The 144,179-nt window shown below is 43.7% G+C and overlaps 2 protein-coding genes and 1 non-coding gene across 7 annotated transcripts; 2 read left to right on the plus strand and 1 right to left on the minus strand.

The window, feature by feature from the left end:
• Positions 1–25,598: 25,598 nt before the first annotated feature.
• Positions 25,599–86,968, minus strand: LOC120033395 (AP-2 complex subunit alpha-2-like). Of its 2 annotated transcripts, XM_038979737.1 has the most exons (21): positions 86,119–86,968; positions 69,550–69,761; positions 57,715–57,908; positions 57,233–57,362; positions 54,891–54,992; positions 54,489–54,748; positions 45,531–45,699; positions 45,252–45,389; positions 41,582–41,764; positions 41,206–41,303; positions 40,687–40,918; positions 38,523–38,702; positions 36,453–36,607; positions 35,302–35,373; positions 33,530–33,612; positions 32,769–32,858; positions 30,898–31,021; positions 30,626–30,742; positions 30,478–30,547; positions 30,223–30,357; positions 25,599–28,061 (listed from the first exon to the last, which is right to left on the minus strand). In XM_038979737.1, exons 1-21 carry the CDS (start codon positions 86,183–86,185, stop codon positions 27,984–27,986), a joined length of 2,889 nt encoding a protein of 962 aa, XP_038835665.1. In that variant the 5' UTR covers positions 86,186–86,968; the 3' UTR covers positions 25,599–27,983. The 2 variants fall into 2 exon arrangements, with proteins under 2 accessions (XP_038835665.1, XP_038835669.1); XM_038979741.1 differs by lacking the exon at positions 35,302–35,373.
• A 5,197-nt stretch (positions 86,969–92,165) lies between these two features.
• On the plus strand, positions 92,166–98,335 carry LOC120033404 (protein arginine N-methyltransferase 1). Of its 4 annotated transcripts, none has more exons than XM_038979754.1 (10): positions 92,166–92,246; positions 93,354–93,449; positions 93,708–93,863; positions 94,225–94,288; positions 94,417–94,559; positions 95,124–95,235; positions 95,908–96,023; positions 96,221–96,371; positions 96,589–96,710; positions 96,985–98,335. In XM_038979754.1, exons 1-10 carry the CDS (start codon positions 92,220–92,222, stop codon positions 97,066–97,068), a joined length of 1,071 nt encoding a protein of 356 aa, XP_038835682.1. In that variant the 5' UTR covers positions 92,166–92,219; the 3' UTR covers positions 97,069–98,335. The 4 variants fall into 4 exon arrangements, with proteins under 4 accessions (XP_038835682.1, XP_038835699.1, XP_038835691.1 ...); XM_038979771.1 differs by having other exon boundaries at positions 95,124–95,211; XM_038979763.1 differs by having other exon boundaries at positions 92,180–92,246; positions 93,363–93,449.
• Positions 95,338–95,445, plus strand: LOC120045227. The gene has a single exon (XR_005476659.1). It is a non-coding gene; the product is annotated as a small nucleolar RNA SNORA16B/SNORA16A family (small nucleolar RNA).
• Positions 98,336–144,179: the final 45,844 nt, after the last annotated feature.

Genomic DNA, 144,179 nt, shown 5'->3' on the forward strand with positions numbered 1-144,179 from the left:
GGTCTAGTCATTTGTTTAGTGGGGAATTTTACAGCAGAGTATACATATAGCTAGAGCAGGGGAGTAGACCTATAAAGATGCGTTTGCAATGTATTGGGGGGTGTATTGATCCTTGGGACATGGAATGTTTTATAACCCCTTTATTTATTTTTTTGTTTCACGTTTAGTACTTTAGCTTATGCATTTGAGCGTATTGTATGATTACCCTCAAACGACTTTAGCCTACCTGTTGAGAATATGAGGAGATATTGAATGGAAAACTCCTAGCATACAGTATTTTATACTAATAGTTTATGACAGGTAAAGCATTCTTGTCTTCCTTTCCCTCCCTGATTTGCCATTCTCCTCAACTGTGACTCATTTACATGGACATGTTGCTCATTTTTACCACACCCACATTCACCCACAACCCCTCCTTATTAACCCAAACAATGTGTTGATGTTCAAGGGCAGACTGTCATCTACACGTGAAAATAATCCTAACTTTATTTTCAAGACTGCATTCTTGTAATATTTTATAAAATAAGTGAATAACCATATCAGTCTGAATTGTGAATCAGATGTTTTCCTCATAGGCCTAAATTATTGTAAATGTATGGTGAAATACATGGGAGATTAGTCAGAATAGAAAAGCCAGGAGAGAACAGGAGTAAAATATGTAATCTTTAATGAACACTATGATCCCATTACAAACAACAGTGCCAAAATACCATCCTCAAAATATTCATTTTATAAATAACAACAATAAACGGATCACTTTATTCACGTCAATCAATAAATAAAAATCAACATAATCAAGCCTTAATCCATGAGCATTGTGTTGGAGGCATAAACTGCTCCTATATGTAATATATATAGTGCTTTTGAAGGAAGTCAACAATAAATTGGCATTTATAGGACAAAGCATTCACTCAGAGCTCTGTGAACATGGTATGGGCAGACAAATATTTTACATGCAGTTATGTTCTTCAGTTCCTCACATGCACGCACACACACACACACACACACACAAATCAATCTTCTGGCATTTATCAGCCCTCTCTCTGTCCTCGCCAGTGGTCTCTTACCGCATCAGCACCTATTGGGCAGAACAGCCTGTCCCACTTTGATCCGAGGGCCGAGCAGAACCCCCAACAGCATCTTCTCCCCCCAGTCCAGCAGCTTGTTGACAGTCAGGTTGAGAGGAGACAGGAGGCCCTGTTCAGCATCCACTCCTTCCTCAGCCTCCACTGCAGATGCAGACAGTTTAGCTGCTGGCAACACCTGCTGGTCAACTATGATACTGTGCTGGTTCAAAACAGAACTGCTGCTCAGGCTCCCAGTTAGTGTCTTCCTCTCTGCTCTTCCCTTGCTGTGGTCCTTCCCTGTCTTTGGAGTTGAGTTAGGCCTCCCCTTCTCCACGCTCTGACAGTGGCTGGGCTCTCTTTTACCCTGGCCTCTTCCCTCTGTCTCTACCTTCACCTGGGTTCGGGAGGAGCAGCGATTGGGCCGACCTGCTGCTTTGACGCAGGATGTGCTCCTCTCTCTCTGTTGTACGTCTGTCTGTGAGGAGGAAAGGGCCGCGGCCGAAGGCTTTCTACCGTGCCTTTTTGAACCACTGGTGCCTTCTGACTCCCTCTTGTGGATGGTGTTGGAAGCGATGGAGCGTGTTGGCTTGTGGCTAATGCTGTGCCTGTTGTTGCTTTCTGGCTCATTCTGGTGGGGAGTTGGGGGAATTGCACCAACGGGAGACAGGGAGAGGGTGAGGCTCTTGCGCTTCTCAGAGAGAGACGCAATGCCTGTTGGGATTTGTAGTGTGTTGGGCTTTGGTGTTGGTGTCGCTGGTTCGTTGGGGCTTGGAGTCATTGCTCCACACGGGCTCTGGGCCTCCCTCTGGTTCTGGTTCAGGTTGAGAGTGAGCGTTCTGAGTTTGCTGGAGAGAGACAGCGTCAGTTGTGACGGCACACTCCTCTGCTCTTGCTGTAGCTTCTCTGATAGACTCTGAGTTTCACATGAATATGAGCATCTTTGCTCTATGTTCTCTGTGTTACAAGTGGAATTCTCATTGTACATATTATGCACATTAGCAACCTCTAAAAAGTCCTTAGCAACATAGCCATTGTCCTGCATATTCATGATCTGATTGGCTGACAGGGGGACAGAGGAACCGCAGCTAATGTTTTCATTGCTTGACTGCAGGCATGTGTCCAGTGATCTGATTGGCTGGATAGTGGGGTTGCCATTAGAGGCCTTCTGAGCGAGGGTTCCCTGGAAGTGTTGTAGCTGACCCAGAAAATTGAAGTTAGGGGAGATTGAAGGCCTGCGCTCTTTCACAAACCTGAAAGTGAGGAACAGACAAGATTAGATGTGGATGCTTTATATATATATACACACACACACACACACACACACACACACACACACACACACACACACACACACACACACACACACACACACACACACACAATCATTAAAATGCATGAATACATATAGCACAGACAAACACACCTGTAGGCATGGTCAAGGTCCATCCCCAGATTGTACATGATGTAGGCCACAGCCAGGGCAGGGGAGCGAGAGATTCCTGCAGCACAATGAACTAACACAGATCCACCTGATGACATAGCCCCATCTGAGAGAGCGAGAAGAGATAGATAAGTATTTTTTTGTTTCTGTTGAAATCATCCATACTGTACTGCATGACATCATTAAGCCAGACTGCAAACTGTGCAAAGGACACACAGCTTATATCAACTGTCATGAATGGGCTTCCTGCAACAGTAGGCTTGTATCAATTGTCCGTGATACTGAATGGGCTGTAACAGCATTCAATATTTCTGAAACCATAGGAGCATAACTGGCCTGCATGAAACCCTGATCAATAACTGCTCATCACTTGAACTGAGTCATCTGCGTTTCTTCCAGACAGACAGTCGCCAGTGTGTAATGCATCCATGATGATGCAGACTGTGGCATAATGATTACATGCAGAAATGTCCTATCACCTATCCTGTAGGATTTGCCCTGGTCAAATCTCCAATGACGCCTATATGTTCCCCTTATAGTGCACTTTCCCCTTATAGTGCACTAGCTCTATAGTGTACTAGCTCTCTGTCTCGTCGAAAATAGTGCAGTTGCACTATATGGGGAATAGGGTGACATCCATTTGACACATAACTAACCCAATCTCATCATTATTCTCACCGATAAAACGCAGTGCCTCCGGGATATGGGGCAGCAGGTCATCTCGGAGAGAGTCGTCGATGGGGATGCGAAGGTACTGGGAACGGGGAAGGAAAGTAGGCTGCGGGCTGCAGCGGCTCACGCTTAGCACGTAGGAGATCCCGCGAGCGCCGAGGCAATCCTGCAGCCGAGTAGGGAGAGCACGAGGAAAAGAGAGACAGAGAACAGGCAATATTAATACATTCTAGTCTTCTGGAAGAGCTGCATTTTCGGTGCATTGTGAAAATACAACGCGTTGGCCAATGACGAGAGCTAGGCTATCAATTCTATAGACTGACCTACTGAATTAAAACATTATTACCTGCGTAACGTCCGTCTCTGCACCGAGGTAAAGTTGCGGTAGGATGAGAGACAGCGGTGGACGTTCGCGTGTCCCGTTCTCTCTCTCCCTGTAGAACACCATCTCTGTTCTTTGTGTCTGGAACCGAAACAAGAGAGAAAACTTTGTTCATTTCAATATCAAGGGATTACAATTATGTATTAGGCTACAATACATAGGAATTGAAAAAAGAATGCATGGAACTTTGACAATAATTTTAACAGTTGCAAGAAATATATTAACATTATTATTGCCATGAATGTTAATTAAGAAAACATTACTTTGGTCTATTGCTGCTGCAGAATGATGTTGTCTTTGCATTACGTCATGGATTTTGCAAGTTCACATACATTAGATGATCACAAGAGAATAAAAAATCAGACATTGGTTGCAAGCAAATTGGTGCAAGCAAAATGCAAAAAAAATATTACATTGTACTTACAGTGACGATTTTCAATCCAAACGAAGATACTGGAAATATCGCACAAATCAACTTGCACACCAAATAATATAATCAAACGAATGGTCTCAAAGCAAATGGATGAAGAATCCAAAAGGATATGTTATGCTTAATTAATAGTATAGCTCTCTCTCTCTCTCTCTCTCTCTCTCTCTCTCTCTCTCTCTCGACTTCTACTCTCGTCCTCGTCCTGTCTGCGACTGTAACATTATTTGTTGTTGTATGTCTATACCTGCGCGAGGGGAAAAGGATGAGGTAATGCGTTTTCTACAAGCTAAGAATAGTACAATTGTATGTGATGTCATTTTCAACCAATCAGCGCCCATGCCGGACTCTGACGCGTGCGCGCTCCATTTGTTCATCATCATCAATTCGCCTGAAGACCTTGGCTTTTTATTGTGATGAATCGTACCTTTTCTGACGCTATTGTTGCAGAGCCGTTTTTAAAAAACACGTGTGCGAAAAGCATTTATTTGTGCAAAATCCTATAATCTCATCCAGTGGCGATTTTAGCATGTAAATCTTGGTGTGGCAAAAAAAAAGTGGGATGCATGCTAGCAAAGCCACTACACAACACTAAACAATACATTAATTGCACTATAACGGTGACAAACGGTGCCCACAAACTGTTAGGTCCTACATATAGCTGTTCAAACAGCAGAGTCCCAGCAGCAATCCCAACACATCCACTGCTACACCTGGCTATCAGCGGAGCCTTCCTTGTCTGGTAGCGAAACAGTTCATTCAGCCTTATTTACTGCCTTTAAAACAGCTGATATGGCTGACTTGCTTTTAAACAAATGCGGTTTCTAATGACAATTGCGATGTACAAACTATGGCATAAGGGGACGACAAGCAGATAAGAGGAAATCCGTCATTTCGATTAAGACCTTAATGAGCAGGCTAGGACGGACGCAGTCGATATAACTATTTGTTCAGCACTTATGAAATGTACAGCAACATAATTCAGAACATGGACGATCTTACAATGTGCTCCCTGTATACCAAGTCAGAACCTTAGAATAAATAAAGGGGGCACATAAGCAGACAATGAAAGCTCTTACAATATTCAATGATTACATTTCTCAAAAACAGGTTATAGGCTACATGTGCACCACCAAGTCAGAACAGTAGGTGAAATTAAGAGGTGAAAATATACCAAATTATTAGGGTGAGGCACATGGGCTAATAACAGCTTACTACACAACATACACTTAGTATTACTTTCTTTGTGGGCACCGTTTGTCACCGTTATAGTGCAATTCATGTATTGTTTAGTGTTGTGCTGTGTAGCGGCTTTGTTGGCATGCATCCAACTTTTTTGATTTACATGCTAAAATTGCCACTGCTTTTAGAACTGCCCCAGTCAATTGTAAGTGCTGTTATTGTTAAATGGAAACGTCTAGGAGCAAAAACGTCTCAGCCGCGAAGTGGTAGGCCACACAAGCTCACAGAACTGGCGGATGCCAGGAGAATGCTACCTGCCCGAATGCATAGGTGTCAACTGTAAAGCTAGGTTGAGGAAGAATAATGGTCTGGGGCTGTTTTTCATGGTTCGGGCTAGGCCCCTTAGTTCCAGTGAAGGAAAATCTTAATGCTACGGCATGCAATGACATTAGACAATTCTCTGCTTCCAACTTTGTGGCAACAGTTTGGGGAAGGCCCTTTCCTATTTCAGCATGACAATGCCCCCAGTGCAAAAAGCCAGTCCAAACAGAAATGGTTTGTCGAGATCGGTGTGGAAAAACTTGACTGGCCTGCAAAAATCCCTGACCTTAACCCCATCAAATCTTTGGGATGAATTGGAACGCCGACTGCGAGTCAGGCCTAATCGCCCAACATCAGTGCCGACCTCGCTAATGCTCTTATGGCTGAATGGAAGCAAGTCCTGCAGCAATGTTGCAACATCTAGTGCAGGGCTGCCCAACTCTCTTCCTGGAGATCTACTGTCCTGTAGGTTTTCAGTCCAACCCTAATTTAGCATATCTGATTCAGCTAGTTAAGGTCTTGTTGAGCAGCTAATTAGTAGAATCAGGTGTGTTAAATTCGGAAGAGTGGAGGCTGTTATAGCAGCAAAGGGGGTGGGGAGCAACTCCATATTAATGCCCATGATTTTGGAATGAGATGTTCGACGAGCAGGTGTCCACATACTTTTGGTCATGTAGTGTATGTGCGAAATGCATGATAATGTATGTGATATCAACAGAAAGGTATATTATCTGGGTGACCTTAATATTGACTGGCTTCCATCAAGCTTCCCACTCGAGAAAAAGCTTCAAACTGTAACCAGTGCCTGCAATCTGGTTCAGGTTATCAGTCAACCCACCAGGGTATTTACAAACAGCATAGGAATTAAATCATCAACATGTATTGATCATATATTTACTAATGCTGCAGAAATCTGCTTTCAAACTGTATCCAAATCCATTGTATGTAGTGATCACAATATAGTAGCCATATGTTGGATAACCAAAGTTCCAAAGGCTGGGCCTAATATAGTTTATAAGAGGTCCTACAATATGTTTTGTAGTGATTGCTATGTTGATGATGTAAAGAATATTTGATGGTCTGTCGTGTGTAATGAGGAGCAAGCAGACGCTGCACTAGACACATACAGTGCATTTGGAAAGTATTCAGACCCCTTGACTTTTTCCACATTTTGTTAGGTTACAGCCTTTTTCTAAAATGTATTAAATCGTTTTCCCCCCTCATCAATCTACACACAATACCCCATAATGAAAAACAGGTTTATACATTTTTGCTAATTTGTTAAAAAAAATTGAAATATCACATTTACATAAGTTTCAGATGCTTTACTCAGTACTTTGTTGAAGCACCTTTGGCAGCGATTACAGCCTCGAGTCTTTTTGGGTATGACGCTACAAGCTTGGCACAGCTGTATTTGGGGAGTTTCTCCCATTCTTCTCTGCAGATCCTCTCAAGCTCTGTCAGGTTGGATGGGGAGCATTGCTGCACAGCTATTTTCAGGTCTCTCCAGAGATGTTTGATCGGGTTCAAATCCGGGCTCTAGCTGGGCCACTCAAGGACATTCAGAGACTTGTCCTGAAGCCAGTCCTGGATTGTCTTGGCTGTGTGCCTTCGCCCCAGTCTGAGGTCCTGAGCACGCTGGAGCAGGTTTTCATCAAGGATCTCTCTGTACTTTGAGAATCTTGTTTCTGAGAGTCTTTAGGTGCCTTTTGGCAAACTCCAAGCAGGCTGTCATGTGCCTTATACTGAGGAGTAGATTCCGTCTGGCCACTCTACCAATAAGGCCTGATTGGTGGAGTGCTGCAGAGATGGTTTTCCTTCTGGAAGTTTCTTTCATCTCCACAGAGGAACTCTGGAGCTCGGTCAGAGTGACCATCGGTCACCTCCCTGACCAAGGCCCTTCTCCCCCAATTGCTCAGTTTGGCCGGGTGGCCAGCTCTAGGAAGAGTCTTGGTGGTTCCAAACTTCTTCCATTTAAGAATGATGGAGGCCACTGTGTTCTTGGGGACCTTCAATACTGCAGAAATGTTTTGGTACCCTTCCCCAGATCTGAGCTATACTGAGAATTCCTTCAGCCTCATGGCCTGGTTTTTGCTCTGCCATGCACTGTCAACTGTGGGACCTTATATAGACAGGTGTGTGCCATTCCAAATCATGTCCAATCAATTCAATTTACCCCAGGTTGACTCCAAACAAGTTGTAGGCACATCTCAAGGATGATCAATGGAAACAGGATGCACCTGAGCTCCTTTTTGAGACTCATAGCAAAGGGTCTGAATACTTATGTAAATAAGGTATTTCTGTATTTTTTTTTTATACATTTGCAAACATTTCTAAAAACCAGTTTTTGCTTTGTCATTATGGGATATTGTGTGTTTTTTGCTGACAATTTGTATTTATTTAATCCATTTTAGAATAAGGCTATGGGTTCTGAATATTTTCACAAGGCACTGTATATAAAATTGCTTATTCCAGTTACTAATAAGCATGCACCCATTCAGAAAATGACAAATAACTGCAAAATCCCTGTGGATTAATGAGAAATTGAAAAATGATATGGTGGAGACGGATGAGGCAAAAGGAATGGCAAATAAGTCTGGCTGCTCGACTGTTTGGCAAATGTACTGCAAATTGAGAAATCATGTGACTAAACTGAATAAAAATAAGAGCGTCACATCTGGAAGAAACCTTGCACCATCCATACGGTGAAGCATGGTGGTGGCAGCATCATGCTGCGGGGATGTTTTCCAGCGGCAGGGACTGAGAGACTTGTCAGGATCGAGGGAACGATGAACAGAGCAAAGTACAGAGAGATCCTTGGTGAAAATCTGATCCAGAGCGCTCAGGACCTCAGACTGGGGCGAAGGTTCACCTTCCAACAGGACAACGACCCTAAGCACATAGCCAAGACAATGCAGGAGTGGCTTCGGGACAAGTCTCTGGATGTCCTTGAGTAGCCCAGCCAGAGCCCGGACTTGAACCTTTTTATTTTTACAAAATTTATTTCACCCTTATTTAACCAGGTAAGTCAGTTGAGACACAAGTTCTCATTTACAACTGCGACCTGGCCAAGATAAAGCAAAGCAGTGCAACACAAACAACAACACAGAGTTACACATGGAATGAACAAACATACAGTCAATAACACAATAGAACAATCTATATGCAGTGTGTGCAAATGAAGTAATATTAGGCAGGTAAGGCAATAAATAGGCCATAGTGGCAAAATAATTACAATTTAGCAAATAAACACTGGAGTGATAGATGTGCAGAAGATGAATGTGCAAGTAGAGATACTGGGGCATTTCATAAGTGTCAAAGGCTTTTATTGACAATTACATGAAGTTGATGCAAAGAGTCAATATTTGCAGTGTTGACCCTTCTTTTTCAAGACCTCTGCAATCCGCCCTGGCATGCTGTCAATTAACTTCTGGGCCACATCCTGACTGATGGCTACCCATTCTTGCATAATCAATGCTTGGAGTTTGTCAGAATTTGTGGGTTTTTGTTTGTCCACCCACCTCTTGAGGATTGACCACAAGTTCTGGGGAGTTTCCTGGCCATGGACCCAAAATATCGATGTTTTGTTCCCCGAGCCACTTAGTTATCACTTTTGCCTTATGGCAAGGTGCTCCATCATGCTGGAAAAGGCATTGTTCGTCACCAAACTGTTCCTGGATGGTTGGGAGAAGTTGCTCTCGGAGGACGTGTTGGTACCATTGTTTATTCATGGCTGTGTTCTTAGGCAAAATTGTGAGTGAGCCCACTCCCTTGGCTGAGAAGCAACCCCACACATGAATGGTCGCAGGATGCTTTACTGTTGGAATGACACAGGACTGATGGTAGCGCTCACCTTGTCTTCTCTGGACAAGCTTTTTTCCGGATGCCCCAAACAATCGGAAAGGGGAATCATCAGAGAAAATGACTTTACCCCAGTCCTCAGCAGTCCAATCCCTGTACCTTTTACAGAATATCAGTCTGTCCCTGATGTTTTTCCTGGAGAGAAGTGGCTTCTTTGCTGCCCTTCTTGACACCGGGCCATCCTCCAAAAGTCTTCGCCTCACTGTGCGTGCAGATGCACTCACACCTGCCTGCTGCCATTCCTGAGCAAGCTCTGTACTGGTGGTACCCCGATTCCGCAGTTGAATCAACTTTAGAAGATGGTCCTGGCGCTTGATGGACTTTCTTGGGCGCCCTGAAGCCTTCTTCACAACAATTGAACCGCTCTCCTTGAAGTTGTTGATGATCCGATAAATGGTTGATTTAGGTGCAATCTTACTGGCAGCAATATCCTTGCCCGTGAAGCCGTTTTTGTGCAAATAATGATGACGGCACGTGTTTCCTTGCAGGTAACCATGGTCGACAGAGGAAGAACAATGATTCCAAGCACCACCCTCCTTTTGAAGCTTCCAGTCTGTTATTCGAACTCAATCAGCATGACAGAGTGATCTCCAGCCTTGTCCTCGTCAACACTCACACCTGTGTTAACGAGAGAATCACTGACATGATGTCAGCTGGTTCTTTTGTGGCAGGGCTGAAATGCAGTGAACATGTTTTTTGGGGGATTCAGTTCATTTGCATGGCAAAGAGGGACTTTGCAAATAATTGCAATTCATCTGATCACTCTTCATAACATTCTGGAGTATATGCAAATTGCCATCATAGAAACTGAGGCAGCAGACTTTGTTAAAATTAATATGTCATTCTCAAAAGCTTTGGCCACGACTGTACACACACATAGATTTTGTATTGTAGATATATGGTAGAGTAGTTGCCTGAGGGTACACACTTAATGTATTGTGAAAAGTGTTATGAAATGTAATGTCATGTAATATTTAAAATGGTATATAACTGCCTTGGCAGCTGCTAATAGGGATCATAATAAATACAATTACAAATAACGTAATCATTCAATCATAGCCTTTATTTAGTGACCCACAGTTGCAAGAGGGGAGAAAACTCACATAATATTGCACAACTCAAGATAAATGGATTAACATGGGAAGTACATGGATAATTTATATTTAGTTCATGTTTTATTTCTGCATCAAGGCTGATCTTTGCTTTGCACAGGGCACACGTTTGCATGTTCACTGTAGCCTAGGAGATGGCCTAGTTCGTCCCATTGGCACATCATGACAAGTTACTCCTCTCCCTGAAGACCTATATTCCCATTCGGGTCAAATTAAGAATAAGAAAGAATTAATCTAATCTGATCTCAATCCAGTTCTGCGTTTACCCCTGTTAACAGTTCAGGTTTATGACTGGGGGAAGATTTGCTGATCCTAAACCTGTGCTTGAAGGCCATTTTAACATGGTGTTGAATTAGGAAAATAGAAATATGACTCTAGAACTTGTCTGTTGTCGTTTTGATTATTGAGGGATAAAAACGCATGCAGGTGCCGCTTTCTTCGGCGGAAGCTCGTAATATCAAATCAAATCAATTTATAAAGCCCTTCTTACATCAGCTGATATCTCAAAGTGCTGTACAGAAACCCAGCCTAAAACCCCAAACAGCAAGAAATGCAGGTGTAGAAGCACGGTGGCTAGGAAAAACTCTCATGAAAGGCCAGAACCTAGGAAGAAACCTAGAGAGGAACCAGGCTATGAGGGGTGGCCAGTCCTCTTCTGGCTTTGCCGGGTGGAGATTAACAGAACATGGCCAAGATGTTCAAATGTTCATAGGTGACCAGCAGGGTCAAATAATAATAATCACAGTGGATGCAACAGGTCAGCACCTCAGGAGTAAATGTTAGTTGGCTTTTCATAGCCGGTCATTCATAGCATCTCTACCGCTCCTGCTGTCTCTAGAGAGTTGAAAACAGCAGGTCTGGGACAGGTAGCACGTCCGGTGAACAGGTCAGGATTCCATAGCCGCAGGCAGAACAGTTGAAACTGGAGCAGCAGCACGGCCAGGTGGACTGGGGACAGCAAGGAGTCATCAGGCCAGGTAGTCCTGAGGCATGGTCCTAGGGCTCAGGTCCTCCGAGAGAGAGAAAGAAAGAAAGAGAGAAAGACAGAAAGAAAGAGAGAAAAGGAGAGAAAGAGAGAATTAGAGAGAGCATACTTAAATTCACACAGGACACCGGATAAGACAGGAGAAATACTCCAGATATAACAGACTGGCACTAGCCTCCTGACACAAACTACTGCAGCATAAATATTGGAGGCTGAGACAGGAGGGGTCGGGAGACACTGTGGCCCCATCCGACGATACCCTCGGACAGGGCCAACCAGGCAGGATATAACCCCACCCACTTTGCAAAAGCACAGCCCCCACACCAAGAGAGGGATATCTTCAAACACCAACTTACCATCCTGAGACAAGGCCGAGTATAGCCCACAAAGATCTCCGCCACGGCACAACCCAAGGGGGGGCGCCAACCCAGACAGGAAGATCACGTCAATGACTCAACCCACTCAAGTGACGCACACCTCCCAGGGACGGCATGGAAGAGCACCAGTAAGCCAGTGACTCAGCCCCTGTAATAGGGTTAGAGGCAGAGAATCCCAGTGGGGAGAGGAGAACCGGCCAGGCTGAGACAACAAGGCCGGTTCATTGCTCCAGTGCCTTTCGGTTCACCTTCACACTCAATCATAGGACCCACTGAAGAGATGAGTCTTCAATAAAGACTTAAAGGTTGAGACCGAGTCTGCGTCTCTCACATGGGTAGGCAGACCATTCCATAAAAATGGAGCTCTATAGGAGAAAGCCCTTCATCCAGCTGTTTGTTTAGAATTTCTAGGGACAGTAAGGAGGCCTGCGTCTTGTGACGGTAGCGTACGTGTACGGCAGGACCAAATCGAAAGATAGGTAGGAGGAAGCCCATGTAATGCTTTGTAGGTTAGCAGTAAAACCTTGAAATCAGCCCTTGCCTTAACAGGAAGCCAGTGTAGAGAGGCTAGCACTGGAGTAATATGATCACATTTTTTGTTCTAGTCAAGATTCTAGCAGCCGTGTTTAGCACTAAATGAAGTTTATTTAGTGCTTTCTCCGGGTAGCCGGAAAGTAGAGCATTGCAGTAGTCTAACCTAGAAGTGACAAAAGCATGGATACATTTTTCTGCTTCATTTTTGGACAGAATTTGTCAGATTTTTGCAATGTTACGTAGATGGAAAAAAGCTGTCCTTGAAACAGTCTTAATATGTTCGTCAAAAGAGAGATCAGGGTCCAGAGTAACGCCGAGGTCCTTCACAGTTTTATTTGAAACGACTGTAAATCCATGAAGATTAATTGTCAGATTCAACAGAAGATCTCTTTGTTTCTTTGGACCTAGAACAAGCATCTCTGTTTTGTCTGAGTTTAAAAGTAGAACATTTGCAGCCATCCACTTCCTTATGTCTGAAACACAGGCTTCCAGCAAGGGCAATTTTGGGGCTTCACCATGTTTTATCGAAATGTACAGCTGTGTGTCATCCGCATAGCAGTGAAAGTTAACATTATGTTTCCAAATGACATCACCAAGAGGTAAAATATATAGTGAAAACAATAGTGGTCCTAAAACGGAACCTTGAGGAACACCGAAATTTACAGTTGATTTGTTAGAGAACAAACCATCCACAGAAATGTAACAGGGTTATATTGGTGATTCCCCTTGCCACTTTATTGTTAAGCCAATGGGTTTTTGGTTTTAGTTTTGTCTTGCCGTCACCTACTCAACATGGCATCTTATTGGCTGGTTTGCGTAGCTTGCTTACGAGGGAGGATGTTTCAGTTAGAATCGTCCCAGTGAACAAGCACCAAACCAGCGGTAAGTTGTTGGTTGCAAAGCACTGTACATCAAAAGTGATTTTTATACTCCCAAGTGATGATTTAAGTGTACAATTTATATAAATTTGTTTGTAAATGTTATTCGAACATCACACATAAGATGCAGTGTTTTTTGGAGAATATTGGTTGTGCATTTTGGTTGTAAAGAATTCCCGCCAGTACTAGCTAGCAACTTACTGTGTCTGGTGGGGGGGGGTCATATATTTTGTACAGTGCGTGAGTGCAGAGTTGGATGGTGAGCCGTGCATTGCATGACGTGCAATTTTGTGCTGTTCCTATCAGGTACATTGTTAAAGATATTATATTGTATATTGTAATTGTATTATTTTGGTAACTACATGGCCCAGTGAACAAGCACCAAACCAGCGTGCGTGAGTGCAGAGTTGGATGGTGAGCCGTGCATTGCATGACGTGCAATTTTGTGCTGTTCCTATCAGAATAAATCTCCATGACTGGTGCTACACGTTGGAGTTCGTGTCGAGAATTGATTGTACACAACGCAAGAAGAGTACTGTTACAGTGGTGCCGTGACCGTTCTTCTGGATCGGATCATCCTTCGCTGGATTTCCATCTCAGAACTTCGCCGTGGTTGCCGTTGAAGAACCAGATAAGACGTTGCTGGTGCAGTATAGTGCGATATCGCATTTCGCCACAAGAGGGCGCCGCCAACGTTTTATTATCGAAATTGATGATTTCTCTGGCTGAGACACTTCACAGATAAACTATATAACTTTTGTGTTACTTGTTTATTTGAAATTCTAATGTATATCTGATATGAGTAGGGTGAGTTTTACCTGTGTACTAGATATAGGTTAGATTTTGACGTGAGGTTAAAGAAAGAAATATATATATGCATTTTTTTTGCTAGTTACATTTTTATTAGTGTGTTGATTTCCCATTGTTAAAATGGAAGGTGTTGGGAGAGGTAGGGGTTTCCTGTCATTTAATCTGTCACCATCTGTTGGTAGGGGTTCAGGCAAAATTCCAGTTGCTTCTACACCTATGCCTAAACTGGAGGGTTTTGGGAGTTTTGATGATAGTGTACCCATGGAAACGCCCAAGGATGTGTATGACAGAGTTTTGCCAAATACAGGGAGTGGGGAGGTCTCCATGGATTTCATAGCAGACATAGTACAGCAGATTGGTCATTCCATTGGGGAGAACATTGCCTCCTGTTTGGAGTCAAAGGCAATTGTTGGACATGTTGGGGACAATGTTATGGGGAATGCATGCAGCTCTAGGGGTTTGGATGTGTCAGGCCTGAACCTGGTATTGAAGTCTGATATCAGGGAACCAGTGTACTTTCGGGGGGATGGCTCTGAAAAGTGCACAGTGCATGAGTGGGAGGATATGGTCATGGTTTACATGCGTAAGAGGGGCGTATCTGTGATGGACCAAGCTGTTGAGGTTATGGGTAGGCTTATGGGAAGGGCCCGCGATGTTGTTAAAGTGGGCATACGCAGCAATCCCTCCGTTGATTTATCTAAAGGCCCGAGTCCCATCTTTGACATACTGAAACAACATTTTAGTGACACTGCTTTTTCAAGCATGCCCCTCGCTGACTTTTATGCCACATTACCTCTGACTGATGAACAACCATTTGAATATTGGCTCAGACTGAACAGGGCTATGGAGGTTGCTGAAGATTGTCTAAAGAGACAGAAAAAAAGTGTTGAAGACCCATCTCGTGAGCTCACAGTCATGTTCATCAGACACTGCCCTAACGCTGAACTGTCCCTTATCTTTAAGTGCAAGCCATTACAGCAGTGGACTGCTGCAGATGTTCATGAGAGGCTGGATGAATACAGGAGGGAGCAGAGGTACTCTCACTTATCTAAGGTGATCCCAGCCATCACAACAATGAAGCAGGAAGTTGGTGCTGTCATGCCGATCACCATGCCTGCTGTGAGGCCCATCATGGAAGTACCCAATACGTTGCCTTACCCAGCCCAGACTATTCAGGGCTCAGCTGAGCCGATGGAACGTATCCTTGCAATGCTGGAGCGTGTGCTGGAGCAGAGACCACAACAGTCTGACCATAGGTTCCAAAAAGGGAATAGGAGCAAAGTGAAGTCTAATGGGCCATGTAACGTGTGCGGGGATGCTGGACATGATACTTACTTTCACTGCAGGGCCAATCACCTCTGCTTTCTTTGTCATGTAGCTGGCCACGCACGCTCTCAGTGCCCCAAGGCCGCAGCTCTGAGCACAGCTGGTGGAGTCCCTACAGTAACCACTGCTCAGCTTCCGGGAAAACTAGTAGGCCTGCATGTAGAAGGGGAGAGTGTTGGGCCTTTTGTAGAGTCCCCATCGGTGAGAGCTGTTGATTTGGAGTCTGTATATAAAAGTGTTTGTGACGAAATGGAGACTGAGAAGAGTATCATAATGCAGAACACACAGAGGCTTTCTGCACATGATGATTTATTTTATGCCAAGGTGTTAATAGGAGGAGAAGTGGAAGTGAGAGCTATGCTTGACAGTGGATCCATGGCTTGTACCTTGAGCTCTAGGGTCTTACCTGAACTGTTGCGTGCAGGAGTGTTGAAAAGTCCATCATTGAGTCCTACAGAGGTAGTCTTGGTTGGTTGTGGTGGGTTGAAGACGAGGCCTTTGGGAGTATGTGAGCTGGAGATGGAGGTGTACGGATGTAGAGTTGCCGTGCCTACACTGGTGGTTGAAGGCCAGAGTGATGACCTCATCTTGGGCAGCAATCTCCTAAAGCACTTGATTCGCCACCTGAAGACGGATGGAGATCTCTGGAAGAGGGTTTATACTCCTGTGTGTGACGGGGGTGAGGAGAGCAAGCTAATCAATATGATGGCTAATGTGGAGAGATGGAGAGACGGTGAAGTACCTGACAAAGTTGGAACTGTGAGACTAAAAGGGGCTGTGACTCTAGAGCCTATGCAGGAGCACTTAGTCTGGGGCAGACTACGAAACACTCAGAATCTATCAGCGGGCAGTGCTGTTCTCATTGAGCCCAGCAGTTCAAGGTCAACACCAAGGTCAATACTGGTAGGGAGGACAGTAGCTCTATTGCGGGGGGATGGGTGGCTCCCTGTTAGAGTGATAAACCCTTCTCAGAAGACAGTGACTTTGAGACGAAACGCCACTCTAGCCGATGTCTTTCCTTGCATGGCTCTAGAGGACTTTGACTGTTCGTGTGTGAATGATGATTCATCAGCAGCTTTGCAGCAGCAAGTGCAGAGAACGGCTGATATACTCACTGACTGCCAAGATGACTTGACACTGACTGATGACGGTTCCAGCCAACTTCACGATACTGACGGACCTGACAGTTCAAGCGATCCTGAGGTCTTACGTGACTTAGGTTTGACTGATATTGATGTCAACTCCTGTCAAGCGTCTCCTGCTGGTAAGAAGAAACTCATCCAGCTCATAGCTGAGTACCAGTCTATTTTTTCCAGGCACAAGTTGGATTGTGGAAAAGCTTCCGGATGTCTTCACCGCATTCAACTGAGTGATGAGAAACCCTTTCGGATGCCCTACCGACGCCTTTCACCAAATCATTATGAGAAGCTCAAACAAGCATTGAATGAGATGGAAGAACGTGAAATCATAAGGAAGTCTAGTAGTGAGTTCGCCTCTCCCCTTGTCCTTGTATGGAAGAAGTCTGGAGACCTGAGACTCTGTACTGATTTTCGTTTGCTCAATGCTCGCACCATCAAAGACGCCCACCCACTCCCTCACCAGGCTGACGCACTGGCTGCTTTAGGTGGAAATGCCTTTTTCTCGACAATGGACCTTACCTCTGGCTACTACAATGTGGAAGTGCATGAGGATGACCGGAGATTCACAGCTTTTACGTCGCCATTTGGATTGTACGAATACAATCGTATGCCACAGGGGTTATGTAATAGTCCTGCAACCTTTATGAGGATGATGCTAAACATCTTTGGGGATCAGAACTTTCTTAGCCTGCTGTGTTACCTTGACGATGTCTTGGTCTATGCGCCCACTGAAGATCTGGCTATACAGCGCCTGGAAATGGTTTTTGAGCGTCTCAAGGCTCACAACCTGAAGTTGGCGCCAAAAAAGTGTAACTTTCTGCAGAGGTCTGTGAAGTTTCTGGGGCATATCATTAGCGCGGATGGTGTAGCTACAGACCCTGAGAAGGTGAAGGCCATTACAGGAGTAACAGAAGCTGATCTGATGGAAGATGGCACTGACATTCCATCTCAGAAGAAGTTGAGGTCATTCCTTGGGATGGTGGTGTATTATCAACAGTTCATTGAAGGTTGCTCGACCATTGCAAAGCCTCTCTTTGGGTTGACTACTGGACACAAGGCTCCACGCTGGAAAAAGAAGCAACGCTCACCTGTCAGGAAGTTGACGGCTGCCGACTGGACAACAGAATGCAGACAGGCCTTATTCCAGCTGAAGCAAGCCTTACTGGACCAGGTTTTGTTGGCCCACCCCAACTTCGAAAAACCCTTTCTACTCTCGGTGGATGCATCCAGCAATGGCTTAGGTGCTGTGCTGTCCCAGGTGCAGGAACAGGGAGCTACAGCGAGACCTATAGCCTTCGCGAGCAAGTCCCTCAGTTATGCGCAGTCGAGGTATCCTGCGCACAGGCTCGAGTTCTTTGCCATGAAATGGGCTATCTGTGACAAGTTCCACCACTGGCTACGGGGGCAGCACTTCACGGTATGGACGGATAATAATCCCTTGACATACATTCTGACCAAAGCAAAGCTTGATGCTTGTGAACAGAGATGGGTCGCCAAGCTGGCACCGTACGAGTTTGACATCAAGTACATCCCTGGAAAAATAAATGTTGTTGCAGATGCTTTGAGCAGAGAGCCCTTCGTACGACCCAGTGCACTCCATCGCCTGACAAGGGTCCCGTACGAGACCTTACTAGCTGAAGCCGACGCTGTGCGCACAGACAGAGTGCAAGATGTGTTTCGCTGGTCCAGCCACCCCTTTGACAAAGCCTCTGACTCCAACGAAGTGGTCATTAGCTGTCAGGCTACTGTTGACCCCCCATCTGGTGCTTTATCAAGACATGAAGTTGCAGCTGTTCTTCATTCACACAGGGGCTGGGGGGATGAAGTGGGCACACATGCACTGCTGTTGCCACAGCTTCCACAAGCTGTTATGCCATCAGAGCAGACCGATGTCGATGTTCTGCCACACGACCTACTGATGAGTAAGCAGCGTGATGACAACGTGATCAGCAGAGTGATCTTCTTTGTGGAGAGGGGGAGAAGACCATCCCGGAGAGAGCGTGCCCATGAGAGTGTTGAGGTTTTGTGTCTTCTCAGAAGTTGGGACAAGTTGACCATGAAGATGGGTGTACTGTATCGTGTTTCAAAGAATGTGGTTACAAAGAGGAAAACGTATTTGTATGTAGTTCCAGCCTCCATGAAAGCAATGGTGTTGAAGGGTGTCCATGATGAAGCTGGTCACCAGGGCCAACAGAGAACAGTCTACCTGACAAGACAGAGGTTCTTCTGGCATGGCCTGGAGAGGGAGGTAAAAGCATATGTGAAGTGCTGCAGGAGATGCGTCGTGAGCAAGACTCCTGAACCGGAAGCAAGAGCTCCTCTTGAGAGCATAATAACAACTGAGCCTCTTGAACTAGTGTGCATAGACTTCTGGTCTGCAGAAGATTCTTCAAACAAGTCCTTGGATGTGCTCGTTGTTACTGACCACTTTACCAAATTGGCTCATGCCTTCTTGTGTCCGAACCAGTCTGCTAAGTCAGTAGCTCATCAGTTGTGGAACAACTATTTCTGTGTCTACGGGATGCCTCGCCGTATACACTCAGACCAGGGAGCCAACTTTGAGAGCGCTTTAATAGCCGAACTGTTGAGTGTTGCAGGTGTTCAGAAGTCTCACACCACGCCGTACCATCCGATGGGGAACGGGTCCTGCGAAAGGATGAATAGGACGTTGGGAAACATGATCCGGGCCCTGCCAACGAGAGCAAAGCACAGATGGCCTCAGGCGCTGAAGTCCCTCACGTTTGCGTACAATTGTACAATCCACGAGACCACAGGCTTTGCCCCTTTCCTGCTAATGTTTGGGAGGACGCCAAGACTGCCTGTTGACATAGTCTTTGGCTCTGTCATAGAGAACCCAGAAGTTGTTGACTATGACCAGTTTGTTAAATCTTTGAGGAGAGATCTGAAAGAAGCCATGAATGCAGCACAGGCATCTGCAGCGAAGCAGTTGAAGAGGCATGCTGACCTTTATGACAGAAGAGTCAGAGGAGCACCAGTGGAGATTGGGGATCGAGTGTTGCTGGCTAACAAGGGGGAGCGGGGAAAGCGGAAGCTTGCTGACCGTTGGGAGGATACTGTCTACCTTGTCACTGGGTTGAATGCTGACAGTCACACTTTTAAGATTCAGAACAGCTCCACTGGACGGGAGAAGACGGTACATCGCAACCTGATAATGCCAGTCAACTTTCTTCCTCTTCCCCATGCTGCCGTTGATGAGGGAACAGACATGTCTGGATTAACAGAGTCTGAGGGCATGAATGACAGCCTTATGGTCTCAGCTGCCATGGACACTGCAGTGGATGATGATGCTGAGTACAGAACAAGAGTGTGGGTGTCAGAATTGCCTTCTGAAGGAACAGGTGACACAAGCCTGGAGGGTGATGTGCGATCCTTGGATGCTCAGGATGTTCCACCTTTGGATTCTGTGGAAGATATACTGCAGCTGGAAGGTCTGCCTCGATCAGAGAGTCTTCAAGAATCTGACCGAGACCGTAACAGTGTAGTGAGTGAGCTAATTGACCAGTCTACTTACGATATCCGTACTGACCTACCAAACTCGGACCATTCCTTACCTGATCAGTTACAGACGGACTGTGTTGACAGACCCACTATTGCAACAGTACAAAACACTGTTACCCCTTATGCAGTTGAAGGTAGTCGGGGTCGTATTAGGTCAAGGGCAGGAAGACTATTTAAACCAGTGTCAAGACTGATTGAGATTATGAATCAGCAGACAGTTAGCTCTTGAAGGTTCAATATGTGAATAGAGGGTCAACGGTATTGACATCTTTTATTTGTTTTGCTTTTACATCATTGTGACCATGATTAGAGGTTGCAGGATGGTAATGTGACGGATATGATCAACTCTCTTATGGTAGTTTATTTTATTACTTGGATGTTTTAAAGTCACTGAGTGTACTTAACATGTAACAGGCATGTTTACCTATGAGGGCTAAGGGGATTGATCAACCGCTTTTCACTCTAATTCTCAAGGAGAATAGTCTAATGACTGGAATATTTAGTGACTGATTTAAAGCAGGGTCTGCATCCTTGATATACACAGCTTTACCTTTTAGTTTCTCTATTAGGTAGTCTAAAAATATATCTAATTTTTTTCTCTACATTATTCTGTACATATGTTGAGTGTCTCTGTATCTGGTATGTTTGCACAGTGCCGTTTTGTATTTTTATTATTTTTCTTTGCAAGTGGAATTCAGTAGGGGGGAGTGTAACAGGGTTATATTGGTGATTCCCCTTGCCACTTTATTGTTAAGCCAATGGGTTTTTGGTTTTAGTTTTGTCTTGCCGTCACCTACTCAACATGGCATCTTATTGGCTGGTTTGCGTAGCTTGCTTACGAGGGAGGATGTTTCAGTTAGAATCGTCCCAGTGAACAAGCACCAAACCAGCGGTAAGTTGTTGGTTGCAAAGCACTGTACATCAAAAGTGATTTTTATACTCCCAAGTGATGATTTAAGTGTACAATTTATATAAATTTGTTTGTAAATGTTATTCGAACATCACACATAAGATGCAGTGTTTTTTGGAGAATATTGGTTGTGCATTTTGGTTGTAAAGAATTCCCGCCAGTACTAGCTAGCAACTTACTGTGTCTGGTGGGGGGGGGTCATATATTTTGTACAGTGCGTGAGTGCAGAGTTGGATGGTGAGCCGTGCATTGCATGACGTGCAATTTTGTGCTGTTCCTATCAGGTACATTGTTAAAGATATTATATTGTATATTGTAATTGTATTATTTTGGTAACTACATGGCCCAGTGAACAAGCACCAAACCAGCGTGCGTGAGTGCAGAGTTGGATGGTGAGCCGTGCATTGCATGACGTGCAATTTTGTGCTGTTCCTATCAGAATAAATCTCCATGACTGGTGCTACACGTTGGAGTTCGTGTCGAGAATTGATTGTACACAACGCAAGAAGAGTACTGTTACAGAGACAAACTGATATCTTTCCGACAGATAAGATCTAAACCAGGCCAGAACTTGTCCGTGTAGACCAATTTGGGTTTCCAATCTCTCCAAAAGAATGTGGTGATCGATGATATCAAAAGCAGCACTAAGGTCTAGGAGCACGAGGACAGATGCAGAGCCTCGGTCTGACGCCATTAAAAGGTCATTTACCACCTTCACAAGTGCAGTCTCAGTGCTATGATGGGGTCTTAAACCAGACTGAAGCGTTTCATATACATTGTTTGTTTTCAGGAAGGCAGTGAGTTTCTGCGTGACGGCTTTTTAAATTTTTTTTGAGAGGAATGGGAGATTCGATATAGGCCAATAGTTCTTTATATTTTCTAGGTCAAGGTTTGGCTTTTTCAAGAGAGGCTTTATTAGTGAGTTTGGTACACATCCGGTGGATAGAGAGCCGTTTATTATGTTCAACAAAGGAGGGCCAAGCACAGGAAGCAGCTCTTTCAGTAGTTTAGTTGGAATAGGGTCCAGTATGCAGCTTGAAGGTTTAGAGGCCATGATTATTTTCATCCTTGTGTCAAGAGGTATAGTACTAAAACACTTGAGTGTCTCCCTTGATCCTAGGTCCTGGCAGAGTTGTGCAGACTCAGTATAACTGAGCTTTAGAGGAATATGCAGATTTACAGAGTAGTCTGTAATTTTCTTTCTAATGATCATGATCATGATCTGGATTGTTCTTATTTTCCTCAATTAAGTTGGAAAAATAGGATGATCGAGCAGCAGTGAGGGCTCTTCGATACTGCACGGTACTGTCTTTCCAAGCTAGTCGGAAGACTTCCAGTTTGGTGTGGCGCCATTTCCGTTCCAATTTTCTGGAAGCTTGCTTCAGAGTCCGGGTATTTTCTGTATACCAGGGAGCTAGTTTCTTATGACAAATGTTTTTTGTTTTTAGGCGTGCGACTGCATCTAGGGTATTGCGCAAGGTTAAATTGAGTTCCTCAGTTAGGTGGTTAACTGATTTTTGTCCTCTGACGTCCTTGGGTAGGCGGAGGAAGTCTGGAAGGGCATCTAGGAATCTTTGGGTTGTCCGAGAATTTATAGCACAACTTTTGATGATCCTTGGTTTGGGTCTGAGCAGATTATTTGTTGCGATTGCAAACGTAATAAAATGGTGGTCCGATAGTCCAGGATTATGAGGAAAAACATCAAGATCCACAACATTTAATCCACGGCACAAAACTAGGTCCAGAGTATGACTGTGGCAGTGAGTAGGTCCGGAGACATGTTGGACAAAACCCACTGAGTCGATGATGGCTCCGAAAGCCTTTTGGAGTGGGTCTGTGGACTTTTCCATGTGAATATTAAGGTCACCAAAAATTAGAATATTATCTGCCATGACAACAAGGTCCGATAGGAATTCAGGGAACTCCGTGAGGAACGCTGTATATGGCCCAGGAGGCCTGTAAACAGTAGCTATAAAAAAAAGTGATTGAGGAGGCTGCATAGATTTCATGACTAGAAGCTCAAAAGACGTTTTTTTTTGTAAATTGAAATTTGCTATCATAAATGTTAGCAACACCTCCGCCTTTGCGCGATGCGCGGGGGATATGGTCACTAGTGTAACCAGGAGGTGAGGCCTCATTTAACACAGTAAATTCATCAGGCTTAAACCATGTTTCAGTCAGGCCAATCACATCAAGATTATGATCAGTGATTAGTTCATTGGCCATAACTACCTTGGAAGCGAGGGATCTAACATTAAGTAGCCCTATTTTGAGATGTGAGGTATCACTCTCTTTCAATAATGTCAGGAATGAAGGAGGTCTTTATTCCAGTGAGATTGCTAAGGCAACCACCGCCATGTTTAGTTTTGCCCAACCTAAGTCGAGGCACAGACACGGTCTCAATGGGGATAGCTGAGCTGACTACACTGACTGTGCTAGTGGCAGACTCCACTAAGCTGGCAGGCTGGCTAACAGCCTGCTGCCTGGCCTGCACCCTATTTCATTGTGGAGCTAGAGCCCTGTCTATGTTCGTAGATAAGATGAGAGCACCCCTCCAGCTAGGATGGAGTCCGTCACTCCTCAACAGGCCAGGCTTGGTCCTGTTTGTGGGTGAGTCCCAGAAAGAGGGCCAATTATCTACAAATTCTATCTTTTGGGAGGTGCAGAAAACCGTTTTCAACCAGCGATTGAGTTGTGAGACTCTGCTGTAGAGCTCATCACTCCCCCTAACTGGCAGGGGGCCAGAGACAATTACTCGATGCCGACATCTTTCTAGCTGATTTACACGCTAAAGCTATGTTGCGCTTGGTGACCTCTGACTGTTTCATCCTAACATCGTTGGTGTCGACGTAGATAACAATAACTCTATACTCTCTACACTCGCCAGTTTTAGCTTTAGCCAGCACCATCTTCAGATTAGCCTTAATGTCGGTAGCCCTGCCCCCTGGTAAACAGTGTTTGATCGCTGGATGATTAGTTTTAAGTCTAATAATACGGGTAATGGAGTCGGTTGAAAGTTTCTATCGGCTGAATGAGCGACACCGGGTGAGCATTCCTACAGTATTTCCCTCCAGAAGCCATGAGGAAGTTGTCCGGCTGCGGGGACTGTGCGAGGGGATTTATACTACTATCTGTACTTACTGGTGTCACAGACGCTGTTTCATCCTTTCCTACACTGAAATTACCCTTGCCTAACGATTGCGTCTGAAGCTGGGCTTGCAGCACAGCTATCCTTGCCGTGAGGTGATCGTTCTCCTGTATATCGTTCTCCTGAGTACAGCGACTGCAATTAGAAGGCATCATGTTAATGTTACTACTTAGCTTCGGCTGATGGAGGTCCTGACGAACCACGTCCAGATGAAGCGTCCGGAGTGGAAAAAATAGATGTGATCAGCATAACAAAGGACATCGGGAACATGTGAATAATGGGTTTGGGTGTAGGTCACTTTCCCTCCCCCTCTGACCTGTTCATAGAGGAGGATGTAATACCAAATCAGGATTTCCTTTCTGATTAATCAGGAAAAATCACATCTCATCTCACACTAGAAGACAAAAATGTAATTTATATGTGGATCGAGGGTCGGTTTCCCAAACACATCTCCATTGATCATGCTTTTTTAGTCAAGGACTAGGATTAATCTGGGTCCAGAAAAAAGGCTCTTATGTCGAGATGACAGTGAGTATGGAATCTGTTATCTTTGCACACTTGAGCTGCGTTTACACAGGCAGCCGAATTCTGAATTGGGCAAAATATCTGATCGGTCAATAATCGAGCTGCCTGTGTAAACGCTGCCTAAATGATCTGTAAAGGCCTCCTCTGTGACATACTCCCTTTCATCACTGCTTCAAAGTAATCCTCAGCCATTAGGTTGAAGGTACAGGTTGGTAACATGCAGTGTTTGGGAAGCTACTCTGAAAATATAGTTTACCAAGCTACCAATTACTTCACACTGGAAGTTAAGCTACACTAATGCTACCCTCAATAAAAATATAGTTTACTTGACTAAAGTTACTTTGAAGAAGTAGTTCACTACATCCAAACTACTTCATGAAAAAGCATCATATGTAAATCCAATATGTCAGACTACAAATTGCAGGAACAGTTCACTTCGGGGTCATATGTTAACAATGTGTTATTTAGCCAATTAAACATAAACATTTCCAAGTGAGAGTTACGCAAGTCTGATACCGAAAAAGGAACTTATTGCCTACTTCACCCACATTTTATTTTTGCAAAATCAGAAGTGTCTAGTTCCAGTAGTTAGCTACACCGCTACATGGCAAACAAGTTAAAACACTACCTAGATTTGAATTTAGTTCAACTACCACCAAGCTACTGGAAAATATCATTAAAGTACTAGTTGAACTACAACAGGATCTTTATTTAATGTTCAATGTTTATTCAATTATTCACATTACATCTACTACTTAGTCAATGTGATGAGTTCTTATTGATAGGACTATGCGATACATCCAACTACGGTTCTGGAGAGCTGCTGTGTGTACAGGCTTTTGCTCAAGCCCAGCACTTACACATATCAGTTTCTTGTTGCGGACGTGGAACTGTGGTGAGCTTTGGAAAGAATTTCCTCTTGACGGACATCATAATCACCATCACACACACACTTTCCCATCAAGAAAAAGAGAGCCAGTGGTAGAGTATATGGCATAGTTTTACTTTCACATTATTCAGTACAGAGTAAATCTTAAATCTAACACAGGTATCTCACAGGTTTAACACCGATACACGGGGCTGCATTAGCTAGCGGATACTGCATAGACGTGCACACACACACACACACACACACAATGATTCTACAGTTGCCACTACAATGATCAGACTGTTCCACCAATGCTGCATGGGTTAGACGTATAAGTGACTCCTGCTGAAACTAATATGACCATGTCTCATAAAGATAATTTAGGATATTTTTATCACGTGGTACACCGACACACACTCAAACACACACACACACACACACACACACACGCGTTGCCCACCCCTGATGACTCGATCCCAGTAGTTGTGATTGACAGTTGGTCTTTTGAGTTCTCTCCTCCTCCCTCTCATCTCTAAGAATGGACATGTGGGTGCGTGTCTGAAATGTGAGTTTACAGATAAGTGCTATCCAGTGTCTTTGTGGTTGGTTGTGTTTTCAAAGATTACAATCAATCTTCTCCTAAGTAATACCATAAGGTAAGTATTTGTGATGTGTGTGTGTGTGCACAAGCCTGTGAGTGTTTAGAGATCAAGTTCTGAGGTACTCCTCTTTTTTCAGTCAATCCCGGTATCAAGCAGCACTCTACTCTCCAATCCCATCCCTCTTTTCAACACGGGAAAAAATAAAATAACGAATACTAGGCCTCTGCTCTGCCTCTTCACTCTTCATGTGAACACGGACTGGCCCACTGCCCTCTAACTCCTTCCAACTACCACCTGAACTCCCCATCAATGAAGCTTGCTCAATGCTTACTTATGCACGACATAAACATTTCATAAGCCATCGTAAAACACCCCATGTCAGCTCTCAACCAATGTTCCCTGCCTCAAGTGTCAAAAAACATTGCTAATCTGAAATAAACAGTTTTCACGACACCTTATCTGTTGTCATACTTACGGTGGTGGTAAGTAGGATTTATGACAGGTTTAAGTCAAGTATCAACCTCATCGCTGTCTGATTAACATTGTAAACAAGACCAGCTACCCTGCTACTCTCCTTCTATCTCGCTCTCCTTTTAGCTGACCCCTCTACCCTATTCGCAGGGTACACACTGCTGGCCCTACTTTCTCACACTACCTTTCACATACACACACACAACAGAAGCAACACAACATTACACCATTAAAGAAACATACAAAAACTTCAATAACTCCACTACTAATAAAAGGAAAGATGAGACAATAAAAAAAAAAGATAAAAAGGGGTAATTCATTACACTTTTATATATATATATATATATATATATATTCCACGAACAGGTACAGAATCATTTGAGTTTATATATAAAGTATGGTTACAAGCCAGAAAGATGGGGTAAGTGTGAGGGGGTGGTGTGTTTATGCGTTTGTGGGGTATTGATGGACTGAGGTCTCTTGGAACCACCTAAAGTGCACTGGCCATTTCCACTGGAATAAAGCGGGAACTGTAGACTTGGGAATGTGCCGGAATTCTTTTATGGAATATTATATCTCAGGGATTATACTGAGGCCCTTGGGATGTATAACCGGTGGGGGTCTGGGACAGCAGAGGGTGGAGAAGAGATGGGGTTGGGGTGAAGGTGGGGGTTTAGAGTGTTGTTTTGGACCTTTACACAGAAGAGTCCCATTTCTTTAGTGATTTAATTTTACCCCTCCCTCCCACTAAAGGAGGACCCTATTCAGATACTTTACACAGACACTTAAGCATGTACAAATATACGCATGTATGTGCCTACATGTGAGAGTATCTGGGTGTGTATTAAACATAAATGTGTGTATGTGTATGTAGAACTGGTCCTCCCATGCAACTCCCAGGAATAGTCTAAGGTTGAAATGTCGCGGAATCGATGCACAGAATTCCCCACCCTCCCCCATGCATCACACACGCACGGACACACACCAGCTGTCATCACAAGTCCACAAGTCCATGCTTAAATAGACAGGACGGAGAAAAACAGGACACACACACCAGCACGATTCTGAAACACACACAGTCATACACTTACGTTCACAGGTAAACACAGAAAAAAAACAAGAATTGCAGCGCCGATGATAATAAACAGTAATAATAAGAATCGGAATTATAATCGTGACAATAGTAATAACTGTCAATGATAGGGCAGTCGTGTAAGTGGCAACGGCTGCTTTTTTTCCCTTATGTAGGTATTTTTCCTTCTCGTTGATTCTTTGTTCTTGGCAACCTCAGGATCAGGGAGTGGGGGGGGATGAAGTGGGTGGGGTGAGGGGAATTGAAACGCTAGTCTCGGTGTGTTGGGTGTCTAGAGCGTGATGATGATGATGATGGCCTGGGTCGCGTTGGGTGGGTTCTAGACTCAGGGTTTTAGAACTGTTCTGCCAGGAGGTCACAGACGCGCTGGGAGACAGTGTCCTTGCTGCTGCGCAGAGTCAGCCGGTACATCTGACAGAGAGCAGACACAGATTTAACATGGGTAAACGTAAACACACACACACACACACACACACACACACACACACCCTTAAACATGAATTAACATACAGGGTGGTCAGTAAAGTTCAAACCACATACTATATATACAGTGCCTTCAGAAAGCATTCATACCCCTTGACTTACTCCACATTTTGTTGTTACAGCCTGGATTCAAAATTGATTAAATATTGTTTTTTCAAACCTATCTACACACAATACCCCATAATGATTTTTTTTTTTTAATGTTTGCAAATTGATAGAAAATGAAATCTCTCACTTATATAGGTATTCACACCCCTTTGCTATGACACTCCAAATTGAGCTCAGGTGCATTCAATTCCCTTTGATCATCCTTGATGTCACTACAACTTGGTTGGAGTCCAACTGTGGCCAACTCAGTTTGGACATGACTTAGAAAGAAACACTCTATACAAGGTCCCACAGTTGACAGTGCATGTCAGAACAGAAACTATACCATGAAGTCCAAGGAACTGTCCGTAGATCTCCGAGATTGTGATGAGGTATATATCTGGGGAAGGGTATACAACTATTTCTTGGGTGTTGAAAGTTTGCAAGAGCAGTGGTCTCCAACATTGGGAAATGTAAAAAAAATATTGAACTACCCAGACCCTGAGCTGGCCGTCCGACCAAACTGAGCAAGGGAGGTGACCAAGAACCCAATGACCAATCTGAAAGAACTACAGAGTTCCTTGGCTGCAATGGGAGAACCTGACAGAAGGACAACGGTCTCTACAGCACTACACCAATCTGGGCTTTATAGGAGTGGCCAGAAGGAAGCCACTCCTAAGAAAAAGGCACATGACAGCACACCTGCAGTTTGGAAAAAGGCACTTGAAATACTCAGCGCATGAGGCAAAAGATTCTGATGAGACAAAAATGTCTCTCTTTGGCCTGAATGGAAAGTGTTATGTCTGGAGAAAACAGACAGCTCGTCGCCCGTCTAACATCATCCCTACCGTGGCAGCATCATGCTATGCGGATGCATTTCAGCGGCATGGACTTTGAGACTGGTAAGGATAGATGGAACAACGAATGGCGCCAAATACAGACAAATCCTTGATGAGAACCTGCTTCAAGAGTGCAAAATATTTAAGATTGGGGCGAAGATTTACGTTCCAACAGGACAATGACCCTAAGCATTCAGAGAAAGCAACGCTGGAATGGCTTCAGAACAAGAATGTGAAATTCCTTGAGTGGCCCAACCAAAGCCTAGACTTGAATCCCATTGAAAAGCTGTGGAAAGACTTGAAGATTGCTGTTCACCGCAGCTCCCATTTAATTTAAGAACTTGAGAAAATCTGCAAGGAAGAATGGGAGAAAATCCCCAAATCCTGATGTGCAAAGCTGATGACATACCCAAGACGACTCAAAGCTGTAATCGCTGCCAAAAGTGCTACTATAAAGTATAGACTCAGGGGTGTGAATACTTATGTAAATGAGATATTTCTGTATAATTTTTATTTTTTTAAAATCACTTTATGATTTTATGGGGCATTGTGTGTGTATATGGGTAAAAAAATAAATATATTAATCCATTTTCAATTCAGGCTGTAACAATAAAATGTGGGATAAGTCAAGGGGTATGAATACTTTCTGAAGGCACTGTATATATTGGATCATCTAAAAGTTTAACACGAGACGAGGGTAGAATGGAGTTACACTGATGACACATTATCAACCTCGAGTCTAACACTGCGCACACAGAGAGAGAGACAGAGAGAGAGAGAAAGAGAGAGAGAGAGAGAGAGAATGTGGAGATTCAAGTGTTAAATTTTGGGGTGTCAGTGAGAAAGTGCGGAAGAATCAATGTGGAGGGAAAAGTGAATAAGAAAGTGTAAAAAGGGTGTGAAAGAGAGAAGAGGGGAATGAAAAGAACGAAAGAGAGCGAAAGAGAACAGGGCCAGTTGTGTGTTACCTGCTCGCCAGGCTTGATTTGCAGCAGCACACAGAAAGACACAGACAGCAGTGAGTGATGCAATGAGAGCAGCACAGAGAAGGACAGACGGACTCTGTGTGTGTATATGCATGTACATTTGTGTGTGTGTGTGTGTGTGTGTATGCATGTACATTTGTGTGTGTGTAGTTTGTGTGTGCGTGCGCGCGCGCGTACCTGGGCCTGCGCATTGGGTTCCAGTCTCAGCAGGCAGCCGACCTGTTGGGCCTTGGTCTGGATGACTCCGGCACACACATAGTTCTCTGGGTTAGGATCCACATTCTCCAACAGGGCTGTCCCCAGGCCCAGCAACTAGAGACAAGAAGGGGGGGGGGGGGGGGGGGGATAGGAGGGAGTAGGATGTGGTAGACATTCAGCAGGAAAGGGAATTAAATGAATATGCCTCAAGCGTGTGTGTGTGTGTGTGTCTACCTTGGCCTTGAGCACTTCTGTGTCCATGCCATGGCTGGCCTTGAAGATCTTTTGTGCTTCTTGCTGGGGCCTGAAAAGAGAAGAAAAGTCAGAAACACACACACAACCCCCTTACATGCTCGCACCCAACACACACAATCTCACTCACTGGCTGAGTTGTTTCCAGCGCTGGAAGAAGTCTGCGGCGGCCATCTCTGTGGGTTGGAAGAACTTGTTGATGGTGACAGGCAGCTTGAGAGAGATGTTCTGCAGGGCTCCCCCATACCTGAGAGGAACATACACACCTTTATAAACTGAAGACGACAAAACAAAATGTGTGTGTGTGTATGTTTGGGATACTCCTGATCTTGCGTGCGTGATTGCGAGGTGTTTGTATTGTATGTCCTGTGTAATAATCTGGGTGCGTATGCGCGTGTGTACCTGAACTTGATGTTGAGCAGCGGCGCATCAATAAAGTCAGTCAGACACTCGATGTTGATGACCTGCTGCACCTGTGCTCCTCCCTCCACTAGGGGTTCCACTGTTTTGGTCTGCACGTTGAGCTGTGGGAAAGCCAGTCAAGGAGAGGAACAGAGCCGGGACTAGAGACCACACAGGGGGGACTGCATATTGAATATAGCTATCCGTGTTAAATACATGCAAGTATAGCCTGCAACCCAAGGGACACACATAGTAGTGTTGCACAGTATACGGAAACATTGATACTAGAACATGAAAAACGGTTCAGTACAAGAATATGTTACTTTACTGGTTAAAGAGACAGCTTATTTTATAAAAAGATGCGCTACTTCTATGCAAATGTTGTTGATCAGTACCATAAAATAAGTCCCAAATGTAAGGGAAACAGATTGTTTATCATCTGTAGCCTCATGAAATCGGCCAAAACAAACTCGACAGCTCAATGCATGCACACACTCATATTGAATACGCATTCCCCTGTATTATGAATAGGCTACATCATGATTTATCCAGTTTATCAATCGAGATTTACCATTCAAATAAATGATTACCATTATGTTGATATGTAGTTAGATTGGTAAAAACAAAGTCACATTTATTGTATGATTGTGTAATTGATTCATTAAAAGGGGAATGAAAACACTTCGTAAAGCTAATCAAAGAGATCCACTAATACTAAACATCTGCATTTAACACGGAAACATCTCTATTGTTAGGATTTTGATCTTGAACAACGTTTATTAGAGGTATGGGTAGGCCTAGGGCTGTGGCAGTCATGATATTTTGTCAGACGGTGATTGTCAAGCAAAGAACTGCCGGTCTCATGGTAATTGACACCTTTAGCACGAAAAATCTCAAATTTGGACTCATCAGACCAATGGACAGATTTCCACCGGTCTAATGTTCATTGCTTGTGTTTCTTGGTCCAAGAAAGTCTCTTCTTCTTACTGGTGTCCTTTAGTAGTGGTTTCTTTGCAGCAATTCGACCATGAAGGCCTGATTCATGCAGTCTCCTCTGAACAGTTGATGTTGAGATGTGTCTGTTACGTGAACTCTGTGAAGCATTTATTTGGGCTGCAATTTCAGAGAGGCAGTTAATTCTAATGAACTTATCCTCTACATTTTCCAGATTGACTGACCTTCATGTCTTAAAGTAATAATGGACTGTCATTTGTCTTTGCTTATTTGAGCTGTTCTTGCCATAATATGGACTTGGTCTTTTACCAAATAGGGCTATCTTCTGTATCCCACCCCTACTTTGTCACAACACAAATGAGTGGCTCAAACGCATGAAGGAAAGAAATTCCTCAAATTAACTTTTTACAAGGCACACCTGTTAATTGAAATGCATTCCAGGTGACTACCTCGTAAAGCTGGCCAGTAAATTCAGGAATTCTTGCCAGTGATGCAACAAAAATGCCAATATGGCGATTTACAGTTACAGTTAGCTGGTGTTCTAAAGCCTATTGTTTCCATTCCCCTTTAATGCATAGATGTCTGTCTCTGAAAAATGTTGACGTAAAAAAATAAAAATGTAATGATATTGATCTTAAAATTTGTCCCTGTTACTGAACAGAACAGTAGCAGAGTTCATCTGTCTGGATCAACTGCCATTTTGTGACTTAGGCTAATATGCCTTCTTTTTTTAGCTGTGGTATCATTTTGGTATAGAGTATTGTGATGGTATCACGTATTGTGATACTAAACCTGGTATCAGTATCTAAGTCAAAATTATGCTATCGTGACAACATTAACACATAGTGTGCAAGATAGGTGTGTGTGTGTGTGCCAGTGTGTGTGTGAGAACAGTAAGTGAATGCATTGAAGGATATGAGACTGCAGCTCCCCTGGGCAGCTGACTGTGGTGCTAAAGCTGACAAACTGCACCGAGGTCTTATTGCCATAGAACAGATACATCCTCCCTAGAGAAAACAAAACACACACACACACACACACACACACACACACGTTAGAAGATATTATGTCAAGTGGACACATTTAGGTGACATTTCCAAAATAACACATACATGTTAAAATGCATTATGTATTGTTATGTATACTCCCTTATTCAGGCTATAATGCAGCATTACACTCCAACTCGTTCCAGTTTATAATGCATTATAATTCATAATTCTTCATACCTACAGTACAACATGTATGGATACAGTCGGTAACGCACCCATCCCATCAGTAAAAGCACTATACACACACAGTAGCCAAGTTATGCATTATGCTCACTCACCCACTGAAGCGTAGCTTACCACTGAATAAAACATTCTGTATACTAAAATGGACATGACAAAGCTAGGATGTGAACACAAATACTAAATGACGCCATCTATTACATTCTGTGCACGCTCAGACGTACTTAGCAAAGCTATAGAATAGTACAGACATCAGTTCAATAAGGTTACAGCATATAGGCTAATGTGTTTCACATAGGACTGATCTGCATGAAAAGGGTTAATACTTCAAGGGAAGAATCCTAACTTGAAACCCACACATAATGCAATCTCCCAGAACTCACATCAATGTGACAAATGTGACTTAGGATTCAAGCATCTCCCCGCATTGTCTAGTAGCCCAAACTCACCCAGGTTCTGGCGGTACTCAGACTTGATGCCGATCTGAAGCAGCTGGTTCTCAAACAACACACCGTTGTTCTTACACACAAATCTGACAAGAGAGAGAGAGGGAGAAAGTGAGTGTGTGAGCGCGTGCGCGAGGGAGAATGAAAGTGTTAGGATTTATCATCATGTATCATTAGCTGTTTATAAAATGTCAAATCATGTGGTGGTACATACACTACCTATAAGTTACTGTAACTCTTCAGTCATGCCATCCTATCGCAATATCAATTCACTTTGCAGGCAAACATATACAGTTGAAGTCGGAAGTTTACATACACCTTAGCCAAATACATTGAAACTCAGTTTTTCACAATTCCTGCCATTTAATCCTAGTAAAAATTCCCTGTCTTAGGTCAGGTAGGATCACCACTTTATTTTAAGAATGTGAAATGTCAGAATAATAGTAGAGAGAATGATTTATTTCAGCTTTTATTTCTTTCATCACATTCCCAGTGGGTAGGAAGTTTACATACACTTAATTAGTATTTGGTAACATTGCCTTTAAATTGTTTAACTTGGGTCAAACGTTTCGGGTAGCCTTCCACAATAAGTTGGGTGAATTTTGGCCCATTCCTCCTGACAGAGCTGGTGTAACTGAGTCAGGTTTTTAGGCCTCCTTTGCTCGCACACACTTTTTCCGTTCTGCCCACAGATGCTGCCACCCCTGTGATTCACGGTTGGGATGGTGTTCTTCAGCTTGCAAGCATCCCCCCTTTTCCTCCAAACATAATGATGGTCATTATAGCCAAACAGTTCTATTTTTTGTTTCATCAGACCAGAGGACATTTCTCCAAAAAGTACGATCTTTGTCCCCATGTGCAGTTGCAAACCGTAGTCTGGCTTTTTTATGGCGGTTTTGGAGCAGTGGGTTCTTCCTTGCTGAGCGGCCTTTCAGGTTATGTCGATATAGGACTCGTTTAACTGTGGATATAGATACTTTTGTATCTGTTTCCTCCAGCATCTTCACAAGGTCCTTTGCTGTTGTTCTGGGATTGATTTGCACTTTTCGTACCAAAGTACGTTAATCTCTAGGAGACAGAACGCATCTCCTTCCTGAGCGGTATGACGGATGCGTGGTCCCATGGTGTTTATACTTGCGCACTACTGTTTGTACAGATGAACGTGGTACCTTCAGGCATTTGGAAATTGCTCCCAAGGATGAACCAGACTTGTGGAGGTCTACAAATTTTTTTCTGAGGTCTTGGCTGATTTCTTTTGATTTTCCCATGATGTCAAGCAAAGAGGCACTGCTTATCAGCTTCTAAAGCCATGACATAATTTTCTGAAATTTTCCAAGCTGTTTAAAGGCACAGTCAACTTAGTGTATGTAAACTTCTGACCCACTGGAATTGTGATACAGTGAATTATAAATTAAATAATCTGTAAACAATTGTTGGAAAAATTACTTGTGTCATGCACAAAGTAGATGTCCTAACCGACTTGCCAAAACTATAGTTTGTTAACAAGAAATTTGTGGAGTGGTTGAAAAACTAGTTTTAATTGACTCCAACCTAAGTGTATGTAAACTTCCGACTTCAACTGTAGATGTATCTTACCACACGTGAATGACTCAACATAACAGATGTCATTGACATCTACACAGTTTATGTTTTTTTGTCAATCCAGTAGGTTGTTAGATACCTTTGCTCAAGAATGATAGAACCAAAAACAAGGTAGCCCCGCCGGAAAGAGAGAGATAGGGAGAAAAGAGGAGCGAGCGAGCTAAAGCTCTTACTTGTTGAGAAGCTCATCTGACTCGGGCAGAGGAGGGGCAGGATCCTCAGAGGCCGCAGAAGGGGGAGCAGAGCTGAGAGGAGGAAGGAGGGATGGAGAAAGGATGAATAAGGAAAGGTGGATGACAGCACCAACAGAAAATACGGGGGGTGTGAGAGAATGTAAAATGTGTTTGAAGGGGACAAAATGAATTACAGATAGAAAAAGGAATAAAGAGAGAGGGAGGAAGAGAGAGACCCAAAGCAGTGAGGCATGACAAACAAAATGGAGGAGGAAGAAGAGAAAAAGCAGAGGTGGGTTAGTATGAGCACTTAGATCCAATTCACCAAAACTGACAGCATTAACATAAACAATGAGAAGTATTTTGCTGGTAAAAAAAAGAAAAGAAAAGTGTGGTACATGTATGTTTGAAGAAACACACAGCATAGGTAGGCTACAATAACATAATCCAACAACCCACATGCAATAGAGGGTATATGTGTCCATGTGACTAGTCTAAGGTTGAGATGCCCATGCAGCCTCCCTAAATAGCTTTAGTTTAGATAAGAACGACAGTGTTCATGTGTGTTTGGGTGCAACATGACAGTCAGCCATCTTATTACTGGCCCCTTACTCCGAGTCACCAGGACCCTCCACCAATGGGGAGTCAGAGGCCTCGGGAGCGTGAAGAGCGCTGCCAATGTCCAATCACAATCGAAGACAAGAGACACACAATCACGCACATTATCGGACCAAGCGCGCACACACACACGCACGCACACATGCACGCAAAAACACAGAGTGGGAAATAGAAAAAGGGAAGGAGAGAAAGTAAGAAAAGAGAAAGACAGTCACATACACAGCAAGATAAAAAGAGAACAGACAAGATTACACATATAAGACAGAGAAGAAACAAGAAGAATGACTGAGAGAAAGACCAAGACAGAGGACCCGCACATATCACAGACGGCAAGCACCACAAGAATAAAACAACCACGCTCATTTTCAAGAGCTAGCTTCATATTCTACTACAGTGCATCGGGATAACTACGAAACATAACCACACCAAACATCAAGTTGCCACTAATCTAAGGTCAGCTTTGAATTTCTCCCCCACCGAGGGGGGGGGGGGGTAATCTATGGCAGTCTTCTAGTCACAGGGTGAACATTCACCTCAGGAAGCCGTCGTCGTTCACGCCGGCAGAGGAGGCTGCAGGCCCTGCCTCTGAAAACACATCAACCAATAGGCTGCCTGCACTGGGAGCGGCCCCACTAACGGGAGCGGCCGAACGAAGGCCAAGCAGATCCGCTGAAGGGGATGGGGTGGACTGGAAGACAAAGAGAAAGATGGACAGAGAACAGAGGGAGAGAGAAAACAGAGGGAGAGAGAAAACAGAGGGAGAGAGAAACAACAACTGTATAATAGCAGTGCTTTGAGAATATATTGCTCAATATTAAACTAAATCCATTACAGTGATTGTTTTTTCTAAAGCGATCGCCATCTCTTTCAACTGCTGCCAGTTTTTGAATGCAAGTGATTTATGTCATTGTGCTGCGTCTTGCAATTGCTACAAACTTATTTTCCCTTCGTAGAACAACAAAGATGACAAGGGCGAGGGGGTCTACTAAGCTATCTTTTAAGATGGTCAAACAAAGGATCATTTAGCTATTTGATTTTTAATTTTAGGACCCCTTTAGGTATAATTATTATTTTAAATTATTTTTATGAAACATTGAGTTTGGCCTTACTGCTATTAGCCCATAGAAACACATTGAATAACAGATTAATGCATGAAAAAAAAAATAACGTTTGTTTAAAAGCGTCTGTCTTGTATCTGAGAGATAGGTAGACACCTGCTTGTCGAACATCTCATTCCAAAATCATGGGCATTAATATGGAGTTGGCCCCCCCCTTTGCTACAACCTCCACTCTTCTGAGAAGGCTTTCCACTAGATGTTGGAATATTGCTGCGAGGACTTGCTTCCAATCAGCCACAAAAGCATTAGTGAGGTCGGGCACTGATGTTGGGCGATTCGGCCTGGCTCGCAGTTGGCGTTCCAATTCATCCCAAAGCTGTTTGATGGGGTTGAGGTCAGGCCTGTCAAGTTCTTCCACACCGATCCCAACAAACTATTTCTGTATGGACCTTGCTTTGTGCACGGGGGTACTGTCATGCTGAAACAGGAAAGGGCCTTGCCCAAACTGTTGCCACAAAGTTGGAAGCACAGAATCATCTAGAATGTTAATGTATGCTGTAGCGTTAAGATTTCCCTTCACTGGAACTAAGGGGCCTAGCCTGAACCATGAAAAACAGCCCAGACCATTATTCCACCTCCAACAAACTTTAGTTGGCACTACACAGTCCGGCAGGTAGCGCACTACTGGAATCCGCCAAACCCAGATTAGTCCGTCGGACTGCCAGATGGTGAAGCCTGATTCATCACTCCAGAGAACGTGTTTCCACCGCTCCAGAGTCCAATGGCGCAGATTTTTACACAACTCCAGCCGACGCTTGGCATTGTACATGATGATCTTAGGTTTGTGTGCGGTTGCTTGGCCATGGAAACCCATTTCATGAAGCTCCCGACGAACAGTTATTGTGCTGACGTTGCTTCCAGAGGCAGTTTGGAACCCGGAAGTGAGTGTTGCAACCGAGGGCTGACGATTTGTTAGAATTTTTTGGGGATGAACTGACTTGGAAAGGTGGCATCCTATGCCGGTGCCACGTTGAAAGTCACTGAACTCTTCAGTAAGGCCATTCTACTGCCAATGTGTGTCTATGGAGATTGCATGGCTGTGTGCTCGATTTTATACACCTGTCAGCAAAGGGTGTGGCTGAAATAGCCAAATCTACTAATTTGAAGGAGTGTCCACATACTTTTGTATATATAGTGTATAAGAAAGATCTGGATTTAGTATTTATTTATTTTGACCCATATTTAAGTCTCATCTTTCCGTAGAGTGGTTCGGACACTACAGATGTTTTCGGGGTGTCTCATGGTCTGACAAACACCGCTGTAGCTTGGCCACCTTCCACTGCAGAAGGCCGCCATTGGCGGATGCAGTGGATTGAGACGCAGCCCATGCAAAAAACAGACAGATTTTGATCGGGATTTTTTTTAATGCTAATTAGATTTCCAGAGAGTGCGCAGACATCAACTCTAGGGGTTTAATGCACTTTTTTTTGTAGAGAATAGGAGCCATTTAGGATGTAGATAGAGTATATTGAATTGGATGCTCACAGCGTTAGAGGCTGCGATGGCAGCTTCACCCCCCCTGTCCCCTCCACCGTTGAGCTCTCCTCTCTCCTTGCCGTCCTCCAGCTCTACCGACACGGCACCCGGACCCTTCTTCTTCTTCAGCTTGGCCAAGATGGATGACTCCCTCTCTGGGAAGGGAGGCATCTCCTCCAGCACAGTAGCCTGAAGAGGGGGAAGGAGGGAGAGGAAGAGGGGAAGGAGGGAGGGAGGGAGAGGGAAGGAGAGAAAGGGAGAGAGAGGGGGAAGGAGAGACAACATTCTTTGACCAGGCAAGTAAATAAACAAGGCTAATGGTAGCTGTTGTTATGTGGTTACAGTTATGACAATGTGACTAAACCAGTCACAGTTATGGTTTACATTTGGAACACAACCACAGCTGAACACTGCAAGGTTATATTGTTGCTGCTCTGTGGCCTGCAGTCAAATCGAAATGTATTCTACAGTGCCTTCAGAAAGTATTCATAACCTTTGACTTTCTCCACATTTTGTTGTGTTACAGCAACATTTTTACAAAATTTATTAAAAGTGAAAAGCTGAAATAACTTGAGTCAATAAGTAGTCATACCTTTTGTTATGGCAAGCGTAATTAAGTTCGTAGGAGTACAAATGTGCTTAACAAGTCACATAATAAATTGCAAGGACTCACTCTGTGTGCAATAATTGTGTTTAACAAGATTTTTTGAATGACTAGCTCATCTTTGTAACCCACACATTTATCTCCAAGGTCCCTCAGTCGAGTAGTGAATTTCAAACCAGGATTCAACCACAAAGACCAGGGAGTTTTTCCAATACCTTGCAAAGAAGGGCACCTATTGGTAGATCTTTAAAAAGCAGACATTAAATAAAAGCATTCTGTTTGCAACAACGCACTAAAATAATACTGCAAAAAATGTGGCAAACCCATAAACTTTTTATACAGAATACCAAGTGTTTTTTGGGGGGGCAAATCCAATACAACACATTACGGAGTACCACTCTCCATATTTTCAGGGATAGTAGTGGCTGCATCATGTCATGGGTATGCGCTTGTAATCATTAAGAACTGCAGAGTTTTTCAGGATTAAAAAAGAAACGGAATGGAGCTAAGCACAGGCAAAATCAAAGAGGAAAACCTGTTTCAGTCTGCTTTCCAGTTCCACCTGACAGGACAATAACCTAAAACACAAGGCCAAATCTACTCTAGAGTTGCTTACCAAGAAGACAGTGGCCGAGTTACAGTTTTGACTTAAATCTGTTTGAAAATCTATGAAGAGACTTGTAAATGACTGTCTAGCAATGATCAACAACCAATTTGACAGAGCTTGAAGAATTTTGAAAAGAATACTAGGCAAATATTGTACAATCCAGGAGTGAAAATATCTTACAGACATACGCAGAAAGGCTCACAGCTGTAATCGCTGCCAAAGGTGATTCTAAAATGTATTGACTCAGGGGTGTGAATTTGCAAAGATATATAAAAAAATGTTTTCACATTGTTATTATGGGGTATTGTGTGTAAATGGGTGAGAAAATCTATTTTGAATTCAGGCTGTAACAACAAAATGCGGAATAAGTGAAGGGGTATGAATACCTTCCGAAGGCACTGTAAGTGCATTTAAAATGCCAACATAATTTACAGTAAACAATAAAAAGTGAAAGAGATCAGTAAAATAACAAAAACACATGCAGAGCTGTGGTAGCCTGATGCCTCACACTAAATTCTTCCTCTGTTCGCTACATAGTCTGAAACTGCTACCGTAGAAGTCGTTTGTATGACTTTAAAATGAAGGCCGTTGTACAAAACAAATTTATCAGCGATTGGATAGTGTAACAAATCTAACCAATCAGAGTATCAAAGTTGATAACGACATCTTGTAGACCGGCTCTGGCCCAACCCATCAGTTTCTGGGACCAATCAGAACGGTAAGAACGTGTTCACATTCTAGAAATCGTCGGGGAGAGTGGTAAATCCAGACTCATTGTGGAAAAGAAACGTCAGTTGGTCAGAGCGATATGGAGGGGTAGCCAGGCAAGAGCTGTGTGTGCAGTGGTAACACTCCCTGGCACAGTCACATATACGTCTCTCCACTGGAGACCAGGGTTCAATCCCCGTGCCCACCCTTCCAAACTGTCTCAATAAACCTGTCTCAAAATCCCCAGTCCTCACCAGGACGTCGGTGCTGGCGATGGAGGAGAGCTTGAGGTACTCCACGGCCCTCTGCTGCAGCTCCACGTCAGAGTTCCTGATCTGGCTGTCGGAGCGAAGCACCTCCTGGATGGTGGCCTTGGTCTCTGGGAACAGGTTGATGAACTTGATGTAAGCAGAGAGCAGCAGGGCGCGCGTGGGCACCGAACACAGGTGGAACTTAGAGTGGAGCAGGTTGAACTGGACCAGAGGGCTGGAGAGAGGGATGGGGGAGGAGAGAGGAGAGAGGAGAGAGGAGAGAGAGAGAGAGAGAGAGAGAGAGAGAGTACAGTGAAAGTGAGAAGAGCGGTAAAGAGTTAAAATGATAGTGTGAAGAGAGGATGAGAATGGAGAAGAGGAGGGAGAGAGAAGGATGACAAAAAGGTAGAACCATAAAAAGAAAAGGGAAAAACCTAATTAATACATCAGAAAATAAGAGCAGCCGCTTATTTGTGTGCGTCTCAGGTTGATGTCATTGATGTGGGAGAGGCCACCACTCACCTGGAGCGGGGGTCCCCGGCAATGAGGTTTCCAAACTCTCCCAGGATGTACCCCCCCACCTTCACCATGTTCTCATGACAGGCTGGGGCCTGTAGAGCCTGGAGAGGGGGACAGTTAAAAACGTAAGTAATTTGAACAGATTTTATGATAGCCAAATGCTATGGGTCTTCAGAGCCGTGTTCATTAGGCAACAAACAAATTACTCAAACAGGGAGGACTTCATATATATATAAAAAAGGTTTTGATTTCCTTTGCAATAGTTTTAAAAACGTTTTCAACCTAATGTACTCAACCTGGGAATATGATTGAGGAATTTCCAGGTTGAGACAAAAAGAGCACATTGGATCCAGACGTATCCGGCTTGGGCAGCCCCTACCTCGAAGACGGTCTTGGCGGCGTAGCCCTGCACATCGTCGCGGTTGATGACAATCTGGATGACGCGGTACCACACCTCCTCACTGACGTAGTCCCCGGCAATGCGGATGAGGTTAAGGATGGTGTCAACATACCATGAGTAGTCCACCGCATACTTCTCTGCCAGGATGGCCACCTTCAACACCTGGGAGAGAAGGGAGCAGAGACGTTACACCAGGGGTTCTCAAACTTTGTTGGCCCACGACTCCATATTGATATCTGAAAATTCTCGCAGCCCCACCCACCCATTTGATTTTTAAAATGTTTTATTAACAGCCAAGTTTACGTTTTTATTTGGAACTATGGCAGTCAATTGAAAAACATTCCAACAGTATTTGATTGTCTTCTCAACTCACCATCACACTTTTAATGTAGAGCAGTCAATTGCAAATTAGTCTGACAAAATGCATCTCATATCACCACCACATGAGATGGGTGTGCTTGTTTGTATTTGTATTTATTATGGATCCCCATTAGCTGGCTTCCATTAAAGAAGACCCTCTGTGTTACATGTCGCGTCGGAGCTTCTCAAAGTCATGTGGCGTGGTCGACAGTGTGCACCTCATCTCTGCTTTCACATCCAACCTGGATCGATATTTGGTTTTAATGCAGACGAGAGCACTCAATCCAGCTTCACACAGATATGAGCTGGCGAAGGGTAGTCTACCATGAGTTTTATGGTGCTTTCAAGACAACTGGGAACTCGGATCATGACGTCAGTGATCTTTAGGTCGGAAAGTCCGAGCTCTAGAAAGAGGCACGAATTCCCGAGTTGGTTGACCGTTCAAAACTATTTTTCCCCAGTCAGTGCATCCCAAAGTGCTCTTCCAAGCTTTGGAGGTGAGCAGTCATCACTTGTGTGGGACACTTACTCATGCTGTTTTCTGTTATTTTATTTTCATTACACAGAAAGTCAACCAAGTCTGTTTCTTTTACATCCATTGTGAAAGACAACAGTTCCTTCTCTCAATGCGAAAAATCTTTCTAACTCTTTCCCTCGATAACCACCAAGACTTGGTGTGAAATTGAACACTGTCATGCACTGATCACATATTTCCACATAGTTTTGCGAACAGGAGTGCAGGCATTCGATATGGTTTGATGTAGTTTACAATCAAAGTTACCTGCTACAGTATATCTCAGAGATCTGTGCTTTGCTCTTCTGCCGCCATTTGCGCTCAGTGTATCATACAATGTGTTCATAAGGCAGAGGGAGACACATTACTAACTAGAGTGCAGAGGCCTGCCCCCTGTTCCCTGATAGATGGAGCCCCATCTGTGCAAAAGCTCACCATTCGATCCCATAGGGAATCAGTTTTTGGTAAAAAAACCCACGCAGCACATTGAACATCCCCTATGCTGTTTCATGCTTGGGAATTGAGACAGAAAAATATGTCCTTGTGAATAGCACCCCATGACATGTATAGCGAACAAAAGTCAATGCATGGGCATCTCGGCCGTCACAGCTAAAGTCCATTTGGAAAGCATAAGCTTGGGAGTTGAGTCGTTCAGTCAGAGTTTCCTCTTGATTGCTAGCAATAGCATAAATTCTTCATTTAACAGTGTTATCTGACAAAGGTATTGATGTGAGTTTCTGTGCCTCCCCATACACTGTTTTTACTATATCAATTACGGACAGTACAGTTGAAGTCGGAAGTTTACATACACTTAGGTTGGAGTCAATTAAAACTCGTTTTTCAACCACTCCACAAATTTCTTGTTAACAAGTCGGTTAGGACATCTACTTTGTGCATGACAAGTCATTTTTCAAACAATTGTTTACAGAGAGATTATTTCAATTAATCACAATTCCAGTGGGTCAGAATTTTACATACACTAAGTTGACTGTGCCTTTAAACAGCTTGGAAAATTCCAGAAAATTATGTCATGGCTTTAGAAGCTTCTGATAGGCTAATTGACATCATTTGAGTCAATTGAAGGTGTACCTGTGGATGTATTTCAAGGCATACTACTGTCAAACTCAGTACCTCTTTGCTTGACATCATGGGAAAATCAAAAGAAATCAGCCAAGACCTAAGAAAAAAATTATAGAACTCCACAAGTCTGGTTCATACTTGGGAGCAATTTACAAACGCCTGAAGGTACCACGTTCATCTGTACAAACAATAGTACTCAAGTATAAACACCATGGGACCATGCAGCCGTCATACCGCTCAGGAAGGAGACGCGTTCTGTCTCCTAGAGATGAACATACTTTGGTGCGAAAAATGCAAATCAATCCCTGAACAACAGCAAAAGACCTTGTGAAGATGCTGGAGGAAACAGGTACAAAAGTATCTATATCCACAGTAAAACGAGTCCTAAATCGACATAACCCGAAAGGCCGCTCAGCAAGGAAGAAGCCATTGCTCCAAAACCGCCATAAAAAAGCCAGACTACGGTTTGCAACATGGGGACAAAAATCGTACTTTTTGGAGAAATGTCCTCTAGTTTGATGAAACAAAAATAGAACTGTTTGGCCATAATGATCATCGTTATGTTTGGAGGAAAAAGGGGGAGGCTTGCAAGTCGAAGAACACCATCCCAACCGTGAAGCACGGGGGTGGCAGCATCATGTTGTGGGGGTGCTTTGTTGCAGGAGGGACTGGTGCACTTCACAAAATAGATGCCATCATGAGGGAGGAAAATTATGTGGATATATTGAAGCAACATTTCAAGACATCAGTCAGGAAGTTAAAGCTTGGACGCAAATGGGTCTTCCAAATTGACAACGACCCCAAGCATACTTCCAAAGTTGTGGCAAAATGGCTTAAGGTCAACAAAGTCAAGGTATTGGAGTGGACATCACAAATCCCTGACCTCAATCCTATAGACAATTTGTGGGCAGAACTGAAAAAGCGTGTGCGAGCAAGGAGGCCTAAAAACCTGACTCAGTTACACCAGCTCTATCAGGAGGAATGGGCCATAATTCACCCAACTTATTGTGGGAAGCTTGTGGAAGGCTACCCAAAACATTTAACCCAAGTTAAACAATTGAAAGGCAATGCTACCAAATACTAAAAGTGTATGTAAACTTCTGACCCACTGGGAATGTGATGAAATAATTAAAAGCTGAAATAAATAATTCTCTCTACTATTATTCTGACATTACACATTCTTAAAATAAAGTGGTGATCCTAACTGACCTAAGACAGGGAATTTTTACTAGGATTAAATGTCAGGAATTGTGAAAAACTGAGTTTAAATGTATTTAGCTAAGGTGTATGTAAACTTCCGACTTCAACTGTATGTCAGTCTCTGCAATAGTGTGTGGTTTCATAGTAGCGTGCCCAGCCATTCACGGTGGGAATGATTGAAGTGCAACGAGCAAGGGCGGCCTTTTCCCATGATCTAGTTTAATTTTATCTTTTAGATTCTAATCATTTTTATTTCGATTAAGGTTAACCACATTATAATGATTTTGAGACAAAGACGATATCATATATGTATATTTTTTTTGAATTTTACAAATTCTCCCACGACACCATTTTCACATCAGGTGACCCAGTTTTGGGACCGCTGGGTTACACACTATAACACAGACACATAAGCGCAAAGACACACATGCAGGCAGAAACCCAGAGGCACTCAGAGGGGGAAAACATACAATATACACACAAGCAGACGCGTACCATCTCCTCTCTGATGGAGTAGTCGGCTGTCTCCAGGTAGCTGAGCATCTCGGCAACGATCTGCTTGGCGTTGCTACGGTCACACATGGCGTAGAGCAGGTCAGCAGCCCTCTGGCGAACACTCACATCCCTTTCAGTCTGGAGAGAAAAAGATAAGATATAAAATGTGTTACAAACACCAGCAAAGTACTTAAAACAAAGTGTTAATAAAAAATAAAAAAAAAGCAGTGTCTCGTCTGAACAGAGTGTGCGTGTAACGTGTGTTTGACAGAGACAGACCTTGAGTGCGTTGATGACGGTCTCGATGTGGGTCTTGACGGCCTCATGGGAGAACTCAGAGCTGGCCAGGGTACACATGCTCTCCAGAGCCAGGTAGCGCAGGTTGGTCTCTCTGTGCTGCAGGAACTGACCCAGCTGGTTACAGGCACGCACCAGCAGGTTGGGCTCACTGGAGAGGGGGAAGTAGGAGGAGGGAGAAATTAAGAGTAAGCCACACCATAATCAAATCAAACTTTATTTGCCACATGCGCCAAATACAAGTGTAGACTTTACCGTGAAATGCTTACTTACAAGCCCTTAACCAACAGTGCAGTTCAAGAAGAGGAAAATATTTACCAAGTAGGCTAAAATAAAAAGTAATAATAAAAATTAACCGAATAAGAATAACAATAACGAGGCTATATACAGGGGGCACCGGTACTGAGTCAGGTTTGCAGGGGTACAGGCTAGTTGAGGTAATCTGTACATGTAGGTAGGGGAAAAGTGACTATGCATAGGTAACAAACAAACAGTGAGTAGCAGCAGTGTACAAGAGGGGGGGGGTCAATGTAAATTGTCCGGTGGCGATTTTTATGAATTGTTCAGCAGTCTAATGGCTTGGGGGTAGAAGCTCGAGGAGCCTTTTGGTCCTAGACTTGGCGCTCCGGTACCGCTTGCCATGCGGCAGCAGAGAAAACAGTCCAATTGCCATTCTTTAGGTTTAGGATGAAAAATAGAGAAAGAGACAGAGAGAGAGACACAGAGAGAGAGGGAGAGAGTAGAAAGAGGAATATACCGTGTGTGTGTGTGTGTGTGTGTGTGTGTGTGTGTGTGTGTGTGTGTGTGTGTGTGTGTGTGTGTGTGTGTGTGTGTGTGTAAAAAAGTATTCCACATTATGTTGTGTTACAGGCTGAAAATGTATAAAATATATTTCTCTCACCCATCTACACACAATACCACATAAAAAACAGTGTTCAATAAAATATTCACTTTGCACACCTGGATTGTACAATATTTACACATTATTATTTTTTAATTCTTCAAGCTCTGTCAACTTGGTTGTTGATCATTGCTAGACAGCCATTTCCATAAATTTTCAAGCCGATTTAAGGCAAAACTGTAACTAGACAACTCAGGAACATTCAATGTCGTCTTGGTAAGCAACTCCAGTGTATATTTGGCCTTGTGTTTAGGTTATTGTCCTGCTGAAAGGTGAATTTGTCTCTCAGCGTCTGTTGGAAAACTGAACCAGATTTTCCTATAGGATTTTGCCTGTGCTTAGCTCTATTCCATTTATTTTTATCCCACAAAAACTCAGAGTCCTTACCGATGACAAGCACACCCATAACATGATGCAGCCACAACCATGCTTGAAAATATGGAGAACGGTACTCAGTAATGTTGGATTTGCCCCAAACACAACGTTTTTGTATTCAAATCAAAATGTATTGGTCACATAAACGTGATTAGCAGATGTTATTGCGGGTGTAGCGAAATGCTTGTGCTTCTAGCTCGGACAGTGCAGTAATATCTAACAAATTACATAACATATACCCAACACACACAAATCTAAGTAGGAATGAATTAAGACTATATACACATTGACGAGCGATGTCAGAGCGGAACAAACTAGGATACAGTAGAATACAGTATATACAGTTGAAGTCGGAAGTTTGCATACACCTTAGTCAAATACATTTAAACTCAGTTTTTCACAATTCCTTTCATTTAATCCTAGTAAAAATTCCCTGTCTTAGGTCAGTCACTTTATAAAAAAAAAAATGAAATGTCAGAATAATAGTAGAGAGAATTATTTATTTCAGCTTTTATTTCTTTCATCACATTCCCAGTGGGTCAGAAGTTTACATACACTCAATTAGTATTTGGTAGCATTGCCTTTAAATTGTTTAAGTTGGGTCAAACATTTCAGGTAGCCTTCCACAAGCTTTCCACAATAGGTTGGGTGAATTTTGGCCCATTCCTCCTAACAGGGCTGGTGTAACCGAGTCAGGTTTGTAGGCCTCCTTGCTCGCACACACTTTTTCAGTTCTGCCCACAAATTTTCTATAGGATTGAGGTCAGGGATTTGTGATGGCCACTCCAATACCTTGACTTTGTTGTCCTTAAGCCATTTTGCCACAACTTTGGAGGTATGCTTGGGGTCATTGTCCATTTGGAAGACCCATTTGCGACCAAGCTTTAACTTTCTGACTGATGTCTTGAGATGTTGCTTCAATATATCCACATAGTTTTCCTCCCTCATGATGCCATCTATTTTGTGAAGTGCACCAGCCCCTCCTGCAGCAAAGCACCCCCACCACATGATGCTGCCACCCCCGTGCTTCACGGTTGGGATGGTGTTCTTCGACTTGCAAGCCCCCCCCTTCCTCCAAACATAACGATGGCCATTATGGCCAAACAGTTCTATTTTTGTTTCATCAGACCAGAGGATATTTCTCCAAAAAGTATGATCTTTGTTCCCATGTGCAGTTGCAAACCGCAGTCTGGCTTTTCGATAGTGGTTTTGGAGCAGTGGCTTCTTCCTTGCTGAGCGGCCTTTCAGGTTATGTAGATTTAGGACTCGTTTTACTGTGGATATAGATAATTTGTACCTGTTTCCTCCAGCATCTTCACAAGGTCCTTTGCTGTTGTTCTGGGATTGATTTGCACTTTTTGCACCAAAGTACGTTCATCTCCAGGAGACAGAATGTGTCTCCTTCCTGAGCGGTATCACGGCTGCGTGGTCCCATGGTGTTTATACTTGGGTACTATTGTTTGTACAGATGAACGTGGTACCTTCAGGCATTTGGAAATTGCTCCCACGGATGAAGACTTGTGGAGGTCTACAATTATTTTTTGAGGTCTTGGCTGATTTCTTTTGATTTTCCCATGATGTCAAGCAAAGAGGCACTGAGTTTGAAGGTAGGCCTTGAAATACATCCACAGGTACACCTCTAATTGACTCAAATGATGTCAATTAGCCTATCAGAAGCTTCTAAAGCCATGACACCATTTTCTGGAATTTTCCAAGCTGTTTTAAGGCACAATCAACTTAGTGTATGTAAACTTCTGACCCACTGGAAATGTAAAACAGTGAATTATAAGTGAAATAATCTCTGTAAACAACTGTTGGAAAAATGACTTGTGTCATGCACAAAATAGATGTCCTAACCGACTTTCCAAAACTATAATTTGTTAACAAGAAATTGGTGGAGTGGTTGAAAAATTTGTTTTAATGACTCCAACCTAACTGTATGTAAACTTCAACTGTACATATGAGATGAGTAATGCCAGATATGTAAACATTATTAAAGTGACTAGTGTTCCATTCTTAAAGTCATTTCTAGTCTATGCCTATAGGCAGCAGCCTCTAATGTGCTAGTGATGGCTGTTTAACAGTGTGATGGCCTTGAGATATAAGCTGTTTTTCAGTCTCTTGGTCCCGGCTTTGATGCACCTGTACTGACCTCGCCTTCTGGATGATAGTGGGGTGAACAGGCAGTGGCTCGGGTGGTTGATGTCCTTGATGATCGTTTTGGCCTTCCTGTGACATCGGTTGCTGTAGGTGTGTCCTGGAGGGCGGGTAGTTTGCCCCGGTAATGCGTTGGGCAGACCGCACCACCCTCTGGAGAGCCTTGCGGTTGTGGGCGGTGCAGTTGCCGTACCAGGCGGTGATACAGCCCGACAGGATGCTTTCAAATGTGCATCTGTAAAAGTTTGAGGGTTTTAGGAGACAAACCACATTTCTTTAGCCTCCTGAGGTTGAAGAGGCTCTGTGTGCCTTCATCACCACACTGTCTGTGTGGGTGGTTCATTTCAGTTTGTCAGTGATGCGTACACAAAGGAACTTGAAGTTTTCCACCTTCTCCACTGCCGTCCCGTCGATGTAGATAGGGGGGTGCAACCTTGGCTGTTTCCTGAAGTCCACAATCATCTCCTTTTTTTGACATTGAGTGGGAGGTTGTTTTCCAGGCACCACACTCCCAGAGCCCTCACCTCCTCCCTGTAGGCTCTCTCGTCATCGTTGGTAATCAAGCACACTACTGTTGTCGTCTGCAAACTTGATGATTGAGTTGGAGGCGTGTTTGGTCACGCAGTCATGGGTGAACAAGTAGAACAGGAGGGGGCTGAGCACGCACCCTTGTGGGGCCCCTGTGTTGTGAGGATCAGCGAAGTGGAGGTGTTTTTTCCTACCTTCACCACCCGGGGGTGGCCCGTCAGGAAGTCCAGGACCCAGTTGCACAGGGCGGGGTTCAGACCCAGGGCTTCGAGCTTAATGATGTGCTTGGAGGGTACTATGGTGTTGAATGCTGCGCTATACTCAATGAACAGCATTCTTACATAGGTATTTCTCTTGTCCAGATGGGATAAGGCAGTGTACAGAGTAGTGGCGATTGCATCTACTCTGGATCTATTGGGGTGGTAAGCAAATTGAAGTGGGTCTAGGGTGGCAGTAAGGTAGAGCTGATATGATCCTTGACTAGTCTCAAAGCACTTCATGATGACAGAGGTGACTGCTATGGGGCTATAGTCATCAAGCTCAGTTACCTTTGCCTTCTTGGGTACAGGAACAATGGCGGCCATCTTGAAGCATGTATGGACAGCAGACTGGGATAGGGAGAGATTGAATATGCCTGTAAACACACCAGCCAGCTGGTCTGCGCAAGCTCTGAGGACGCGGCTTGGGATGCCGTCTGGGCCCGGCAGCCTTGCGAGGGTTAATGCTTTTAAATGTTTTACTCATGTCGACCACGGAGAAGGAGAGCACACAGTCCTTGGTAGCGGGCCGCGTCGGTGGCACTGTGTTATCCTCAAACCATGTGAAGAATGTGTTTAGCCTGTCCGGAAGCAAAACGTCGGTCTCGGTGACGTGGCTGGTTTTCCTTTTGTATTCCGTGATTGTCTGTAGACCCTGTCTGTAGTCCCTGCCACATACAGTGGGGCAAAAAAGTATTTAGTCAGCCACCAATTGTGCAAGTTCTCCCACTTAAAAAGATGAGAGAGGCCTGTAATTTTCATCATAGGTACACTTCAACTATGACAGACAAAATGAGGGGAAAAAATCCAGAAAATCACATTGTAGGATTTTTTATGAATTTATTTGCAAATTATGGTGGAAAATAAGTATTTGGTCAATAACAAAAGTTTCTCAATACTTTGTTATATACCCTTTGTTGGCAATGACAGAGGTCAAACGTTTTCTGTAAGTCTTCACAAGGTTTTCACACACTGTTGCTGGTATTTTGGCCCATTCCTCCATGCAGATCTCCTCTAGAGCAGTGATGTTTTGGGGCTGTTGCTGGGCAACACGGACTTTCAACTCCCTCCATCTCCCTGGTGATCCCCAAAGCCAACACCTCTGGCCACCTTTCCTTCCAGTTCTCTGCTGCCAATGACTGGAACGAATTGCAAAATTCACTGAAGCTGTAGACTCATATCTCCAGTGTTAATCCTAAATTGTAATTATTTCACCTCTATGGCCTATTTATGGCCTTACCTCCCTAATCCTACATTTGCACACATTGTACATAGACTTTTCCTATTGTGTTATTACTGTACGTTTGTTTATCCCATGTGTAACTCTGTTGTTTTAATCGCACTGCTTTGATTTATCTTGGCCAGGTCACAGTTGTAAATGAGAACTTGAGAACAACTGGCCTACCTGGTTAAATAAAGATGAAATAAATAAATAAAACCTGGAGTCCAATCAATGAGACGAGATTGGAGACGTTGGTTAGGGCTGCCCTGCCCTATAAAAAAACACTCACAAAAAGTTGAGTTTGCTATTCACAAGAAGCATTGCCTCATGTGAACCATGCTTCGAACAAAAGAGATCTCAGAAGACCTGAGATTAAGAATTGTTGACTTGCATAAAGCTGGAAAAGGTTCCAAAATTATCTCTAAAAGCATCAGTCTACGGTAAGACAAATTATCTATAAATGGAGAAAGTTCAGCACTTTGCTACTCTCCTTAGGAGTGGCCATCCTGCAAAGATGACTGCAACAGCACAGAACTCAATGAGGTTTAGAAGAATCCTAGAATGTCAGCTAAAGACTTACAGAAATCTCTGGAACATGCTAACATCTCTGTTGACGAGTCTACGTATCGTAAAACACTAAACAAGAATGGTATTCATGGGAGGACACCACAGAAGAAGCCACTGCTGTCCAAAAAAAAACATTGCTGAACGTCTGAAGTTTGCAAAAGTGCACCTGGATGTTCCACAGCGCTACACGTGGTCAGTCTGCCACGCAGTCTCCTTGTGGATTGCAATGTAATCGTCCATAATCGGCGTATAAAAATCCCAATTGTTATGAAAACTTGAAATCGGCCCTAATTAATCGGCCATGCCGATTAATCGGGCGACCTCTAACGAGGTGTATTGATACACCATCAAAAGTGTAATGAATAACTTTACCATGCTCAAAGAGATATTCAATGTTTGTTTTACACATCTACCATTAGATGCCCATCTTTGTGAGGCCTTGGAAAACCTCCCTGGCCTCTGTGTTTGAAATTCACTGCTTGACTGAGGGACCTTACAGATAATTGTGTGCGTGGGGTAGAGAGATGAGGTAAAATCATGTTAAACACTTATTGCACACAGAGTGAGTCCATGCAACTTACGGTGACTTTTTAAGCACATTTGTACTCCTGAACATATTTAGGCTTGACATAAAAGGAGTTAAATACTTTTCATTCTGTATTAATTTGTAAACATTTCTAAAAACCTGTGTGTAGGCCAGTGACACGATATCAACATTTAATCAATTTTAAATTCAGGTTGTAACAACAAATGTGGAAAAAGTCAAGGGGTGCGAATCCTTTCTGAAGGCACTGTATGTGTGTGTGTGTGTGTATGTGTGTACACACACCCCCCGAGTGTACAAAACATTAGGAACACCTTCCTAATATTGAGTTGCAGCACCACTTTTGCCCTCAGAACAGCCTCAATTTGTTGGGGCATGGACTTTACAAGGTGTACACTGAGTATACAAAACATTAGTAACACCTGCTCTTTCCATGACAAACTGCTCAGGTGAATCCAGGTGAAAGCTATGACCCCTTGATGTCACCTGTTAAATCCACTTAAAATCAGTGTAAATGAAGGGAAGGAGACAGGTTAAGCCTTGAGACAATTCAGACATGCCATTTGGAGGGTGAATGGGCAAGACAAAAGATTTGCATTTGAACTGGTTATGGTAGTAGGTGCCAGGAACACCGGTTTGTATCAAGAACTGCAACGCTGCTGGGTTTTTCACGCTCAACAATTTTCCGTGTGCATCAACAATGGCCCACCACGTAAAGGACATACAGCCAACTTGACACAATTGTGGGAAGCGTTAGAGTCAACATGGGCCAGCATCCCTGTGGAACGCTGTTCTGAGGGTACCTCAATATTAGGAAGGTGTATATATACATACTGAACAAAATATAAATACAAAGTGTTGACCCATGTGTTTCATGAGCTGAAAGAAAAGATCCCAGACATTTTCCATATGCACAAAAAATGTTGGGAACAAATGTGTGTACATCCCTGTTAAATGAGCATTTCTACTTTGCCAAGATAATCCATCCACCTGACAGGTGTGGCATATCAAGAAGCTGAATAAACTGCATGATCATTACACAGGTGCATCTTGTGCTGGGGACACTAAAAGGCCCCTCTAAAATGTGCAGTTTTGTCACACAAAAATGCTACAGATGTCTCAAGTTGAGGGAACGTGTTGCCAGATAGTTTAATGTACATTTCTCTACCATAAGCCGCCTCCAACATTGTTTTAGACAATTTGGCAGTACGTCAAACCGGCCTCACAACTGCAGACCACGTGTAACCACGCCAGCCCAGGACCTCCACATCCGGATTCTTCACTTGCTGGATCGTCCAAGACCAGCCACCTGGACAGCTGATGAAACTGTGGGTTTGCACAAACAATTAATTTCTGCACAAACTGTCAGAAACAGTCTCAGGGAAGCTCATCTGCGTGCTCGTCGTCCTCACCAGAGTCTTGATCTGACTGCAGTTTGGCGTCGTAACAGACTTCAGTGGGCAAATTCTCCCTTTGATGGCCACTGGCACGTTGGGGAAGTGTCTTCTTTACAGAAGAAACCCGGTTTCAACTGTAACGGGCAGATGGAGGACAGCGTCTACGGCGTCGTGTGGGCGATATAAAGGTTGTGAACAGAGTGCCCCATGGTGGCGGTGGGGTTATGGTATGGGCAGGCATAAGCTATGGACAACGAACACGATGGCATTTTATCGATGGCAATTTGAATACACAGAGATACCATCACCTCATGTTTCAGCATGATAATGCACGTCCCCATGTCACAAGGATCTGTACACAATTCCTGGAAGCTGAAAATATCCCAGTTCTTCCATGGCCTGTATACTCATACATGTCACCCATAGAGCATATTTGGGATGCTCTGGATAGATGTGTACAACAGCGTGTTCCAGTTCCCGCCAATATACAACAACTTCGCACAGTCATTGAAGAGGAGTGGGACAACATTCCACAGGCCACAATCAACAGCCTGATCAACTGTATGCAAAGGAGATGTGTCGCGCTGCATGAGGCAAACGGTGGCCACACCAGATACGGACTGGTTTTCCGATCCACGCCCCTACCTTTTTTTAAGGTATCTGTGACCAACAGATGCATATCTGTATTTCCAGTCATGTGAAATCCATAGATTAGGGCCTAATGAATTTATTTAAATTTTCTGGTTTCCTTACATTAACTTTAAGTCAGTAAAATCTTTGAAATTGTTACATGTTGCGTTTATATTTTTGTTCAGTGTATATGTGATAAAGAGAGAAACAGAGAGAGCGAGAGAGAGAGAGAGAATGAAAGAAGAAATACAGAGAGAGAGAGAGAGAGCTACTGAAAGAGTGAGAGAAAAAGAGATACAGAAAAAGCGAGAAAAAGACAGAGCGAGAAGATAGACACCTAGAGTGACAGACAGCCTCCTCACCTGTCGTAGTGGATGATGAGTGAGATGGCCTCGAACAGGATGGCGTTCTTGGCGTTGGAGTGCTGAACCTTTTTGGACTTGGGTGGTTCCTGGGCCTTGTTCAGAATGGTCTCCAGACACTCCACCAAGCGGCCCTTCACAGCGCCATCCTCTGGCGGGGGGTAGCACTGCAGCAGGCGAAGCAGTTTACAGGACAGCCACGGGGCCGGGACAAAGTAGTAGGTGTAGTCCTGCAGATCAGTGGAGGCTGATGACACAATCTGGAGAAGGAGAAGGGGAGAAGGAGAAAGAGAGATGGGTTGAGATCCTGGCGATAGAGACAGTGAGGCAAAGGGAGAATGGATCGCTGGACTGACATGCATGATTTTATATGTATACACGAACACGTGCGCACACACACACCCTGCTCAGACGAGAAACAGCCAGGGACACACAGGTTTTGAACTCATCTGGGTTCTTCGAGCTGAGACAGGTGATGAGGGAGATGGCTGCCGTGACAACACCCTGGGAGAGAGAGAGAGACACACGCTCATCATCAGAAACAACAGTAACACCTAAACGGCATAAACTTCAACCTTACAGTCTCAATAAAGTCAGTAGTTAGGTTCCAACATCCATACCAGCAACCGGATGCATACAGTTTTTAGGCGAAATGGAAGAGAGCCTGTTGCGTTCAACATCAGCTTTTGGACATTAACTTCTTATGGCTGCAAGGGGCAGTATTGAGTAGCCAGTTAAATCGTGCCCATTTCAAACGGCCTCGTACTCAATTCTTGCTCGTACAATATGCATATTATTATTACTATTGGATAGAAAACACTCTCTAGTTTCTAAAACCGTTTGAATTATTTCTCTGAGTGAAACAGAACTCATTCTGCAGCACATTTCCTGACCAGGAAGTGGAATGTCAGAAATCGATGCTCTGTTCAACTTCCTGCCTATACATGGGCATGACACGTAAGAGTCTACGTACACTTCATACACCTTCCCCTGGTTGTCAAGAGGCGGTGAGAGAAGAAATTTCGTGTTTATCTTGGTCTGAGGTGGAATTAAAGCTCTTTGTATGACGTGACCGTCCATTTCCTGTTTCTGGAGCGCGCGAAAGGGGACATGGATTTGCCTTCTGTTTAGCTGTCGTTATGGACGACTAACATCTCCGGTTTAGATTTTATTTGATACATGTGACCATATCATCGTAAAGTATGTTTTTTCAATATAGTTTAATCAGATTATTGAAATTTTTTCGGGAGTTTTGCCGTGTTCCGTTCTCTGACTTTGTTGACGTTGGAGAGATCCGTGCCACTTGGCAAGTGCCCATGCTAAATCAAGAGGGAAATTTGCCGTTCCAGATCCAAACAACGACTGTTCTGGACAAAGGACACCTTGTCCAACATTCTGACGGAAGATCACCAAAAGTAAGAAACATTTTATGATGCTATTTCTAATATCTGTCGTGCATGTGAACTGGTCGTGGGCGCCCAAGTGTTTCTGGCTATTGTGGCTACGCTAATATAACGCTATATTGTGTTTTCGCTGTAAAACACTTGATAAATCGGAAATATTGTCTGGAATCACAAGATGCCTGTCTTTCAATTGCTGTACACTATGTATTTTTCAGAAATGTTTTATGATGAGTAATTAGGTATTTGACGTTGGTGTCTGTAAATATTATGGCTGCTTTCGGTGCAATTTCTGATTGTAGCTGAAATGTAAACTATGATTTATACCTGAAATATGCAAATTTTTCGAACAAAACATATGCTATACAATAAATATGTTATCAGACTGTCATCTGATGAAGTTGTTTCTTGGTTAGTGGCTATTTATATCTTTATTTGGTCGAATTTGTGATAGCTACTGATGGAGTAAAAAACTGATGGAGTAAGAAAAGTGGTGTCTTTTGCTAACGTGGTTAGCTAATAGATTTACATATTGTGTCTTCCCTGTAAAACATTTTAAAAATCGGACATGTTGGCTGGATTCACAAGATGTGTACCTTTCATATGCTGTATTGGACTTGTTAATGTGTGAAAGTTAAATATTTAAAAAAAATCTTTTGAATTTCGCGCCCTGCACTTGAGCTGGATGTTGACATAAGTGTACCGGTGTCGGGCTGCACCCCAAACAGGTTAACAAGGCGACACTCCATCTTAACTCCTCCTCCACATTTACTGGATTGTTTGAACAGTGCAGAAGATAACCTCCCCTAACAAGTTTTTTTTCTCTCGTCAAGACCAGTATCTGAGGCATCTATTTTCAGGCATTTACTTTACGTTAGGTTACTCTGGCTGCGTTTAGACAGGAAGCCCAATTCTGATCTTTTTTTCAGCAATTTGTCTTTTGACCAATCAGATAAGCTCTGAAAAAGATCGGATGTGATTGGTAAAAAGAGTAATTAGTGGGGGTAAAAAATCTGAATTGGGCTGACTGTGTAAACACAGCCTAATAGTGGTATTCTAAACTAGTGTGGATAATGTAACAGAGCTAGCTAGCGCCACCTATTGGCCTGGAAGATAAATGCACTAGCATACCTGATAAATCAGGGGTGTATTCCTTAGCGCAACAAACTGCTTTGCAATGGAAAACGTATTGCAATGAAAGCAAATGTTTTGCTACAAAAGCAAATGTTTCTAATTAGACAATTCAGTTTAGTCGCTCCCAGTTTTTACTGTTGGCTTCCTAGTGAATACACCCCAGGTGTGCTAGTGCTGGATTAGAGCAGAAATGTATGGCCCGTCTCTCACCATGTGCTGGTCGTTGAGGAGGTGCACCACCCGGGAGGTCCACTCCCCCATCAGAACCAGGTCTGGGGAGGCCTTGTACAGACGCAGAAGACACAAGGCAGCAGACTGCTTCACACTGTCCATGGTGTCCCTGGCAATCACATCACAAACAACCCAATGCTCACTATAAAGGACTACCAGTCTCCAACAACTCTGGTCCTGGAAAGATATTGTCTGTACCGCAGATTCTGTCTAATCATGCTGTTATAGCATATTAATACAAAGAAAATCATGTTCTATCCGTGTCCTCAGTTCCCCTCCCCTTTCCTCCAATTCCCTCTCCGGTCTCCTCACCCTCCCTTCCCTTCATCCATCCTTCTCTTCCCAACCTCTCCCTTTGACAAATGTTGTTGTAAAAAGGCCTATAAGAATACAATTTGACTGACTAATTGCTCTCTCCCTCTCCCTCATTACTCCTCCCTCCGCAACCCCTCCATTCTTACCCGGCCACCAGAATGCGTGGGATCTCTCCAGCAAAGGCCTCGGCCATCTCACGGCTACCCACGTTGGCGATGCAGTGCAGGGCCAGGCACATGAAGGTGGGGTTGCGGCTAGACAGGTCGTTCTTGATGGCGTTGTTGATGAGGCGGATCAGCTCACTGTTGCTGTTCACCAGCACCGAGATGAACAGGTAGCCCTGAGAGGGGAGGGAGAGAGGGGAGGGAGGGAGAGAGAGAGGGGAGGGAGGGAGAGAGAGAGGGGAGGAGGGGAGGGAGAGAGAGAGGGGAGGGAGAGAGAGAGAGAGAGAGAGAGAGAGAGAGAGAGAGAGAGGGAGGGAGGGAGGGAGGGAGGGAGGGAGGGAGGGAGGGAGGGAGGGAGGGAGGGAGGGAGGGAGGGAGGGAGGGAGGGAGGGAGGGAGGGAGGGAGGGAGGGAGGGAGGGAGGGAGGGAGGGAGAGAGATCAGGCAATCATATTGTATTTGTATAGCCTTTTTACAACAACATTTGACACAAAGTGGTTCACAGTAACCCGACAAGCAGCAGCACACTGGCAAGGTAAAATGTGTTAATTCCTAAAAGGAAGAAGCCTTGAGAGGAACCAGACTCAGATGGAGGGAGGGAGAGAGGGAGGAGAGAGGGGTTGAGGCGATATATTGAAGGGATGAAGTGTAGGGGACAGAGGATGCAGGATGGAGGGAAAGGAGGGAGTTGCGTCATCGGAAGAGAGGTGAATATGATGAAAAGTGGAGCGGGCGGGGGAGTGAAAGAGGAAACGTGTGTTGGGAAGCAGAGACAGAAAGAAGGGAAGGAGGGGAAGGGCGGAGAAAAAGGAGAGAGAAAGTGAGCTGTAGGGAGTGATGGCAGGACGCATTGTGGAGGGTTCAACCCTCCCTACAGTATTCGGCTACGTCCCAAATGGCACCCTATACCCTATGGGCTCTGGTAAAAGGTAGTACACTATATAGGGACGCATTTGAGACACTCTTTCATGTGGCTGAGACTCAGAGACGGACTGGGCCATCATTACGATGCAGTCTCACAGCCTGAGCCTGAATTGTGGCTGCCTTCCACTACCTCTCACATCATATTCCTTCCATAACACACTCATTCCCTTCGGAAAGTATTCAGACCCCTTTACTTTTTCCACACTTTGTTACGTTACAGCCTTATTCTAAAATGGATTTTAAAAATAAATCCTCAGCAATCTACACACAACACCCCATCATGACAAAGCAAAATCAGAAATACCTTATTTACATAGGTATTCAGATCCTTTGCTATGAGACCCAAATTGAGCTCAGACGCAACCTGTTTCCATTGATCATCCTTGAGATGTTTCTACAACTTGAATGGAGTCCACCTGTGGTAAATTCAATTGATTGGACATGATTTGGAAAGGCACATACCTGCCCATATAAAGTCCCACAGTTGACAGTTCATGTCAGAGCAAAATCCAAGTCATTAGTTTGAAGGAATTGTTCTTTCGAGCTCCGAGACAGGATTGTGTCGAGGCACAGATCTGAGGAAGGGTACTAAAAAGATTCTGCAGCATTGAAGGTCCCCAAGAACATTGACTTCCATCATTCTTAAATAGATCAAGTTTGGACCACCAAGACTCTTCCTAGAGCTGGCCCCCCAGCAAAACTGAACAATTGGGGAGAATGGCCTTGGTCAGGGAGGTGACCAAGAACCCAATGGTCACTGACAGATCTCCAGAGTTCCTCTGTGGAGATGGGAGAAAGGCACTTAAAGGACTCTCAGACCATGATAAACAAGATTCTCTGGTCTGATGAAACCATGATTGAACTCTTTGGCCTGAATGCCAAGCGTCACATCTGGAGGAATGGACATCGGGTGGTGTAGGTGTCCTGGAGGGCGGGTAGTTTGCCCCCGGTGATGCGTTGTGCAGACCTCACTACCCTCTGGAGAGCCTTACGGTTGTGGGCGGAGCAGTTGCCGTACCAGGCGGTGATACAGCCCGACAGGATGCTCTCGATTGTGCATCTGTAAAAGTGTTTTTGGTGACAAGCCGAATTTCTTCAGCCTCCTGAGGTTGAAGAGGCGAAGCTGCGCCTTCTTCACCACGCTTCACCACCATTTCAGTTTGTCCGTGATGTGTACGTTGAGGAACGTTAAACTTTCCACCTTCTCCACTACTGTCCCGTCGATGTGGATAGGGGGGTGCTCCCTCTGCTGTTTCCTGAAGTCCACGATCATCTCCTTTGTTTTGTTGATGTTCAGTGTGAGGTTATTTTCCTGACACCACACTCCCAGGGCCCTCACCTCCTCCCTGTAGGCCGTCTCGTCGTTGTTGGTAATCAAGCCTACCACTGTAGTGTCGTCTGCAAACTTGATGATTGAGTTGGAGGCGTGCATGGCCACGCAGTCATGGGTGAACAGGGAGGACAGGAGAGGGCTGAGAACGCACCCTTGTGGAGCCCCAGTGTTGAGAATCAGCAGAGTGGAGATGTTACCTACCCTCACCACCTGGGGGCGGCCCGTCAGGAAGTCCAGGACCCAGTTGCACAGGGCGTGGTCGAGACCCAGGGTCTCGAGCTTAATGACGAGTTGAGGGTACTATGGTGTTAAATGCTGAGCTGTAGTCGATGAACAGCATTCTTACATAGGTATTCCTCTTGTCCAGATGGGTTAGGGCAGCGTGCAGTGAAGAATGGGAGAAACTCCCCAAATACAGGTGTGCCAAGCTTGTAGCGTCATACCCAAGAAGACTCGATGCTATAATCGCTGCCAAAGATGCTTCAACAAAGTACTGAATACTTATGTAAATGTGATATTTACTTTTTTTTTTATTAGCAAAAATTTCCCAAAACCTGTCTTTTGCTTTCACATTATGCTGTATTGGGTGTAGATTGATGCGGGGAAAACATTATTTAATCAATTTTAAATTAAGGCTGTAACGTAAGAAAATGGGGGAAAAGTCAATGGTCTGAATACATTCCGAAGGCACTGTATACAGCAGTTTTCAAAGGAAACAGCCTTAAACTTAAACTAACCAGTTATATAAAAGAAAACTTGTTCCCAAATGTGTTGATTGTAATAGAATTAAGTATTTCTACATATCTATACACCCATCTATCCATTCACCCATCCCTCCCTTAATTAGCCAGACACCCTCTCCTCAGACAGAAAACACTCTCAGCCATTACACAGCAGAATAAGCTGCAGAGAGGCATTTCATTTTGTTGAGCAGCAGCATAGAAAGACGTGACCCAGAATGTTTGGAGTGTATTGTGACTGTAGGCTAATGTACTCAAATGCTAAATATGGTCCTGATTGAGTGAATTGCTATGCTGTTGGGGGCCTAATGCTCGTCTCCTGTGTCACTATGGCTACGTCCCGATTCTCCACTCTTTTCCAGAAATGTGCACTTGCACACTCCCCGTCACTGATTTAAAAGCATGGAATTGGTGTAAGCATTGGCTGGAGGGAGTTTCCACTATTGTCAAATCCATGTGAGAAACTGTGCAATTGCACACTTCGGGAGAAGGGTAGAGAATTGGGACTTAGCCACGTTTTGTTTCTAATGCTGTCAAGCCATATATTTAGAGAGTTAGAGAATTAGATTCCAAACTACTTGTCATGAATTGATCAATTTAATGTTCAATGGCGCAAACACGGCAGAACTCCCTACAGAACTCTGTCGACTAGTGCCTCCCACTGGCTGCCACTTAATGTATGTTCTACTTTGACGAGGGTGAGAAAGTTCAATAGCACTTCATTTGCAGTGATTGCTATCACAGGCTTACATAATACTGTCATTGGAATGACAGTGTGTTAGGGGGCTACATATATCGTCACTGAATTGATATTGGCCCAACCTTATGCATCTGAAGGCCTTATTACAAGGCTTCATTATGCCTCATAAGATATGCTTTGTGAGTCTTTACATGCAACCACAAATGATCATTATCAAGGTTATTCACTTCGATTATTGATCAACTTGAGTGATGCTTTGATAAAGTTGAGTATTGTGCACTCTAAGAAGGTTCTGACTGACCTACTTGGATGCAAATTATTAGTCATATTTTCCCTAGGCTACATGATGACAGATATTTGCATAGCTTTATTAACAGAAGAAGGATTCTCTGCCACTATACTCTCTTCTCTCTCAAATCCTCCTCCTCTCTTCCTCTTCCTAATATACAGTGCACTACTCTTCACCAGGGCCTCATTTCCCAGAGCCTTTGTGGCATTAAGATCATCGTTAGAACCTTCGTACGATGTATATTTAGTACCGAAGGGGTTTCCCAGAGCCTTCGTTAGTAACTTTTTGGTAAAATTCCAGAAACTTTCCGGTAAATTTTCCGAAAAAGTTAAGCCCGTGAATTTTGCTTAAATTCATCAAAAAAGTTAGCTTATAACAGTGAATCTTTTTTGTGGGATACACATGAGGCAATTCTAGGTCTTGTGGCATATTTTGGTTAAACTATCCCCAATTCAATAGAATTGCAACTAGAGGTCGACCGATTAATCGGCATCGGTCGAATAATTAGGACCGATTTCAAGTTTTCATAACAATCGGTAATCAGAATTTTTGGATGCCGACTATGGCCAATTACATTGCATTCCACGAGGAAACTGAGTGGCAGGCTGACCACCTGTTACGCGAGTGCGGCAAGGATCCAAGGTAAGTTGCTAGCTAGCATTAAACTTATCTTATAGAAAACAATCAATCTTCACATAATCACTAGTTAACTACACATGGTTGATGGTATTACTAGGTTAACTAGCTTGTCCTGCGTTGCATATAATCAATGCGGTGCCTGTTAATTTATCATCGAATCATCGCCAAACGGGGGATGATTTAACAAAAGCGCATTCGCGAAAAAAGAACAATCGTTGCACAATTGTACCTAACGATAAACATCAATGCCTTTCTTAAAATCAATAGACAGAAGTATATATTTTTTAACTGCATATTTAGTTAAAATAAATTAATGTTAGCAGGCAATATTAACTAGGGAAATTGTGTCACTTCTTTTGCGTTCATTGCACACAGAGTCAGGGTAATGACCAATGGCTCGTATTTCTGTGTTTATTATGTTATAATTAAGTCTATGATTTGATAGAGCAGTCTGACTGAGCGGTGGTAGTCGGCAGCAGGATCGTAAGCATTCATTCAAACTTTACCGCGTTTGCCAGCAGCTCTTAGCAATGCTTGCTTCACAGCGCTGTTTATGACTTCAAGCCTATCAACTGCTGAGATTAGGCTGGCAATACTAAAGCGCCTATTAGAACATCCAATAGTCAAAGGTATATGAAATACAAATGGTATAGACAGAAATAGTTGACGCGTCAACATTCCTATAATAACTACAACCTAAAACTTCGTAACTGGGAATATTGAACCACCAGCTTTCATATGTTCTCATGTTCTGAGCAAGGAACTTAAACGTTAGCTTTTTTTACATGGTACATATTGCACTTTTACTTCCTTCTCTAGCACTGTGTTTTTGCATTATTTAAACCAAATTGAGCATGTTTCATTATTTATTTGAGACTAAACAGATTGTATTTATGTATTATATTAAGTTAAAATAAAAGTGTTCATTCCGTAACTTCTGACCCACTGGAAATGTGATACAGTGAATTATAAGTGAAATAATCTGTCTCTAAACAATTGTTGGAAAAATGTCTTGTGTCATGCACAAAGTAGATGTCCTAACCGACTTTCCAAAACGATAGTTTGTTAACAAGACATTTGTGGAGAGGTTAAAAAACGAGTTTTAATGACTCCAACCTAAGTGTATGTAAACTTCCGACTTCAACTGTACACACCAGAGCACGCAACTACCTGACCAATACAAGAGTTGAAAAATTGGTGGCCATCCGGGCAAATTTGAGGCTTTTTGAACCTGACAACGAGCCATCCTCAACAAGGTTGGAAAGTGACAGTGAAGATGAGGCCGCAGAGTCTGATGTTCAAGAGGTGGACATAGAGGAGGTCCAGGGAGAAGACATGTAAGCCTGAGAGGAAGACAACCAAAGCTTTAGTTTCTAGACAATCATTTTACAGATGTATGTTGAAAATGTTTTTGGGAGATGCAATGGATCACTGGGGATCATTCAATATTCTCTTTCTTTTGTTGTTCAGTGAAATCATCCCATGTGAAGAGTCAACTCATTTAATTAAAGTTCGATTCGAAACTAAATAATTTTTTGTATTTCTATTGGAAGGATTTAATCATTTGCAATTATGTCTACTTATGATAAGGTAAAAGGTTTATGTTTCTGTCTCCATATGATATGGTAAATATAACCAATGCAAAAAACATCTACATTTAAATGGTATTAATATTAATTTGTATACATGTCGATTAATTCCCATATATTCCCATTAATTCCCACAGAAAGTTTCGACCTCTGAATATTCCCCAAAATGTGCAACCCTAAACGTGGCTCTTAAAAACTTTTGCAAATCTATGCGTGATCCAGACCACTCGTAGAGCAGCAAAAGTGCATTGTTACGCCTCGAACATACCTACAGTGTCATTGCGGAAAATGGTACGCAGCATCATCTGGATATGTGTGCAACAAAAGTTTAATATTCACCTTCTGCTGCCATTTCTGTCAAGCCGTCTACGCGTACAATTTGAGTTGCCAAAGTATTTGCAATTGACAAACAAGGATACAATTAAGCTTCAAATGAAAACCGAGATGACTGCATTAAAAGACAGCCTATATAGGCCCATGTAGCCTATTTCAATCATATTGAAATCAAATGAGTTTTATTTTGCAACTAGGCTACAGTCAAATGTTTTGCCTCAATGTGTTTCATGATGTGTGACATGTGCACAATGATGTGACCTGTATCTGTGATTTAGTGCATCATTATTGGGTAAGCATAATGAAGGTGCCTCAATAGCCTATTTGCAGTTATTGGTGGTAAAATCTCCATAGCTGTGGGAAGTAGGGCTGTAGTAGTGCACTGGGCATTTACTAGTCCTTTATTAGCGGACCGATATAGCAGTCTGTACTGCGGGCAAAAAAGAGAGTAGCGTTGCTTTTCTTTCGATCCTATCAGTATCGACACATGGTCTAACGACACAGTTAGAGAACGTTCTCTATACGTGCTTGTTTGGGAAACACTTAAAGTTGGCTCGTAAATAACAACCTGGCTTTCACAATCACCCGACCTCAACCCAATTGAGATGGTTTGGGATGAGTTGGACCGCAGAGTGAAGGAAAGGCAGCCAACAAGTGCTCAGCATATGTGGGAACGCATTCAAGACGGTTGTTTAACACTTGTTTTGTTACTACATGATTCCATATGTGTTATTTCATAGTTTTGATGTATTCACTATTATTCTACAATAATGAAAATCATAAAAATAAAGAAAAACCCTGGTATGAAAAGGTGTGTCCATCTTTTGACTGGTACTGCATGTAATGGGGAATTGATAGACACTAAGGCAATTCAAACAATTAAGTTATGAAACAATGAACGTGCACAAATTGGCAGGAGAGAGCGCATTCTGGAGAGAGACGTGCATTGTGCATTTTAGCCACACTGACCTTCTTGGACTGTGCCATCCATGCGGCCTCCGCAATGGATTAGTCTCAGCCTTCGCAATGGATTAGTTCACTGAGATGGGCGTGAATCAGACAGGTGTCTCGTGTGCCATAAAAAAAATACATATATATTTGCTACTGCTCGACTAAAAACAAATATCGGTCGACTAACAGCCTATCAACCAAACAATTGACCAGTCGACTAGTTGGGATCATCCCTAAAACGTTCACACCCGTAATTTGAGACGTAAACATTGTTTTGTCTTAAGGTGTATTGGAGAGTTCCTCCACCCAACACTAAAGAGGCATGATATAATCATTTAAATTATATCCCCCTGAACCTGGGATGTGTTAGTGAATAGAGTTAGAGTGACCACCTTCTGCCTCCAGCTGTGCCCTGGACACCATCTGTGAATTGATCGCCCCCCATCTATCTTCAGAGCCCGTGCTGTTAGGATATTGACCTCATTCCGTCAGTAGAAGATGCCTGGTTATTCTTTAAAAGTGTTTTCCTCACCATCTTAAATAAGCATGCCCCATTCAAAAAAAATTAAACCAGGAACAGATATAGCCCGTGGTTCACTCCAGACCTGACAGCCCTTGACCAGCAAAAAAACATCCTGTGGCGTACGGCATTAGCATCAAATAGCCCCCGCGATATGGAACATTTCAGGGAAGTTAGGAACCAATATACACAAGCAGTTAGGAAAGCAAAGGCTAGATTTTTCAAACAGAAATTTGCATCCTGCAGCACAAACTCCGAAAAGTTCTGGGACACTGTAAAGTCCATGGAGAATAAGAGCACCTCCTCCCAGCTGCCCACTGCACTGAGGCTAGGAAACACTGTCACCACCGATAAATCCACTATAACTGATCATTTCAATAAGCATTTTTCTACGGCTGGCAATGCTTTCCACCTGGCCACCCCTACCCTGGTCAACAGCCCTGCACCCCCCACAGCAACTTGCCCAAGCCTCCCCCATTTCTCCTTCACCCAAATCCAGATAGCTGATGTTCTGAAAGAGCTATAAAATCTGGACCCCTACAAATCAGCAGAGCTAGACAATCTGGACCCTCTCTTTCTAGAATTATCAGCCAAAATAGTTGCAACCCCTATTACTAGCCTGTTCAACCTCTCTATCGTATCGTCTGAGATCCCCAAAGATTGGAAAGCTGGACCTCTGGCAGTCTCTATGGGGGTGCCACAGGGTTCAATCCTCGGGCCGACTCTTTTCTCTCTATTCATCAATGATGTCGCTCTTGCTGCTGGTGATTCTCTGATCCACCTCTACGCAGATGACACCATTCTGTATACTTTTGGCCCTTCTTTGAACACTGTGTTAACTTCACTAGGGTAGGGGACAGCATTCGGAATTTTGGATGAAATGCATGCCCAATTTAAACTGCCTGCTTCTCGGGCCCAGAAGATATGATATGCATATAACTGGTAGATTTGGATAGAAAACACTCTGAAGTTTCCAAAACTGTTAAAATAGTGTCTGTGAGTATAACAGAACTGATTTGGCAGGCGAAAACCTGAGAAAAATCCATTCAGGAAGTAGTTTATTTTTTGGTTTTGTAGTTTTCTATTCAATGCCATTACAGTATCCATTGACTTAGGACTCAAACTGCAGTTTCTATGCCTTCCACTATATGTCAACAGTCTTTAGAAATAGTTTCAGGCTTGTATTCTGAAAAATGAGGGAATAAGAGCATTCGGAATGTCTGGACGCTAAAGTGTCGCAGAGCTTTTTCATGCGCTCGACAGAGAGAGAGCAATTCTTGTTTACCTTTTAAATTGACAACGTTATTGTCCGGTTGAAATATTATCGATTATTTAGGCTAAAAACAACCAGAGGATTGATTATAAACATCGTTTGACATGTTTCTATGAACTTTACGGATACAATTTGGATATTTTTGTCTTCCTGTTTTGACTGCGTTTCAGCCTGTGGATTACTGAAGAAAAGGGTTTTGTATATAAAGACACTTTATCGAACAAAATAAACATTTATTGAGTAAATGAATGTCTGCTGAGTGCAACCATATGAAGATCATCAAAGGGATTCATTTTATCTCTATTTCTGACTCTGACTCTGTTCTACTTAGCTGGTTACTGTTTGTAATGAACTGTCTAGTGGGCTATGTTCTCAAATAATCGTAAGGTATGCTTTCGCCGTAAAGCATTTTTTAAATCTGACACCGTGGTTGGATTCACAAGACGTTCATCTTTAAACCTATGTAAAATATGTTTTGTTTTCTGAATTTTTATAATGAGTATTTCGGTATTTGAATTTGGCGCCCAGCAGTTTCACTGGCTGTTGAAGAGGTGGGACGCTAACGTCCCACATACCCAAGAGACGTTAACTAACCTCAAGAAGAGCTTCAATGCCATAGAACTCTCCTTCCGTGGCCTCCAACTGCTCTTAAATGCAAGTAAAACTAAATGCATGCTCTTCAACCGATCGCTGCTCGCATCTGCCCGCCCATCCAGCATCACTACTCTAGACAGTTCTGACTTAGAATATGAGAACAACTACAAATATCTAGGTGTCTGGTTAGACTGTAAACTCTCCTTCCAGACTCACACTAATTCAAATATAAATCTAGAATCGGCTTCCTATTTCGCAACAAAGCATCCTTCACTCATGCTGCCAAACATACCCTCGTAAAATTGACCATCCTACCGATCCTCGACGATGTCATTTACAAAATAGCCTCCAACACTCTACTGCAAATTAGATGTAATCTATCACAGTGCCATCCGTTTTGTCACCAAAGCCCCATATACTACCCACCACTGCAACCTGTATGCTCTCATTGGCTGACCCTCGCTTCATATTCGTCACCAAACCCACTGGCTCCAGGTCATCTATAAGTCTTTGCTAGGTAAAGCCCCGCCTTATCTCAGCTCACTGGTCACCATAGCAGCACCCACCCGTAGCACACGCTCAAGCAGGTATATTTCACTGGTCACCCCCAAAGCAAACACCTACTTTGGCCGTCTTTCCTTCCAGTTTTATGCTGCCAATGACTGGAATGAATTTCAAAAATCACTGAAGCTGGAGACCCATATCTCCCTCACTAACTTTAAGCATTAGCTGTCAGAGCAGCTCAAAGATCACTGCACCTGTACATAGCCTATCTGTAATAGCCCATCCAACTACCTCATCCCCATAATGTTATTTATTTTTTTGCTCCTTTGCACCCCAGTATCTCTACTTGCACATTCATCTTCTGCACAGCTACCACTCCAGTGTTTAATTGCTAAATTGTCATTATTTTGCCACTATGGCCTATTTATTGCCTTTCCTCCCTTAACTTACCTCATTTGCACACACTGTATATATATTTTTTCTCTCTATTGTGTTATTGTTGTTTGTTTATTCCATGTGTAACTCTGTGTTGTTGTTTGTGTCGCACTGCTTTGCTTTATCTTGGACAGGTCGCAGTTGTAAATGAGAACTTGTTCTCAACTAGCCTACCTGGTTAAATAAAGGTGAAAAAAATAAATAAATAAAAAATAGATGACATATTTCTTACTGTAAACAGAGGCAAGTCTCCACAGAATTTTTCTATGAGAATGTTCCACAATGTTGTACCCCACTAAATGTGCAATGTGGCATGTAAAAATGAAACCACTAATCTGACATGGCTAGAGTGAATGTGTGGTTTCCACAAGATTATCAAGGAAGAAAAGGTAGGAAAGAGGACGCATTTTCAAAGTATTCAAACCAGACCAAAGGCTACCATTGTGAAAGAATTTGTACTGAAACACGCCCTGTCAGGTCAACCTTAGACTTAAATCTTTTTATATACATATCGTATAACCCAATAGTCATACAGTCATACATACCGTGACATATACTGTATAAGACTACTTATAAGACTTTTAAAGTCTTTAATCTGACAATTGAATGTTCCGGTCGGAATAGCTGAATACCAAAGCAGAGCTTGACATTCGAATGAATGACACTAAGTTCAATGATCTGTTGTACTGCAAATATAGACAGACAAGACTAGGACCCCAGAATGGGTTAAGTAAATGTACCAGTGTAGGTTTAGTATCAACATTGAAAGAACAGTTTAAGAGAAAAAAAAATACAGTGGCAGGCAACCAGTACAACCAACTGACAAAACAGAGACTGGGATATCAAGATAGAGACAAACAGACAATGAGAAATGGAGTGCCACAAACTGAAATAGACAGACAACCCACACAGAGAGACATAGCCACAAGGGCACAGCACAAATACATTTTTCATTCATACAAGTTGGTTGCTCTCTCTCACACACATCACTTACGATCTGTTTCTCTGTATACTTGTTGGAGCTGAGCAGGTTGACAGCCTCCATGTGTCCAAAGTCAATGTCATGTCCCAGCAGAAATATGAAGAGCAGCTTGCAGACATACTTCTTCTTACTATAGCCATCCAGTGCCTTGTCCCCCTTGAACTTGGAGCGGATGTTGGCCAGCTCCTTATTGATCCGCTTGATCTCCGCCTCCTTGCTCTTACCTGGGGAGGAAGTGGAGCAGCAATTTAAGTTTGGATTCAAGTTTTAATACTTTATTACCATACCAACCAAAGTTGTAAGGAATTAGATTTAATGCAGCTCATTAAAAACAAGGACAAAAAAATACACATATACATTCAGGTAAATTTGCCAGTGGCACACCACGAGAATGTGAATGACGTGAGTAATTTCAATAGCAGGTGATTTTAATCTTTAATTTCTGGGCTGATCAAGTAGTCTATAGAGTTCATACAGACATTGGCAAGTCAAATTGAAGGACTTTTTCAAGGGCTTCATTGTAATTGTCAAGGACCTAAATTCTATATTTAATTGTTGTAATAGCCTAGAGTAACCACCCCACCTACATTCGTATGCATTACAACTAAAAACAATGCATTTTTTATTAGGCCTTCCCAATGGCATTATGCGTTGACATTCACATTATTTTTTATAATCTAAAATATGTCAGAATAATATGGGCATGGCCTGGCTAAATAAACAGTAGGGCTGGCCCCATTTAGTCGACTGGTCGATTGTTTTGTCGATAGGCTGTGGATCGAACAAGATTTCTTTAGTCGAGCAGGCCTAATTGATTATATTTTTTTATTGGCCAGAAAATACACCGGTATGATTTCCGTCTGTCTCAGTGTACTAATCCATTGCTGAGGCCACGGGGATGGCACAGTCACTTGAAGTCATGTGATACTGAAATTGTATTCGGTTATTATGTAAAAATAATGGTGCAACACTAATCAATCTAATATTATTCTATAACAAATGAGCTTTCTCCCGAGTTGGATACGGTCGCTGTTCGCGATTCTGAAACAATCTTCAGTGCACCGTAGAATTGCTGCCTTTCCCTATGTTGCTATTTGCATAATAGCAAAGTTAACCATCATACTGGAATTGAGAACAATGTGTCGGAGGCAGCAGCAGCAGAAACGAGTTGACAGCCCTTGCCTTAGCCTAATTGTCTAAGAAAATTCAGGAGATAGGAAACCCCAATTGAATTAGGTCTATAATCAATAGCCTAACAGTTAAATGTGCCTGGCTTTATAAATCATCCACATACAGCGTATTTGGAAAGTATTCAGACCACTTCCCTTTTGCCTCATTTTGTTACATGACAGCCTTATTCTAAAATGGATTAAATTAGATTTTTTTCCCTCATTAATCTACACACAATACCCCATAATGAGAAAGCGAAAATATATTTTTTACATAAGTATTCAGACCCTTTGCTATGATACTCAAAATTGAGCTCAGGTGCATCCTGTTTCCATTGATCGTCCTAGAGATGTTTCTACAACTTGGAGTCCACCTGTGGTAAATTCAAATGATTGGACATGATTTGGAAAGGCACACACCTGTCTATATAAGGTCCCACAGTTGACAGTGCATGTCAGAGCAAAAACCAAGCCATGAGGTCGAAGGAAATGCCCGTAGAGCTCCAAGACAGGATTGTGTTGGGGCACAGATGTGGGAAATGGTATCTAAACATTTCTGCAGCATTGAAGGTCCCCAAGAACACGGTGGCCTTCATCGTTCTTAAATTGAAGAAGTTTGGAACCACCAAGACTCTTCCTAGAGCTGGCCAACCGGCCAAACTAAGCAATCAGGGGAGAAGGACCTTGGTCAGGGAGGTGACCAAGAACCTGATGGTAACTCTGACAGAGCTCCAGAGTTCCTCTGTGGAGATGGGAGAACCTTCCAGAAGGACAACCATCTCTGCAGCACTCCACCAATCAGGCCTTTATGGTAGAGTGGCCAGACAGAAGCCACTCCTCAGTAAAAGGCACATGACAGCCCGCTTGGAGTTTGCCAAAAGGCACCTAAAGACTGATACCAAGATTGAACTCTTTGGAATGAGTGCAAAGCGTCACGTCTAGAGCAAACCTGACACCATCCCTACGGTGAAGAATGGTGGTGGCAGCATCATGCTGTGGGGATGTTTTTCAGCAGCAGGGACTGGGAGACTAGTCAGGATCGAGGGAACGATGAATGGAGAAAAGTACAGAGAGATCCTTGATGAAAACCTGCTCCAGAGCGCTCAGGACCTCACACTGGGGGCGAAGGTTCACCTTCCAACAAGACAATGACCTTAAGCACACAGCCAAGACAATGCAGGAGTGGCTTTGGGACAAGTCTTTGAATGTCCTTGAGTGGCCCAACCAGAGCCCGGACTTGAACCCGATCGAACATCTCTGGAGACCTGAAAATAGCTGTGCAGCGACACTCCCCATTCAACCTGACAGAGCTTGAGAGGAACTGCAGAGAAGAATGGGAGAAACTCCCCAAATACAGTGTGCTAAGCTTATAGCGTCATACCCAAGAAGACTCAAGGCTGTAACCGCTGCCAAATGTGCTTCAACAAAGTACTGAGTAAAGTGTCTGAATACTTACACTACCATTCAAAAGTTTGGGGTCACTTGAAAATGTCCTTGTTTTTTAAAGAAAAGCACATTTTTTGCCCATTAAAATAACATCAAATTGATCAGAAATAGTGTAGACATTGATAATGTTGTAAATGACTAGCTGAAAATGGCAGATTTTTTATGGAATACCTTCTAGGCAGAGTTGCAAAGAAAAAGCCATATCTCCGACTGGCTAATAAAAATAAAAGATTAATATGGGCAAAAGAACAAAGACACTGGACAGAGGAACTGCCAGTTGAGGACTTGTGAGGCATCTGTTGGTCACACATAATATGCACTCAGCTCTCGCTCCTATACCGTCCCTTTTCTTGATCTCCTTCTAATTGTTATTATTAAAATGGTTTATTTTGATCATTATAATAATAAGTAATGTCGCTAGTAATTGTATTTAAGAGATGTAGTTGAGGTTTAGGGTTTAGTGAATAATTTGTCCCAGATACAACACCTTAAGTTTTGGAAATATTTAGGACTAACTTATTCCTTGCTACCCACTCCAAAACTAACTGCAGAACTTTGTTAAGTGTTGCAGTCATTTCTGTTGCTGTAGTAGCTGACGTGTAGTGTTAAGTAATCCGCATACATAGACACACCGGCCTTACTCAAAGCCAGTGGCATGTCATTAGTACAGTAGCCTTGCATAACCACCATCGAGCTGTAGGCCTAAGAGCGCGTCCTGTTTAGTATTAATACCATAACTTACTTAGGCATATATTTAAATATATAAGCTACTGTATCAATGAATCGTTCATTCATGGTCAGAACATTTTTTAATATTGTAATCTAACAGCAACTGTTTGGTACACACAATACTTTTAAACATTTCGACCTAATGACGAGGACGACATTTTTTAGTTGGGGACATCCCTAATAGACATCTTGCCCTCAACACAGACACACTATTGAAGTCTGTCCACGTGGTGGCTAGTCAATCTCTCCATTTTAGATGTTGAAGAGTTATTGAGGGGTTATTGTATCATGTTTTTAAATGAGAAAGCAAACAAAAATCGGATTACCTTTGTAATGGAACGCTTTGTATGGAAAACCTAGTTGAAGCAAACAAATCAAATTTTATTTTATTGGTCACATACACATATTTAGCATATGTAACTCTTGGTAAAGCGAAATGCTTGTGTTCCTAGCTCCAACAGTGCAGTAGTATCTAACTATTCACAACAGATAAACACAAATCTAAAAAGTGAAATAATTAAGAAATATATAAATATTAGGACGTGCAATGTCGGAGTGGCATTGACCAAAATACAGTAGAATAAAGTATATACATATATGAAATGAGTAAAACCGTATGTAAACATTATTAAAGTGGCCTGTGTTCATGGATTCCGATTGGTCAGACCAGCGTTGAATAGACCTTAGCACGGGTACTACCTGTTTGAGTTTCTGTCTATAAGAAGGGACGAGCAGAATGGATTCGTGATCTGATTTTCCGAATGGAGGGCAGGGGAGGGCCTTTTAGCCATCTCGGAAGGAAGAGTAACAATGGTCCAGAGTTTTTGAACGGCGAGTACTACAGGAAATGTGTTGATAGAACTTTGGTAGCCTTTTCCTCAAATTTGCTTTGTTTAAAACCCCCAGCTACAATAAATACATCCTCAGGATATGAGGTTTCCAGTTTGCACAAAGTCCACTGTAGTTCCTTGAGGGCCGTCATGGTATTGGCTTGAGGGGGAATATACACGGCTGTGACTATTACCGAAGAGAATTCTCTTGGGAGGTAATAGGGTCGGTATTTGATTGTGAGGTATTCTAGGTCGGGTGAACAAAAGGACTGGAGTTCCTGTACGTTATCACAATCACACCTTGAGTAGTTAATCATGAAACATACACAACCGCCCTTCTTCTTCCCGGAGAATTCTTTATTCCTGTCTGCTCGATGTACTGAGAACACAGCTGGCTGTATGCACGGGGACAGTATATCCGGAGAGAGCCATGATTCCGTGAAACAGAGTATGCTACAGTCCCTGGTGTCTCTCTGGCAGGAGATCGGAGCCCTGAGCTCATCTACTTTATGGTCCAGGGACTGAACATTAGCGAGTAATATACTCGGAAGCAGTGGATGGTGTGTATGCCTCCAGAGTCAGACTAGAAGTCCACTCCGAATACCTCTTCTCCGCCGGCGGCGTCTTGGAGCAGCCTGGGGGGTACAAACAAAGGATCCAATTTGGGAAAGTTGTATTGAGTTACCACCGCTCTGATATCAAAAAGTATTTTCTGACTGTATGTAATAACACAAAAAATGTCTGTCAGCTCCATCTTCTGATGTTGTCTTGCTCATAATAACCGCACATGGTTAACGCAACAGAGTAGCGTAAAAAACTCCAATTGAAATGCCTGGAAACAAACGAAAGCGGCTACATCGCTCATAAAAACTCATCAGAAATGAAAATCACAAAACAATTATACTGGAGCAGTAGAACTTCTAAATCAACTACGATAACTTCAAGGACTTTTCAAAGACCAAATATGATATGGAAAAGTTAGATTTTCAAGATAGGCTATTCCATGATGACAATTGCACATCGCAAATATTCAACCAAGACTTTGAACTTTTTAAATACCTGGTTTGCGTACCCATTCTTGCCTTAGCATTTACTGCTAGATATCACTTGGAACATCTTTCATTCCGGTGTTGGTCTTCGGTGAGCTGCTCCTTGCAACAACCAGCTGTTTGAGAGCTGTGTGCTCTCTTTGTCCAACAGATTAGCTCAAACAAGGCTGTGTGTGCAGCGCGTGTGTACACAATCAATATAACGAACTACCGGCTTCGGGAATTCATTATACATTTTTTTTGCTCATTGTAGAAGTGCTCAGAAAGTAACCTTTTGAACCTGAATGCTAAAACATTAATTAAAGAGATAAATGTTACTCAAATTTGACCCATTTTGCATACCCCACCATACCATACCATAAATGTCTTCATCACTGCAAAATATAAAAGGTTGAGACTGATCTAATTTAAAAGCTTACAAACAGGGTTGCGAAACTATTTTATAATTTCTGTATAAAATTTAAAAAAATCGAAGTGAATGTCGTTTTTAACCATGGCTGGGGGCAGTATTGAGTAGCTTGGATGAATAAGGTGCCCAGAGTAAACAGCCTGCTACTCAGTCCCAGTTGCTAATATATGCATATTATTCATATATTTGGATAGAAAAAACACTGAAGTTTCTAAAACTGTTTGAATGATGTCTGTGAGTATAACAGAACTCATATGGCAGGCAAAAACCTGAGAAAAAATCCAACCAGGAAGTGGGAAATCTGAGGTTGGTCATTTTTCAACTCATTCCCTATTGAAGATACAGTGGGACATGTTGCACTTCCTAAGGCTTCCACTAGATGTCAACAGTCTATAGAACATTGTCTGATGCTTCTACTGTGAAGTGGGGCCGAATGAGAGGGGAATGAGTCAGAATGCTTTGAGCTCGTGACGTTCATGTGAGAGCGAGCTCTGTTCCATTTGCTTTTCTGAAGACAAAGGAATTCTCCGATTAGAACATTATTGAAGATTTATGTTAAAAACAGCCTAAAGATGGATTCTATACATCATTTGACATGTTTCTACGGACTGTAACGGAACCTTTTGACATTGTCTGCTCCTAGTGAACGCACTTCGTGACTTTGGATTTGTTTACAAAACGCGCTAACAAAAGTAGCTATTTGGACATAAATGATGGACATTATCGAACAAAACAAACATTTATTGTGGAACTGGGATTCCTGGGAGTGCATTCTGATGAAGATCATCAAAGGTAAGTGAATGTTTATAATGTTATTTCTGACTTCTGTTGACTGCACAATATGGCGGATAACTTTTTGTCTTGATTGGGCTCTGAGCTCCGTACTCAGATTATTGCATGGTTTGCTTTTTCCGTAAAGCTTTTTTTTATTTATTTCAAATCTGATACAGCGGTTGCATTAAGGAGAAGTGGATCGAAAATTCCATTTATAACACTTGTATCTTTGATCAACGTTTATTATGAGTATTTCTGGAAATTGATGCAGCTCTCTGCAAAATCACCGGATGTTTTCGAACTACTGAACATAACGCGCCAATGTATACTGAGATGTTTTTATATAAATATGAACTTTACCGAACAAAACATACATGTATTGTGTAACATGAAGTCCTATGAGTGTCATCTGATGAAGATCAAAGGTTAGTGATTAATTTTCTCTATTTCTGCTTTTTGTGACTCCTGTCTTTGGCTGGGAAAAAGGCTGTGTTTTTCTGTGACTTGGCGGTGACCTAACATAATCGTTTGTGGTGCTTTCGCTGTAAAGCCTTTTTGAAATCGGACACTGTGGTGGGATTAACAAAAAGATTACCTTTAAAATGGTATAAAATACTTGTATATTTGAGGAATTTTAATTATGAGATTTCTGTTGTTTGAATTTGGCGCCCTGCACTTTCACTGGCTGTTGTCATATCGATCCCGTTAACGGGATCTCAGCCATAAGAAGTTTTAACGTCAATTATCGAGAAAAAAAAACATTTAAAAAACACATTTGCATATGTTGTAGCTTATACCCTATTTTACATCATCTAATAGGGCTGCACGATTTGGACAAAATATCTAAAATATCAATTGCGATTACAAAATGTGACCATCAGACATGGTTAAAACAATTGAAATTATAAGTCAGTGCCATCACTTCTAAAATGTAATCCTATGAATGAATACATACCGTGCTTACTGAATACAAAACCAAATTAAATAAAGCTTTTCCAACACTTTAATAAGCTACATATGATATGATTACTACACCTACATATTAACAAACATACTTTTTTAACATGGTCATCAACATTTTGAGTGCTATAAGCACAGCACTTACTAATGAATTGCATGAGTTCCTATTTTACCATTATGAGTTCTTAAATAACCTAAGTTAATTATTTAGTCAGGCAGCCATTGGCTGCAGGTGGAATAGGAAGCTTATTATAAGTAGGCTCAATCATTATTATAATTGAAATTATAAGTCAACGTGCCTTAAAATCATGTAATACCGATTGCAATGTGCAACCTGTGTCCAAAACATTGGAGTCTGGTCCAGTCATTCAATGCAATATTTCACCTTCTCCCTTAGTTTTTTTTTAATTCAGTGTTGGGATTTCGACTTGGAAGAAATATGTGCGAGATGGAATCTTCCATCGCATGACCAGCTTGCTCATCATCTTCTTGAAGCAGTCTTTGCTGTGTGTGTAAATATGAACCATGTCTTTGGCTATGTGATAGCCTCTGATTTCTTTATTTTTTTTACCCCCTTTTCTCCCCAATTTCGTGGTATCCAATTGGTAGTTACAGTATTGTCTCATCGCTGCAACTCCCGTACGGACTCGAGAGGCGAAGATCGAGAGTCGTGCATCCTCCGAAACACGACCCAACCAAGCCGCACTGCTTCTTGACACAATGCCCACTTAACCTGGAAGCCAGACGCACCAATGTGTCGGAGGAAACACTGTGCACCTGGCGACCATGTCAGCCCGGACCACCACAGGAGTCGCTAGTGTGCGATGGGACAAGGACATCCCTGCCGGCCAAACCCTCCCCTAACCCGGGCGACGCTGGGCCAATTGTGCGCCGCCCCATGGGTCTCCCTTGTCACGGCCGGCTGCGACACTGTCTGGACTCCAACAGCTTCTGTGATTTCTACGTGAGCAGGATGTTTTTCGTAGGGAGTTATACTTGAAAACGTATGGGCAATCAATGCCTGTTTAAGAGGGCAACTCCACCACTAATTTTCATTATCTTAGCACAATACCCGTGTCAACATATGCACAAAAAAAAAATTGTAGAAAAAAATAGTTAAAAAAGTTCTACCCAATTACATCATCAAAAGTTTAAACATTGTAAAAACAGTGATTTTCAAACACTATGAAATTCGTGGTGACTTTGGGAGCAAGAAAATACCCCCCTTCGGCGAGAAACTCGTTACAAGTTTTGAAAATCCTACCCTGTGATGTCACAGAAGCATTTTTTTAGGACCTCTCTGCTTATATTTTTAGCCACAGATCATATAAAAGGTTTTCACATACAGTATGCAGACACTTGTTTGGTGCTGCAGGTGATGAATATTAGGTTGAAATGTGGTGGAATTGCCCTTTAACCTAGGTGGCTGGTTGTGGCTCTAGGGCTTTGCTGCTGTCAGGCGCTTTTTCTTACCATGCAATCATCGTAAAGTAGGGGATGGTTATTCTTCAAATGATTTAATAAAATGTGTCGTGTTGGCTCTTGTTATCGCCACAACTCTGAAGCACTTTTTGCACAACACTTGCATTTGGTTAACATCGGTCTGCCTGTAGCCAAAATACTGCCATACCACTGAAGATGAGCCCTTTTTTGGCACCAAATCAACATTCTTGTTAGCACTAGAAGCACTCATGTTTCTGACACACCCTATCATGTAAAGCCACATAGTTTCTAAACCTCATACAGTACGGTCTTTGGTAAAGCGCTTTCTCTCCTCACCAGCATGCGCTTTAAGCGGGGACGCTTGTGATTGGCCAGCATGTGCATGCAGTGTCCACTTGTGATTGGTCAGCGTCCTCTGTGCATGTAGAGTCTAGCGGATCTCATTGGAGGTACCACAGTCTAGTCTTTGTTGTATTAACAGAGTGTCAAAGAAGAGAGAAAATTGCAGATTCTTGCGATATGGTTATTGCACGTCAATATCGCAATTTCAATCTGAATTCGATTAATCATGCAGCCCTATAATCTAAGGTTGTGTTGTGCCCATAAATGTACTAACATTTGAATAAAAATGTACATTTCAACTGGTACCACAAAGATGGTTGGAGGTCCGCACATCAGAGAATGTTGACATGAATGGGAATATCTGTCGTTTTAACTTAGTCAAGCCTCCATAGGAATCCTATTGAAATCATAGAAATATAGATAATTGAATAGATATGACCATTAAGTTAACATTCGAAGGTGGGTGGACCGGCAGTTTGTGGTTATAATAAAAAGTTAAAATGTCAGTTCAATTTAAATGTCAATGGTGTACCAGCTGAATTGCAGTGGTCTGAAAGGATAGGTCCATTCTATGAATTACATTTCTATGACCGAAATGACACCCACCCTGTATTCAAGAGCATGTTGCGTCTCAACCGATGGCAGGCACAACACAAAAACCTGAGTTTACGCGTTTTTAGATAATTATTAAATTAATAATTGTTTATTTTAATGATATCAAACTCAAAAGTTTATATTTTCCAGGGATGAAGACATGGATGTCTCATGGTATGGTGGGGTATGCAAAATGGGTAAACTTCAAGCACCTTTAACTGCTGAATGTTTTGGCATTCAGGTCCAAAAAGTCACTGACCACTTCTTCCATGGGCAAACATGTACGGAAAGTTTTGTTTAAATCAAAAGGGGTGCTGTCAAAAAGTGATTGAATTCAATTGGATTTATGGTTTATTGGATTCATCTTAATATGCTCCTGAACTATGGCAAAATTTTGGCTAACAGATCCAAGTCACAGAATCTGCAGTTTAAATAGTAGGCCTATATAATCCAAGGTTAATCTAAAGGTTTAGCCTACATTATTTGACTAAAACTGAAGAAAAAAAAGCCTATTCTCTGGATTGGTCTAATCTGAGTCTGTTAAACCAGCCCTCAACAGAATAGCTTTACACTTACTTATTTCAGATAATCTGTTCAGTTTGCACAAAATGTCTGGAAACAATAATAATATGCTGCATAGAACATAAGCAAGTGGACACAAATATGCAGATCCCATGCATGACCAATAAGGTTATGAGGAAACCACACCTTTCATAATTTGAGACATAAATTTAAGGAACGCTAATAACAAGAGAAAAGTTGTGTGACGTTGTGTGTCAAGAGGCGACTGTTTTCAAGAGTGAGGGAAGGGGTAAAATGCTCTTGGAGCCTCTTCACACTTCCTACACTTCCTTCCTTGCTACGTCTTAACCTCTACCTACAGAGGTAGCGCACGGCACTCGCCCGACAGTTGCCCCCTTGAAGCAGGGCAGTGTAAACATTGTTTCCTTGAGCCAACACTCCTACAGTCTAAATGGTAATAGCAGAGCAATATTTTTGAAACTGTTGAAATGTAAAGACATTTTCCTAATATGAGACTTGTTCTACTGAGTTTTACCTGAAATTTCAGTAACAGCCCATTACATTTTTTAAATTGTTATCAAAGCCCATCCCCACCACCAATGTACGTAGATCATACAAACAGGATATGTTTTTTCATTTGTAACATTGTGTGATGATTTTAGAGGTGGCACCATAGGTCCCAGGGTGGTTGGGGGGGAATTGTTTTCCTTGGGCCCAGTTTTTACTGATCTGGTGAATGAATTAAATTTTATTTTGTGTCAATTTGCCAATTGGCAACCCATCCCTTATGGGATTAATTGACACAAACAAACATTACAATAATTCAGTGACAATTCTTCTTCCGGTGTTCTCTGCAGCGTGCATCGCATAAAGAGTGAAAAAATGTAAGGTATAAATCAATACATTATAGTAAATAAGGCTATCCAAACAATAGTTATATCCCTAGAGCAGTAAAAGAATATACATACATAAATAAATTCAGAAAAATTAAACAGAAGGCATTTGAACCCAGTAGGCTAAGATAACCAACTCTGGACAGTAGTTGTAGCATATGTCATAGTAATAAATCAGCTGTAAAAAGTGGTTTTATATGAGCTATGATGGGACCAGATTTTTTCTAATTAGGTCATATGGTAAAACAAAAACGTGGACAAACTCCTGGCCCTAGGGAGGATGAAAACATTAAAATCCTTTACATAGACAACAACTGCGATTGGACAATAAAACTATCATGGCTGAGCTAGCTTTATACAGGGTTGCATCGTGTAGGCCTTTGCAGCTGTAATTAAAAAGATACTCATACACCATGTCATTACTATTGTGTTGATAGTGTTGACGAGAGAAAAGCCATACTGTACAAGTCAGGGGGACTGATGGGAAAAGGACAATAGGTGTGACAGAGGAGGGACGGGGAGGGTGTGAATAAGGGTGAAAGTCAAGATATTAGTGTGTGACTGTGTGTCCATTTCAAATAGAGGCAGTCCTTGCCATTGCAGTTTAGACACTAGACTAAGGTAAGGTATGTGCTGTTTGAGTTTTCCAACTTTTCGATCTAGACTACTATGATGTCATATTGTGATCTCAGACAGCAGTCTATTCCAAATCAATCTCATGTTAACCCCACATAAACACTAGCAGTCTTGCAACCTTTTCAAGTCCTGTTTTTGGTTTTCTGTTGTTTATCATGTCTGAAAGAGGAGGGGCAAGGTACCCTAAATGCCCCCTTACAAAAAAAAAAGATTGCAGTCAGAGCACAGTATAACAGAAGTACACCGCAGTATAACTGCAGTATACCACATCCAAAATAACATTTTTAATTACTGCAATAATTTCGAAGTGTAACTGCAGTTAGACTGCAGTATAACTGCATCCAAAATACCACAGTTGACTGCTGTCACTGCACTTTTTTTGGAAGGGCCAACTTTACATGAAACAGTTGGAGGCTGTAAGCGAGACACTGTCTAGTATTCTAAACGCTTGCATTTTCCCTTACAAAAAAAATATTGCCGGTTTGAAACTGCAGTAAAAAAGTTCACTAACTGCAGTCGACTGTGGTATTTTTATTGCAGAATAACTGCAGTAAAAAAAGGTATATTGGACCCAGTGTTTGCAGCATAATGCAGTTATACTGCACTCTTACTACAGTTATACTGCAATCTTTTTTCATAAGGGTTAATGTGCACAAGGTGTGTGTGTGTGTGCTGTTTGTGTGTGTATTTTGAGTGAGTGAGAAAGAGTATTCTGCCCTATCATGACAGTGGCTATGAAAAATGGCAGTGTCACTCACAATAAATGTATAATGTATGGACAGTGGTGGGCCGTCAGGGCCAGCAAGGCCTTCTCTGCTGGCCTAAACATCATCAGAATATAATTATTTTTTTTAAAATATATTTTCCCACAAATATGTAGTAAATTATTCCCCAGAGTAAGAGTTATACTCTTCATTTCATAGCTTTCCTCTTGGTTGCACTGCTTCCAGCCCCAGGTTGAGATTTGGAGGGCTGGTCTTTATGTTAGATCTTTTATCCAATCATATTCAGCCATCATGTGTTGCCAGGGGTCTAAAATCTGCCCTCAGGCCTTCAGAATCAACAGTGCGGGCGCTTGTAGCTTAAAGTGAATGGAAATGAAAATTTAGTGTCAACCAATCAGCTTTAGAGTTGGCTATTGTACACCTGCTGGCTGGCTCCAGTGTTACACAGGAGCCAGCTAGCAGGCGTAGTGCGTGCACGTCTTTTGATTGGATTACCAATATTGAGAGGCAGGTCCTATGGGCAGGTCTATACAGAACCTCAGAACTAGGAAACTGAATTTGATAAACAAATTAATTTGCGTACTACTAAGCTGTTTTTTCAACCCACAGTGGCGGAAGGAGGAGAAGATATCGATTTGGTCGAGGATATAATTATAACGCCATTCTCAAGACGAACTTTTCAAGAAAAGTTAGACATTGTAAGGAGAGGTCGCCCGACGCCGACGCTACAAAGCCTGTCACAGGCGGGAAAGGGGTTCGTTCGCCACTTTCAAAGTTCCAACTACGAGCGCTATCAATGGCTCCGAGAAGCACTGCAAACTGTACTGCTGGGAATGCCTATTATTTTCAAGTGATCGATTTGGTGTTTGGAGCCACACTGGCTTTGCAAACTTGAGTTGTCTAACCAAGGCAGCAACGAGACACCAAAGTATGGCTGGGCACTTACAAGCAATGGTGCTTTTGAAAACTTTTGGGGACACCCGAGTGGATCTACAGCTCAACGAACAAGCGCGAAGGGCAACGGAGCTGCACAATGAAAAGGTGAAGAAAAATAGGGAAATATTGAAAAGACTCATTGATTGTGTCATGTTTTCGGGTAAACAGGAACTTTCATTTAGGGGACACGATGAAAGTGCTGACTCCACAAACAAAGGGAACTATGTGGAGCTTCTTTCTTTTCTTTCTGAAAGCAACACAGATTTACAATACCACCTGTCTACTAACAAAGTGTTCATTGGGACGTCAGGCAAAATACAAAATGACCTAATTTATGCTATTGCTGAAGTGATGGGAGAAGAGATCAAAATGGAGATTAAAAAAGCTCCCTTTGTTGCTGTTATGGTGGACGAGACAACAGATGTGGGAAATGCAGCACAGCTCTCACTCGTCCTGCGTTATGTGACGGACACAGGAGTCAAGGAGCGATTTATCCGATTTGAAGATGTGACAAGCGGCAAGCGAGCTGATGACATTGCCGCTCTTATTTTCCGTTTCTTGGAGGAAAATGAATGTAGTCTGGATAAAGTTGTGGCACAGTGTTTTGATGGCGCAGCAGTCATGGCATCTGGACTCAATGGGGTGCAGGCTAAAGTTAAGGAGAGGGCACCGATGGCCTTATTCATTCACTGCTATGCACATCGACTAAATTTAGTACTGACTCAAGAAGCCTCAAAGCTTAAAGAATGCAAGGTCTTCTTTGCCAACCTCAATGGCCTTGCAGCATTTTTCTCACGATCCCCTAAGCGCACGCAACTGCTGGATGACATCTGCAAGCGTCGTCTTCCTAAGGTTGCACCAACGAGGTGGCAATATACATCTAGATTGGTCAATGTAGTCTTTGAAAAGAGAGTTGCCCTAAAGGAGCTGTTTAGCCACTTACTGGAACATCATGATTACCATGACGGGGATACTGTGCTTATGGCTGATGGATTTAATGCACGTTTGGATGATTTTGAGTTTTGTTTTTTGCTTGAAACATTCAATGGGATTTTTAATTATTCGGATGTGCTTTTTGGAATTCTACAGAAACAAACTTTGGATGTACAATTCTGCCTGACAAGGGTGAACGAGTTTTGTGACACAATTGAGCGAGAGAGGCGCAGGTTCAGTCAAATCTACGATGACACAGCGCGCATCTCAAGTTCACCCAGCGCACGCAGAGGCCCAGCACAAGGAGACCCTCGCACATACTACCAACAACTCCACAGCAATATTCTGGACAACATTCTTTGCCAGATACGAAACAGGTTTCAAGACCACGAAAAATGTATGTTTCTCTCCCTCCTGGACCCCCAGCACTTTCAGACCTACCGGAAAAAATTCCCGCAAACAGCCTTCTCCAGCTTAACAGAGAGTCACGGAACACTGTTCGACCTATCCAAGCTAAAAACAGAACTGACTGTAATGTATGCTATGACTGATTTTGAAGGGAAAAGTCCCTCTGATCTCCTTGATTTCCTTAAGCAGAAAAATCTGAATGAGGACATGGGGCAACTTTACACATTGGCATGTGTGACAGTGACTATCCCTGTGTCCACGGCTTCTGTCGAGCGGTTATTCTCGGGCCTTAAAGCGAATCAAAACGTATTCCAGAAATGCTACTGGACAGACTCGGCTTTCAGCATTAGCCTCCATGTCGATAGAAAAGGACTTATTGGTGGAACTAAAACGCACAGATAGACTGTACAACAGAGTCATTGAAGTCTTCTTGAGGAAAGAAAGGAGGAAGGATTTTGTGTTCAAATAATCAGTCTTTGGTGAGTAGGCATACAATGCATTTTATTTTTTATTAAATGTGTATGTATGTTTCGCATTTTATTTCGTTAATATTAAATAGCCTATATATTAACAAAATAAAATGGCAAATAGCCTATGTTGCTAATTATTTGTTTTCTTTCTTTTATTTAGTTATGTGTGAATAGTTATGTGTCTTTATCATCACGGTGAAACTGCTTTGGGTGCGACAATGCGCTGTTTAGTGAACACACTGTATTTTTATTTTTTTTGGGACTTAAAGCTCAAAGTTTGTGGACCAGAAATGGATAGAAGAAGAATATTAATATAACTCTGTTGCACTCGACTATGTTCTTGCCTATTAGTTGAACTGTACTGTATTGTACCCTTCCCCTGCAATTCTCTGAATAAAAATGTCAATTTCAAGGTGACGCAACGCCTGGTTATACTGCGTTTCTGTCTAAATGTATAGTATCTAGAGCCATGGCATCATAATGATGGTAATAAGAGGTGGATTAATTCGGGTGGGACTGTGTAGGACCTCACTGAAGGCCCAGGCCCCAGGCACGCCACTGTGTATGGATCATGTGTGTATGTGTGCGCTATGACAGACAATGCACTCAGCATAGGCCAGGCCTATAATTAGAAAAACTGCATTAGCAACATGTGTATATTATTCCAACTATTAACAATACATTAATGGAATTAAACTAGGTAGGCGCAAACACATGATCAACTACTATGCTGCGAGTGGCAACCAATTATAATTGACCCAGTCGTTCAACTGGTTGGTTAGCTACTGTAACGTTATATCTGAACAGCGATACAACATAACTGTCCATCCAGTCCTGCTTCATTTCGCCCTATGCGACTGCCTGATAAGTGTATTATCACAAAAAAAAGAACAAAATTGTCCCTGGTGGCCCGTCGCGATATCAACAGTCAGCTACCCTGCTTCTGTTCTGGTGCAGGTGACGTGAACAGCAGTGGCAACATCTAATGAGTAGCGGCCTAGTAGTATGCTACGAGTCGGACACACAACACATCATCACGGTCGACCGTGTATCATCACAAGCACACTAGTAGGCAGCGCAAATGGAAAAGGGATGCGGTGCAGCAGCAATTGTGACCGCGAATGACCTCTCCATAGCTATAACCTCCTATCTCCTTACCATCTAGGTTAGCTAGATGTTTCACTATACACCAATACATTTCAGGGCACACTTGCAAACAAATGTCTGTCGACCAAATGTCGTCCACCCTGCAAATGTTTATAATAACATGGCACGTTGAAAAGCTAATTAATGATGGAAAAAAATACACTTACAATTCCGTATGTCCGAAATGAACACCGCTAATCCGCGCATCCCATCTCCCTTCGACACAGCCGGCATTTTTACTCGTTTCTCTGTCCTCACTCCGGCCTTTCTCGTAGAAAATGAATTGTCGACGGTCAGCTATCAAACGTCAGCTGGCGTTAAGGTGTTACAGTACAGTGTATGTTACCTTGTTTCCTAGCTAGTTAGCCAGCTAACCAAATTTAACAGTTTCTTTCCCTTGGCGTTTTACCAAAGATAGCACGTTTATAATAGCTTGCTAGCACATTTGCTAGCTATGTAGATTAGCTAGTTTGGATGGCAATGCCGTGGATCAACTCAGCAAGTTAGCAGTATTGGTTACTCCAAGTGTATCCGTGTTAACTAGCCGACGTTTCCGCTGGCTAGCAAATTCATTCAAACCTTCCCTTCGTTCACGACCAGATGACCGTTAAAGTACACTCAGTTGTAACTAACTATATTTACCCGCTAAATATATTAAAGTTATATATACAGGTATCAGATCAAAAGCAGAATGCCAAAAAATAGCGACTCGGTCTGATCTTTGGCTGTCAGTGAGTCACGCACGGCAAGCTAGCTAAACAGCTAACGTTAGCTGGCTAGCTAGCTATATCAAATGTTGGAAAACATCACCAGTTGACCGTGATCAGTCAGCACACAATCGTATTTCCACGATGTATCTATTCCAATAATGACGTGTGTCTGATGGCTAAACGAAGACAATTCGATGTCGTCAATAATTTATGTCAATTCGCTACTCGGTAGCCTTGAACAAGGCTCGTGACAGCACAAGCAGCGCGACCACTAGACGTGTTCGTTTTGCGCAGACTCTGGCACTTCTTTTTCCCTAGTCTCTTGCTCACCAGTGTGTTGTGAACAACATTCGCGTGAGCAACAATAATGGAATCGGCGGTTCGCCTTCAAAATAAAAGTCCCCCCATTGAAACTGATGAAAACAAATAAAAATTGTGAAATCATGCCAATTATTAGTTAATTTGACCCCAAAAAGTTGACACAAATATTAGCATCTTAGCTCTTATTGCGGGACTCTGAAACCACTGAAATGAGCAATATTAAGCTCACCAGTCAGCCTGTATATTGACAATTCATATTTCACTGTGCAGCCTAACCTATGGATTGTACACCCATGAAATGGGGTATCACCATAGTGCCCTCTAAGCTCACCACAAAGCTCACAGCCCTGGGGCTGAACTCCTCACAATGCAACTGGGTCCTGGACTTCCTGACGGGCCGTCCCCTGATTGTGGTCTTCAGAAGGAACCAGGCTGCTCCATCCTCATCAATGAAGCCACCTGGAGATGGTCAAAAATGTCAAGTTCCTTGACGTACAAATCTCAGAGGAACTGAAACGGTCAAACCAGACTGACATCGTGGTTAAGAAGGCGCAACAGCGACTCTTCAACCTCAGGAAGCTGAAGAAATTTGGCCTGTCCCGAGGGCCCTCGCAGTTTTTTACAGGAGCTCCATCGAGAGCATATTGTCGGGCTGCTTCACAGCCTGGTAGGGCAACTCTACCGCTGTTGACCGCAAGGCTGTACAGAGTGTGGTACGCTCAGCCAAACGCACCATTGGGTGCACATTGCCTGAACCTCCAAGACCCCAACAACACCAGGTGTCGCAGGAAGGCAAAGAAGATCATCAAGGACCTCAAAACCCGAGCCACAGCCTATTCCATTACTCAGACGTGGGCAATATAGTAGCATCATGGCAAAAACTGTGAGACTGGCCAATAGCTTCTACCCCCAGACCACCAGGCTGCTGAATAGTCACCACTAGGCAGCTACATAATCTCCCTGTCCCCCTCCTGCCCCCCAGACTTCCTACCTCTGCAACCCTGTGCATCTGACTAATAAACTAATGTAATCTAATCTATCAGCCTATTCAGTGACACTCACAAATATTAGCATCTTAGCTCTTATTGCAGGACTTTGAATGTGGGAAATCGACCTCCCAGTCTGTCTATTGTGTGTATTGGACATTCATATTGCACTGTACAGCTGAAACCAGTGGTCATCAATTACCTTATCGATCTTCAAGGCATTCCTAGTCGATAATCAAACATTTCTGTAGAAAAGCCAATGATAAAGGCTTGCGCTCCTTCTTTTTATTATTTGTGTTGCACTGTTGGCGGTCGGTGCACTTGATTCAGAAGCCCTGCACCGGGTAGGCAAAGTGTTACCATTATTTAACCATTTAATTTGTCTGAAAAGACTAACTCTGCCTGCCTGGAGGACCGGGAGATCTGTGTGTAAATCGAGTGTGCCTACTGCGCAGGCCAATCGGATAGCTCAAATCACACTGTCTACAGCTTTTAAAACAATGACCCGTGGAGAGACTGTCAAAGAATACAGCAAGAGCTGCTGTTTTTATGAGTGAGTTCATGTTTGTTTCTATTCAGCACTGTTTTTATTCAACACTATTACAAAACCTAAAACGCTCATGTCCTTACTTCCACTTGCGCTGCAGCTGCATTGAATGAGTAGCCAAGTGTATCAATAGCCATGCATTTTTATTATTATTAGCAGCTCGTCATGTCCATTTTAATATTGATGCAGATGCAGAGCCAGAACGACTTGAGTTTCGCCATCAGGTGAAAAACGGTCTTCCCTCTCTCGCAATCCATAGGTTAGGCTGTATAGTGTAATATGATTGTCCAATACACACAATAGACTGACTGGAAAGGTGATTTCCAAAAGACAAAGTCCTGTAATAAGAGCTAAGCCACTAATACTTTTGTAAATTCTACATAGTTGTCTTCTGTGCATGTCACTGAGTAGGCTGATACCCCATTTCATGGGTGCAAAATATAGGTTCATCTGTACATCGCAATATGAATGTTCAATAGACATAGGTTGACTGGTGAGCTTAATGTTGCTCATTTTAGTGGTTTCGGAGTCCTGCAATAAGAGCTAAAACGCTGATATTTGTGTACTCTTAACAGTTGTGTTCTGTAAGTGTCACTGAGTAGGCTGATATCCCATTTAATGGGTACACAATCCATAGGTTAGGCTGTACAGTTCAATGTGAATGGCCAATACACACAATAGACCGACTGGAAAGGGGATTTCCCACAATCAAAATCCTGCAATAAGAGCTAAGATGCTAATATTTATGTAAACTCTACATAGTTGTGTTCTATGGGTGTCACTGAGTAGGTTGATACACCATTTCATTGGTGCACAATCCATAGGTTAGGCTGAACAGTATATATAAGTATGCCCCCAATGCAATTCTGAATTGCAATTATTTATATATATATATATATATAACAGCGGCCTCCCGAGGGGCGCAGTGGTCTAAGTCACTAGCTGTGCCACGAGAGAACCTGGTTCGAGTCCAGGCTCTGTCGCAGCTGCTTCCGGGTTAGGGGAGGGTTTGGCCGGCAGGGATGTTCCTGTCACATCGTGCACTAGCAACTCCTGTGACGGGTCGGGCGCAATGCACGCTGACACGGTCACCAGGTGTAAGATGTTTCCTCTGACACATTGGTGCTTCCGGGTTAAGCGGGTGTTGTGTCAAGAAGCAGTGTGACTTGGCTGGGTTGTGTTTCGGAGGACGCACGGCCCTCGACCTTCGTCTCTCCTGAGTCCGTATGGAAGTTGCAGCGATGGGACAGGACTGTAACTACCAATTGAGGAGAAAAAGGGGTAAAAAATAAATACAATTAAATATATATATATATATACATAACAACATTCCAACCTTTTTTTGTTGAATTATCTAGTCCAATTGTGCCATGACTATACTATTTTTATCAGTTTGAATCAGTTTCAATGGGGGACTTTTATTTTGATGGCGAACCGCCGATTTCACTTTTGTTTCTCACACTAATGTTGTTCACGACAAACACAATAACTGATTGGTGGAATGTTGACGATTTGCTTATCTCAAAGTTGGACCCTTGGGTGGCACAAAATCTGCCATATTTAAATCAGTTTAAGTGCATTTTTTACATGGCATATTATTTTAATGACAAAGATTTGAGAGAAATAATACAATTGTTTTATAAATGGAGTCTGGCTTTTTAACTGAAGTAAGTTGGTTTCTTGCCCCCCCATATAAATGTGTCCATCCTTTGCCTTTCACCTTTCTTTTAATCTTATTTAAGTTTTATTTAACTAGGCAAGTCACTTAAGAACAAATTAATATTTACAATGACGGCCTAACTTTTCTCTAGTCAATGCTCAATGTTACTAGCTAGTTCTACTGCTAAGCCTCATCAATAATGTCTGCTCTGCACTTTCTGCAAATATTTAACAAATGAAGCGCTTGACTAAATTGAAACTAAAGCCTAATATTGAGCATACCAATGAAACCCAGTTTTTAAAACTTATTTATTACCAATTGTAATGTGAAATACATTGATTTGATGATGTGTCATGGTCAGGTTAATTATCTATTTTTGTGAGTGTTATCGTCCTCTGGGAAAGGTGGTGGTCAATATTTCCATCTTTCAGAGGAGACCTCCAACTGAAGATCTGTTCTGACTCTTTTAGGGCCAGTTTTCCAGAGCATTGGTGGACTTAAAATCCCTTGACACCCCTGATACCATATTTGCTTCAGTGTCCCTAGCCTGTTGGCGCCACTGCAACGCTTCCCTGTTCAAATAAAGGTGCATAAGAACATTTGCAATTGCAAGTGGGGCTCCGGAGTGGCGCAGCGGTCTAAGGTACTGCATCTCAGTGCTAGAGGTGTGCCTATAGACCCTGGTTCGATTCCAGGCTGTATCACAACCGGCCGTGATTGGGAGTCCTGTAGTGCGGTGCACAATTGGCTCAGTGTCATCTGGGTTAGGGTTTGGCTGGGGTAGGCCATCATTGTAAATGATAAATAATTTGTCCTTAATTAACTGACTTGCCAACAACTATGACATACGTGACTAACAGAAATTGAATAATGTGTCCCTGAACAGAGTACAGGCCTCGGTGTAACGCTCATTCCTTAAACGATAAACGTGAATTTGACCATCACCCCTGGTGAGACAAAACCATGACTCGTCAGTGAAGAGCACTTTTTTGCCAGTCCCGTCTGGTCCAGTTGCCGGTGATGTCTGGTGAGGACCTGCCTTACAACAGGCCTACAAGCCCTCAGTCCAGCCTCTCTCAGCCTGTTGCGGACAGTCTGAGCACTGATGGAGGGATTGTGCGTTCCTGGTGTAACTCGGGCAGTTGTTGTTGCCATCCTATACCTGTCGTGCAGGTGTGATGTTCGGATGTATCGATCCTGTGCAGGTGTTGTTACACGTGGTCTGCCACTGCGAGGACGATCAGCTGTCCGTCCTGTCTCCCTGTAGCGCTGTCTTAGGCGTCCCACAGTACGGACATTGCAATGTATTGCCCTGGCCACATCTGCAGTCCTCATGCCTCTTTGCAGCATGCCTAAGGCACGTTCACGCAGATGAGCAGGGACTCTGGGCGTCTTTATTTTGGTGTTTTTCAGAGTCAGTAGAAAGGCCTCTTTAGTGTCCTAAGTTTTCATAACTGTGACCTTAATTGCCTACTGTCTGTAAGCTGTTAGTGTCTTAATGATGTTTCACAGGTGCATGTTCATTAATTGTTTATGGTTCATTTAATAAGCATGGGAAACAGTGTTTAAACCCTTAACAATGAAGATCTGTGAAGTTATTAGGATTTTTACAAATTATCTTTGAAAGACAGAGTCCTGAAAAAGGGACGTTTCTTTTTTCTGGGTTTATTTTGCGCAAATACACTGTCGGTGTGTTCGAAGCGTACGACCGCTGCGCCACTCGGGAGCCCCTAGTGGTCATATACTTAGTTATTGACGAGCATTGCCTACATTTTGTTTGTTTGATAGATTAAGCAAAGATCTTAATCCAATAACCTTTCCTTGGATAGAATTGCAGCCGTTTTAGCCAACCACAATCATAGCTGAATTTGAGGTTAAAGTGTGAACCAATGAGAAATATTTATGCGAAACTGGGGCTGTCGTTTGGGAGGTGCCATCAACACGGATCCAATCAGGAACCGTATTTTGCGTCAAAGGGTGGGGGCTCAAAGGTGTGCGTTTTAATACCACTGTACGTCTGCGTCCATGCCCACACGGAATTGAAATGGCGGAGACTACGGACAGAATGGAGGTAAGCGCAGTGGTGTGGTCGAGTAGCGGTGTAACACATTTTAAACCACGTATAATTTGTTTCTGTAGCTTGAAATGTACGTATTTTCACTAAGCTAAAGTAACTATATTTCCAATGTCATTGTAGGCCGCGGAGCCTGTTAGTTCAGAGAACACACGCACTTCACTATCAAAGCATCCATTTTAGCCAGGCACCCTACACGGCGAGGCTCATTCATTTTGTCGTCACGTTTTTGCTAGCACAGCAAACTCTTAATGTCTATACGCGGTTGTCATATAATTCTAGTCACTGAATTATGAATACATTTGGGAAATTGATTAGTAATGACAGAAGTATATGTTGTGAGCCATCGCTAACTCGCACTTCGGGGTTAGACCGCATGGGTGCTAGGTTAGCAATGCTAACTAGCGTTTCACAAAGCAAATCTGGCTCAATTTGCCGGCATTTTATTTATGTAGCCCAAGGTCCGTTTTAATCCATCAAATGCGTTTCGATAACTACATACATTAATAATTGTTAGTCATTGGTGTTAAGTGTTAACTAGGTATTTCTAATCTGTGCTTCTAACGTTACCTAGCCGGCAGCCCAGGATGAGTTTAACTATTTTAACTAGCTTTTTTTATAGCTAGTTTATGTCCTGCCATTACTTGAATAAAGCATAGCTAATTTAATTAATTAGTGGAGCTCGCTAGTAACGTTATGTTCAGTGCGCGCCATTCGATTACCTGTTTCTACCTTTTTAGTTGCTGTCCCAACGTTACATGTAAGTAAGTGAAGGCCTAAATCACCATGTGCTTTCTCTCCCCCTTTGTGCTCGGGGAATATAATACTTCATGCACTGCACTGAACTTGGGTTTAGCTACAACTACGTGAATTGAACACCACACACCCGTACTCGCAAATCTAACTAAATCGTTTGAAGTATTGTCCCATGAACATTTATTTTTTGAGGAACTTAAAGTCATTACTGAACACCATCTATTCAATGGTCATTTTATATCGGCATGTTCTACCTGGCTGTAACTGGTTTGGCTGGACAACCTTCATACATGTCAAATAGTCATTGCCAGTCTGGGGTTGGTTGTGACTGGTATCTCTTTTGGTGAGATTTCTCAGGGGGAGAGCTCGGCCAAGCCTGCAGCAGAAGACATGACTTCTAAGGACTACTACTTTGACTCATATGCCCACTTCGGTATCCATGAGGTAGGTATTTTCGGAAAAAGGAGAATTGTCATTTAAATGTTTGTTTGGTGAGGAAATTGGTACCACAAGATGGTTGAAATGTAAAGACCCATGCCACACTGCTATAAACTGAATTGTGGTCATCACATCTGAAAAATACAATGAGGCTAATGAGATGGGTGGTACATTGTCAAATGTTCAAGCATGTGTATATATCCCAGTTGGAGTGACTCACCTCGGTAAGCGTTGCCTTAACTAATCTCATGTCCTGCTCTGTAGGAGATGCTGAAAGATGAAGTGCGCACCCTGACCTACAGGAACTCAATGTTCCACAACAAGCACCTGTTCAAGGATAAGGTGGTGTTGGATGTGGGCAGTGGGACTGGCATCCTCTGCATGTTTGCAGCCAAAGCTGGTGCTAAGAAAGTCATAGGCGTAAGTAACCCTACCTTGTTTGTGAACGGGGAGGAGACTCATACCTCATTTACTGCCATGCACTGTCAAGTCTTTAGTACTTTCAGAACTTGTGATGCAGCTTCACCATTCTTTGTGTGATATGTCCCCATTGTCATACCATATTGTGTAAGGCATACCTGTTTTTATCTCACAGATGTGAATGCTTTGCATCAAGACCTGTCTTATTTGCTTTGAAATGAACACATAGAAAAGCTCATGAATTCCCAGTAGGCTACAGTTGCTTTGATGGGTTCACAAAAGGACACCATGGTTCTGGTTAGTTGTCATTACTTGATACACTCAAAGGCCTGCTCTCTAATCTCTGCTTTTGTGTTTTCAGATTGAGTGCAGCAGTATTTCTGACTATGCTGTGAAGATCGTCAAGGCCAACAAAATGGACCACAGTAAGTCAATACTTTCCCCCTGCCACTTCAGATTTCAGTCACCCTTGTCCTTTACAATGGTTCAACCTGGCTTGAGGTAATGTTATGGCTATTTAGTTGTAACTCATCCCTATTTTCTCCCCATTCAGTTGTGACTATCATCAAGGGGAAGGTGGAGGAGGTGGACCTACCTGTAGAGGGAGTTGACATTATCATCTCAGAGTGGATGGGCTACTGCCTCTTCTATGAGTCAATGCTCAACACTGTCATCTACGCCAGGGACAAGTGGCTGGTATGTTCCTGTCAGTATATTTAATTAGTACATTATGGAATGGACTTAAATGCTTGTTTGAATGTCTTAATTGCTCTCTATATATTGAAATCTTCAGGTACAAGTGGCATGTGTTAAACTGTTTGGTCATATACCAAGGCTTTTAGGAGATCAAGTTCCTGACTTGCTGTGGAATTGACCATAAAGTAAACCTCATTCCAGTGGGTCTCGTCAGCACCATGCTGGGTTGACCTATTGGGAACATTTCAGATATTATAGCACTGGTGTGAACTCAACTCAACTGTTTTCCTTACCATGGATAAATGTGTGCTGTATCAATATTCAGTCAGATCAAATTATGCAATTTTGAAGTGTATTGGATTAGTTACTTTCTGTCTGGAGTTGGCTTCCCTCTTTGGAGGCTCAACACCCCACGCAGACTGACGTGCACACACCACAAGCAGTCATTGTGCCATGATTCCACAGAGCCACTAAATGTCAGGCCTCTGAATAGCCTGCTAAGCTGTCATTCCTAAGTGTATTAACATGCCATGCTCTTTTCCCCTCTCCCTTTCTGTCTCCCAGAAACCAGAGGGCCTGATTTTCCCAGACAGGGCTACCCTGTATGTCACAGCCATTGAGGACAGACAGTACAAGGACTATAAAATCCACTGTGAGAATTCCTCTAAATTTTGGGGTAATGTAGTTGGTGCGAATTGGCCAGCGTTGTACCCATGTTTTTGGTTCAAGAGGAGATAGTAAAGGGACTTTGTCATTCGTTTCTGTGGTGAAGGACTGTCGCGGCCCTTATCAAAGCAGATTCAGATAACGCTCACGGTTGAGTGAGTCAAAGGAGCCAAAAGCATATTTTACAGACTCATCAGCAACAATTCGGGAAATAACATTTACTTGTACTGTGCTTTTATTAAGATCACTGTATTGGTCGATTGCACAAGGTCCAACCCAAATTTCACTATTGCTTTTAATCCAATTGCTCCAAAAGATGCATAGGTTTTGGATAGGTGCGGGAGATGCCACACTGGGTCCCTGGGGAGTTAAGTGCCTTGTGCAATGACATCTAGGATTTGATACCAGCAACCCTCCAGGAATTGAACTGTCAACCCTCCAGTTGCTGGTTTGCCTCTAATCGCTAGGCTACCTGCCACCCTTGTTATAGTTATCCATATCAGCTCTGCTCTAGCTAGCTAAGAAGTCTGGACTTTGAAGTGTGCACTTCTAGACCTAGCAAAGCCAACCATGTTTTTTGTAAGGAAAGACTAATGCCCAGACAATAATTTACTATCAAGTACATTTTTAAACTTTTCATCTGCCCAGGTGTGGTGGTAACCCCATATCTTCTCTGTAACAGGGTGGGAGAATGTGTACGGTTTTGATATGTCCTGCATCAAGGAGGTGGCCATCAAGGAGCCCCTGGTGGATGTGGTGGACCCCAAACAGCTGGTCAGCAGCGCCTGCCTCATCAAGGTGATTCAATCACACTCAGCAGCCTCCCCCAATACACACAGTTCTGTGACCCCACTTGGAATCTGATTACTTGACTGAACCTATTGTGACTTTTCGTGTCGGCACCACATCTCCACTTAATCCCACCAGTTCAAACAGGATTTTGCATTTCTTGTCATCGTAGTCTCACGTTGTCCCCCCCTCTACATTGTCCCCAGGAGGTGGACATCTACACAGTGAAGATCGACGACCTGTCCTTCACCTCGCCCTTCTGCCTGCAGGTGAAGAGGAATGATTACATCCACGCTCTTGTCACCTACTTCAACATCGAGTTCACGCGCTGTCACAAGAGGACGGGCTTCTCCACCAGTGAGTCTAGGCTCAGTCCCCCCCCCCCCCAGTAAACCGTCTGCACCACAGTAATAGATTTGTTCACTGAATCCTCATAAATGAAGTCTATGGTAAATGACAGCGCAAGTCATCAATAATTGAGAATAAATGTACGACCGTTTCTGCACTGTAGTTTCTATCTGATATTTTTTGTTACCTGAAGTCATATTAAACCTGTCCTGTTTCTCCTCCCCAGGTCCAGAGTCCCCCTATACCCACTGGAAGCAGACTGTATTCTACCTGGATGACTATCTGACTGTGAAGACTGGAGAGGAGATTTTCGGAAACATCAACATGAAGCCCAATGTCAAAAACAACGTAAGAGGAAAAACCTCCCTGTCTGAGTTTGTTAGGACACCTTTTTAGTCTCCAAGCTCACCCTTTTTTTTTTATATATACCATCTGTTGGTTTGAGTGTCTTGTAAGTCTCTGTACCCCTCCTATTTTTCCTGGGTATAATTTTCCCAAACTAGAAATGATTACTTTTCTCTGTTCTGTCTCATGGTGTTCCGTACTGTTCTTTGGTTTAAAGCTGGGTGTTAATCCAGTGTCCTGTTTTTAACCTGTTTCTGTATGTATTTTTTGTTTGCAGAGAGACCTGGACTTCACCGTTGACATAGACTTCAAGGGTCAGCTCTGTGAGGTGTCCAAGACCTCAGAGTACAGAATGCGTTAGGTGCCCTCTTCTCCCACACCCCATTGTGTGTTTGTGAACGGGGGAGTGCTAAAGGAAGATCAGGGGTCAGTGTGTGTCTGTATGATCACTTAATTCTCATCCTCCAGAACTTGACTAGTACTCCTAAGCAATGTTTGAAATATTCTGTCTTGCTTTCTTGTAATGTTTGATCAGTTCTGAGGTTTAAAACGACTAAAAGACCAGTGGAAAGACATGATGACTTATTGTGCAATAGTCACTGAAATCATGTTTTTACATGTGCTTATGTCTGTTCAGCTCGTGATCTTAGCATGTGCTTAAACTCAACGCACACACACTGACCCCCTCACCTGCCTGTACATAGTGTTATTGTTCAGTCACATTGGCCTCTGTTGTACAGTCACGGATCTTGTTGACATGGCAGACCCCCCCCCCCCCCCCCTGTTTTCATAAGAAGCGCCTCCTGTGACAGGTTTGTCCCCCCCGCCAGCCAATTATATTGTCTGTTGGGGGGGGGTGCAAGTCAGCCATTGGTGTATTTTAAATTCCAAATGAGCGTAATTGGAGGAAATCCTCTCCAGGCTGTAAAAAGCAGTTGTAGCTGTGATATCTGACTACCATTCAGCTTATCTTGAATCATGTCTGATTGGATAGCTCTGTGCCGATGACCCCCCCCCTTTCACTAGACTGACCGTAAGCCGTTTTCTCATCCAGCAGGTGTGGGTGATGTAGTCTAACCATGGAGCAGTTATAATTTCCCCAATTCAGATCGGTCTTTGCTCAAGCTGTTCCCTGTTCTAGCAATCAGACTTCATTAGAGCCCCCTACTAAGAAAAGCAAACATGTTTTAATTAGAGGGGAGTTAAGCCCAGTGTACCTTAGTGATAGACCTGAAGATGTATGGTTTATTGGGACCACAAAGCATCCACTCTTGCCAGTGTTGGAATAAACGAGATCCCTCTAACCTGTTGTCGTCCCTGCCTGCATTCAGTAGCATTGGTTTAGCCAATCCCAGGGGCCCTTTGCTGGATTATCTGCCTGGTTTGCCCTCTAGCGCAAAGTGCAGCACATCTGAAACAAATGTATGGCCAGGCCGCCAGCCAGAAGGGGCCGATGTCAACCTCAGATTGGTTATTTCCAGTGTGGGCTATGCAGGGTGGAGATGAGTTAGACCGGACTGTTTCATGTTATGTTTTTTGTCCTTGCTGCTTTATGTGACGTTTTGAGTGTGGACCATCACTTTTTTTTTTTTTCATCTTTTTAAAAAATAAAATAAAACTGGAAAATATTATTTGTCTTGTCCTCTATTTTTGCACTTATGTTCAGGTAAAATTGACATGGTCTTTTTGGCAATTGGAATACAGTTGGCTCTGAAGAAACATTTTCATAAATAGTCTTGCTTAAACCTTTTAGGCTTTGTATAGTCACTGATTTAAACTACTTGGCTTATCTGAGTCCATTTGTCATCAAAACAGTGTTGATTTGTATGAGAATAAGTTTGTTATTGAGTCTTTAGGCAGTGGATGTCTAAACCTGCTCTTGTAAGCAAATAAATGCAATAACTTACAAAAATTCTCTGGGTTATAGTTCATTGAAGGAAATCAGCCAATTGACAAATTGTTTAGGCCCTAATCTGGATTTCACATGGGTGTGCCTGGGAGTGCACAGGCCTACCCACTGGGGAATTAGATCCAGCCATCAGGAAGGGTCTACCCCCACAAGGGCTTTATTACAGACAAATACTCAGCACCGATGATCCAGCAGGTGAAGAAGCCAGATGTGGAGGTCCTGGGTTGACTACCTGCCAAATTCTTTAAAACGTTGTTGGCGGTTTATGGTAGGGTAATGAACATTCAATTCTCTGGCAACAGCTCTGGTGGACATTTCTGCATGCAAATTGCACACCAACTTGATCTGTCACTGTATTGTGACAACTGCACATTTTAGTGGCCTTTCATTGTCCACAGCGTAAGGTGCACAGGTGATTTTAGCATGTGAATCTGGGTGGGGCAAATGTTTTTTATTGCATGCCAGCAAAGCCACTAAATACATTAATTGCACTGTAATGATGATAAACGGTGCACACACATTGTTAGGGCCTACATAAAGCTGTCCCAACAGCAGAGCTTTCTTTTCAGCACCGTGGAGTGAATCCTTCCCACCGCTTCACCTGGCTATTAGCGGAGCCTTGTCTGGCAGCGAAACAGTTCATTCACCCTCATCTACTGCCTTTAGAAAAAAAAACTGCTGACAAATGTGGTTTCTTCTGACTCCTTGTGGATTTGTGTAAGTCAATAAGAACCGCATTCTCGTTCAATAATAAATGCCAAAATGAGTGAGTTTTGAACCATACACAAACATGTTCAGTAAATTCATGTTTATTCTTATTAACAATTAGCTCAAAGTATAACCAAGAGAACGAGCTGCGACAAAGTAGGCCTATTAATTCAGCACTTTCAAAATGAAGACTGACAGAAATTCAGATGTTAGTTCAGATAAATTCAGCTTTACTCTTAAGTTACCACAGAGAGACTCAGCTTACCATTTGAAGTATTTTATTAGGCCTATGTGGTCTTAAAAGGAAGGAAAATACAAATCATGAGGATACACTTTTATATAAAATATACCAACCAACAGCGCATTGCGCAAACTCAACAACCCTTGCAATACAGTATTAATAAAGGGGGCATATAAGCAGACAATGAAAGCTCTTACAATATTAGATGATGACATTTCTCAGGCTCTGGGCTACATCTGCACCACCAGGTATGCTAAGTTATAAGGGGGAAAGTGACCAAATTATTAGGGTGAGAGACATGGGCTAATAACAGCTTACTACACAACATACATTTAGTATTACTTTCTTAGCTACAGTATACATATCTCCCTGGCATATTACATAATTTACTTAATCATCAAAGTCTGACATTCTCTGGATTTATGGTGCTTTCAAGACAATGGGGAACTCAGAAATAAGATCGAATCATGAAGTCAGTGATCTTCAGGTCGGAGCTCTAGAAAGAGGCCAGAGTTCCCAACTTGGAATTCTGAGTTGGATGACCGTTCAAAACCTATTTTCCTAGTCGGTGCTCATTTTTTCCGAGTTCCCAGTTGTCTTGAACTCACTGAAGTCTGAGATTTCCCAATTCTGAGTTTCCAGTTGTTTTGAACGTGGCAAAAGTCATGCTGGATTGATAGCATGGCCAATGTATTCAACATTTTCTGGCCCATGGTGTTGCATGTGAATGTTTATTCTTTTAAGCTTGGAAAAGAAACCCAGACTTCAACCACACACCCTCTCCACTGAATAGCAGGTAGGGGAAGCAAAATAGTGATTGCTTTGCATCACTTGCAGTTAGACACTGATTCCTTCCAAACCACTCATTGTTGAATTTGTGATTTCCAACTTGTGTGATGTTTAATGCAAGAGGACCGATAAGTTTTATCTATAATTTCTCTTCATATGACAAGGATTGAAAAGGATTTGCAGGTAGATTGTCGATGTGATTCATGATGATAACTACTTGTCTAGCTTGCTAGCTAATGTTGACATGATCAGCCAAAGCCCGGACCTGAACCCGATCGAACATCTCTGGAGAGACCTGAAAATAGCTGTGCAGTGACGCTCCCCATCAAACCTGACAGAGTTTGAGAGGATCTGCAGAGAAGAATGTGAGAAACTCCCCAAAATACAGGTGTGCCAAGCTTGTAGCGTCATACCCAAGAAGACTCAAGGCTGTAATCGCTGCCAAAGGTGCTTCAACAAAGTACTGAGTAAAGGGTCTGAATATTTATGTAAATGTGATATTTCAGGAATTGTATTTTTAAGAAATTTGCTAAAATTTCTAAAAACCTGTTTATGCTTTGTCATTATGGACTATTGTGTGTAGATTTGGGCTCCCGAGTGGCGCAGCAGTCTAAGGGACTGCATCTCAGTGCTAGAGGCGTCACTACAGACCCTGGTTCGATTCTAGGCTGTATCGCTGTGATTGGCAGTCCCATAGGGCGGCGCATAATTGGCCCAGCGTCGTCAGGGTTAGGGTTTGGACGGGGTAGGCCGTCATTGTAAATAAGAAATTGTTCTTAACTGGCTTGCCTAGTTAAATAAAGGTTAAATACATTTATTAAATAAAAGATTGATGAGGGGGAAAAAATGATTTAATCCATTTTAGAATAACGCTGTAACGTAACAAAATGTAGAAAAACTCAAGGGGTCTGAATACTTTCCGAATGCACTGCATATATACAGTTCCAGTTAAAAGTTTGGACACTGTGGTGGCTAATTTCTGTTTTATCAAATGAGGAGAGACAAACTTATCACACAAGTCAGTTATACTTAAACTGAATCTTTATTAGTGAGAGCTTTGCAATAGCGATGGCTGGTCGACCAATCACCCTCTCTGATGATTCGTTGAGAGCCCCGAGACAAAAGTACAAAGGTCTTTTATAGCCAAGATACACCCCTTTCAATCTACATGACGAACAACAGATATACAGTTGAAGTCGGAAGTTTACATACACTTAGGTTGGAGTCCTTAAAACTCGTTTTTCAACCACTCCACAAATTTCTTGTTAACAAACTATAGTTTTGGCAAGTCGGTTAGGACATCTACTTTGTGCATGACAAGTAATTTTTTCAACAATTGTTTACAGACAGATTATTTCACTTATAATTCACTATCACAATTCCAGTGGGTCAGAAGTTTACATACACTAAGTTAACTGTGCCTTTAAACAGCTTGGAAAATTCCAGAAAATTATGTCATGGCTTTAGAAGCTTCTGATAGGCTAATTGAGATAATTTGAGTCAATTGGAGGTGTACCTATGGATGTATTTCAAGGCCTACCTTCAAACTCACTGCCTCTTTGCTTGACATCATGGGAAAATCAAAAGAAATCAGCCAAGACCTCAAAACAAATATTGTAGACCTCCACAAGTCTGGTTCATTCTTGGGAGCAATTTCCAAACGCCTGAACGTACCACATTCATCTGTACAAACAATAGTACGCAAGTATAAACACCATGGGACCACGCATCCGTCACACCTCTCAGGAAGGAGACGTGCTCTGTCTCCTAGAGATGAATATACTTTGGTGCGAAAAGTGCAAATCAATCCCAGAACAACAGCAAAGGACCTTGTGAAGATGCTGGAGGAAACAGGTACAAAAGTATCTATATCCACAGTAAAACAAGTTCTATATCGACATAACCTGAAAGGCTGCTCAGCAAGGACGAAGCCACTGCTCCAAAACCGCCATAAAAAAGCCAGACTACGGTTTTCAACTGCACATGGGAACAAAGATCGTACTTTTTGGAGAAATATCCTCTGGTCTGATGAAACAAAAATAGATCTGTTTGACTATAATGAGCATCGTTATGTTTGGAGGAAAAAGGGGGAGGCTAGCAAGCCGAAGAACACCATCCCAACCGTGAAGCACACCATCCCAACCGTGGGGAACGGGGGTGGCAGCATCATGTTGTGGGGATGCTTTGCTGCAGGATGGACTGGTGCACTTCACAAAATAGATGGCATCACGAAGATGGAAAATTATGTGGATATCTTGAAGCAACATCTCAAGACATCAGTCAGGAAGTTAAAGCTTGGTTGCAAATGGGTCTTCCAAATGGACAATGCCCCCAAGCATACTTCCAAAGTTGTGGCAAAATGGCTTAAGGACAACAAAGTCAAGGTATTGGAGTGGCCATCACAAAGCCCTGACCTCAATTCTATAGAAAATGTGTGGGCAGAACTGAAAAAGTGTGTGCGAGCAAGGAGGCCAACAAACCTGATTCAGTTACACCAGCCCTGTCAGGCGGAATGGGCCAAAATTCACCCAACTTATTGTGGAAAGCTTGTGGAAGGCTACCCGAAACGTTTGACCCAAGTGGCTGCTTTTCCCTCACTCTGCGGTCCAACTCATCCCAAATCATCTCAATTGGTTTGAGGTTGGGTAATTGTGGAGGCCAGGTCATCTGATGCAGCACTCCATCACTCTCCTTCTTGGTCAAATAGCCCTTACACAGCCTGGAGGTGTGTTTTGGGTCATTGTCCTGCTGAAAAACAAATGATAGTCCCACTAAGCACAAACCAGCTGGTTAAGTGTGCCTTGAATTCTAAATATATCACTGACTGTGTCACGGTGGGAACCACACATGCAGAGATCATCCGTTCACCTACTCTGCGTCTCACAAAGACCCTGGCGGTTGGAACCAAAAATGTCAAATTTGGACTCATCAGACCAAAGGAGAGATTTCCACCGGTCTAACGTCCATTGCTCGTGTTTCTTGGCCCAAGCAAGTCTCTTCTTATTTTTTTGTGCCCTTTAGTAGTGGTTTCTTTGCAGAAATTCGACCATGAAGGCCTGATTCACGCAGTCTCCTCTGAACAGTTCATGTTGAGATGTTTCTGTTACTTGAACTCTGTAAAGCATTTATTTGGGCTGCAATTTCTGAGGCTGGTAACTCTAATGAACTTATCCTCTGCAGCAGAGGTAACTCTGGGTCTTTCTTTCCAGTGGTGGTCCTCATGAGAGCCAGTTTCATCATACCGTTTGATGGTTTTTGCGACTGCACTTGAAGAAACTTTCAAAGTTATTGAAATGTTCCGTATTGACTGACCTTGATGTCTTAAAGTAATGATGGACTGTTGTTTCTCTTTGCTTATTTGAGCTGTACTTGCCATAATATGGACTTTGTCTTTTACCAAATAGGGCTATATTCTGTATACCCTCCCTACCATGTCACAACACAACTGATTTGCTCAAACGCATTAAGAAGGAAAGAAATTCCTCAAATTAACTTTTTACAAGGTACACCTATTAATTGAAATGCATTCCAGGTGACTACCTCATTAAGCTGGTTGAGAGAATGCCAAGAGTGTGCAAAGCTGTCATCAAGGCAAAGTGTAGCTACTTTGAAGAATCTCAAATCTCAAATATATTTTGATTTGTTCAACACCTTTTTGCTTACTACATGATTCCATATGTGTTATTTCATAGTTTTGATGTCTTCACTATTATTCTGCAATGTAGATAATAGTGAAAATAAAGAAAAACCCTGAAATGAGTAGGTGTGTCCAAACCTTTGACTGGTGCTGTATATATATATATATATATATATATATATATATATATATATATATATATATATATATATATATATATATATATGCAGTGCATTCGGTAATGATCATGCTGTTTAAATCAGCTTCTTGATATGCCACACCTGTCACGTGTATGGATTATCTTGGCAAAGGAAAAATGCTCACTAACAGGGATGTAAACAAATTTGTGCACAAAATTTTGTAGAAATAACCGTTTTCTTGCATATGGAACATTTCTGGGATCTTTTATTTCAGCTCATAAAGCATGGGACCAACACTTTACATGTTGTGTTTATATTTTTGTTCAGTATACATCTTCTGGGCGAATAAAATACACTACAGCAAACTATACAGGACCGGTTGCCAAAATGTAGTGAAGGGGATACACATTTATTTTTTGGTGGGCATTGCATACACTCCCTTAATCCCCAGGATGAATTATCAAAGTAGTGTAGTGGAGGTATCAGTAAGGCTGGCTGATAGAACAGATTAGAATGTTTAGTGTTTCAGTGCAGTGCAGCAATGTGCACACAGCAGAAGGCCTATAACTGTGCGTGTAAATTCACATGTATTTATAAAGCCCTATTTACATCAGCAAATGTCACAAAGTGCTATACAGGAACCCAGCCTAAAACAACCAAAAACCTGTCTAAAATGTGAACCTCACATGTGAGTGGTTTCATGGACAGATGGAAATACCTGTCCGAAATTTAGAGAGGGGAGGGAGATCTAAAGATGCAACAACTCTCACAGGTTGCTAATATGACTAGGATAATGCCTTTGCCTGCTAGATAATGAAAGAAAGCTGAAAGAAAACCAATAGGAAGTATTTACAAAATAATTGCCTCCATTGTTTGAAATGTTCAGGTTTCAAACAATTACGGAACAGGAAAAATATATAGCGATGCTAATGAAAGGCCTAACCATCTTCTGGTTGATAGAAAGGCTTTCCCAAACAACTTCTCAATTAAATGTTAACTAGCTACAAAGTAGCCTATGCCTACCTGGCTAAATTACATGATTATTTGCATCAATTCAGTGGCCATTTATTTTGCAAAAGCCATCTCATGCTACACAAACACCACTAACCAAAAAAAAGTGCTAGGTTCCTGCAGACTTGATGGGTAACTCCACAATTTAAAAAAATAAATTCTTAGATTTTTCCCAGACCCCAAAGGTGATCGATCTCCTGATGTGAACAATTTTGTTGTTTTTCTATTAAAATGGTGTGACTTTGAAAGCGAAAAGCTGAAATGAATTGGGCAATTCAGAAACCTGTGAAAATCTTACTCAGTTGACATCCTCATTGATCTCTTTCAATAGTAGGCCCTACCAAATAGTAGGCCTATCAAATTTTATTTGTCACATGCGCCGAATACAACAGCATTTCACCTTACAGTGAAATGCTTACTTTCAAGCCCTTAACCAACAATGCAGTTTTAAGAAAAACTAAGTGTTAAGTAAAAAATTAAAAATTAAAGTAACAAATAATTAAAGAGCAACGTTAAAATAACAATAGCGAGGCTATATACAGGGGGTACCAGCACAGAGTCAATGTTTGGGGGCACCGGTTAGTCGAGGTAATTGAGGTAATATGTACATGTAGGTAGAGTTAAAGTGACTATGCATAGACTGCATTGAAATGCTTACTTAACTAACAACGCAGTTAAAAAAAGTGTTAAATAAAAGATAGATAAGTAAAAAATAAAAGTGCGGGGGCACAGGTTAGTCGAGGTAATTGAGGTAATATGTATAATATGTATTATTTTGGGCCTTCCTCTGACACCACCTGGTATCGAGGTCCTGGATGGCTGGAAGCTTGGCCCCAGTGATGTACTGGGCCGTACGCACAACCTTCTGTAGTGCCTTGCGGTCGGAGGCTGAGCAGTTGCCATACCAGGCAGTAAAGTACCAGTCAGGATGCTCTCGACGGTGCAGCTGTAGAACCTTTTGAGGATCTGAGGACCCATGCCAAATATTTTCAGTCTTCTGAGGGGGAATAGGCTTTGTCATGCCCTCTTCACAACTGTCTTGGTGTGTTTGGACCATGATCGTTTGTTGGTGATGTGGACACCAAGGAACTTGAAGCTCTCAACCTGCTCCACTACAGCCCCGTCAATGAGAATGGGGGCGTGCTTGGTCCTCCTTTTCCTGTTGTCCACAATCATCTCCTTTGTCTTGATCACGTTGAGGGAGAGGTTGTTATCCTGGCACCACACGACCAGGTTTCTGACCTCCTCTCTATAGGCTGTCTCATCGTTGTCGGTGATCAGGCCTACACTGTTGTGTCATCGGCAAACTTAATGATGGTGTTGGAGTCGTGCCTGGCCATGCAGTCATGAATGAACAGGGATTACAGGAGGGGACTGAGCAGGCACCCCTGATGAGCCCCCATGTTGAGGATCAGCGTGGCGGATGTGTTGTTACCTACCCTTACCACCTGGGGGCGGCCCGTCAGGAAGCCCAGGATCCAGTTGCAGAGGGAGGTGTTTAGTCCCAGGGTCCTTAGCTTAGTGATGAGCTTTGAGGGCACTATGGTGTTGAACACTGAGCTGTAGTCAATGAATAGCATTCTCACATGCTTTTTTTTGTTGTTGTCCAGGTGGGAAAGGGCAGTGTGGAATGCAATAGAGATTGCATCATCTGTGGATCTGTTGGGGCGGTATGCAAATTGGAGTGGGTCTAGGGTTTCTGGGATAATGGTGTTGATGTGAGCCATGACCAGCCTTTCAAAGCACTTCATGGCTACAGACGTGAGTGCTAAGGGTTGGTAGTCATTTAGGCAGGTTACCTATGACGGGTAGGCCATCATTGTAAATAAGAGTTTTTCTTTTTAACTGACTTGCCTAGTTAAATAAAGGTTACATTTAAAATAATAAAAAAATATTAGTGTTCTTGGGCACAGGGACTATGGTGGTCTGCTTGAAACATGTTGGTGTTACAGACTCAGGCAGGGACAGGTTGAAAATGTCAGTGAAGACACTTGCCAGTTGGTATTTTGGTATTTTATTAGGATCCTCATTAGCTGTTGCAAAAGCAGCAGCTTCCCTTAGTGGGGTCCACACAAAACATGAAACATAATACAGAAATACATAATACAGAACATCAATAGACAAGAACAGCTCAAAGACAGAACTACATAAACAATGCTAAAGGCACACGTAGTCTACATATCAATGCATACACACAAACTATCTAGGTCAAATAGGGGAGAGGCGTTGTGCCGTGAGGTGTTGCTTTATCTGTTTTTTGAAACCAGGTTTGCTGTTTATTTGTGCAATATGAGATAGAAGGAAGTTCCATGCAATTATGGCTGTGTATAATACTGTACACTTTCTTGAATTTGTTCTGGATTTGGGGACAATGAAAAGACCCCTGGTGGCATGTCTGGTGAGATAAGTGCGTGTATCAGAGCTGTGTGTAAGTTGACTATGCAAACAATTTGGTATTTTCAACACATTAATGTTTCTTATAAAAAGAAGAAGTGATGCAGTCAGTCTCTCCTCAACTCTTAGCCAAGAGAGACTGGCATGCATAGTATTTATATCAGCCCTCTGATTACAATTAAGAGCAAACGTGTCGCTCTGTTCTGGGCCAGCTGCAGCTTAACTAGGTCTGTCCTTGCAGCACTGGACCACTGGACAATAATCAAGATTAGACAAAACTAGAGCCTGCAGAACTTGCTTTTTGGAGTGTGGTGTCAAAAAAGCAGAGCATATCTTTATTATGGCCAGACCTCTCCCCATCTTTACAACCATTGAATCTATATATTTTGACCATGACAGTTTACAGTCTAAAGTAACGCCAAGTAATTGAGTCTCCTCAACTTGTTCAACAGCCACACCATTCATTACCAGATTCAGCTGAGGTCTAGAACTTAAGGAATGATTTGTTCCAAATACAATGCTCTTAGTTTTAGAGATGTTCAGGACCAGTTTATTAGTGGCCACCCATTCCAAAACAGACTGCAACTCTTTGTTAAGGGTTTCAGTGACTTCAGTAGCTATGGTTGCTGATGCATATATGGTTGAATCATAAATATACATGGACACACATGCTTTGTTTAATGCCAGTGGCAGGTCATTGGTAAAAATAGAAAAGAGTAAAGGGCTTAGAGAGCTGAAATCTAACAGTACAGCTCCCACAATCTTATTATTATCAATTTCTTTCAACCAATCATCAGTCATTTGTCAGTGCAGTACATGTTGAGTGCCCTTCTCTATAAGCATGCTGAAAGTCTGTTGTTAATTTATTTACAGAGAAATAGCACTGTATTTGGTCAACACAATTTTTTCCAACAGTTTGCTAAGAGCTGGCAGCAAGCTTATAGGTCTGCTGTTAGAACCAGTAAAGGCCACTTTACCACTCTTGGGTAGCGGAATTACTTTGGCTTCCCTCCAGGCCTGAGGACAGACTTTCTTCTATATGACAGATAGGAGTGGCTATAGAGTCAGCTACCATCCTCAGTAGCTTTCCATCTAAGTTGTCAATGCCAGGAGGTTTGTCATTATTGATTGATAACAATAATTTTTCCACCTCTCACACACTAACTTTACAAAATTCAAACTTGTAATGCTTTTCTTTCATTATTTGTTTTTTTATGCATGAATACAATTGCTCACTGTTCGTTGTTGGCATTTTCTGCCTAAGTCTGCCCACTTTGCCAATGAAATAATCATTAAAATAATTGACAATATCAAATGGTTTCGTGATGAATAAGCCATCTGATTCGATGAAAGATGGAGTTGAATTTGTCTTTCTGCCCATAATTTAATTTAAGTACTCCAAAGTTTTTTCACTCTTTATATTATTGATTTTAGCTTCATAATACAGTTTCTTCTTTTTGTTGAGTTTAGTCACCTAATTTCTCAATTTGCAGTAAGTAAGCCAGTCAGATGTGCAGCCAGACTTATTAGCCACTCCTTTTGCCCCATCTCTTTCAACCATACAGTTTTTCAATTCCTCATCGATCCATGGAGCCTTAACAGTTCTAACAGTCAGTTTCTTAACAGGTGCATGTTTATCAATATTTGGAAGAAGCAATTTCATAAATTCATCAAGTGCAGCATCTGGATGCTCCTCATTAATCACATCAGACCAACAAATATCCACATAAGAGTCACAGCAAAATCTTTTGTATGATCTCTTACACACTATTTTAGGCCCAGCTGTTGGAACTTTGCCTTTCCTGGATATAGCTACTATATTGTGATCACTACATCCAATGGGTATGGATAAAGCTTTAGAACAAAGTTCTACAGTATTAGTAAAAATGTGATCGATACATGTGGATGATTTTGGTTATGTAGTGTTTTTAAACACCCTGGTAGGTTGATTAATAACCTGAACCAGACTACAGGCAATGGTTACAGTAAGGAGCTTCCTCTTGAGTGGACAGCTTGGTGAAAACCAGTCAATATTCAGGTCCCCAAGAAAGTAGACCTCTCTGTTTACATCACATACACTATCAAGCATTTCACACATATTATTTAGATACTGACTGTTAGCACTTGGTGGCCTATAGCAACAACCCAAAATATAAGGCTATAGATCTACCAAGTGAACCTGCAACCACAACACTTCAATAAAACTTGACATAAGATCTTCTCTAAGCATTACAGGGATATGGCTCTGAATGTATAAGAGCAAGACCTCCCCCATAAGCATTTCTGTCTCTTCTATATATGTTATATCCTTGTATTGCTACTGCTGTATCATAAAATTAATTATCTAAGTGAGTCTCAGAAATGGCTAATATAGGAATGTTATCTGATGTTAGCAAGTTATTGATTTCATAAACCTATTTCTAAGGCTACATATATTAATATGGGCTACTTTCAGCCCTTTCCTGGGTAGCTTATCATAGATAGACATAATACTGAAAATAGCAAACAAAGCAAGAGAAACAAATATACTGTACATTCAGCAGTCCATTAATCAATTGGTGTGTGTGTGTGTGTGCTGCGGGGTTGAAGCTACGAACCCATAGGCTTGGCTCCCTCATCCCTTCCAGGCTTCTGGGAGGGAGGGTGGACAATGAGCCTATCATAGCGGATGTAAGCAATGTCCCCACACGCTCAGGCAGCTTTCATGGCTGGGATCAGTTCTTTCCTCTTCTGGCACACAGCTTCAGGATAGTCCTCGTTGAGGAAGATATAAGTTCCTCTCAAGTTCTTGGCTCTTTCCAGAATAGCTACCTTGTCCTTGAACCTCAGGAACTTGACCACTATTGGCCTGGGCCTATCACCTGGGCCGGTGCTGGGTTTTCCAGTCATGTGGGCACGCTCTACCTCAATCTTCCTGTGGTCCATCTTCTATTCCTCAGAGATAATTTCCCTCAATTTGTCCTCAGACTCCATCCAGGTCTCATGTGGAGATTCTGCAATTCCGCCAACAACCATGTTGTTCCGCCTTGATTGTCCCTCAAGATAGTCTGATTTATCTGTCATTGTTATCATGGATTCACACACAGAACTGATATCCTCTCTCAATGACTTACAGATTGCTGTCATCTTGCCATTCTACTGTTTCAACTCATCGAGCGGACCCTGGGAGAACTGCGAACTGTTCTTCAGGTCCTGGACCTCTCTGGTCAGGTCCATTCTTTTATTAGTAGAATCCACGAGTATTTGGATAAAACACTTGAAGCTACTTTCTTGTTGTTGTAGCAACTGCTTGTAGGTCTCTTTCTGTTCGTTTAAAAGATCCTTCACGTGTGATAGAGAGACACCGCTGTCCTCAACGGTACTCCCGCCGGCTTTGGTCTTTGTCATGGTAGCTAGCAACGTAGGTTACGTGGTTACTCCTCGCAGTTCCAGACAGGGCAGGTCACAGGGAAGATTGAAAACAACAAACAGCAGGGATCTAGACAGCCACAAACTCAGAACAATCCGCTGTCCCAGCTACAATGGCTAAGCGCATCGCGGTGCTGCGTTCAAGAAAACCCTGCTAGCTTGATATGCAGCTAGCTAGCAGCTAGGTTAGCTGCGACACCAAATAGTTCCTCAGACCCATCCTTGGTCGGCAGGATCACTGGAAAGAGACTAGCAGTCCCAGCAACTGATGCCAACTGCGTCTCGGGATCCAGTTGGTCAGCGCATGCACAGAGTACATGTCCTGGTAATCCGTCTGGCCCTGCGGCCTTGTGAATGTTGACCTGTTTAAAGGTCTAACTCACATCGGCTACAGAGAACGTGATCACACGGTCGTCTGGAACAGCTGATGCTCTCATGAATGCTTCAGTGTTGCTTGCCTTGAAGCGAGCATAGAAGTAATTTAGCTCGTCTGGTAGGCTTGTGTCACTGCGCAGCTTGTGGCTGTGCTTCCCTTTGTAGTCTGTAATAGTTTGCAAGCCCTGCCACATCCGACGAGTGTCGGAGCCGGTGTAGTACGAATCAATCTTAGTCCTGTATTGACGCTTTGCCAGTTTGATGGTTCGTCGGAGGGCATTGCGGGATTTCTCATAAGCTTCCGGGTTAGAGTCCCGCTCCTTGAAAGCGGCAGCTTTATCTTTTAGCTCAGTGCGGATGTTGCCTGTTATCCATAGCTTCTGGTTGGGGTATGTACGTACAGTCACTGTGGGGACGTGGTGTACTCCTCAATGCCATCGGAAGAATCCCGGAACATATTCCAGTCTGTGCTAGCAAAACAGTCCTGTAGCTTAGCATCTGCGTCATCTGACCACTTTTTATTGACCGATTTAAGTTTCCCTGCATTAAAGTCTCCGGTCACTAAGAGCACCGCCTCTGGATGAGCGTATTCCTGTTGCTTAGGGCCGTATACAGCTCATTGAGTGCAGTCTTAGTGCCAGCATCGGTTTGTGGTGGTAAATAGATAGCTACAAAGAATGTAGATGAAAACTCTCTTGGTACTGTGGTCTACAGCTTATTATGAGATACTCTACCTATTACCTATTTGAAACCTATTAGATTTTGTGCACCAGCTGTTGTTTACAAATATACACAGACCGCCACTCCTTGTCTTACCGGAGGCGACTGTTCTATCTTGCCAATGCAGCATAAAACCCGCCAGCTGTATGTTATTCATGTTGTCGTTCAGCCATGACTCGTGAAACATAAGATATTACAGTTTTTAATGTCCCATTGTTAGGATATATGTGATCGTAGTTCGTCTATTTGTTATCCAATGATTGTACGTTGGCTAATAGGAATGATGGTAAAAGCAGATTACCCACTCGCTGTCGGATCCTTACAAGGCACCCCGATATCTCCGTCCCTTTCTCCTGCAAATGACGGGGATGAGGGCCTTTTCGGGTGTCTGAAATAAATAGTTTGCGTCCGACTCGTTAAAGATTTTTTTCTTCTTCCAGGAAGGGGTGAGTAATCGCTGTCCTGATATCTAGAAGCTCTTCGGTCATAAGAGACGGTGGCAGAAACATTATGTACAAAATAAGTTACAAATAGCGCAAAAAAACACACACAATAGTACAATTGATTAGGAGACCGTAAAACGTCAGCCATCTCCGCCGGTGTCATTGCATGAATATACTTGCACAGTACTGCTCGGGTTGGCATGACTGTGAAAGACCAATATGGGATTTATCATTTTAGGTAATTCAGAGTGTATGTCACTGTTAGTCATAGAAGCTTTCACACAGGGCACATTTTCTTTGCCAGGAAGGCCGTTTGGAAAATGTTTGGCAAAATTACAGTATATTCACTTCTCCAGGCACCATTACACCACAGTACATCAAGAGACAATGACTGATGGCTTCGCCATATTCTCAGAATGCCCAGATATAGACTCATTATGGACTTATCTCCCAATGTGGATGAAGTGGATTGAGTAATAGAATATTAGATATTTTTCTGCCTATGTGGACAACTCTGGCTAGAGGGTCTTGTATACTCTGATCTAGTATGCCATGAATCTTGGTCATATATACTCTACCATACTCTTTTGCCTGAATTGACAACTTGTCTGGCCTGGATGGTCATATTATCCAGGTAGGTTAGACCCAAAGGAGGCTGGTGGGAGGAGTTATATGAGGAAAAGCTCATTATAATGTCTGGAATGGAATGAATGGAACGTTATCAAACATAATGAAACCACATGTTTGACTCTGTTCCTTTTATCAATGAAATGTATTTATAAAGCCTGTTTTACATCAGCAGATGTCACAAAGTGCTATACAGAAACCCAGCCTAAAACCCCAAACAGCAAGCAATGCAGATGTAGAATCATTCCAGCTATTACAATGAGCCTGTCCTTTTATAGCTCCTCCCACCAGCCTCCTCTGTGTCATTTTATAAATGCCCCTCCTAATTTCACTGCAAATAATTAGGCTGATTAAGCTTGTGCACATTTACCTGAGTGTTTCATTAGTTAGCTAAGTTACTGACTGACTAGGCTCATTCTTATTCATGTTTTTGTTGTTGTTGCATTTCAGGTGGGGAGTGAGTTGGATCACAGAAAGCAGCATGCTGCTGACAGACCAGGGCCCATATTCATAAAGCATCTCAAGAGTAGGAGTGCTGATTTAGGATCAATTTTGCCTTCACACGGAATACAAACACATTGACAAGGGGGAGCTGATCCTAGATCACTGTTCCTATTCTGAGACACTTTGTGGATGTTGGTCCTGGAAGAAAGCTGCTGCCCAATACTTTGCACAGCAGTCGTTTCTCCACAGTACCCTCGAGGTATTACAGTCAATGATTATTAACTGAATATTGTATGTAAATTGTCATATATTTGTTGTTGAAATATAAAGAAATGTTACAAAACACGCTTGAAGACTTAGTTAAGTCTCAAGGTTCCTCGGGTCTCCACCCGAATTGGTGGAACAATCTGCTGCTGGAACAATCTGCAGATCTCGTTGAAATTGGATGTTGTGGTGACCACTCAGGCAGTTTAGTCTATTGATTGAAGACCTGGTAGCTGAGATATGTAGATGTCATCTATGACTGTATTTTTGATTTGTGTATTTTAACTATTGCTTGTATTCTATAAAATGTGTAAATTGGAAAATGCAGGGCTCCCTTGTAAAAGAGACCTTGGTTTCAATGGGAACCACTGTTGAAACAAAGGTCAAATCAAAATAAATATATCAATGACACTAAAGAAAGGGTTGGATTCAGTAAGGGTTGGAAAGGGTTGGATTCAGTAACGTGCAATAAATGCTAACACGGCTTTTGTGATGAAAGGTACATTATGTATTTATTGTGATCTCCCTATCAGGCTGTATGCTGTGACATGGGCCTGGATGGTGAGACACATATTTTTCATGCTGCCTGACTGAATACTGGGCACTACCGGAAGCAAGGACCTTACCTGGGAGTACAGCAACACTCACTCTCTGTCTCGCAGCCATTCTGTCAACATGTATTGTATGTAACCATTCAAATTCATACAAACTTCTACGGGTGAAAGTGTAACAGTTTAACTTTGCGTCCGTCCCCTCGCCCCGACCCGGGCGCGAACCAGGGACCCTATGCACACATCAACAACAGTCACCCACGAAGCATCGTTACCCATCGCTCCACAAAGGCCGCGGCCCTTGCAGAGCAAGGGGAACCACTACTTCAAGGTCTCAAAGCGAGTGACGTAACCGATTGAAACGCTATTCGCGCGCACCACCGCTAACTAGCTAGCCATTTCACATCCGTTACACTCACCCCCCTTTCGACCTCCTCCTTTTCCGCAGCAACCAGTGATCCGGGTCAACAGCATCAATTTAACAGTATAACTTTAGACCATTCCCTCGCCCTGACACGGGCGCGAACCAAGGACCCTCTGCACACATCAACAACAGTCACCCACGAAGCATCGTTACCCATCACTCCACAAAGGCTGCGGCCCTTGCAGAGCAAGGGGAACCACTACTTCAAGGTCTCAAAGCGAGTGATGTAACCAATTGAAACGCTATTAGCGCGCACCACCGCTAACTAGCTAGCCATTTCACATCCGTTACAAAAGCACTGACTTAAATTCACTGAGTCTATTTCTCCCATTCTTCAATCTTGACTGGGATATATATTTTAGTTCATACACCTGTGTGATGTGTCTGTTCTACAGTACCAGTCAACAGTTTGGACACACCTACTCATTCTAGGGTTTTTCTTTATTTTTACTATTTTCTAATAATAGTGAAGACATCAACACTATGAAATAACACATATGGAATCATGTAGAAACCAATAAAGTGTTAAACAAATTCATTGTCTATGAATTCTTAAATTTTTTATTTCCATTCGCTATAATGGGGGATCCTGTTTTCTGTTAACAATGCCTGCAGTACAGTACCTCGGTCGACTATTAACTTCCCCAGCTCCAATAAGTGCGGGCAGTCGATCTCCCCTTGTAGGCATGGACAGAGACAGATACACAGTTTCCTCCCCGATTATATCATGGGTACAAAAAGAATGGTCATCACTAGCTTCATAAACCCGCGCATTTCTATAATTTCTCTTCTTAAAATTGTATTTGAAACCTAACCTTAACCCTAACTTTAACCACACTGCTAACCTTATGCCTAACCCTAACCTTATTTTGACTTTATGACTGTGGAAGTTAGTGGAAACAAGAGATATCTCTGGTGGAAACCTATGCCACTTTGATTACTATGTCACTTTTGTTGCTATTTCACTGTGTGATAATTCTGTCAATAAAAATGTAAATGTGTTTTGAGTGGATTTGGTTCTTAGTACACTAAAAGTGATATAATAAGAACCAAATCCAGTCAAATCACATTTTTTATTGACAGGCTTCTCACACAGTCAAATGGCAACAAAAGGAATCAAATAAGTTGCATTGTAAATACACTATACAGTGCATTCAGAATATATTCAGACCCCTTGACTTTTTCCACATTTTGTTACGTTATAGCCTTATTCTAAAATGTATTCAATTGCTTGTTTTCCTCATCAATCTACACACAGTACCCCATAATGACAAAGCCAAAACAGATGTTTCGAAATGTTTGCTAATTTATTAAAATTCTAAAACTTAAATTTCACATTTACGTAGGTATTCAGACCCTTTACTCAGTACTTTGTTGAAGCACCTTTGGCAGCGATTACAGCCTCGAGTCTTTTTGGGTATGACGCTACAATCTCGGCACACCTGTTCAAGTCCGTGCTCTGGCTGGGCCACTCAATGACATTCATAGACTTGTCCCAAAGCCACTCCTGCGTTGTCTTGGTAGTTTGCTTAAGGTTGTTGTCCTGTTGGAAGGTGAACCTTCGCCCCAATCTGAGGTCCTGAGTGATCTGGAGCAGGTTGGTTGTCATCAAGGATCTCTCGGTACTTTGCTCCGTTCATCTTTCCCTCAATCCTGACTAGTCTCCCAGTCCCTGCCACTGAAAAACATCCCCACAGCATGATGCTGCCACCACCATGATTCACCGTAGGGATGGTGCCAGGTTTCCTCCAGACATGACGCTTAGTATTCAGGCCAAAGAGTTCAATCTTGGTTTCATCAGACCAGAGAATCTTGTTTCTCATGGCCTGGAGTCCTTTAGGTGCCTTTTGGCAAACTCCAAGGGGCTGTCATGTGCCTTTTATTGAGGAGTGGCTTCCGTCTGGCCACTCTACCATAAAGGCCTGATTGTTGGAGTGCTACAAAGATTGTTGTCCTTCTGGAAGGTTCTCCCATCTCCACAGAGGAACTCTGGAGCTCTGTCAGAGTGACCATAGGGTTCTTGGTCACCTCCCTGACCAAGGCCCTTCTCCCCCGATTGGTCCCTTTGGCTGGGCGGCCAGCTCTATGATTGGTCCCTTTGGTGGTTCCAAACTTTTTCCATTGGAGAACGATGTGTTCATGGGGATCTTCAATGCTGCAGAATTTTTCTGGCACTCCTCCCCAGATCTGTGCCTTGACACAATCCTGTCTCGGAGCTCTACGGACAATTACTTTTGCTCTGACATGCACTGTCAACTGTGGGACCTTATATAGACAGGTGTGTGCCTTTCCTAATCATGTCCAATCAATTTAATGTACCACAGGTAGACTCCAATCAAGTTGTAGAAACATCTCAAGGATGATCAATGGAAACAAGATGCACCTGAGCTCAATTTCGAGTCTCATAGCAAAGGGTCTGAATACTTATGTAAACAAGGAACTTATGTTTTTTATTTGTAATAAATTTGCAAACATTTCAAAAAGACTGTTTTCACTTTGTCATTAAGGGGTATTGTGTGTAGATTAATGAAGAAAAAAATATTTTCATACATTTTAGAATAAGGCTGTAACTTAACAAAATGTGGAAAGGGGGTCGGAATACTTTTCAAATGCACTGTATATAACATTCTACTGGTTGCATGTATTTTGTATAATAATTTTGTATGAAAAAATTTGACGTTTTAAATCCGGCGTTGTTTTGCATGTAAGTTCATAAACCATGTGCTATGGAATTGGTACATCAAAAATCTCTGCCCAACTATTTTGCTGTCACGTGTGCTCCCTCACCGGCCTCTTGGTCACCAGGCTGCTCGTTAGGGCATACACCTGTCACCAGCATTACGAGCATAATGACACTCACCTGGACTCCATCACCTCCTTGATTACCTGCCCTTTATATGTCACTCCCTTTGGTTTCTTCCCCAGTCGTCATTGTTGCTGTTTCATGTCGGTGAGCTGTTTGTGTTTCTTGTTTTGTTCATTTATTAATTAAATGTATTCACTCCCTGAACTTGCTTCCTGACTCTCAGCGTACATTGTTACAGAATGACGACTCAACAAAGGGAAGGATCAGCTAGTGTTTTTTTTGTTTTTGTGTTGGGGGTGATGTCGGGTCCGGGTGTTGGAGCCGGAGCTACCTGGGAGGCCTCAGCCGGTTTGTAGGCTCTCATGCCTCAGTGGGTTCGATAGGCTCCCATGCCTAAGCTGGGTGAACTGGCTCCCGTGCCTCAACTGAGGCAACCGGGGAGGTCTCAGCGGCTCATCAGGCTCTCACTCCTCAGCCGGTTCGTCAGGTTTCTGCACCTCAGCGGAGGTGACCGGTTCGCTCCGGATCCCCGGGATCATCCCTGTGGTTGGTGTCTTGCTAGGTTGTCTTGCTCCCGCACCTCATCCAGATCGACAGGTTCCCGTGCCTTAGCAGAGGTGACCGGTCTGCTCCTGATCCCCGGGATCGTCATCTTGTTCGGTGTCCTGCGGTAGGAGCCGCACGTCGGGGAGGGGGTACTGTCACGTGTGCTCCCTCTCCGGCCTCTAGGTCACCAGGCTGCTCGTTAGGGCGTACAGCTGTCACCAGTGTTACGCGCATAATGACACTCACCTGGACTCCATCACCTCCTTGATTACCTGCCCTTTATATGTCACTCCCTTTGGTTTCTTCCCCAGTCGTCATTGTTGCTGTTTCATGTCGGTGTGCTGTTTGTGTTTCTTGTTTTGTTATTAAATGTATTCACTCCCTGAAGTTGCTTCCTGACTTTCAGCGTACATCGTTACGTTTGCAATCGATATGGCACAGCTTTAAATTTTGCGGTCCTTAAATTAAACTGGTACACTTTCCTTTAACCAATTTGGTCTTTAATGCAGGGCCAACAGATAAGTTCCTTACTTTTTCCCCCTTCCACTTGCCTTCCATTTGAAGTAATGCTGCAATTAGTTGGTTGTAAATTTGTGTAGTGCAGACATTTCCATATATTTTTGTTAGCTGCATGTGTGACATAACTCCACTGGTCCTATTTATGATATAATTGACAAAGATTACACCTTTTTTAAACATTGTTTTGATTTTTTTTTAAATCAATTAGTATATTTGAGTTTAACCACAATATTTGTTGTATTATTTGTTCTGTCTTTTCTGGTGGATTAAATTGAATTTGCAACCAACTTTCTATGGCTTGTTTTAAAGATAGCGATATTGTCACGTTCTGACCTTAGTTCCTTTGTTATGTCTTTATTTTAGTTTGGTCAGGGCGTGAGTTGGGGTGGGCATTCTATGTGTTTTCTATGTTCTGTTCTATTTCTATGTTTGGCTTAGTATGGTTCTCAATCAGAGGCAGGTGTCAGTTGTTGTCTCTGATTGGGAGCCATATTTAGGTAGCCTGTTTTTCATTGTGTTTTGTGGGTGATTATATTTTCTGTTCAGTGTTTTTTGTATTCAGCGTTCAGGACTGTTTCGTTTCGTTCTCGTTATTTTGTTTTGTGTTCATGATAATAAATTATCAATATGGACACTTACCACGCTGCGCATTGGTCCTCCTCTTCCCATTCCAACGACGAGCGTGACAGATATTTTGGAGATTATTTCATTTTCAAATATCCGAAAGTGAGAGGTTGTAACCTGAATAAAGGGAAATAGGCCATTCTTGAACATGGGGTGAGACATTCTTACTAATCTGCTCGAGAACCAGTTCGGATTTAAATAACTTTTGTATGACTGACACCTTTGGTGAGAGGTCCAATGCTTTAATATTTCATAATTTCTGCCCTCGGAATTCATATTCATTATATAAATAGGCCCGTTTAATTTTGTCTGGCTTGCTGTTCCAAATAAAATGTAATCTTTTTTGCTCATATAATTCAAAAAACAGGTCGCTATGTGTAGGCAAGACCATAAGCAAATAGGTAAACTGATATGACTAATGAGTCCATCAGGTTGATTTTTCCACAAATAGACAGGTATTTTGCTTTCCATGGTAGAAAAATCTTAAAATGGCACTGCATTTAACCATGGAAAGGTGACTGGGAATATGTCCAAATACAAACAGTGTAGTTATTCCCTCCGTAAGTTAATCAAACAGGCAAAACGTCAGTACAGAGACAAAGTGGAGTCGCAATTCAACAGCTCAGACATGAGACGTATGTGGCAGGGTCTACAGACAATCACGGACTACAAAGGGAAAATCAGCCACGTCGCAGACACAGACGTCTTGCTTCTGGACAAGCTAAACACCTTCTTTACGCACTTTGAGGATAACACAGTGCCACCTATGCGGCCCGCTACCAAGGACTGTGGGCTCTCCTTCTTCCTGGCAGAAATGAATAAGACATTTAAGCGCGTTAACCCTCGCAAGGCTGCCGGCCCAGACGGCATCCCTAGCCGCGTCCTCAGAGCATGCGCAGACCAGCTGGCTGGAGTGTTTATGAACATATTCAATCTCTCTCTATCCCAGTCTGCTGTCCCCACTTGCTTCAAGATGTCCACGACTGTTCCTGTATCTACGAAAGCAAAGGTAACTGAACTAAATGACTATCGCCCCGTAGCACTCACTTCTGTCATCATGAAGTGCTTTGAGAGGCTAATTAAGGATCATATCACCTCTACCTTACCTGACACCTTAGAAGCTGTTTTTCAAATTGAAATGGGTCTATCTCAAGGCCATCAGACTGTTAAAAAGCCATCACTAGCATATTAGAGGCTGCTGCCTATATACATAGACTTGAAATCACTGACCACTTGAAGAAATGGAACACTAGTCACTTTAATAATGTTTACATATTTTGCATTACTCATCTCATATGTACATACTGTATTCTCTTCTATTCTACTGTATCTTAGCCTATGCCGCTCTGACATTGCTCGTCCATATATTTATATATTCTTAATTTCATTCCTTTACTTAGATTTGTCTGTATTGCGTATATGTTGTGAAACTGTTAGATATTACTTGTTAGATATTACTTCACTGTCGGAGCTAGAAAACACAAACATTTCGCTACACCTGCAATAACATCTGTTAACACATGTATGTGACCAATAAAATTGGATTTAATTTGCTTACCGCTTCAATAGATCCACAGACGATGCCATCGCACTGCACACTGCCCTATCCCATCTGGACAAGAGGAATACCCATGTAAGAATGCTGTTCATTGACTATAGCTCAGCATTTAACACCATAGTACACTCCAAGCTCATCATTAGGCTTGGGGCCCTGTGTCTGAACCCCGCCCTGTGCAACTGGGTCCTGGACTTCCTGATGGGCCGCCCCCAGGTGGTGAAGGTAGGAAACAACACCTCCACTTTGCTGATCCTCAACACAGGGGCCCCACAAGGGTGCGTGCTCAGCCCCCTCCTGTACTTCTTGTTCACCCATGACTGTGTGGCCACGCACGCCTCCAACTCAATCATCAAGTTTGCAGACAACACAACAGTAGTAGGCCTGATTACCAACAATGACGAAATAGCCTACAGGGAGGAAGTGAGGGCCCTGGGAGAGTGGTGCCTGGAAAATAACATGTCACTCAACGCAACAAAACAAATGGGCTGATCGTGGAATTTAGGAAACAGCCGAGGGAGCCACATCGACGGGACTGCAGTATAGATGGAAAGCTTCAAGTTCCTCGGCATACACATCACTGACGATCTGAAATGGTCCACCCACACAGACAGTGTGGTGAAGATGATGCCACAGCGCCTCTTCAACCTCAGGAGGCTGAAGAAATTTGGCTTGGCCCCTAAAACCCTCACACACTTTTACAAATGCACAATTGAGAGCATCCTATTGGGCTGCATGAAATCCTGGTATGGCAATGGCACCACCCGCAATCGCAGAGCTCTCCAGAGGGTGGTGCGGTCTGCCCAACGCATCACCAGGGGCAAACTACCTGCCCTCCAGGACACTTACAATACCCGATGTCACAGGAAGGCCAAAAATATAATCAAGGACATCAACCACCCGAGCCACGGCCTATTCACTCTGCTATCATCCAGAAGGCGAGGTCATTACAGGTGCATCAAAGCTTGGACAGAGAGACTGCTTCTATCTCATGGCCGTCAAACTGTTAAATAGCCATCACTAGCCAGCTTCTACCCGGTTACGCAACCCTGCACCGTAGAGGCTGCTGCCCTATATACATGGACTTGGAATCACTGGCCACTTTAATAATGGAACACTAGTCACTTTAATAATTGTCATGACTCTCCTGGGTGAGGATCAAAGGCCTCACATCAGCTTGGTAAATAGCTGACAACTACCAGACCCTCTTACCCACAGAAGAGGGGAAGGGGGATGGACCGGTTTTGACACCTTAACACTCGGTCGTAAATTAGGCAGGAGGGAAATCACTCCCTTTTTTCCTCAGTATTAAGAAATAACTATCCCTTCGTTACAGAAGGTTTTGCCGCCCAAAAACTTCAACATCCAACAATGGACACTGGGACAATATATTTCAACATCCAAATGGGGGTATTTTTTTTATTTTTTTTATTTAACCTTTATTTAACCAGATAGGCAAGTTGAGAACAAGTTCTCATTTACAATTGCGACCTGGCCAAGACAAAGCAAAGCAGTTCGACACATACAACAACACAGAGTTACACATGGAGTAAACAAAACATACAGTCAATAATACAGTATAAAATTAAGTCTATATACAATGTGAGCAAATGAGGTGAGATAAGGGAGGTAAAGGCAAAAAAAAAAGGCCATGGTGGCGAAGTAAATACAATATAGCAAGTAAAACACTGGAATGGTAGATTTGCAGTGGAAGAATGTGCAAAGTAGAGATAGAAATAATGGGGTGTAAAGGAGCAAAATAAATAAATAAATACAGTAGGAGGAGAGGTAGTTGTTTGGGCTAAATTATAGATGGGCTATGTACAGGTGCAGTAATCTGTGAGCTGTTCTGACAGCTGGTGCTTAAAGCTAGTGAGGGAGATGTGTTTCCAGTTTCAGAAATGTTTGTAGTTCGTTCCAGTCATTGGCAGCAGAGAACTGGAAGGAGAGGCGGCCAAAGGAAGAATTGGTTTTGGGGGTGACCAGAGAGATATACCTGCTGGAGCGCGTGCTACAGGTGGGTGCTGCTATGGTGACCAGCGAGCTGAGGTAAGGGGGGACTTTACCTAGCAGGGTCTTGTAGATGACCTGGAGCCAGTGGGTTTGGCGACAAGTATGAAGCGAGGGCCAGCCAACGAGAGCGTACAGGTCGCAGTGGTGGGTAGTATATGGGGCTTTGGTGACAAAACGGATGGCACTGTGATAGACTGCATCCAATTTATTGAGTAGGGTATTGGAGGCTATTTTGTAAATGACATCACCGAAGTCGAGGATCGGTAGAATGGTCAGTTTTACAAGGGTATGTTTGGCAGTATGAGTGAAGGATGCTTTGTTGCGAAATAGGAAGCCAATTATAGATTTAACTTTGGATTGGAGATGTTTAATGTGAGTCTGGAAGGAGAGTTTACAGTCTAACCAGACACCTAGGTATTTGTAGTTGTCCACATATTCTAAGTCAGAACCGTCCAGAGTAGTGATGTTGGACAGGCGGGCAGGTGCAGGCAGCGATCGGTTGAAGAGCATGCATTTAGTTTTACTTGTATTTGAGAGCAATTGGAGGCCACGGAAGGAGAGTTGTATGGCATTGAAGCTCGTCTGGAGGGTTGTTAACACAGTGTCCAAAGAAGGGCCAGAAGTATACAGAATGGTGTCGTCTGTGTAGAGATGGATCAGACACTCACCAGCAGCAAGAGCGACATCATTGATGTATACAGAGAAGAGACTCGGTCCAAGAATTGATCCCTGTGGCACCCCCATAGAGACTGCCAGAGGCCCGGACAACAGGCCCTCCGATTTGACACACTGAACTCTATCAGAGAAGTAGTTGGTGAACCAGGTGAGGCAATCATTTGAGAAACCAAGGCTATCGAGTCTGCCGATGAGGATGTGGTTATTGACAGAGTCGAAAGCCTTGGCCAGGTCAATGAATACGGCTGCACAGTATTGTTTCTTATCGATGGCGGTTAAGATATCGTTTAGGACCTTGAGCGTGGCTGAGGTGCACCCATGACCAGCTCTGAAACCAGATTGCATAGCGGAGAAGGTATGGTGGGATTCAAAATGGTCGGTAATCTGTTTGTTGACTTGGCTTTCGAAGACCTTAGAAAGGCAGGGTAGGATAGATATAGGTCTGTAGCAGTTTGGGTCAAGAGTGTCCCCCCCTTTGAAGAGGGGGATGACCGCAGCTGCTTTCCAATCTTTGGGAATCTCAGACGACACGAAAGAGAAGTTGAACAGGCTAGTAATAGGGGTTGCAACAATTTCGGCAGATAATTTTAGAAAGAAAGGGTCCAGATTGTCTAGCCCGGATAATTTGTAAGGGTCCAGATTTTGCAGCTCTTTCAGAACATCAGCTGACTGGATTTGGGAGAAGGAGAAATGGGGGAGGCTTGGACGAGTTGCTGTGGGGAGCGCAGGGCTGTTGACCGGGGTAGGGGTAGCCAGGTGGAAAGCATGGCCAGTCGTAGAAAAATGCTTATTGAAATTCTCAATTATAGTGGATTTATCGGTGGTGACAGTGTTTCCTATCCTCAGTGCAGTGGGCAGCTGGGAGGAGGTGTTCTTATTCTCCATGAACTTTACAGTGTCCCAGAACTTTTTTGAGTTTGTGTTGCAGGAAGCAAATTTCTGTTTGAAAAAGCTAGCCTTGACTTTTCTAACTGCCTGTGTATATTGGTTTCTAGCTTCCCTGAAAAGTTGCATATCACGGGGGCTGTTCGATGCTAATGCAGAACATCATAGGATGTTTTTGTGTTGGTTAAGGGCAGTCAGGTCTGGAGAGAACCAAGGGCTATATCTATTCCTGGTTCTAAATTTCTTGAATGGGGCATGCTTATTTAAGATGGTGAGGAAGGCATTTAAAAAGAAAACGGGCATCCTCTACTGACGGGACGAGATCAATATCCTTCCAGGATACCCCGGCCAGGTCGATTAGAAAGGCCTGCTCGCTGAAGTGTTTCAGGGAGCGTTTGACAGTGATCAGTGGAGGTCGTTTGACCGCTGACCCATTACGGATGCAGGCAATGAGGCAGTGATCGCTGAGATCTTGGTTGAAAACAGCAGAGGTGTATTTAGAGGGCAAGTTGGTTAGGATGATATCTATGAGGGTGCACATGTTTACGGCTTTGGGGTGGTACCTGGTAGGTTCATTGATCATTTGTGTGAGATTGAGGGCATCAAGCTTAGATTGTAGGATGGCTGGGGTGTTAAGCATGTTCCAGTTTAGGTCGCCTAGCAGCATGAGCTCTGAAGATAGATGGGGGGCAATCAGTTCACATATGGTGTCCAGAGCACAGCTGGGGGCAGAGGGTGGTCTATAGCAGGCGGCAACGGTGAGAAACTTGTTTTTAGAGAGGTGGATTTTTAAAAATAGAAGTTCAAATTGTTTGTGTACAGACCTGGATAGTAGGACAGAACTCTGCAGGCTATCTTTGCAGTAGATTGCAACACCACCCCCTTTGGCAGTTCTATCTTGTCTGAAAATGTTGTAGTTAGGGATGGAGATTTCAGAATTTTTGGTGGTCTTCCTAAGCCAGGATTCAGACACAGCAAGAAGATCCGGGTTGGCAGAGTGTGCTAAAGCAGTGAATAAAACAAACTTAGGGAGGAGGCTTCTAATGTTAACTTCTCTGGGATATGTGGGACGCTAACGTCCCACTTGGCCAAAAGCCAGTAAAAATGCAGATCGCCAAATTCAAATAAATTACTATAAAAATCAAACTTTCATGAAATCACACATGCAATACACCAAATTAAAGCTACACTTGTTGTGAATCCAACATGTCAGATTTCAAATAGGCTTTCCGGCGAAAGCAAACGATGCTATTATTTTAGGATAGCACCATAGTAAACAAAGAGAGTAATAGTAATCCAAATCTACTAATAATATGCATATCTTATCTTCTGGGGATGAGTAGCTGGCAGTTGAATTTGGGTATGCTTTTCATCCAAACGTGAAAATGCTGCCCCCTATCCTAGAGAAGTTAACATGCATGAAACCAAGGCTATTACGGTTACAGAAGTCATCAAAAGAGAGCGCCTGGGGAATAGGAGTGGAGCCAGGCACTGCAGGGCCTGGATTCACCTCTACATCACCAGAGGAACAGAGGAGTAGGATAAGGGTACGGCTAAAAGCTATGAGAATTTGTCGTCTAGAACGCCCGGAACAGAGAGTAAAAGGAGGTTTCTGAGGGGGATAAAATAGCTTCAAGGTATAATGTACAGACAAAAGTATGGTAGGATGTGAATACAGTGGAGGTAAACCTAGGTATTGAGTGATGATGAGAGAGATATTGTCTCTAGAAACATTATTGAAACCAGGTGATGTCATCGCATCTGTGGGTGGTGGAACTGAAAGGTTGGATAAGGTATAATGAGCAGGGCTAGAGGCTCTACAGTGAAATAAATCAAATCAAATCAAGTTTATTTTATATAGCCCTTCGTACATCAGCTAATATCTCGAAGTGCTGTACAGAAACCCAGCCTAAAACCCCAAACAGCAAGCAATGCTGGTGTAGAAGCACGGTGGCTGGGAAAAACTCCCTAGAAAGGCCAAAACCTAGGAAGAAACCTAGAGAGGAACCAGGCTATGAGGGGTGGCCAGTCCTCTTCTGGCTGTGCCGGGTGGAGATTATAACAGAACATGGCCAAGATGTTCAAAATGTTCATAAATGACCAGCATGGTCAAATAATAATCAGGAATAAATGTCAGTTGGCTTTTCATAGCCGATCATTAAGAGTTGAAAACAGCAGGTCTGGGACAGGTAAGCCAATAAACACTAACCAGAACAGCAATGGACAAGGCATATTGACATTAAGGAGAGGCATGCTTAGTCGAGTGATCATAAGGGTCCAGTGAGTAGTGAGGTTGGTTGGCGTAACAGGGATTCAGACAGCTAGCCGGGCCATCGGTAGCAAGCTAGCAGAGGATGGAGGTCTGTTTTTAGCCACCTCGTGCGTTTCTGTCGGTAGATTAGTGGGGTTCTGTGTGGTAGAGGGGATCAATCCAATTGGCAAAATAGATATAGTTATAGTGACCCAAGAAAAATTGTCCGATAGACCTATTCAGATAGCAGCCGATAAGACAGCTAACGATTAGCGGGTCGCAGATGGGCGTTTAGGTAACGTGGGGGGGGCCAGTTGGATAACTCCCTCGGGCAGATAACGTCGGTAGTGCAGTTGTGAAGGCCCGGTGGGGCTCCGCATCGGCAGTAAAACGGGTCCGGATAGGTGATTGTAGCCCAGGAGTGGCTGATGGAACTCTTCAGCTGGCTAGCTCCGGAATAATTGATGTTTACTCCGGGATCGACGTAAGCCAATAGTCACACGGATAGCAGCTAGCTAGCTGCGAGATCCAGGTGTAAATGTCCAGAGCTTGCGGTTGAAATCCGGGGATATGGAGAGAAAATAGGTCCGGTATGCTCTGGTCTGAGTCGCGTACAAAACTGTACAAAACTGCCAATAGCTTTTCGAGCTAAAGGATAGCTGATGACCACAAACCGTGGTTAGCTGAATACTAACGTTAGCCAGTAAACTGGTTAGCTTCTGGTTAGCTTCTGGCTAGCTTCTGGCTAGCTTCTGGTTAGCTTCTGGCTAGCTTCTGTTTAGCTTCTGGCTAGCTTCTGGTTAGCTTCTGGCTAGCTTCTGTTTAGCTTCTGGTTAGCTTCTGGCTAGCTTCTGGTTAGTTTCTGGCTATCTTCTGTCTAGCTTCTGGTTAGCTTCTGGCTAGCTTCTGGCTAGCTTCTGGTTAGCTTCTGGTTAGCTTCTGGCTAGCTTCTGGTTAGCTACTGGCTAGCTTCTATTGTGGATTTCAGATTTGAGGTAAATAATACTTTTAAAAAAAATTGGTGAGGCGGGTTGCAGGAGAGTGTTTTGAAGTTGAGTTGAGAATGATTGAGAATGATGAGAGATGGAAGATGGAAAAGTAATACCTATTTTGTGATGTCATTAAAAATGGTATAAAGAATTATAACAAAAACATTGTAACTTGAAGAGCTTTTACACGGTGTATATCAGGTTTACATCCTTTACATTGTGTAGAAAATATGAAGGATGAAGAAAATATTTTTGTGACGATAGGAATGTGATTTTAGTTCTCTAATGATACTTTGCCTCGTAACTAGCCACGCCCCGGGGAGCTCAGAGAGCGTGTCAGCATGATGAAAACGCCCATTTTTACCCAAGGGTATAAAAGATTGAGTTAATAATGAACATACCAGACTAAAAGGATCACAAGCTGCAGCTAGGTTTACATTAGTCACGACCATGAAAATCAACATGAGGTTGAAGAAGACGAAGTAGCCTCTAACAGTCAATGTTACGGTTGAGTAGCTGTTCTAAGTACTGTATCTAAGAAAGTGAATTTAAGTAGGACCATCCGGTTACTGTTTTCAATCATCGCAGACTACACTGCTTTCATCATCACTCTGTGGATCATCGACACGGCTGATTAGCCGTGCTCAGAAGACCACTCTTCCAGAACGAGTGCAAGTAAACACAGACAACTAAGAAGAAGGATATTGTGACCTCTTGTGGACAATCAGAGCCTTACACCTGAGAACGAAGCAGAAGGCCCATCCGAAGGAGAAGGCCCAATCGAACCCTTTTCACGAAGTGGAACCCTTTTCACGAAGGCCTGGGTGCAACAGAGATACACGACGAAGACCTTCAAAACGTAAACACATGCATTACTTCTTACCCAAAAAGGCGGCAGTTCGGGGCAAGGTATTAAGATTACTGTGAGCATAGTTCCGAAATGTTTTCAAGTGTGGTTTCTCTTTCTCTCTCGCTTTCTCGCTTTCTCTCTCTTTAACTCTCTATCTTTTGTAACAAGTGTCATATTGTGTTAGTCCGCTAGGGACCTGTTTTCATCGTATTAAGTTTCTAATCAATAACCGATACCGTGTGTGTGTGTATCCTGTGTTATCATTTAGTTTGTTATTGAATAAATAATCAAATATATTTGTGTGGTACAGAATGATCAGTAAGACTCATGTTTGTGCAGATTCAAGAAGTCTGTGACTTTCAGAATGAGACTGATATGAGACACAGCAGGGGTTCAAACTGTAGAACTCAGTTCCTACATTTGAAAATAAAAATGGATGTTATCAAACAAAACTCTGCTACATTTTATCTCTGGGACCCTCAGGATGACAAATCAGAGCAAGATTACTTAATGTAAGTACATTATTTACCTTCAGAGGTGAATGTATCAAACCAGTTGCCGTGATAAAGGTTTTTTGTTGTTGTGCATTCTCCTCAAACAATAGCATGGCATTTTCTCACTGTAATAGCTACTGTAAATTGGACAGTGCAGTTAGAGTAACAATAATTTAAGCTATCTGCCCATATAAGACATATGTCAAACATTTTTTATATGTCAAACATGTATCCCAACTTCATTTACTATTTGGACCCTATTGCCCACGTTGGTTTGCCAATCTCGGCACTCCGGGATCTTGCAAGCACAGCTTTTGAAGCATCAAAAGCAAGCCGAGCTAAGAGCCCGGACAACTCGGTTTTCAAGCTTGGGGGGGGAACAATCACTCCAGTTGGAAGTTGCAGCATCAGGGACAGGAGCGGCAAAAGATGAAGCACAAGTTGGGTGGCTACCAAGTAACCATCACACCGATAACCACCGCAGTAACGATAGCTATAAAGAACGTCCCCAACAGAACAGCTCCCATAGAGATCGATCTGGCCGCTACGTTCCTGCACCTAACCCTCACAAAGGGTCAGGGCACAAGGGTAACAAGCGTAACAAGAGCAACAAAAGGTTCAATGACGATCAAAACTTTCTAGAAGTTCTGATAAGAGATGTACAGCAGCGGAAGAAATTTGAGAAGGAGGACAAGGATAAGTCACCATAACTAGGCATAAAATTGCCGGAGAACGAGTCCGCTGAAATTTACTCCGTTCGCAAGGACGTCAACGTTCACATTACCCCGCCCTCACTCAAATCCCTGTCCAGGGCCCGCTCGATCTAAACACAAGCCCACAGGTTTTGTCTACAGACTCTGATACAGATGTGGAGACAGTCAAGGTAAGCAGTTTTGCAACAGCTGAGTCCTCTCTCATTCCGATAAAGGACCCCACAGCGAGAGTACGGGCAGACACCGTGTTATGCGGTAGAGCGCACGGTGTCTCCTGTACGTGTGCATAGCCCGGTGCGGGTTATTCCACCTCCCCGCACAGGCAGGGCTAGATTGAGTATTGAGCCGGATGTCATGAAGCCGGCCCAACGCATCTGGCCACCAGTGCGTCTCCTTGGGCCGGCATACATGGCACCAGCCTTACGCATGGTGTCCCCGGTTCGCATACACAGCCCAGTGCGGGTTATTCCACCTCCCCGCATTGGGCGGGCTACGGGGAGCATACAACCAGGTAAGGTTGGGCAGGCTCAGTGCTCAAGGGAGCCAGTACGCCTGCATGGTCCGGTATATCCGGCGCCACGTCCCCGCCCCAGCCCATTACCACCAGTGCCGGCACCACGCACCAAGCCTCCTGTGCGTCTCCAGAGCCCTGTTCCTCCTCCACGCACTAGCTCTATGGTGCGTGTCTCCTGCCCATTACCACCAGTGCCTACACCACGCACTAAGCCTCCTGTGCGCCTCCAGAGTCCTGTGCGTCCTGTTGCTGCTCCCCGCACTAGCCTGAAGGTGCGTGTCCTTAGCCCGGTACCTCCAGTTCCGGCACCACGCACCAGGCCTACAGTGCGCCTCAGCCGGCCAGAGTCTGCCGTCTGCCCAGCGGTGCCTGAACTGCCCGTCTGCCCAACGGCGCCTGAGCTGCCCGTCTGCCCAACGGCGCCTGAACTGCCCGTCTGCCAAACGGCGCCTGAACTGCCCATCTGCCCAACGGCGCCTGAACTGCCCGTCTGCCCAACGGCGTCTGAACTGCCCGTCTGCCCAACGGCGCCTGAACTGCCCGTCTGCCCAACGGCGCCTGAACTGCCCGTCTGCCCAACGGCGCCTGAACTGCCCGTCTGCCCAACGCCGTCTGAACTGTCCATCTGCCCAACGCCGCATGAACTGCCTGTCTGTACTGAGCCTGCAAAGCCGCCCGTCTGTACTGAGCCTTCAAAGCCGCCCGTCTGTCATGAGCCTTCAGAGCCATCCGCCAGACAGGAGCCGCTAGAGCCGTCCGCCAGACAGGAGCCGCCAGAGCCTTCCGCCAGACAGGAGCAGCCAGAGCCTTCCGCCAGCCATGAGCAGCCAGAGCCGCCAGCCAGCCATGAGCAGCCAGAGCCGCCAGCCAGCCATGAGCAGCCAGAGCCGCCAGCCAGCCATGAGCAGCCAGAGCCTCCAGCCAGCCATGAGCAGCCAGAGCCGCCAGCCAGCCATGAGCAGCCAGAGCCGCCAGCCAGCCATGAGCAGCCAGAGCCTCCAGCCAGCCATGAGCAGCCAGAGCCGCCAGCCAGCCATGAGCAGCCAGAGCCGCCAGCCAGCCATGAGCAGCCAGAGCCCCCAGCCAGCCATGAGCAGCCAGAGCCGCCAGCCAGCCATGAGCAGCCAGAGCCGCCAGCCAGCCATGAGCAGCCAGAGCCGCCAGCCAGCCATGAGCAGCCAGAGCCGCCAGCCAGCCATGAGCAGCCAGAGCCGCCAGCCATGAGCAGCCAGAGCCGCCAGCCAGCCATGAGCAGCCAGAGCCGCCAGCCAGCCATGAGCAGCCAGAGCCGCCAGCCAGCCATGAGCAGCCAGAGCCGCCAGCCAGCCATGAGCAGCCAGAGCCGCCAGCCAGCCATGAGCAGCCAGAGCCGCCTGCCAGCCATGAGCAGCCAGAGCCGCCAGCCAGCCATGAGCAGCCAGAGCCGCCAGCCAGCCATGAGCAGCCAGAGCCGCCAGCCAGCCATGAGCAGCCAGAGCCGCCAGCCAGCCATGAGCAGCCAGAGCCTCCAGCCAGCCATGAGCAGCCAGAGCCGCCAGCCAGCCATGAGCAGCCAGAGCCGCCAGCCAGCCATGAGCAGCCAGAGCCGCCAGCCAGCCAGGATCCGCCAGAGCCAGCCAGCCAGGATCCGCCAGAGCCAGCCAGCCAGGATCCGCCAGAGCCTACCAGCCAGGATCCGCCAGAGCCTGCCAGCCAGGATCCGCCAGAGCCGCCAGCCAGTCAGGAGCCGCCAGAGCTGGCCTTCAGTCATGAGCTGCCCTCCAGTCATGAGCTGCCCTCCAGTCATGAGCTGCCCTCCAGTCATGAGCTGCCCTCCAGTCATGAGCTGCCCTCCAGTCATGAGCTGCCCTTCAGCCCGGAGCTGCCCCTCAGCCCGGAGCTGTCCCTCAGCCCGGAGCTGCCCCTCAGCCCGGAGCTGCCAGTAGTCCAGAGTTGCCCCTCTGTCCTAAGCTACCTCTCTGTCCTGAGCTACCTCTCTGTCCTGAGCTACCTCTCTGTCCTGAGCTACCTCTATGTCCTGAGTTATCTAGGGGGGACCGGTGTTAAGGTTCCTAGACCAGGGTCGGGGGCGAGGAGGACGCTAAGGAGGGGGACAAAGACAATGGTGGAGTGGTGTCCTCGTCCTGCGCCGGAGCCGCCACTGCGGACAGATGCCCACCCAGACCCTCCCCTTGAGTTTTAGGGGTGCGCCCGGAGTTCGCACCTTGAGGGGGGGGGGTTCTGTCACGTTCCTGACCTGTTTTCTGTTGTTTTGTATGTGTTTAGATGGTCAGGGCGTGAGTTGGGGTGGGCATTCTATGTTATGTGTTTCTATGTTTAGGTTCATTGTCTATTAGCCTGATATGGTTCTCAATCAGGGACAGGTGTTTTACGTTTCCTCTGATTGAGAACCATATTAAGGTAGGTTGTTCACACTGTTTGTTTGTGGGTGATTGTCTTCCGTGTCTGTGTATGTCGCACCACACGGGACTGTTTCGTTGTCGTTCGTGTATGTAGTCTGTTCCTGTTCGTGCGTTCTTCGTGTTTTATGTAAGTTCACATGTTCAGGTCTGTCTACGTCGTTTTGTTGTTTTGTAATCATTTCAAGTGTTCTTCGTGTTTCGTCTTGTTTAAATAAATATCGTTATGTCTGCATACAACGCTGCATTTTGGTCCGACCCTTACTCCTCCTCCTCGTCCGAGGAGGAGGCATTAGACGAGCGTTACAGACCCACTGGGTCACGAAGGTGGGTTATCTGTCTTGAAAATCGACACAGATGACCCACTGCTCCGTTCTTCCAACCCACTCCACTTTGTTGTGGAAATTACGAGACAGAACAACTCAAATAGGCCATACCTCAAAGCAGTCTTAGAAGACTGTTTGACCTGTGATGCACTGATAGAGTCGGGTTTGACTAATTCCCTCATATCTCAAACTTTGCTGGGTGAACTCAAAAGGGCAGTGGACCCGGCAAAAGGCTAATTAAAAACGGAACGTTGCGACACTACACTTCGAGGTTTCACTCAGGCGACCTCGTCTCTAACCAAGCGTCTCCTACTAAAACTGAACTTCAAAAGCGCGTCACTTATCTACCCTGTGTAGGTGACTAGCATTGACACCGAACAGATGCTGATTGGGATAGATTTAATTGACCATTTGGTACCACTAATGGATTGGAAAACCAACCAAGTCTGGTCACAAATAACTATGCCAACTCCGTTGACTTCACCGCCTTCGTCAAAGGCTACATGCAATATATTATGCAACGACGAGGGTTCGACGTCATCAACTGACGTACCCCAGGTGAACTTAGTCACGAGTCCGCCATTTGTGGCAAATGACAGGGTGACAAGTTCAACTCGGAAATGAACCGAACATGAGGTTTTCCTGTGTGGCTTGGGTGAATCACCAGCCGACACATACCACCCTCCACTGATAGATGGCGTGTGCCTAAACGGCACAATGGTTGAGGATGCCATACTTGAAACCTGGTCCGAAAACGTTCAGATTCCCACTGGGAACGATTCCCCAGACGACACTCACTGCTTTAGGGGTGTGTGCGCTATTACTCTGCATTGGAACCAAGGAAGTATTTCACTAGTGGATATTTTGGTAAGATTGGGTGTTAAACTCGATACCATACACCAAGATCTTTGGTCTTTGGCGCAGCCAGCCCAACACACCTTTTCTTTCGACCCTGTGAGGATGGCATCCGGGCAGACTATTCCTGAAGCTTGCAAAGTGATAACTGAGTCCGCCGTGGTGATACTGGCAAGAACCACAGAGGTTTCTGTAAGACTGAACCGGGCGCCCGGCTACCGGATGGAAGGCACCACTGCGTTCTTCCTATCCTCTCCACGACTATTCGACTTGGGGCTAACTATCAATGGTAACCCGCTGTTGGAGCTAAATGCTAGATCCACTTACCTTTTGGTGCAGAATCTGACTCAAGCGGACATTTCCATTCCTCGGCACACTCAGCTAGGAACATTGATTGATTACTCTTTCCATGATTTTGAACTTGTTGTTCCCGTGATTGGGCCTCTTCCTTCCTTCCTAGACCTATGGTGAGGGAGGGATGCTTTTTACTTGTCTGTCAAAGGCAATCACAATAAGTCCCTTATTGTCACTTGACGACACATCGACGTTCAGGCTGGATGTCGATTCTGACAACAAGCTGTTGATATACTCCATTGTCACAGAGGATGATACCGCATCTCCTTCTGCATGTGAGGTACACACTGATGAGGTAACAGCCGATGATTCCCCCACCACTGACATGCAGTCACCACCTGACGAAGACCTGTACAATGTCGCCAAACCATATTCTGGTTTCCATGCACAGGTACTACAGCTACTGCCAGAGGCAGACTCACTTTTCAATGACACTAAACAACATCAGTTGTGGGAATTGTTTAACCTCTTTGGGGTACCCCCCCTTCTTCTCAATTTCCGCCTAAAGACATACCCTCATCTAACTGCCTGTAGCTCAGGCCCAGAAGCAAGGATATGCATATTCTTGGTATCATTTGAAAGGAAACTCTGAATTTTGTGAAAATGTGAATTGAATGTAGGAGAATATAACACAATAGATCTGGTAGAATAAAATACAAGGAAATAAACATACGTTTTCAGTTTTTTATTGTTGCTGCATCATCTTTCAAATGACCAAGAACAGCCAAACATACAGATAGGATGCTGTGGATGATTTTAATGAAGAATATAAGATGGCAACAATAGCTGAGCAAAGTTTTAGACAGATAACTTCAAAAATGAGCGAGCTACATGACATTGAGCATGAAGTCACCCACGGTATCCCACACAAATGTACCCAAATGTACCCAAGTGGCCGAATTGGTACAGTGATACATTTTGAAGGAAAGAACTATATACAAAATACATAAATGCTATTCTAACCCCCCCCCCCCCCCCCCCCCAAAAAAAAATATATACGTATATAAAAATAATAAAATAATAATAAACAAACAAATAACAAGGGTAACTATTTACACATTTTCTATTTACAATATTGTGAAGACCCTCAGTCCTCTACACAATATTGTGCTGCTGGTGCCATGGCCCATAGCAGTCTCTTTCTGCTGTAAAGCAGAGGCTTACTGAACAGGTGGTGCAGGTGATGGGGCATTTCCTGTGACAAAGGGCACAACGACGTCTCCCTACTGTGCCCTTTCTGCCCTGAGGCACATTCATGCCTGCAGAGATGAATCTGGGCAGGTGAACACCACTGGTTGGAGCAGAAGGGACATAAGGTGCTGCAGTGGACTTGCTGTAGCTAGCAAGCTCCTGGATGAGCAGCTCCCTAAAGGCTAGCTGTGAGGGCTGTCCACAGCTCTTGGCCATTTCCTTCTGGAGGATGAAGGAATTCACCACAGCAATTTTATGGTCTTGTGGAGAACACTGTAGTATCCTATCAGCGCATCTGACAGGTCCACACCTCCCATGCCCTTGTTGTCGTCCTTCACAGCAGCTGGAATGGGGCCATTTTTTGTGGTCCATGCCCCGGCAACGTCCTTCACACGCCTGACGATGTGATCGCCACTGAAGGACTTGTGGATAGTTGTGCACATGACCACCTCTCTGGTATCCATCCACTTTACAAAGAGCAGGCCATCTTCACGAATCCATCGTATGGTACCCCGCTCAGCCCGCTTAGGCATGTCGGTCACCTTTGTTTTTGGAAAGCCCACTCTGTTGGTCCGAATGGTGCCACAAGCCCACACATCCCACACATATGTAAACAGGGTAGGGCTTGTGTAGAAGTTGTCCACTAACAGTTTGTAGCCCTTCCCCAGCAGTTGCAAATCCAATAACTCCATAACGGAATCATAACTCAGTCCATTACCGGTAGCAAAACTGTTTTTCCCCTCATAAACAAAAAAATTGCAAGTGTAGGCACACACAGAATCAGCCAAAACAAACAGTTTGTAACCCCATTTGGTTGGTTTGTTATGCACGTATTGTTTGAGGCTGATTCTGGCCTTTGAGGCTACCATCCTCTCATCGATGGACAGGTTCTGGGCAGGCTGAAAATAGGTCTTGCAGGCCTCAGCGATGTTGGGGTAGAGAGGTTTGATTTAGCAGAGCCTATCAAACCTTGGGTGTGCCTCTCTTCTTGTTATTCTCCCCATCAACTTCTGGGTCACTGATGTAAAGCGCCCGTGAGATAGTCAGAAACCTTTTACAAGACATGGCAGTCATGGGGAAAGGCAGTTGATAGAGAGCTGACGCTTTCCAGTAGTCCCTTAGAGTTTTCAACTTCACCAGCCCCATGTAAATGACCATTGAAAAGTAGCAGAAAAGGTCTGACATGGAAATGGTCTTCCATGCCTCTTTCTTTCCTGCCTGCTTCTTAGCCCCGTACTTATTGGTGTTCGACACCAGGGAATCAACAACTGACGAGGTGAAAAACAGTTGGAAAAAGTTGAAGGGGGCTGTACTTTGCAGCCATGTCTAGTTGAGGTCCTGGCTGCCTTTTGGGTCTAAAAATGGGTGGATTTGGTTCCACATCATCTTCTAACACAGAGTGCCAACGACCCTCTGGCCCTCTGTCTGCAGGTTTCTCTCTTCCCCACCTCCGCTTCTTTGTCACTGACTTCACACCTCTAGATGGCCGGGTAGGTGTGGAGCCGGAGACAGCAGGGTTCCGGCTGGATGAACCAGCTTCAGAGGGAGATGGACACCTAGACATTGGCGGCTCATAATCAGAATCACTGCGACTGTGAAAGATTTAAAAAATCAGTAACAATACTTTCACGTATGAGCCCTGTATCAACACGTAAATTAAACAGATATACAGTGGGGAGAACAAGTATTTGATACACTGCCGATTTTGCAGGTTTTCCTACTTACAAAGCATGTAGAGGTCTGTAATTTTTATCATAGGTACACTTCAACTGTGAGAGACGGAATCTAAAACAAAATTCCAGAAAATCACATTGTATGATTTTTAAGTAATTCATTTGCATTTTATCCACGAGCAGAACTTAATATTTGGTACAGAAACCTTTGTTTGCAATTACAGAGATCATACGTTTCCTGTAGTTCTTGACCAGGTTTGCACACACTGCAGCAGGGATTTTGGCCCACTCCTCCATACAGACCTTCTCCAGATCCTTCAGGTTTCGGGGCTGTCGCTGGGCAATACGGACTTTCAGTTCCCTCCAAAGATTTTCTATTAGGTTCAGGTCTGGAGACTGGCTAGGCCACTCCAGGACCTTGAGATGCTTCTTACGGAGCCACTCCTTAGTTGCCCTGGCTGTGTGTTTCGGGTCGTTGTCATGCTGGAAGACCCAGCCACAACCCATCTTCAATGCTCTTACTGAGGGAAGGAGGTTGTTGGCCAAGATCTCGCGATACATGGCCCCATCCATCCTCCCCTCAATACGGTGCAGTCGTCCTGTCCCCTTTGCAGAAAAGCATCCCCAAAGAATGATGTTTCCACCTCCATGCTTCATGGTTGGGATGGTGTTCTTGAGGTTGTACTCATCCTTCTTCTTCCTCCAAACACGGCGAGTGGAGTTTAGACCAAAAAGCTCTATTTTTGTCTCATCAGACCACATGACCTTCTCCCATACCTCCTCTGGATCATCCAGATGGTCATTGGCAAACTTCAGACGGGCCTGGACATGCGCTGGCTTGAGCAGGGGGACCTTGCGTGCGCTGCAGGATTTTAATCCATGACGGCGTAGTGTGTTACTAATGGTTTTCTTTGAGACTGTGGTCCCAGCTCTCTTCAGGTCATTGACCAGGTCCTGCCGTGTAGTTCTGGGCTGATCCCTCACCTTCCTCATGATCATTGATGCCCCACGAGGTGAGATCTTGCATGGAGCACCAGACCGGAATTCTTACTGGTTGGTAGGTGATCAAATACTTATGTCATGCAATAAAATGCAAATTAATTACTTAAAAATCATACAATGTGATTTTCTGGATTTTTGTTTTAGATTCCGTCTCTCACAGTTGAAGTGTACCCATGATAAAAATTACAGACCTCTACATGCTTTGTAAGTAGGAAAACCTGCAAAATCGGCAGTGTATCAAATACTTGTTCTCCCCACTGTATATACTGTATATATTTTTTTTTAAAGAAATCCCTACCATGGATAGTATTGGGTGTTCCATTATTCGACTCCACTATGGGAACTTTGTAATATTTAGAGGAGCATGGAGTACTCTTGGTGTCTCGGAACATTTGGTTATCAATATACAGTTTATCGACTATGAGAGCTATACATTTCCCCTTTAATCTATTCTCCTTGAAAAGTGGATACAGAACTTTTCTCGTTCTGCAATTTCTTTCTGGAACTGATCATTCATGCTTATTTTCGTGCCAGTGAGTCTTTTACCCAGGCTTTTAACCATTATTTTATCTTTAAAGAATGAAAATTTGGCAACGATTGGGCGCTCATATCTCTGTCATCTCTGTCCTAAACGGTGTACATGTTCAGTTGGATTTTGTTGACAACATCGCCTGGGATCTGTAGTTAAGTAAGAAATAATTATTTCACCACGATTTCAGGATTTTCGCCTTCTTTTTCTTCGATACCAGTAAGTACCAGATTTTACCTCATAGATCGAGTCTGTATGTCAAGTAAGGCTTCACTTGAAAACATGTTTTCCTTTTTAAGTTCATTAACGTCCGTTTCCATCTTATTGACTGTACCTTTTAGCTTGTTTGTTTCCATCGCCATTGTCGCCGTTTTTTCGTCACTAATCTTGAGGCTTTTTACTGACTTTACTGACTAATTCAAGTATGCCCAGTTTATCATTTATCGACATTAACAGATTGGTTTCCACCCTTACAATTCTGGGTGGTGAAAAGCATAAATTATCTGTGTCCGCCAAGGAGTCACATTTTCTTTTGGGGATTAGTTCTCCATGTTTACTCTCTGCCATGTTTGGTTATTGTTTGTAATATTGGTCAATACATTTCCCTAGCCTTATAATTTGTTTTGTGTTGTTATCCAGATTGAAGGTTATTACCCACAAGTATGTGGAGTGAAGTGCTAATATATAGTCAAACTTACAGATATTGAATATTATGTTTTATGAGGCGATCTGCACCGCTGTGTTCAGTACGCCATCTTGCCCTGTTAATCAATTCTAAATAGTCAATAGTCTGTATGTTAACATGTAACACAAGAAGGAAAACTGTAACGTTACAAACAAACAAGATAAGTCACAGTAAAAAACTATCTGTAGTAGAGAAGGGTTTTTTCCCCCATCCAACAACAATGACAATTAATGGATTGGCCTTGATGATAAAGTAGACGCGACAAGCCCACTAACCAATCCCAGTATACCTTTTCCTTTCTGCGTGGTAACATGGGTGGGGGTTTTGCTCAAGAACCAATGGAATCGCTCTACATGATTCAAAATCCAGGCCAACAAATTAATGTATAATCTATTGTGAGCGGACCAAGTAATTGGGCGTCACTCTAAAGCGGGAAGGTGGAACAAACGAGTCAGGAGTAGGTTTTCTTGATTGAACAAAGTTCTATATTGAGAGCATTTGGTCAACACAAACACTCCAACATAATCAATGAAAATCTCCAAAGGAAAAAACATACATCTTCTTCTCCAAATCAAACAGGAACACAATACGATTGTCTTTAAACTACAACAAAAGTCACGGGATTGTCACCGTCCTAATGGTTCTTCATAGATCGCTCCTCTGTCTCGGTGGCCATCTTCCAGAGATAGTTCTTCCCCCCCCTTCTGCTGGTTCCATACTCTCTCTTATAGGGGAAGGAGAATATCTCATTAGTAGTGTCAGCTGTGCTCAATTGCCTCTGGTTACCATGCCTTGTTGGGCTACCATCCGTGAGCCCAGCCTGCCCTCTGGTGGTCCTTCCACATACCTTCCCCCTCAGGACCGAACCGGAGGGTCGGGCGCCAGACGCACCGTCTTGGTCGCGTCGGGACAGCGCGTCTGCATTCCCGTTCCTCGATCCGGCCCTGTGGATGACATGGAAAGAGAACGGTTGTAAAGACAAAAACCATCTGGCTATTCTGTTGTTACTGTTTCTCTTACCAGCCATCCACGTGAGGGGCGCATGGTCCGTAACTAATGCAAACCTCCGACCCAGTAGGTAGTACCGGAGATAATCGAGGGCCCACTTAATGGCTAAGGCCTCTTTCTCGACGGTAGCATACCTCTGTTCCCGATCGCTGAGCTTCCTACTTATGAAGAGAATTGGCTTCTCTGCTTCGCCTTTACCCTGAGCTAGTACGGCCCCGAGCCCCGTATCCGAGGCGTCGACCTGCACAATGAACTCTTGTGAGAAGTCCGGAGCCTGTAGGACGGGATCAGAACACAGGCCATCTTTTAGCAATTGAAAGGCCTCTTCCGTCTCGTCTTTCCACTCTACCTGGTTTGGCAAGTTTTTCTTGATGAGGTTTGTGAGGGGATTGGCAATGGTTGCATATCCCGGGATAAAACGGCGATAATATCCCGTTATCCCTAAGAAGGCCCGAACGTCCCGCTTGGTCCGGGGTCGCGGCCAGTCCCGAATTGCCCTGGTCTTCTCTGCCTGTGGGCGTATTTTCCCATTCCCCACGGTGTACCCCAGGTATTCCGCGTCGGACAGGCCCAGGCAGCATTTATTTGGATTGGCCGTCAACCCTGTGGCTTCCAAACTCACGAGCACCGCCCGTAATCGCAGGAGGTGACTATCCCAGTCCTCGCTGTGGATAACCACATCGTCTATGTACGCCGCTGCATACTCTTGATGGGGCCGTAGAATGGCATCCATGAGGCGTTGGAAAGTTGCAGCGGCACCATGCAGTCCGAAGGGCATCCTCACATACTGGAAAAGCCCCTCTGGTGTGGCGAAGGCAGTCTTTGGGCGATCCTCCGGAGCCACCGGCACTTGCCAATATCCCTTCGTCAAATCCAGGGTGGTGATGAACTTGGCCTTTCCTAAGCGCTCCAAGAGTTCATCCACGCGGGGCATGAGATACGCATCGAATGTAGAGATGGCATTCACGGCCCTAAAGTCGTTGCAGAGTCTTATACTACCATCGGATTTGGGGACCAGGACTATGGGACTGGACCACTCACTCGTCGATGGCTCGATCACACCCATCCTCAACATCTCCCTTACCTCGTTCTTAGCGATGACTCGGCGAGCCTCAGGAATCCTGTAAGGGCGGATATGCACCTTCTTGCCGGGTTCAGTGTGGATATGGTGGAACAGGACATCTGTTTGTCCTGGGAATGGAGAGAATATTCGACCGAAGTTCATAATCAGCTTGTCTAGCTGTCTTGACTGCTCCGGCAGGAGAGTTTGACCACGGCGCACCTGTGGTAGAGCCTCCTCTTTTCCTTTTCCCTCCAGGGCCATCAAAACCACCTCCTCCTCTCTTCCATGGTACGTCTTCAACAGGTTTATGTGATAGAGTTGGACCTTCTTCCTTCTATCAGGTTGCTTGATGAGGTAATTGACCGGTGAGACCCTTTTCATTACCTCGTATGGCCCCCTCCACTGTGCCAGCAAGCGATGTTCGGCCGTGGGCACGAGCACCATCACTTTCTCTCCCACGGTGAACTCACGGGGGGTCGCGGACTTATCATAGGCCCGGCCTTGGGTCCTTTGTGCCTTCTCCATATGCTCCTTGGCTATGGGCCACACTGCTGACAGGCGGTCTCTCATCAGGGTAATATGTTCTATTGTGGATCGAAAGGGGCATGGTTGGGTCTCCCAGGTCTCCTTGGCTAAGTCGAGGATCCCTCGACAGGGTCTGCCATAGAGCAATTCAAACGGAGAGAATCCAGTGGATGCTTGGGGTACTTCTCGCAGGGCAAACATTAAGTGTGGGAGAAGCATGTCCCAGTTTTTCCCGTCTCGGGACACCACTCTTCTCAACATGCTTTTAATCGTTTTGTTCAAGCGTTCACACAACCCGTCTGTTTGAGGGTGGAATATGCTTGTACGTATCTGTTGAACCTGATACAACCGACACAAGTCCTTCATCAACCGGGACATGAATGGGGTCCCCTGATCAGTTAAGATAGTCTTGGGAAGGCCCACCCGAGAGAACATCATGAATAATTCCTTGGCAATTCCCTTTGACGACATGTTACGCAGGGGTATGGCCTCCGGGAACTTGGTAGCATAATCTATGACCACTAGGATGTACTCGTGTCCTCTGGCGGATTTTGGGAGGGGTCCTACGAGGTTCATAGCTATGCGTTCAAAGGGAGTCTCTATGATGGGGAGAGGAATCAAAGGGTTACGTAGGTGTGGCCGTGGAGCTGTACGTTGACATTGATCACACGTCCTACAATACCTGGCCACATCCCGGGTGACCCGGGGCCAATAGAATCTCTGCATGATTCTGTCAATAGTCTTGTCTCGTGCCAGGTGTCCTCCTAGGACGTGGGAATGGGCTAACTGTAGAACTGTGTCCCTGTATGGTCTAGGCACCATTAGTAATTCCTGGTTTTCCCCCCTTCGTCGTACGACCCAGTATAAGAGACCCCGCCTGATTGCATAGTAAGGAAGAGGGGGCTCACCTGATCCGTCGACGTTCCTCCCGTCGATCACCTTCACCTTCCTCATGGCCTCCCTTAGGTCTGGGTCTCTATGCTGCGAGGTGCCGAACTGTCCCTTTAATTCCTGGGGCAGATCAACCTCGGTAGAGGGATGTGGAGGTTGTTCCCCATCCCCCTCAGGGGTGACCGATGAGAATCCCTTCCAGGTTCCCTCCTCGGATGGAGCTTCAAATATATCCCTTAGCGCCTGGTTGCTCCTTCCTTCCTGTGTTGTGTATAACCCTTCACAGGTGTCTTCGTCGGTGGTTTCCTGGAATATCTGTCGTAAACGTTGGGTTGCTATTTCTTCCTCTGCTACAGAGGACGAGGAGGCAGCTACGTCTCCTTGTAGGACTACTACCTCGGGCTTGGATTTTCTCTTCTTTCCTGTCCCCCTTCTTCCCGTGCATAACGTCATCTGCCGAAGCTCCTTATATAGAGGACAGTCTCTCCCGATCAATAATGGTACCTTCAGCTGGGGCACTTTCCCTGCCCTGACTGTACACCTTCCTTTTGGAGTGAGAATAGGCAGATTCACAGTGGGGTAATAGTGGGTGTCTCCATGGATACAGGATACGGCTACTTTGTCTGGTAGCAGTGTTGCGGAGGTCACCAGCCGCTCCTCTACTAACGTAACCATACTTCCCGAGTCGAGAATGGCTACCACATCTTGTCCTTCGACTCGAACTGGAATCTCTGGGGCTGGAGCTATTTCTGCTAACCAACAGTGTTGATCCTGCCCCCTCAATCCGAGATGTGTGGGGGTGGGCAGTGATGACTCTGTGACCATGGGCTCGTCCTTGCTAGGACATTGTGGGGCATAATGGTTGGGAGACTGACATTTATAACACCGACCCTGCTGTGTGGGGGATGACTTCTCCCACCTCCGGAGGGGGTTTGGACGTTTCGGTGGCGGACGCGCCGGGGTGAGTCGTGGTACGGGATTGGAAGAATCCTTCCGTTCCTCCTTGTCACTTTTTAACAACTCCCCTGTAGACCGATATGTTTCCACCGCCTGGGCTATGTCGTCGGCTGACAACGGGTTGGCTTGCCCCACAACCCTTTTTAAGTCACTGGGTAATTCCCTCAATATCTTGTCCACTACGAGAGTCTCTATCACCTGTCCTACTCCCTTTTCAGGTTCTAGCCACTGTTTCGTCAGTCGTATTAATGCAAAGATCTGGGCACGGACGGGTTTGTCAGCTGTGTAGGTCCATTGATGGAACTTTACGGCCCTATCTCTGGCAGTCAGCTGGTACCGGGATAGGATCTCGGCTTTTAGTCGCCCATAGTCTGCAGCTTCGCAGGCATCCAGGTCAAAATAGGCTTCCTGAGCCACCCCGGTCAAAAGAGGGGCTAATGCGCTCGCCCATTCTGTGGGCGGCCACTCTTCCAAGGCGGCCGTCCTTTCGAAGGT

The sequence above is a fragment of the Salvelinus namaycush genome, chromosome 3 (assembly GCF_016432855.1).
Source record: "Salvelinus namaycush isolate Seneca chromosome 3, SaNama_1.0, whole genome shotgun sequence".
In the NCBI taxonomy this organism is placed as follows: domain Eukaryota; kingdom Metazoa; phylum Chordata; class Actinopteri; order Salmoniformes; family Salmonidae; genus Salvelinus; species Salvelinus namaycush.

What these genes read in the sequence shown, in the direction of transcription:
- LOC120033395 (XM_038979737.1), bottom strand. Translation starts at nt 86,185, where the DNA reads ATGCCGGCTGTGTCGAAGGGAGATGGGATGCGCGGATTAGCGGTGTTC. An exon ending in CCGCCAAGACCGTCTTCGAG is followed by an intron (nt 41,304 to 41,581) that starts GTAGGGGCTGCC and finishes CCCCCTCTCCAG; the next exon opens with GCTCTACAGGCCCCAGCCTG. An exon ending in TCAGATGAGCTTCTCAACAA is followed by an intron (nt 33,613 to 35,301) that starts GTAAGAGCTTTA and finishes CTCTCTTGTCAG; the next exon opens with ATTTGTGTGTAAGAACAACG.
- LOC120033404 (XM_038979754.1), top strand. Translation starts at nt 92,220, where the DNA reads ATGGCGGAGACTACGGACAGAATGGAG. An exon ending in CCCACTTCGGTATCCATGAG is followed by an intron (nt 93,450 to 93,707) that starts GTAGGTATTTTC and finishes CCTGCTCTGTAG; the next exon opens with GAGATGCTGAAAGATGAAGT. An exon ending in GGCCAACAAAATGGACCACA is followed by an intron (nt 94,289 to 94,416) that starts GTAAGTCAATAC and finishes CTCCCCATTCAG; the next exon opens with TTGTGACTATCATCAAGGGG.